The 121,896-nt window shown below is 38.5% G+C and overlaps 5 protein-coding genes and 1 pseudogene across 5 annotated transcripts; 4 read left to right on the top strand and 2 right to left on the bottom strand.

The window, feature by feature from the left end:
* The first annotated feature begins 477 nt into the window (after positions 1 to 477).
* On the top strand, positions 478 to 26,760 carry LOC140228013 (argininosuccinate lyase-like). The gene is made up of 14 exons (XM_072308409.1): positions 478 to 603; positions 2,371 to 2,565; positions 9,853 to 9,993; positions 11,348 to 11,445; positions 12,081 to 12,120; positions 13,865 to 13,902; positions 16,048 to 16,125; positions 16,744 to 16,796; positions 16,975 to 17,152; positions 18,315 to 18,399; positions 18,754 to 18,856; positions 21,595 to 21,716; positions 22,378 to 22,484; positions 23,684 to 26,760. Exons 1-14 carry the CDS (start codon positions 589 to 591, stop codon positions 23,820 to 23,822), a joined length of 1,392 nt encoding a protein of 463 aa, XP_072164510.1. The 5' UTR covers positions 478 to 588; the 3' UTR covers positions 23,823 to 26,760.
* A 1,031-nt stretch (positions 26,761 to 27,791) lies between these two features.
* LOC140228015 (small nuclear ribonucleoprotein Sm D3-like) lies at positions 27,792 to 36,816 on the bottom strand. The gene is made up of 2 exons (XM_072308410.1): positions 36,392 to 36,816; positions 27,792 to 29,906 (listed from the first exon to the last, which is right to left on the bottom strand). The coding sequence occupies exons 1-2, from the start codon at positions 36,699 to 36,701 to the stop codon at positions 29,818 to 29,820; spliced, it is 399 nt and encodes a 132-aa protein (XP_072164511.1). The 5' UTR covers positions 36,702 to 36,816; the 3' UTR covers positions 27,792 to 29,817.
* On the top strand, positions 32,889 to 34,757 carry LOC140228014 (uncharacterized; annotated as a pseudogene).
* A 4,841-nt stretch (positions 36,817 to 41,657) lies between the features above and the next one.
* Positions 41,658 to 53,659, top strand: LOC140227122 (probable D-lactate dehydrogenase, mitochondrial). Its single transcript, XM_072307554.1, has 13 exons — positions 41,658 to 41,742; positions 43,204 to 43,314; positions 44,380 to 44,489; positions 44,876 to 45,017; positions 46,691 to 46,832; positions 47,555 to 47,714; positions 48,501 to 48,606; positions 49,567 to 49,660; positions 50,706 to 50,834; positions 51,736 to 51,863; positions 52,532 to 52,622; positions 52,995 to 53,106; positions 53,343 to 53,659. The coding sequence occupies exons 2-13, from the start codon at positions 43,213 to 43,215 to the stop codon at positions 53,506 to 53,508; spliced, it is 1,482 nt and encodes a 493-aa protein (XP_072163655.1). The 5' UTR covers positions 41,658 to 41,742; positions 43,204 to 43,212; the 3' UTR covers positions 53,509 to 53,659.
* Positions 53,660 to 68,316: 14,657 nt separating this feature from the next.
* Positions 68,317 to 77,594, top strand: LOC140227058 (N-acetylglucosaminyl-phosphatidylinositol de-N-acetylase-like). Its single transcript, XM_072307491.1, has 7 exons — positions 68,317 to 68,653; positions 69,967 to 70,066; positions 71,138 to 71,228; positions 75,156 to 75,223; positions 75,741 to 75,772; positions 76,219 to 76,361; positions 77,472 to 77,594. The coding sequence occupies exons 1-7, from the start codon at positions 68,317 to 68,319 to the stop codon at positions 77,592 to 77,594; spliced, it is 894 nt and encodes a 297-aa protein (XP_072163592.1).
* Positions 77,595 to 107,246: 29,652 nt separating this feature from the next.
* On the bottom strand, positions 107,247 to 113,361 carry LOC140227120 (centromere protein V-like). Its single transcript, XM_072307551.1, has 5 exons — positions 113,271 to 113,361; positions 111,546 to 111,712; positions 110,445 to 110,514; positions 109,237 to 109,351; positions 107,247 to 107,371 (listed from the first exon to the last, which is right to left on the bottom strand). The coding sequence occupies exons 2-5, from the start codon at positions 111,662 to 111,664 to the stop codon at positions 107,247 to 107,249; spliced, it is 429 nt and encodes a 142-aa protein (XP_072163652.1). The 5' UTR covers positions 111,665 to 111,712; positions 113,271 to 113,361.
* Between the last annotated feature and the right edge of the window lie 8,535 nt (positions 113,362 to 121,896).

Here is a 121,896-nt window from a genome sequence, read left to right as displayed (position 1 = left end):
TTTGATGTAACTTTTTTTTTTTCTTTTTACACATCTTTACGTAATTAAGAGTTTTTCTAATTGTGATTGTCTCTCAACAGTATACGTCACAATTTTTAGTTATTCTAAATTATCAATATACCTTGACTGTGTATTGTAAATATTCCTGTAAATAAGAATAAATTGTAAAAAAAAAAAAAAAAGTGATGATACTGATTGTTTTATTCCCAATACCCATGACATGGAACCAAAATGAACTGTCAAACTGTCGTAACTGTCACTGTCGGACTATTTATCTGTAAACCCACATGCGTGCGCTTCATTTCATCGACATCGCCCTGCTCTGTCACAAAATCTTTGGCGTCACACTGCATCATCAGCTATGTTGTCAGTGGTCATGTCATACGGCACTGGTCATGTCGAAACAACTGCATGCATGCATGCATATCGGTTCCCAATGCATATCATGCACACTTTTACAACACATTATATTCGTGCGTCGGCTGGTCAGACAGACGACCTGAACGTTGCTGTGTAGCAAAAAAAGTACGACGACTGATGCAACCTGTGAACAATCAGTAGAAATAGAAAGGTTTATCAGCTACAGGGATGTCTATGGAAAAGGTATGTGTATCGCGTAATTTTGTGGGAATTATGACTGATTTTTCTGTTTTAAGAATTCGGATGTGACAGTCCCTCGTCGAGCCGTGTAGTCCCATCCGTTAGTTTAGAAGTGGGTCTACAGCATTATTTTTCTGTTCTTTTTGTGTGTGCATGCAGGGAGGTGTGAATGGTGCATGTATGGAAATAATGGTGTGTGTGTGTTTTGTTTTTATTCAGGGGGCGGATCCAGGATTCCGTAAAGGGGAGGCGCCTTTACAAAATTTAAGGGGGCGCACCTCCTTTTTTTTTTTTTTTTTGTCTTTTGGTTTCTTTTGTTTTAACAATGAATAAGTAAAGAGGAGGCGTACACGTGCACCCGGCGGGCCGGGTGCGCCCCCTAGCTTCCTGGATCCGCCACTTATGTGATTTGTTTTGTTTTTTGTTTTGTTTTGTTTTCGGGGGGGGGGGGGTGGCAGGGTCGGGGAATTCAAGCACCACAACAGTATTCTGACTCTGTTATGGCTGTATTTTTCATTTCCAACTTGAATGTTTACAGAGACTCCAACTCTCCCGTTTTCGACGGGAGATCTCCCGCTGCCGAAAGCCCATTTTTGCAAAATCTCCCGTTCTCCCGCTTGAGATTTGATTTCTCCTGCCCTGGCTCTGTGTCTCCCGGTGGAAAGCATTTCTTACCTATTGCTATCATATGTTCAAAAAACAAGCGTTAGATAGCACCAGAGAACATCTAGAACTCTAGGAACTTCGCACACATCAACTTGGAGTCTCCCGTTTGCTAGGGGTTTCGGGCGGGAGAATCTCCAGATCAGCAGGTACTTGGGGTTGGAGTTTCTGTGTTTACATCATGAAAGCAATATTTGTAGGCCTAGGGCTAGGGCCCTAACGCCACGGTTCTATCCAACATGTTAGAGTAAGCATACCAGGTACCGATACCTAACGTTAGAGAATCTAATGCCCCCTAAATTTTAGTTGCCAGACGTGGAAAGTGCTTAAATTTATTTGTATGGCCTACACTTTGAGTAAAATTTATCACTCCTAGAATTTAGTCTAAATTTACATGTGTATAGACCTAAAATTTATCATAGTTGTAATTTGCTATAAATTTACTCTGTTTATACTAAAATAATAAAAAAGGGGGATTCTATAAAATTTAAAGCCTCCTACAACGGCCTTGAGAAGCCTTGCCCTTGAGTGGCCTTTCCAGTTCAGTAAAAAGAGACAGAATTCAGAAATGGAGATCTGATCAAGTCAGGTTGTGAAACCACCTACAGGGGTGGTTTCAGAGCCTGCTATATATAGTGCAATAGTATGAAACCTTGCTGGGAAAGTCTCAGCTGCAGTATAAATGCTAAGGGGTTCAAGAAGCTGCTTTTTTGCTGACACGAAAGTTTAATATCACTGAATGTGATCACTGGCTAATGTAAACAAACCAGCCATCATGACCAACAAGCGCTGATAAATGCAACACAACTTGTGCCCTTTCACGCTCAGTCATCTGATGAATGGAAAATGGAGGCAGCTGCCATTTTGAGTTATGAGCACTTATCTTGCCTGGATCCTGTATCCATTCATTGAACAGTACATGGCAGCACACTATTGAAATTGAAATTAAATCCTGTTTATTATATCAAAAATCTCTACAATGAATTTTTTGAGCTGCAGCATGAATGACCTTTGCCTAGGTAAGGAGTCACCCGCTTTGACAAGTGTTACAATAACTATATTCCAAGCACAATTTCTGCTTTTATTTTGATTATCAAATCTCATTAGACTCAAAAGCTATGGGGAGGGCGCTTCACCGGGGCCACAGATCCCGTCATGGAGCAGTTTAATGCATCCATAGGGTTCGACCAGCGAATGTGGAAGGCAGACATTGAGGGCAGCAAAGCCTACGTGAAGGCCATTTGCAAGGCTGGCCTGGTTACAGAGGAGGAGCGTGATTCCATCTATGGTGGCCTTGAAAAGGTAAAAGAAGAACTTTATTATTGGGAATTAAATAGTTAGCATGATTGTCTTTTAATATAATGCCTTGACTGTTTATCTATTTTATTGATGTTATATTGTTGTTATTTATTTTTATTGATATTCTATCACTACTTCTTTATATTGATATACTGTATAAGCTGTTACTTTCGTGAGGGTTTAATTTTTGCGAATTTCGCAAATCACAATCGGATCGCGAAGTTGACAACACGCGAATGTTACATTGCGCTAAGGTAATCATGTGCACTTACCATAAACTGTCGGTTTCAATTCACGAAAGCAACATCTTGTGAAAATGTCTTTGACCTCCTCATTTGCGAAAATATCTGTACGCAAAAATAACAGCTTATACAGTAGTGTGTAGAACACTGAACGGTGATTTGATGAGGATATTAACAGTTTCATTAAAAAAAAAGAATGTCAATTTGAATATTTAAGTGTAATTATACTCCCACATTGTCTACAATGTACTTGCATGATTTCTTGATTTGACTTTGCTTGATTTCTTCCTGATCATGCATGGATTCATGGACAATATCTGGTTTCTAGGATACCATGTGGCTGATGTTATATCCATTTTAAAGACACCCAGTCGCGAGGATATATGGACATATTTCAGCCGCGGGCGGCAGCACGTAAACTCGCTTCCGAAGTTGCTACGAAGCGAAATGTGTGTGTGCGCAAGACATCCCTAAAGCAATGTATCGCGCTATAGTATCTCGTTTGCTCGCTTGATTGATCTGAGCGCGGGGAGTACGTTTTGTGTAATGTGAATTGAATGTATGGTATACTGTATGTACTGTGTGATGCAATGTTCGCATGAGCTTTAGTAGCTAGCTGCCTATACTTCGTACGACTACAGTGTACGCCTTCTCTTCATCGCACCGTCGATCGTCGTCACTCGTTAACTACACTGTAATCGTCAGATCAGATTATATATAGGTAGGGTGGCATCATGGACGATGACACATCGTCATGGGTAGCGGATATTACCGCCGAGTTGTCCATTCTGAACGCGGACGATTGGGTCGGAGACCCTGTGTCTTGTATGGTAGCCCTACTACATATCGACCATGATCCTTATTGAAACCGACCGCGTATAATTCTCGCACTGAACACTTAGTACGCACTTCTCTGCGCGCAAAGCACATAAAAATGGATTGGCTTTGAATGTAGATGAGGATGGTGTGGGAAAACGCGATAATTCATTGTTCATTAATGGTTTTAATCAAGGACAAAATTTCGAATGAATATTTTCACCGAATCGTAATGACAGCACAATGTAATGTCTATGGAAGTTTCTAAAAGGCTTCTAAAAAGCTTCGTACAACACGGTGTTCAATACAACTCGGTTTGCGTGCATTGTCAATGCAAAAACATTTTACCGCGGGGAGCTGAAACGAGGCCACGCAAGTTCGTCGGCGATATTTTTGCACTGAAACTTCGAATCGAAAACGGAACAACTGCATTTGATAGAGCTGGATTTTCTCAATCACGTACACTTGTAGGTCAAGTTTTTTTTTACGTGAATTTCAGTGTTAAATATTCTTATCAAGCAGATAAACATTAGGCAGTCGATTAGTAGTAGGTCCAATCATACTTGCCCTGGCGTGTGTAAATTCAGGACGGGGAAGCGACTGTGCCCGTGCAGGGCCAACGGCCACAGTTGCACTGCACAGTGTACCTGTGGCCGTGGTAGAAGGGGGCCGTGCACCAACCGACATACCTTCAAGTCGAAGTAGGGCCTAAACTAGAATCTATTATTGTTAGATCTATCGTCTTTGAACCTATAGTTCCCCTGTTTAAACGTTAGAGTTCTACCAGATCTATTGGGTTAGAATACACGTATGATGGAGCTTGCGATAGATCTATTCATTTTTTTTTAAATTTATTTGCAAATCCTAAATCATATTCTTGGGGAATTTGCATAACATGATTGATATGAAGAACTTCTCATTTAATGGGACTAATGACATTAAAGGGTGTGTACAGTTCTGGTCGAGGTGAGGATTTAGCTTTTAACGTTTTGCGAGATATTCACAAACCACTATATGAGATGTCAAAGAGCATGCAGTTTTAAGGGGTATCAAAAGTTTATTCGATGAAAATCGGTTTTGAAATGGCTGAGATATCCAAAAACAAGGTGAAACAAAGAGATCCTAATAAAGTTGTGGCATGTCGCCTTTTATTATTAGCACTTTTTTGGATATCTCAGCCATTTGAAAACCAATTTTCATCAAATAAACATTGAATCCTTCTTAAAATTACATGCTCTTTCATATTTCATAAGAGGCTTTTCATTATCTCACTTAGGAATGTTCAAAACATGAATACCCACCTCAACCAGTACTGTACAGTCCCTTTAAACTGACCCAGCAAATGTCATTTCAATTACGGCATTATCATAATTTGACATAAATGAGAACTTAGAGAAGTTTTTCGCGGAATTATACATAGAAAAATAGGCCTACTTGTCGATCAAACGCAAATGCCCTAAAGTTACTGATACTAGATTAGAAAAAGTCATTCCACTTCAATCATTGATTCATGTGTAGACTTCTACTTACACATCATCTGGATCTGGATTCCTTGAAGTTGTTGACTTGGCCAGCTGGGGTTGCTTGATTGGCGTAAGCCGTGGCAACACAATTCGACCGTGCATGTCGTAACACGAATTTGCACATTCTGAATAAAAATTCCTGCAAAACTGTTCATGCAACTCCAGCAAGTGGAAAGCAAGTTTTTCATCGGCACGCTGACGCTGAAACCTCCCCCTCTGGTCTCTTACTTGTCCTCCAGCTAAGAACACGTCTCTCTGCGTTCTCCATGCACTCGTCGATAGCGTCAAACAAGTAGATACGTTGCCTCGAGTTGGACGGCTGTTTGATCTCCATTGTGAGGTTTCATTACTTAACCAAAGCCAAGGCTAAGCCGAAACAGTACAGCACTTTTTATTGCAAAAAGTACACGCATACCACACACAATATTGATATTGACATACCGGTACCGACGACTTTCTATCAACTTTGTTATGTTACGATCCGGCCCAACGTACTGTAAGCTGTACGTATAACACATGCAACTGACGCAGCAGACAACAATGCACGATGAGATCATAACAACCTGCATTGCAACTTGCTATACATGAAGCTTAGAGTTTTAATATTTCTTCATCAAAGCATATTTATAAATACCAAATATTAAACAACGTAATATATGAATAATTTATGATATTGTTATATAATATTTTCAGACATTTTGAAATATTATTGCTTAGATTGCTGAAATTGGCACCATAGTGCATATAAACAGAGACTGGACCCAGATACGTACGTACGTACACCCGACAGCTCTCAGTACTTGTTGTGTCGCGGACCGGGAGAGATTTTCATGCGCATGGCTGTTGTGCGGTTTTGTGCATGCACCCATTCGGCCCCATTCGGTAGGTATTCGGGCGTCCATGTTGAAATTACAGTGGACAGCTCGCACGGCGCTCGTGCCCCATCTGGTTTTCGCTGTTGCGCTGCGTAGCGTCGTGTTCGGCATTCGGTACGTACGGGGGTACAATAACGGGAGGAGCAGCTTGTCGTGCTTTTCTACTGAGCTGCGAATCGCCAGCGACGACCGGCTGCCTTTAACCATGCCAGCTGATTCCATGGTACTAAATTAGGGGAAGATAATTTTGTTGTGCTGTTTGTGTACCTCAGACTGATAAATGAGCAATCCCATGTAAATAACTCTACAGCCAATGGGTGAAGACAGCTGTGTTAAGGCCTCTGTGGAATGCCTTGCAAGGTTATTCTTGATGTTTTATCATCTTTTTCTATGCCTTTCCAATATAGGTGAAAGTTTGTCTATTGACTGTTGACCAAATATCATTGTCTTAAAGCTCAATTCTGCAACTTGCTGTTAAACACAACATATGATTGCACTGTTCAAAATGTAGCACATATTTTGACTGTCTTATAGTCACATTACTTCCTTAATGTACTGGTACTCAAAATGCACTCAAAAACATCTATTTGGCTTTTCTATGCAGAACTGTGCATTACTGAGAGACAATAAGTTTTGTTATATCAGGTTATAATTCAGTCATTCAAAATGCTTGTTTGTTTAAAGTAAGTCATAATTCATGAGGCCATTGTCTGAGTACACTGCAAGCTCCTCATTGTTTGCACATTCCTGCTGCACAAGTCTGAGTTTAAGGGGCTATTCAATCAAAAGAGAAGTGTGAGTTGTAAGCAATTTTAGTATTTGGTGTCATCTTCAGATGCACTGCAGGCAAATTTCTCATAGTAAGGGGTATAAACAAAAATGAAGAGGTGCCTCACCGTGTAGAACTAATTTTTTTGTTTAGAAGTTATGTCATCTATATCCTCAACAGGGCTTTCCCTTAACTTCCTGTTTTAGGTGGCCAGCCGGGCCACTTAACCATGATTTTGGGTGGCCAAATGCAATTTTAGGTGGCCCGGATGCTTTGTCAGTTTTTAATGTTACTCAATCGAAGGGCGTGTATTATTGCATAATACAACAACAATTAGTTGCTTACACTGCAGACATATGCTTTATTGTTATGGTTTAAAGATTGCCACAATCACAGAAACTACTACAGTCTCACATTACTTAATTGTAAACAAAGCTTCAAAAGATAGGAGAATGACTTGTAAGAAAAGGATTTCTAATTTTAAAGGCAGTACGCATGTATTTAATGATGTCGAAGCAGCAGAACATCAGATAAACTACTGTATATTGTATGCTGGACATTTCACAGACACTGACAGTCCAGACCTTTATCACCAGTAAAACTGAATATGTAAACCAAGGAATATTCAGTTAATAGGCTTATTTTTTAATGTAAGTTCTTCAATGTTTACAAGGTTTATTAACTTACAGTCCATCAGAAATGTTGACCTTCCTGCTTTGAAAAAGATTGAAAAGGGCAGTAAAGTACATTCAAGAGTTAGATTATCAATAATTTACTTGAAAGTTGCTTATTATCAAGTTTAGTAACTTCAGACTCATAAAGAAATTTACTGAGGCTGAAACAACACAGTTTCACTCACACAAAGAGTAGAGTGTATTTTCTCACATTTGCTTCACTGTCTTCTTGTCAGGTCTCACTGAGTCAAAAAAGAAAGAAAGAAAATAACCTCATACATTGTACTGGATATAGTGACACAACTCAGAAAAGCTGAGCATAATAAAATAAGGGGGGGGGGGGGAGACAGACATTCCTATTTGACGTGTGTGGATGCAGTCACAATTTGAACAAGCAAAATGAGCAGATTTGAAGTAATTGTTACCGTTTTAAGGTCATATTCCTTTTGATCTGACTGCAATAGGTTTGTAGATGATGTTTGCATGTTACTGTGTTTTTTTCTCAGTATGAACCAGATAAAAACATAATTTGTTAAATTTCATACAGCAAAGTGTACTAGTTTGAGTCCGTGCAAAATTATTGCATCAAACAGACATACAAATGCTGAATTGGCATCGCAGTGTGGGCTAAATATGGATGGTATAAAGAGACTAGGATGTGTTTGATCATGGAGTAGCTCCATGGTTTAATCATGCTGAGAAATGCCTGACAGATGGTTGAAGCCGAGACAATTGGCAATGCTGCATTCGTCTTGAGTATGGCAAACAGATTTTTTTTTCTCTCTCTCTACTCTCCCTCCTCCATCCCTTTTAATCAGCTGATTGCAGTCCTTGGCGACTGCAAGGCTTACAGTTGTTTTACCGTGCCTAATTTGAGCAGTCGCAGCACGTCCCCCGCAACCACTTTACTGCCCTCTCTCTTCTTCTCTCTCCTGTGCCACTTCCGATCTCTTGTATCTCCCTGTCCTTGCTCTCTTCTCTCCTTTCTTTACCATACTATCTCCTTAGTTCTCATTCTCATCACGCCTTCTCTTGCTTTCTCGTTTTCAGTGTCACTGTACTTTAAACCACCCCCCCCCCCCGTACATTTCCTAATGCACTCGCAGACTGAAGTGTGTGTGTGCATGTCTCTCTCTCGTACACTATGGTCCCTGTAATACATGTCTGTATTCCTTCTTCTCCTATTTTTTTTTCTTCCTTCTACTATTTAAAGGTCCAGTTTTCCTTTGGGAACAGTGATTTTAGAAAAATTTCAAGATATGATATTTAATGCATAGTGTAGGTCTTTTGCACCACAAAACATCCAATCATATAATTTTTTTTTTGCGATAAAGCAGGGCTCCACACTAACTTTTATTTTTGGTGGCCCGATCAGGCCACCAAATTCTTCATTTCTGAAATTTTGGTGGCCCGACGTGCGTCTTTGGTGGCCCTGGGCCACCGGGCCACCGTTAGTGTCAAGCCCTGGACAAAGCCTAAAATATAAGGAGATATCACTATCTTAAACACTAAACCGTAACTGTAGACAGTTTAGTGTAGAAATTTTTTATTACACGCGTTTTTCACATTTTGTATATTTAATAATTCTTAACATCAATTATACTGATTCAAATTTTTACATTGGTTGTTTCTATTCCAAACTCACATTTTATAATTTTATTTTAAAGCATTAATGCTAGGTTTTTGTTTCATCTGCAAATGGTTAATTATGCCTTTAAATGAATATTTTCTTTTTCTTGAACATATCTCTCAGGAATTCCGGCAATTTTACAAGTGGTTAAATCGCAGTCTCAGAGTACAGTTAATGAATGGAGAAATATATGCGTGCACATCACAGTTATGTTGGGATGAGAGATGATATTTTCATGTGTTGTTAGATTTGTGAATAGCGCCCGACTTACTCACTAAATTCATGAGAATAAAAACCTTTCAAAATATATGGCTTGTGCAGTAGATATGTAGTGTTTTGGCTTTCCAATCATTTAACTTGTCCTGCTCATGCAAAGATTTTGGCAATGAACTCCCTTAATATCCCTGTAGTGTGTAAGAAATGACTGAATATTCACTAGTTTATGTTGAGAAAGATGCTTTTAATAGTTAAGCGTGTGTAAAGTATACTTTGCACACACTTATGGGGAGTTCACATGCTGCTGGTATTGCATTGAGATGTACCATAAGGTTTTGTATGTGCCCCTATCTGTCTTGTGTAAGCTTCAGAGAAATAGGAGAGTGGAGACCCAATACCATGTCACATGTTTCATGATCGCCCCTTCTATTTATAAAGCTGAGTTGAGATGTGGGTAAGAGGAGATGCCTATGTGGCATCATCATGGAGATTGGTAGGAGGAGGCTAGGATACAGATGCCACTGACTGGGTCTCATTCTACTCAGGTTGCTGAGGAATGGGGGAAAGGGGAGTTTGTCATACAGCCAGGAGACGAGGACATCCACACAGCCAATGAGAGAAGACTCAAGGAACACGTCGGTCCTGTGGCTGGAAAACTCCACACAGGCAGGAGCAGAAATGACCAGGTGTGCTTGACTACTGTAATGATGTGGTGATTTATTTTGCTCACACTGAGCCAATCAGTGTGACTTTGTGTTTATCCCAACCACTAGCTGCAGTAGAATCAGAAAAACAAAACAAAACAAGCCAACAACAACAACAACAACAAAAACTCTCAGAACAGTTACTTAATTTCATCTGATTTTATCTAACAGAAAGTAGAGGCATTGATATTCTGCCATTTTGCTGAGACGTACTGCAGAAGTAGACATTTTTGCCATGTGGAAATTTGACACATTTTGTGCAACATGAACTAGTGCAAAAATAAGAGCATGTGAGTATTTGCTTGGTTATGTAATACTATTTCATTTTTTTTTTAAATCTTAAGGGCTTTTTACACTTGTGTTTCTTAACCCCGGACTTTCTCTGACCCAGGACTATCGTTAGTCCCGTATCAATTTTTTCAGCTTTTTACACTTGCCAATTAGTCACGTACTATCTCTTGTCCGGGGCTAAGGAGAAAACTGACCTTTTTACACTCGTATTTCTTAGCCCCGGACTTTCCAAACCACATGAATATTCATAATTACGCTGTGTACTGTACACGTACACGCACGCACCGGCAGCACTTGACTACCTCGTTTCTGATTGGTCAGTGAGGGTCGGACTTCGTCTCCGTCGCTTAGCCCAGGATTATTTTTTCGTTCTGTTTACACTCACTTGCTTGGCACCGCAATTGCGGTGCTAACCCCTGCTATTTTGCAGGGCCAGATAGTACCGTACTATCGGTGGGGCTAGCCCACTTTGGCAAAAACGAGTGTAAACAGAAAGTGGGCTAAGGATAGTCCCGTACCAACGGTGGGGCTAAGGCCCCCCCTTAGCCCCACCGTTGGTCCGGGGCTAAGCAAAATTTTACAAGTGTAAAAAGCCCTTTACAGAGCTGAAAACGTGCAGAAACCATCTTACTCAACCAAGTGCAAAGTATTATGGAAATTTCTGCTTTTAAAGTACATTATAAAACTGATTGAATGCAGACATTACCCAATTACTGAAATGTCAGTGAGGTGTCGTCTTCTCAAAAGTGTATCACTTTTATGTAGGTTTTAATGTTCAAGCTTATAGCTAACTACAACTTGAAAATTGATGGAAACTAATTCTTCTTTGCTGCAATTGTGTCATATTCATAACAAACCACAACAATGTAAACTATGAATAATGCATTTTAGCAGTTGCCATTTGCTTAATCCGGGGTCTAGATTCAGAATACCTTTATGAATTCCCATGAATCTAAGAGTCTGATTTTGTCAATAATGTTTGATACGAATGTGTGTGTCTAGATCACATTGATAAAACTCATATTCACTTATTTCTTCTTTGAAGTGTGCCACCGACACGAGACTATGGCTGAGGGAGAGTCTGGATGTTCTCTCTCCACTTATGGTCAACCTCATCGCTGTCATTGTTGAGAGAGCCAACAAGTGAGTTTTAAACATACACAAGAGATACCTGGTGTATTATCTATATGATATATCTCTCTTCTTCTTTTTTTTTTTGGGGGGGGGGGGTTGATCTTTACAGTGGTCGACATGACATCTGTGTAAGCTTGTCTTTTACGTTGGCATCTCTTTTCCAATAATACAGTGATTTTGAACAAATATTTTCATATATGTATTTTTATATCTTTTCTGTATTGCATTTTTTTTTCTATTGCATCGAAAAAGTAAATGTGATATTGGAAATTAAATTTGATTTGAATTTGTAGAAAAAAATGAATTTGAAAAAAAAAAAGGATTTTACAGTGCCATTACAACATCAGTTTAAATATGAATCAGTTTAATTTAATGCAGATAGCATGTGTTGTTAATATTGGACATTAGGAAACATAATAATGTGTTGTACAAATCAGACAGCATATATTCCACCTCAGAGAAAATATTATATTTTGTATATGACTTGGGAAGCAATAATTTGGCATGCGGATATATTATACCAGTTGACTCACAACATTTGTGAAAATCAGATCATCAGAAAATACATTGCATATACAGTTAATACTTTTGAAAAGCAGCAGCTTCAATTTGTCTTTTTTGCACTGTTCATTTCCTTGTTTCAGTGAAGTGGACTATCTAATGCCGGGATACACTCACATGCAGGTAAATCAACTTGATATGCATTCTTGATTCCTTTCCCATCAGGAGTTTTTGATGAGGAAGCAGAGAACACCACAAAATATTGTCATTTTTGCATTTTATTTTTGGTGGTTGTTTACTGAAAAATAATACAGGGTGCTTCTGTCACCACAAAAATAATGACATTTTGTTACAATGAAGTACAAATTCAGGTCCCAAAATCATTACCTTCACAATATTGTAGAGTATTTTATTCTTCAGCTATGAAATTTAGATGCAAAAAAAAAAAAAAAAACCTGCTTGTCTCAAGGACTTTTTTATGCCTCCGCCACGAAGTGGTGCCGGAGGCATTATGTTTTCGAGTTGTCCGTCCGTCCGTCAGTCCGTCCGTCCGTCCGTCCTTCCGTCCGTCCGTAATGAATTTTGTGGACAAGGTAACTATCAAAACCCGTTGAGGTATCCTAATGAAACTTGGCATGTATGTGTATTAGGGGGTGAAGTTGTGCCTATCAACTTTTGGGTGCACATGCTCAAGGTCGAAGGTCAAAAGGTCAAGGTCAAATACATAAAATTTCACTATTTCCACCATATCTATTGAATGCCTGAAGATATTTTCTTGAAACTTAGTGTATACATGTATTACCCAATTAAGATTCTCTGGTGAAAGTTTGGGTCATGAGGTCAAAGGTCAAAGGTCAAAAGGTCAAGTAAAAATATAAAAACTTTTTTTTTTCTCCATACCTTGGAAAATTGTTCAAGGTATCTTCATGGAACATAGTATATACATATACTGACTGGAAGTGATTATCTAGAGAATGTAGGGTTCATGGGGTCAAAGGTCAGGGGTCAAAGGTCAAGTGCAACACTTCAAAATTTTACTATTTCCCTCCTATCATGCAATGCCAGCAGGGTTATTTTTTTTTACACTTGGTGTATGCATACATGTGTAACCTAATAGAAATTCTCTGGAAAGTTTTTTTTTTCTTCTTTTTTTGCCTCAAAGGTCAAAAGGTCAAAGATCAAGTGAAAGTGCTGAACTAACTTTTTCCTCCATATCTCGGAAGTGGCTCAAGTTATCTTGAAACTTAGTACACATTATGCATGTTCTACCTGAAAGTGATTATCTTATGAATTTTATGGTCAAGGGCCAGATGAAAATGGTAACAATTTACTATTCAATTCAGAAATTGCACTTTTTCTCCACACCTGTACCTTGAAAATTACTCAATGCCTAAATGTATGAATGGGTCAAAGTCGAGTTAAAGTCCTTAAATCCCTAGATACATGCTCTCCTATTCATCCAATTAAACCTAGGTCAAGGAAGGTGAACATTCAACACATTTGTGACAAACTTGTCATTTCAATATTTTGCCAATTTTGTGAAAATGTAATCACACATTGTCCACATGTACTATCTAGACCTATTGGAAAAATCATGCATTATGGCGGAGGCATACCAGTCGCCAAAGCGACATTTCTAGTCTAAATTAAAAGAGTCACCTGTCTTGATAAAACCAGAAATGGATGTCTGCTTAGCTTGCAGTAACTTTGTAATTCTGTATGCTCTCTTTCTTTCAAATGTTCTTCCATTAGAACATAACCAATAATGATTCAAAGTTAAATTTGAATCTAGAAGTGTGGATCAGCTGTTAAAGTAATGATGAAGTTTAAAGTTTTATACTGTGTACTTGCCCATCTATGTACAGACCTAGGTCACTTTTCCATTGAAGCTGACTAAATTTATATTGTGTATAATTTCTCTTCACAGAGAGCTCAGCCAATCAGATGGAGCCACTGGTTATTGAGGTAAAATTACCATTACTGTTTGATATACTTTTTAACATTGAATATACCTAGTTATACATGTTCTGCTAGCAAGAAAGGTTGGTTACATTAGGAAAATTCATTTAAAACAGAAGAAGAAGGAATGCATTTGTTTGATTTTTTTTCTTTAAGTTCTTATAACGGATGGGTGAAACAGTATAAATGTGGTTGTCTTGTGTTCACTCTGCTGGCCACAGATCTTTATTTAGCATTTAGGGATCTGATTAAAGTAGATCTACATTGATTTCATATATGTGACCCACCACGACAAAACAACCAATAAGTTGGAAATTTTTGTTTTCTAGATCCCAACACAATCAAAAAGCTGAAATTCTAAATGACAGATAACACACCGTGTATGGACGAAGCAAACCCTTTGAAAATACAGTGAGAAAGTGGGGATGTCAGACAGGGTAATTACGAGAATAGTGGAGAAAACGGGCTCTAAAGAACTGTGACCATTCAGAAGCACAGAACCGTGTCCTGTTGTCTGGGGGACAAAAGGTTGGATCAAATCTCCCACGCAACCACTAGGAAGGACTAATTGGATCAAAACTTGGTACAGCTTTTAAAAAGACATACTCATCAAATTATCTAAAATCTCAAGACCTAATATTGTATACTTTTTGAGTTATGCTTAGTTGTTTCAAAGCTTCAATGTGATCAAATCAAGCCTTTTTCAAATGGTTCACTTTGAAGTATGAGCTGGATTGTATCAGTGACGAGAACTATTTTGAATGATCGGTTCATTGTCCATTATATCAGGGCTTCTTATGTTCAACTTTATGTGTCAAAATCAGTTATTTTAAGGAAAGAACTTAAAAAGCAATAAAATAATAGCATATGTACTATATGTGTATTTTTCTGTTTATTATTCCTGTTTCTCTAGTTTATCCCTTTTCTCTCTCTCCCCCTCTTGATCCAATTTCATTCTTTGTTTCTATTTCACTTCAATCTTCTCTCTCCCTCTCTTTTCTCTCACTTCAGTCCTTTTCTGTTCTCTCATCTTTCACTCTTTTTTATTTTTCCTTTTGTATTCTATGCTCTCTTATTCACTTTGTTATAACACTTTCTTCTTTCTCTTTCTCGCATTCTTTAGTCCAAAACTTTAAAATGAAGCTAAGTCGATGAGTGCAATAAACCAGTTGAGTGTGTTTTATTATTTCCTTTTAGTTTGGTATTTCTAGTAAACATTAGACTCTAAAATTTTGTCAGGTGGTAGGTCGATGAATGGACTTTCAGAAAATACCTAAAACAAAAAATGGACTTTTCCACCCCAACCCGGCCATTTTAGCTGTTTACGTGAAAAGTCCCATTGTGACTTATTGGTCATTTTGTGGTGGTGGGTCACATATGGTATCACAAGTGCAACTTTAATAGATCTCATTGCCTGTACTGCTAGTAAGTGATCATTTTAGTAGATAGCACAACAACAACAACAAAAATTCATACATAGAAAGAGGAATGAAAATACAACAAACAAACCTAAAATGACTTTAGTAATAAGCCAGAAAGCAATATATCATAATGACAATAATAATGTGGTCTTATGTCTCCAGGTTAACCTCTTCAATGCTAACTTCACTTTATAAGAGGGCTAGTCTTTATTATTATGTGGGCATTACCAGGTACCCATTTATATACCTGGGCAAAGATGGATATTGTGGGCTAAATATCTTGTCCAAAGGTACAACGTGTAAATACACTGGCCATGATTTGAACCCCAGATTGTCTGTTTACACATTGTATACAGATTGTGATATGACTTTAAACAGAGAACAGTAAGAAGAGAGTTTGAGAGGGTAGTTAATAATACTGAGATCATCCAACAAGTGACTACTTTAAGCATCCTGTTGGGTTGCTTTCACCAACTGCTCCATGATGTTGCCGGAGTCATCATTCATAGTTCAGGGGATAATAAAAATAACAATAGCTGGTTTTTATATCACACTTGTTAAGTATCACAATGCTCTTTACAGGCTGTTATTAAGTGAATTTAGTGTGTGGGGAAGACCCGAGATACGATTAAATTGTTAGAGATGAGATGCTTATTTTCTAATCTTGCTTGATTTGGCTGAGTACATAATAGTTTCTATGTTTGTGTGTGTTTGTGTGTGTTTGTGGCAGCCATGCATGGGCCCTTCAGAGGGATGTACAACGACTGAGAGAGCTTAAAGCCAGAGTCAACGTCATGCCACTGGGAGGGTGAGTTCCTGTCATCTGCACTAATTTTCATTTTTAGGATTTGATTTTAATGGTAATATCTCTATTCATGAGACCTGTTTTCCTACAGAATTCTATGTCCAGCAGTTGATGTGCATGGAAAGTTTAGTTTATGAAATCATGTAATATAATCTCATCGCCTTGACAATTGTGTGCCACGTGCAATGGCTTGTTCCTTGTGATTGGAGCAAGTACTGTAAGCTGATGATGCAAGTGATCTTTACATTAAATCTTGGTATGTCTATTATTGATAAATTGTTTACATGTATTAACGAACGATGTACTAATTTATTACATGTGAAAGTTCAAATGTATCTCAATCTTTTACAAATTAGGAAACTAAGTCAAAAACAAACCCCATTGCTGAAGTAAAATCAAGGGTATTTTGTTTTCTTCATCCTACTCTGCCGTGCACTTCCAACTTGGATCTTGTGCATACCCAGCAAAGCATAGAAATCCTAGAACTCAATAGTGAATAAGACAGATATTGCCAAGTCACAGCTTTACCCAGATATATGTAGCCAGAAAAAGTAATATAGTGTAGTTATGAGTCGAATTTGTAACTTTTCTTTCTTTCCCTTTTTTCCCTCTCTCTTCCAGAGGAGCACTGGCCGGGAACCCTTTCAACATAGACAGAGAATCTTTGGCGAAAGGTAATATGGAATGAAATTACAGTATCGTTGAACAATGAACTAATTCATGTTAGCCAGATTTCATTCACATATTCATTTGAATGCATATGATTGCTCTTGTTGAAAGCCACATAAATCATATTATCTTGGCTTGATGTTTAGAACTCTCTCCTGTCCCATGACCTGTGGTATCTCTCAGAGCTGGAATTCTTGCGCCCCGCCCCCAACAGCCTGGACGGGACGGCTGGCCGTGACTTTGTGGCCGAGTTCCTCTTCTGGGCATCCATGACCATGGTCCATCTGAGCAAGGTGGCCGAAGACCTCATCCTCTACTGCTCCAAGGAGTTTGGCTTTGTCCAGCTGGCTGATGCATACAGGTCAGTTCATCTTGGTGGCAAATGGGCAGATCTTCATGTCACATTCACTTTGTTTCCTTGGAAATGAGGTGATGGTGGTTGATATCTATCCAGCACCTTTTCCACTGGATACAAAGAACATAAGGTGAAGCTTAAGATGTCAACTTTGTATTCCCAATGAGGCCATGTTCCTCTTTGTTTGTAGCAAAAAAAAAAAAAGAAAAAAATATATATATATACTTTGATATGTTTGATAACTTGCCTTTGTTGGTTGACTCTCACTTTCATTTTGTTGCCTCTTTTTGGATCCCCAGGTTAGGGCTTGCTGCTTTCTCTGCCCCCCCCCCCCCCCCATGCTGTTGCTATTTCACTCTTTTCGGAGATTCCTTAATTCATCCCTCTGTTGTTCCTTATCTTGTTTGATGTTGCCTCCCTATTCATCCTTATCCTTCACAGGTTGCCCCCATGGTCCTCGGGATCATCACTGACCCTCCTCTGCCTTTTGTCTGTCCACCCTCCTGCTCTAATCCCCCTCCCTTTACCTGTTGGGCTCCTTGCCCATGACCTCCTACCCTCTCCTTTTGTTTTTTGTGTTCTGTGTACCCAGCCTGTCCCTGACTTTTCTTGTTGTGTGAAGTTCTTATATGTGATTGCTTTCCCTGCCTGTTTGTCATTTTGCCTCTGATGAAGATTCTGCTAGGATCAACAGCTCAGGCCCCTTTTGACTCCATTCCAGTCTGTTTGATAGTTTATGGCTTTACTGTGTGACTCTGGCTCCATTGAAATTCTGAAATATTCTGAAGTCATCACGTAAAGAATTATTTTAGAAGCTGTTCAAGCTAGATTCTTATTGTAACTGTATATTTTAAGAGCTAAGTCTGATATACTGAAATACTGATGATTTGATTTGCTTATCCATGTACAAAAGAATGTGTAATTGGGAGGAAAGAATAAACAGTGGTCTTTGGGCTTCTGTGAATTGCAAACCTATGCACTAGTGATCAGAAAGTTCTCAGCATAACTCTGGAAGTCATCAGAAAACATGTGTTGCATTCATACGAATGAGAAACATGACATGCAACCCCTTATTGGCCAAGAGTTCACTCATAAACAGGAATAAGTGTAACAGTAGCCCTACCAAAGTTCATTGTACTTTTTGTGTCATCTATGCAAATGATTGCAGCACTGGTAGCAGTCTGATGCCACAGAAGAAGAATGCAGACAGTCTAGAGCTGATGAGAGGGAAGACTGGAACCATATTTGGACGTGTGAGTAACAGCCTTGTTTGATTTCACATCATTTATCTCCAAGATATTACACGATAGTTTTAAAAAGAATTGCTAAATACTGCAAAGACAAAAGGAGCGCCATATTTGGGGGGGGGGGGGTTAGTTTTTTTTTTTCTGTACTGACAATCATGTAGATATACCAATTGTTTTATGAGTGCCTTATGTTGACAAGACAAAGTGGTATAACCGTTGAGAGAGACATGCATGCACATTGATGAATTCATATTTCATGTCTCTTGTTTTATGACAGCGCCTTTGACAACTACATATTGAAGATGTCCTTTGAGGCCTTGGTAAGAGTAAATTACCTATATCATCCTATTTCTTTATCAGTGCTGTGGATTTCTGATGACGATGAAGGGTCTACCAAGTACTTACAACAAAGACCTCCAGGAGGACAAGGAGGGGATGTTTCACACCTATGATACCATCACAGGTGAGTTTAATCAGGACCATTGATACCATCACAGGTTGGTTCGAATACCAATGGATAAAATTAGAGGTGGGTTTTAGTGCCTATGGCACCATCACTGGTGAGTTGAGTGCCTATGATAACATCACAGGTGAGTTAATGAGACCACTGATACCATCAGAGGTTGGTTTGAATACCAATGGATAGAATCAGAGGTGGGTGTGAGTATGTATGATACTGTAACTTGTAGGTTTGAGTGCATATAATACCATCACAGGTTGGTCTGGCAACCACATGCAATTTTATCGTGGATATCACTGATATTACAGTCTGGTTAACACTTATCTATCATGCAATGCACAACCAGAGGGCATGCTCAAATATTATACATAATATTACAGGTGACTGTGATTACCTTTGATAGCATCATATGTAGGTACAGTGAAACCCCGTTATAACGAGGTCCGTGGGACCGGCAATATTACCTCGTTATAACCGGTACCTCGTTATAACCGTACGCATCAAAAACAAAGAAAAACATAAGCACGACATCATATACCCATCAATGAAACTTAAGAACATCCTTTGCGTTGTTATAACTCTATTATGGATCATTATTATTGAGAGACTAAAGGGAAATTATTTTTGAATTAGAAGAAAAAGTAGGGGTTGAAATTAGTTATTTCTTTATTGTAATTCTTGTTTGTTAAGTTTTTCTATTAGCACCAGCGCAAATAGAGTAACATACATGCGTTGTTTACCGTAACTTGCGAGGTATTTTTACGCTGTTGGTGCACAGAGGGAATGCGATGATTTCATGAATCATTTCGGCTGTAATCTTGTACAATGTGTGATCGTTGAGCCCGAAGGGATTAAAAATGCGTTCTTTATTTTCTTCCGAAAATGTCTTCGCGTTTTGTTCATCTGTTCTTGAAAAATATGCGACAGGATTGAATGTGGAAGGTTGTGATCCTTTTTACGCAAATCTGTACCTGGTAGACCATTCTGAAAGCAAGAAAAATCTTTATTGTGAAATGCAGTGTTAAAATTGTGATTATGTTAAAATGATTGTGTTAAAATGTGCTAATAAATGTATTTGATTCTTTTTCTGAATTAGGTTAACATGCGTCATTCAACTATTTTTACGCTACTGTCACCTGGCAAGATCGCAATGATTTCAGAGTAACATGCGTTGTTTACCGTTAACTTGCGAGGTATTTTACGCTCTTGGTGCCCAGCGGGAATTCGATAATTTCATGAATCATTTCAGCTGTAATTTTATACAATGTATTATCGTTGCGCCGGAAGGGATTAAAATGCGTTCTTTATTTTCTTCCGAAAATCTCTTCGCGTTTTGTACATCCGTTCTTGAACTGTTAAATGCGTTTGTTTCTTTTTCCGAACACCGATTAAGCAGGTTAACATGCGTTATTCATCTATTTTTACGCTACTGTCACCCGGCGAGATCGCGATGATTTCATTAATTATTTCGGCTTTAATCATACACACTCATATTTAAATTATCATTTGTTAAATGATAATGAACAAATCCAGATCTATTCAAATTAATAGATATATTTGTTTCTTTTTCTGAACACCGATTAAGTATAGGTTAACATGCGTTATTCAAGTATTTTTACACTACTGTCACCCGGCGAGATCACGATGATTTCATGAATTATTTTGGCTTTAATCACACACACTCATATTTAAATTATCATTTGTTAAATTATAATGAACAAATCCAGATCTACTCAAAGTAATTAATGCGTTTGTTTCTTTTTCTGAACACCGATTAATTACATTAACATCATGCGTTATTCAACTATTTTTACGCTACTGTCAGCCGGCGGGATCGCGATGATTTCATTAATTATTTCGGCTTTAATCATCCACACTCATATTTGCTAACTAGCAAAAGAAATGAAAGTCGGAACTACAAATGGAAAGGATATAATGATGAGTTGCACACGCATTCCAATAATGTCCACTTTTGGCCACAAGTGTTGCTACATGGAAAGTTTTTGGATGCGTTATCTTCTTTTTTTTTTCTCGATGCGCTGTGATTTGACCTAATATCACGCACGCGTATCTCGCGAAAAAGAAAAGCGAATGATTATGTTAATAATTTAGTAGGAACATCGGAAGGCATTCCTGTGTCTTATCGCAAGATTTAGAAGAAAACATGGAAGGAACGGTTCTCTGCAAAATGGGAAAAAGACGTGGATTCAGTTTTCAATGTTTCATTTGTCGCGTGTTTGAAAGCGGCAATTTAGTCAAGAAATGGAACCTCGTTATATCCGATCAAATTGCTTATGTTTTTCTTTGTCATGATGCACCGAAATTGTCCTCGTTATAACCGGAATCTCGTTATAACCGAACTCGTTATAACCGATTCGTTCTGCCATAGGTTCACACGCAAAGGAAAACGGGACCGACGCGATCGCCTCGTTATAAGCGGTTCCTCGTTATAACCGAACTCGTTATAACGGGGTTTCACTGTAATGATAAATACAATGACATCACAGTTGGGTTATAGCACCCCTGATGCTGTAACATTGCTTTTACTACTCATATCACCATCTGAGAGTCAGAATACATGTGATTGTGTCACAAGTTGGTTTTAAAACCATTGACAGCATCACAGAAAATTGTGAGTACTTTAAAATGTACTGTTATGACTGGGTCTAAATGCCAGAAATACTACAACAGATTGTAAATGTATCCATGCTACCATTCCATCCATGTCACCCCCCATCCAGGCGTACTACAGGTAGCCACTGGTGTGATCTCCACCTTGACCGTGAACCCAGAGGCAATGACGGCTGCACTCAGTCCAGACATGCTGGCCACTGACCTGGCGTACTATCTTGTCAGGAAAGGGGTAAGGCCACTGAAATGTTTAGCTGTTGAGGTATGATTGAAGTGTGGAAATAGATTGATAGATATATATATATATATATATATATATAGATAGATAGATAGATAGATAGATAGATAGATAGATAGATAGATAGATAGATAGCTTTGTTGAAAATCCTGTAGACCAAATTTGCATAGTGCAATGATACAACAAAGGGTAATTAGTTATTTATTTCATCTTTAGCAATTTCCATTCTAATAAGCTGGGATGTTGAGGAAAAATAATCTGACTTTATATATTCATGAGAGACAGCACAGTAGGAAATTATTTTTTTAGCTTTAATTTTTTTTCATTCCAGCTAGCAAATATGCATTTCTCTCCTTCAGGATGCTTAAGAATTTTAGTATGTCCTCATTTGATGATTAGATGGGTCCTAGGGCAATAACCCCCTGGACAATTACCCCAGACCCTTATCCTGACCCTAACCCTAATCCTAATCCTGCACCTAAACCTAACCCTATTAAACTCTAATCTTTACCCTAACTTTATCACTAACAAGTATTTAGCCAGGAGGTAATTGCCCTCTGGAGGAATTACCCTGATATGGATTAGATGAAGTATAGGCATTAAAAGCAAGAAATGGAGTAGTGACAACATGCAGTTGTGCTTCTAAATCTTTCAGGTTCCATTTCGGCAAGCCCATGGTCTGTCTGGTGAGTGCGTTGCCCTGGCTGAGAAGAAGCAGTGTCCACTGACTGACCTCACCCTGGATGATCTCAAGACAGTCAGGTGGGTAAACCTTGCCATGTGACTAGCCACCCACCGGTCCATTCCCAAGGATTCCTTCATACTGGAAGGAAGGAAGGGAGAATGGAAATGAAAAAAAAAAAAAAAGAGAAGAGAGAAATGAGAACAAAAGAAGAATTGAGAAAGATGCGAACGTTTAACTTGAGAGTGGTTATTCTTTTACCAGCTCTCATTTGCAGACACACTTTGATTGAAAAATTGGGAAGGACACGAGTTGTGATAATTATAATCATTGTTGTCATTTTCAAATCCGTTTTTCACATTGTGTTGCTGTGATATATGTTGTGACCCTAGTAAAAACAGACATATCAAAACCTTCTGCAGACTTCTCATCCTAGATGATTAATTTCTCAATGCACTCTGTTTGTGATTTTTTTTAACACTTCTTGGACTTTCAACTTAGTTCATCAGTTTTCAAGTTGCAGAAATTCGTGTTAGCCGTTCCTTCTACATGAGGAGACAAGCAGTTATAATAGCATGGGAATTCTCAGTGTAATATGTAGAGTGAAAGGGCTTTGTTAACCTGTTGAGGACGTGTCCCAAGTACTGTGTAGTTTACTCGTGCAAGTGTCTATGGGAAATATGTGTTGTCTCAAAGTCAGTCTATCCTCATCGGGTTAATATCATGTTGTTGCTGGAGAAGAATTTTACCGATATCACTTGCTCAGCTTTCTACCAGCAAATTAAGATAACATTCTTGTAACTTGCACATCACTTTTTCAAAGCTTAGCTTTCTCACTTTGAAGTCATGATTTTCATTTGGTTTTCAATTACCTAACTTTTAGGTTGAGAAAAATCTGTGCTATCTGTGGTTATTATGTAAAATGGCAAAAATGTTTTAGGTATTGTAATACTAAATATATGAGTTATGATTATGGCAGAATACCTTGCTCTGTCAAAGCACAGTAGCACATCAGACATAATGCCTAACTCCATTGCAGCTCAGATTTACCGGTATTCCCTCTTCCTGATGCTCACATTCATTGAGAGACAGTGCACATGACTCACTATAACAAATAAAAGTCTACATACAGTATACTGGTACTGGTCTATGTGATAAATGCTGTAAGTTTGGGGGAGGGCATGAGTGTCACGTATCAAAACTTTACCTGTTACTATGTTAAATATGGGTGAATTGTAATCATCTAAATGTTTTCATTTGTTCTATCTCTTTTCCAAAGCCCCTCATTTGAGTCGGACGTTGCTAGTGTGTGGAACTATGAGAGCAGTGTGGAGCAGTACCAGAGCTCTGGGGGGACTAGCCGACAGAGTGTGCTGAACCAAGTCTCACAGCTGCGCCAGTGGATTGAATCTGCTTAAAACACAGCAATGATGCAGCTTTCAAGTTTCAAGGACCTTGCTCAGTTTCATTGTATTAACCCGTCGAGGACGAGTCCCGAGTATACTCGGGCAGGTGTCTATGGGAAATGCGTGTTGTAGCAAAATCAAACCGTCCTCAACGGGTTAATGATTGTCAGCATCTTGTTTTCTGCAGTCAAGATGGATAAAATCAAGAGGAATCTAGACATGTTTTTGCTTGTGTACGTGGATAAATTGAACCCAAATATGTTAAACTCTTTCATTCAGCTGGCATATCTGAAATAAACAAAACCTGTGATGAAATGACATTGTTTGTCTTAGCCAGGAGGTGGAGGGAATACTATACATTTCGAAGAGTGTTTTTATCCATAAATACCTAAATACTCCAATAGAGATTATTACAAATTATTGTAGATGAAATCTACAGGGTGCGTGATATAGATGCAATATGTCTCATTATAGCATATGATTATATGTTTATATGGGTTTCAGCCCAGATTACAAACGTTAGTGCCCAGCTGAACTAGGAAACTTTCAGCTCGTGGAAGTGGCCATTTGCATTAGTTATCCACATTTGCCCAGCTTCAGAATTGAATGCCAGAGATGGTATGAAATTATATCTTGGAAATATGTTTCACATGCAATCATTAAGTGTACATGTAATGCAGTTTGATTTTGTTGTGCATGTGCATGGCCCTAGTGTAGTATTCTGCAGTTGCATCCCTGGAAGACAGAGAACCAACAATGTTGACATCTACATTTTGATGGGAGTGTCATTTTGTCAGCATGGAAATTATTAACCGTGCAACTAAGTGTGGTGCAATATTTGAAATAGTTGTATGTGTGTGTATGTGTTCTTTTATGCATTCCACACGAGGTGGTAGACACTTATACAGATAATTACTATCCAGTATGACATACTGACTGTTGTCAAGTCAGAATTGGTCCATATAAATAAAAAAAATAAAAAAAAAAGTCAGAATTGGTCAGTATCCTGTCTGGTAAATATGTTTTGCTGTTGTTTGTTCATCAGGGTGTTTCTCCAACAATCAAGACTTAGCATCAGATGAGTGTCTGTTTCAATTAGCTGGAAGTAGAATAATTGTGTTAGGTGTGTTCCAGACTTTAATGACTTGGGAGATATCAAGAGTGCTCTGCTGGTGTTGTGAAGGAGCGCCAAAATTAGACTTGAACACCAGGAACTTTGTAGCAAGCAGTCCCTAGCAGCCCTGCAGGATTGATATGATTGATTGGTGTAGAATTTTGTCGCTTTTATTGACATTCAGTTATTACAGGCAGTGATCAGATCAGAGTGAAGCATGGTGCAGTTTGTGAGATTTTATTGTGATTTTAGAAGATACATGTAGGTATATTATTAACAGTTGAAGTACAATCAATACACAGACATTGTGTTAGATTTATGTCTATAAGGACACCTGATTTATATTGAATGATTGTTAACATTTCTTTATAATCATGATGTATGTGGCTCACAATCCGAGACTGTGAAATGATATTGATATTTTCAAGGTCACACAAAGGAGGTACATGTACTAGGCTCGCCTAGTACTTTCTTGATCACACATTATGCCAAGTGAAATTTCAATGTGCCTGATAAAAATTGAGTCTGATTTTCAAAAAATTGGGAATAATAACAATGATTTACATGTTTGACATTTTACTGACCTACTTTGGGAATAGCCCTTCAAATGAAAGTGTGTTAAAAAAAAAATTATTATCATAACATATTTTGTTTTCTTTTAAGAATTGCCTTTAGGACACTTTAGAATGAATTGGTGATGTACAAAATACCCTTAGATTGATTTATCAGCAATTGCTAATCCATCAGTGATGGATTTACAATGCTGATACATCAGTCTATAGGTACTTAGTGATCCCACATCTCACATAACAGTTGCAACACGTACCGATTGTTGTCTGGCGGAGAATGTTATGCTTTAAAGGGATGGTGCAGTATTGGTGGAGATGAGATTTGGGCTTTTAACTTTTTGCGAGATACCAAGAAAACACTTATGATATAGTACAGAAAATACCATTATAAGAGGAATTCAAAGTTTATTTGATGAAAATTGGGTTTGGAATGATTGAGACATCCAAAAACAGAGTAAAACAAAGCGATCGTAATAAAGTGTGGGTCCACACTTTATTAGAATCGCTCTTTTTTGAATATCTCAGCCATTTCAAAACCAATTTTCATCAAATTAACGTCAAATTCCTTATAGAATTACATCCTCTTTTATATTTCATAAGAGGTTTCTCATTATCCCACCAAAAAATGTTAGAAACCTGAAATTGGGTCTCAACCAAAACTATACGATCCCTTTACATGCTGGCTCTGGGTTTTGGCAATGTGACCTCTACCTCGACTTCAAATATACTTGATTCATATGCATGCATATGTTTGCTTTGGCGACATCATGAAACTGATTTACTCTGAATTTCTTTTGGAAATACAATGTACTACAACTATGTGTATTAGGCAATGCATGTATGATGTTAAAGGTTCCTGTTCAAATTGAGACTTACAAATGTACTACTGTATACGGCATTTATTTCGCGAGTCTAAATTTTCGCGAATCAAGACTTCCCGATGATTTCGCAAGTGGTTAAATTCACAATCGTGGAGTCCTGTACCGAATGGAGAAATGTGTGCGCGTACGTCGCATTCATATCAGGATCAGAGTCGATATTTTCGCAAATAGTAGCCGACTTGCAAAATTCGCGAAAATAACCTTGCGAAATATTCCGCGAATACAGTATCTGCCATAAAACTCCCGTCTCATTGTGTTGCTTTGTGAACAGCAGTTGGAGCATGTGCATGTACAGTGTACAAGAAAGTACTTTGTAATACAATTGAACCCCATTATGAGGTCAGATCAAGTGAGATACAATAAAATGTACACTGTACCTGATATAACTACGTAGGTATTTTTCAGATCCCGTTCCTTATACATGTATATACACAATTATTTATATCTATTCCTCATAAATCAAGATACAAACCTGTACTCGACATGACAAGGTGATCCCAGGCAGCTTCTTTTACGTTTTAACAAGGTTCCCGTATTGAATGACTGAAATAGATGCACGCTTCGTCAGAAGGGTCAAAGGACTAAAAAAACTGTATAGATAGATGTGGAGACTGAGCACAATCAATGTATTTGCTGTGAATGCTGCTAATCTATTAAATGTTATTGTATTCGGCGCGTAAATACACTACTATTCATGAAAGAAACAATATTCGTAGAACATGTTGTTTGTGCCACGTACAATCTGTTTGTTTCTTGCACAGAAACTGTGAAACCTTCCATCTGTTTTTGTTTCTAATCTTTCAGTACATAATCCTTAATTCTTGTAGGCCTACATATTTGCAGTCCTTTGCACCCAAATGACACACATCAATGCAGCTTGAAAAACATGGTCCACACACACACACACACCAACACCAAAGTAAACCAAAAATATCCATTTTGCAGACATTCCCTTCTCTCATTCAAGTAAAATGTTCGACACCTGTCAAACCTCAACAGTGAATCATTTTGTCAAACCTCCAACGGAAAGAACAAAGGTGAAAGTGTGTAAATGAATAAAAAAAAAAATAGCATGTGATAGAAAGATGTGTACACTGTATTTCTATGCAGGCACAAGCTGGTAACCATTCTTTTGTACTACAGTACAATGTAACACATATACAGTGTACATCTTCACTATGATCATGAGACATTTGTGCAACACAGAAATACATGTACTGTACAAGTGTACATGTAAATTCACACATACACGTGTATACATTTTCATTTAGTTTGTTTTGTTTTTTGTCCAAATGTCCGAATGCACATAATTTTTATGGTACACTGTACATGTATTCACAAAAATCAATCTTAGACTAGTGACCACTACCAAAAAACAACAAAACAAAGATAAACAATGCAAATGTGAATGTACAAATTAACTGGACAACTTTGTGAAAAATCTCTTCTTTTTTATTATCTTACATGCGTCGAGACATTTACAAGAAAAGTACAAATGTGTTGAAAATGACCTCGAAAGTAATAAGAACAAGATGCAATAAGTGCATCTTTTACCAGCATTTTTGTGTTTCCTACAAGTACACGTAATATTCAAGTCTTGAGAAAATGTCATTCACATTAAACATACATGTACTGTATTTCAAAGGACCACCATCTTTAATTTGATTGGCACCATTACTCCTGGATTGCTGCATTTTACAGTTAGATTTGTTGTTCGTGTTATAGTCTGGCTACAGATTTGTAGATGATAGAAACAAAGGAAGAAAACAAGTTGCCCCCTGTTAAAAATAAAGGGTGAAAAAAGGGGCAAATGAGTTTTCTACTTCTTTTCACCATACTAACTGTAAATGCAAGCGTTAAATGTTCATGAAAAATTATGTACATTTTCAGAGTCCATACAGGAAGATGCAATGAAGATGCAGATGGAAAAAAAAAAAATGCATGTACACATGTACACATGTAGTAGTACCACAGTCTGAAAAAGCAGAAGTCCTCGAACTATAGAATGAACTTGACCTTGACAAGGATTATTATTCAGGCTGGGGACAGTCAGTATGCAATGCATACAATACACAAGACTTGGAATGATACAAAATTTATTTTAAAAATAACACATGAACAGTAAGAAACAACATTTTCTTTCATGGTGGCAATTCTTTCAGACCTGTGATTTCACTCTTGAAATTAAAACTGTACACTCTTACTCGACTAAGTACTAAAAAATAACTAAAGAAAAAGATTCATCACAGCCTAAAGCAACAGTGCACATACACTGAATGGCACATGTCATTTTTTCTTCATGCCTCGTGTAATGAGTACACACAGTGGAGCAATTCAATACTGTTCTTTACTGATCATGAGTTATCCAATCCTACAATGTATGTACAATTAAATACATGGCACACCTCTCCACCACTCAACTTGGGAAAGCATATCTCTTGCAGTCTGTAAACGTGCATTCTGAACCAAGGGCCAATAATCCTCGTACAGTATATTTCTGCAGAACACTGAAAACAGCCAAGTCATGATTGCATGTGGACAAAAACAAAAGAATAATGCATGAACACTTATTTGCTAGGCACTGCAGGGTAAAACCAGCAAACATCCCCACCACATATTATAAAGAGAAACATTTTCATTGTGTAACAAAATCACAACTATTCTGATTACATTATAACCTAATGTAGTTACAAGTAAAGTTTTCTAGGTAAGTTTGATATATCCAAACAAGTGCCTTTCAGTATATGTGAACAGATTTTTGGGAAAAAATATTGTAATGGGATGGCGGTTGAGGAGGAATCTCATCTAAAAATGGGAACATATCTTTTCATCACTTTCCCATAGCTTTCAACTTCAAGCACTGTATCAACAACAAAATATAATTTTATGAAATTCTGGTCTGAATATGACCATGCAATCTGCAATAAAGTTTTCTTTCTTGGAATCCGTTTAAAAAATAAGCTGTTTCAATGCAGGACATTGCATTGTAATTACTTAATTCACAGACAGTGGTAACTTTGCTGCAAAATGGGATTTTCAGGGTATGAGGATAGTGCAGTTACTGCCTTGAATCAACTACAGGATTTTTCCCTTTTAATTGACCAATGTTCAACAAAAATTAAAGTTTAGAAAAAGAAAAGAAAGAATAAAGAAAACAGAATATGCTCTTCTTTCCATCTCTTCAAGCATCACTTCTCTACAATACACTGGAAAAGCCAAGAGTGTAATCCCACTGAATGCAAGGTATCACAATATGCCTGAGTGAGCCAAAAAGTTCTGTTGTATCTACATGAAATCACACAGGACAGATAAACTTGTGCCATTCCCAGTATGTGGGGAATTATGAGATGAAGTCACCACTTGGCGGCAGCTGAGAGGACCCATCCCGGACTTGGGGATGTAAGCCCATGAAGTAAACCACAAAGACTTCAAGCTGTGCCAGATCATCTTCTCCTCTGGAAGACATTGCCCCTTCCTCGTCCTTCTCCTCGGCCACCACCACGCCCCCGTCCGCCCCTGCCTCCTGCTGCCACTGTAAACACAACAGAGAACACAGTGATTAGCAATGACGAATAAGAGGAAAGAGAACTGTGCACTGCGTGAATTAATATCACTCCTGAAACTCACAGCAACATTTACAAACTTATTGTAGAACTCGGCACTTGTATTAGTTTGTATTACTCTAAAAAAAACTAGAAATGTCGCTACGGCGACTGATGCCTCCGCCATAATGCATGATTCTCCCAATAGGTGTATAGTACAATGTCTTGACAATGTGTGAGGACAGTTTCACATAACTGGCAAAATATCGAAATACCAGGTTTGTCAGAAATATCTTGAATGTTCACTTTCCACGAACTGGGTTTGCCATAATTGTCTATTAAAGAGTGCAGGTACACATATTTGGGGAATTGAAAATTTTTACTTGACTTCTGACCGACCTTATTATAAGTTTATGCATTGAGTATAATTTTCAAGGTATGAAGAAAGAGTGTAATTACAGTACAAAATATTTTTTTTTTGATTTAAACCTGACCTTTGACCCTTAACCTTTGACCTTTGACCTTCTGGCTGGAAATTTCCAAGAGAATCTCCATCAAGTAATACATGTACATATATTAAACACTTTTAAAACAAATAATGCAATCATTGCATATACTAGTATACATGTATGAGGGAAATACAGTAGTAACATTTTGAGGAGTTGACCTTGACCTTTGAACCCCTGACTATTGACCCATGACCCCTAAATTCCCTAGATAATCCCTGCCAGTCAGTACATGCATATGTACCATGTTCCATGAAGATACATTGAACCATTTGCGAGAAAAGTGATATTGCAACATTTTCACCTAACCTTTGACCTTTTGACCTTTGACCTTATGACATGAAACTCTCTCTGGAGAATCCTTACGCAGTAGTACATGTCTACACTAAGTTTCAAGAAAATAACTGCGGGCATTGCATAGATATGGGGGAAATAGCAACATTTTTAGCATTTGACCTTGACCTTTTGACCTTTGACCTCTTGTCAATGTCACTAGAATCTACTCAACTAATTGTTCCATCATACATCATCCTTGGACCAAGTTTGGTGAAAGCTACTTCATCCAGTTTTGAGTTATCACATAAACAGATAAATTTTAGGATTTGACCTTGATCTTTGACCTTTGACCTCTGTCCGATTTCACTGAAAAACTAATCAAGTAATTGTTCCATCATACATCATCCTCCAACAAAGTTTGGTGAAATTTGCTCCAGTCTTGAGTTATCGCGTAAACGGATACAATTTCATGATTTGACCTTGACCTTTGACCTTTGACCTTTAGCCGATTTCACCCAAAATCTTATCAAATCGTTGCCCCATCATACTTCATACTTGGACCAAGTTTGGTAAAATTCCAGTAAATATTACTCAAGTTATTGCGTAAACGAAAGCGGACGGACGTACGGACGTACGGACGTACAGACGTACAGACGTACGGACGTACGTACGGACGGACGGACAACCCGAAAACATAATGCCTCCGGCACCACTTCGTGGCGGAGGCATAAAAAAAAAACACGATACATCATAAAATGAAGAATGAGAATGAGGGAACGAACTTAAAGAAATAAAGATGGCCTCGTAAGGCAAGCCAACCACAATTCAACCAGCTGTAAAGCAAGTTGCCCTTGATTCGACCGTTTCCATGAATAGACCACTCTTATGAATAAAAATTCCCTGAAAGTCATGAATACAAAATGGTGCAAATCAAGTGCGAAATTCAAACTATGCAACTACCTCCACACGTGTTCCGAAGCTAGCACAACAGTGGGCCACGTCGCTGGACCCCCGAAATCATTGTCGCGACCCTCCCAGGTCACCTCACATTTGCAGTTCAACAGGTTAGTTAAGTTGCATAGCAATACATATACATGTAGACTTGTTTCACTCCAAACTTTCCAAGTTTTGAAGTTACTACGTGTAGTCCGTTTATCTGCATTGAATCTGTACTGCGTGTACACCTACAGCCACTATGGCAGCAGTTTCTGAGATATAAACTTGAGCGTCTATATATATTTTGCATGCCATCCATGCCAGAATTTGCGGTATCGCCATGGTTCGATCGCAATGTGTTATGTATGCGTTGAATCTCTCGCACAGCGTGGAGTACATGGAGTACCGCGCTCTCATATAGTGCAATGTACTAACTACAGCATGTATACAATTCCGCCCGCGCGTGGCACACACGCTAATCCATTCACATAGGCAGGGCGGGCGCACGGCGCGGTACGTCGCGAATGTGGAAGAACGGACATATGGGGTCCAACAATGAGCACAGGCGTTTGAACGATGATCGCAGTGCAGGCGTTCGGAATATGCACGTTATATTGCTTCCGCAGTTTAGGCTGTCGAACATTGGGTAACTTGCTTTACCAGGATACCATCCAAAATACAACCGCAAGCTGCTACATGAACAAACCTTTAAGTTTATTTTTGTGCATATTTGAATATTGGCAAGGGAGGTGGTTGAACCATGCAAGGACCTTGGTGCTGGTTTTTTACTTCAATGTCTGAGCGGCTCTCAATTCACATGCACTTACTTACACTTACAGTCGTATGCCATCAAAAGCACCATGGCTTTGAATACCCAGCGGCACTGCGACTGCAATCACAAACTTCAACCAACGACCAATTTTGCATATCATGACATTGTATTCCTGAAAATAGATTCTAATTCTATTTGTATCCTGTCGTCATCATCACTGATCTGATCATTCAACCCAAATTGCATGTAACGTTACACGCAACTTACATGTAACGTTACATGAGCTGTCTGTGTTTCTTCTGTTACTTCACGTACTTGCACTTATCAGTGTTCAGAGATACTTTGTGGAGAACTATGGAATAGATATTGGTGATAGCAGCAAGTTTCCTCAAGCAAACCGCGTTTTCAAAGCGATGAAAGTGAAGGCAAAGAAAGAAGGTAAAGGATCCGTTGTACACAAACCCGTGATTTCGTCAGACGACATGAGCAAGATACAAGAGTCACTTGACCTCTGTACCCCCAGAGGCCTCCAGGATAAGGTTTTCTTGGACGTTCTCACCTTTTACTGTAATCGAGGACGAGAAAGCTGAAGACTTTACCATCAAAGCAGATGATTCCGGATGGAAATACATACAAATGAGAGACTTTCTAACAAAAAACAACCGCGAAAATGTAATCCGAAGCCGATGCTGGCTTGATGTTTGAAATGCCTGAACTGGGTGAAAGGTGTCCGGTAGCCACATTTGTGAAATATGTAGCGAAGTTGAACCCCCAAAACCCTTGGATGTGGCAAAGGCCAAAATATGTTTCGAAGAAGGAGCTGGCACAAGATACCCCATGGTTCGACAATGCCCCATTAGGCATTAACACGATTGGCAACAAACTGAAAAATCTGTCACAAAAGGCCGGATGCAAGCTAACCAGGCGCGGTGGAGCACCCCAATTATCTCGCAGAAATCCATCGGCAGCCGAGCCTCATTTGCATAAAGTAAACAACATGTACTCGCGTAGTTGAGAAAAAGTAAACAACTTCTCAAGCTAATAACAATTTAAGGAAACCTATTTTCGGATTAAAATTGAGTTAGTTTGAATTTGAAAACATGTCCAAATATGCACATACATAACATACTAAAGGATTTGACAATGATAAAATGTGAAATTTTAGCGAAAACCTGGCGAGCAAAATTACCAAAACTATGCCTCGAAAATCATCCTAAAATTCACGAAGTGTGATTGCGGAACCAAAGCGCCATTCGAACAAAGTACACCGAAATTTATTTATCTGCTTGCATTTTAAATTTCATACCGTAATATTCCCGGCCATGGTTGTGTCGGAAAAAAACAGAAGGTGATGCCAAAAATGACACGAATGCAAAACGTACAGGTCGGTCCCATGTATATATAATCGCGTCACTGTAGCGTTGCATGTCACAGCACACACAACGCATTGCTGCATGCAGCGTGCGCGGCAGCAGCTCAGCAGTCACCGTACCGCCGTGCGACACTCAGCAAAATTGACTGCGTCACATGCAAACCAACAATGAGCACGAAATCCTGAATCTCACGTACCACGCATGCCCAATATTACGGGAAAAGAAATGACGTCATTTTCAATTGTTTCGCTGACTACAATTTTCTATTCCAAACCCTGTAGAAACAACTTGATTTCTCAAAAAGTACAGGTGGAACCAAGCGAAAACTTTCACCATATATGGATTGAGGCCTGATGAACTTATGTTGCCAATTTCGGACACATTGGAGCCCGGCCATAGTCCAGTCGGAAAAAAACAGAGAGCATGTTTTGCGAGAGGTGATTTTCAAAACGCTTTAATATCTCAAGTTCTTGTGCAGCAAATTTCATAATTTTTTCATCAAAAGGAAGGTTTTTAAAAACTTAGATAGTGTGGGAAGTTTGAGTTTACTAGCGGCACACATAGCGGCACAAGGAGAAGGTAAAGATTTGACTTTTTCATGCACACAGTTTCGGGCAGCCGTGGATGCCCGTTGGAAATTCAAATAGAACGGGGCGATAATGAGATGCAAATTGGGGTGCTCCATCGCGCCTGTAACGTACACCAATCACTGTCTAAGGGCAACCAGCATCACAACACTCAATGCCTGTGGATACAAAGCTCGCGACATCCAGAGTGTCAGCGGGCACAAATCGGCAGATTAGCTGAAGCACTATTCCAAAACAAGCCAAACGAAACTGAAAAAAATGTCTGAATCGTTGGCCACTTGCCTATACTCGGATGTCAACAAGGACAATAAGAATGAGGAGCTGGGCGACCAGGAATCTACATCTTGTAGCAAGGCCATCGCGGAATGCCCCTCCACATCCAGTGCCATAGTAACGACAACGAGTAACTTTAGTCAAGAAACTGTAGCATATGGCTATGCCTACGACAAGGAGTACGAGATCCGGCAGGATAACATCGTTCTAACCCAAAACCAAACTATTAGTACACAGTCGACATCGTCGATCATGGTCAGGAGGGACACCAGTCATGTTCGTTCGGGGAGTGGAAACGTTTTCCACTTCCTCGGATGTAACGTGACTATCAACAACTAGATCTAGGCAGTAGGGTTGGACCTACTACTAATCGACCGCCTAATGTTTATTTGCTTGATAAGAATATTTAACACTGAAATTCACGTAAAAAACTTGACCTACGTGATTGAGAAAATCCAGCTCTATCAAATGCCGTTGTTCCCTTTTCGATTCGAAGTTTCAGTGCAAAAATATCGCCGACGAACTTGCGTGGCCTCGTTTCAGCTCCCCACGGTAAATCGCGTTTTTAGGATCGACCGCTGATTTTGCATTGACAATGCACGCAAACCGAGTTGTATTGAACACCGTGTTGTACGAAGCTTTTTAGAAGCCTTTTAGAAACTTCCATAGACATTACATTGTGCTGTCATTACGATTCGGTGAAAATATTCATTCGAAATTTTGTCCTTGATTAAAACCATTAATGAACAGTGAATTATCGCGTTTTCCCACACCATCCTAATCTACATTCAAAGCCAATCCATTTTTATGTGCATTGCGCGCAGAGAAGTGCGTACTAAGTGTTCAGTGCGCGAATTATACGCGGTCGGTTTCAATAAGGGTGGTCGATATGTAGTAGGGCTACTATATACATGGAAGCTGTCAGATCTGCTGTAAATAGCTGTAAATATGTTGAATTCTTGAGAGTTGGAACATTTTCAATTTCATGTGTTGGATTTGAAACTTTGGAATATATCACAGATTCAGCACAAGCTGGGATAATCTCAGAGAAAGCCTACTCTGGACCATTTTCCAACGGTACAATGTAAGTACAATTTCAAAATCTTAGATATTTGATTTATTTCATTAAACTCTAGAACCCACTATTTCTTTCTCATACAACTTATGAGGTATATTCACCTCGCATTTGAAATTACTTAGCCATCTTTATAAAAGGAATAATGCATTTTCCCGTCGTTGTTCAGCGATATACTCGCTAAACAACTCCGCGGAATGCATTATTCCTATAACAATAACGTTAGACTGATTCTGTGACGCGCTAGATTTCTATGTGTATTTTTGGCATGGGCAGCGCCATTACTGCGGTGTCTCAGCCGACCCCCCCTCCTCTCTCCCCCACCCCTCTCACGCGCACGGAATGAAAAACTGATGCATGGTTGTTTTAGCCAATGGGCGTCTCGTACTGAGTGCGCGAATGCTTGCTTAGATTAGCATGATTAGTGCGCGAACCTTTGCTACAAGTGCGTGATAAACATGTTGCCCGTGGGGTGGGGGAGAGGAGGGGGGTCGGCTGGGACACCGCAAAATGAGCTTATGGCTGCGCCCAGTGCCACAAATTGTCTGCTGCCCTCAACGAACCCGAATCGGTCTATTATTATACTAACATTGTTACTTGCTTGTGACCGAGTTCAACTTCCCTGAAAACAATCATAGGTTTTGCACACTAACAGTAACACTACAACAAACTCTTACCCTGTGCTCGCAGTATAGCAGATTTTCCACGGCCTGCAGAGCCTTTTGACCCGGCTTTTTTGAACATGGGAGCATTTTTCAGCATATCTGGAAGAATGAAGAATCTTATTTTGCTTCCTCTGATGTAAACATGCTCCAACTGGGCAACACGACCATCTCTGTATGTCACCGTTATGTGCATCATTTGGCAGTTCATGTTGTCTTCAGCCTCTATCAGCTTTCCACGGTACACCTCTCCGGTGTTTGTCTCACAAGTGATGATATGGCCTTCTGCTTCATGCAAAACCTTGATAGGAACCCCGATAGACATACTGAATATCTATTCTGAAGTATTAACAAGAAAAATGCGTTTGATTACGTAGATATTTAGAGATTTGGAGGAATGTTCGTACTAGTAACGCTGTGCGAACGATCCTTTGCGATAAACAAACGAACCCGCGACAGTGTTGCCAATTTGGATGTGAATAAAAAAAAAAGAATTGCCTTAGTAGACTGAAATAACAACCAGAAAAAGAACAAAAAGAAATAAAAGGCTATCATACTTTACACTGATATGCATAAGTAAGATCATAATATTTATACCCCTGGTATCTGACTCTTTGTGATCTTTCATATGAAGTTAAATTGGCAATACACCTGCTGTAGTCTACGTCTCAGCCCCAGCTACGATGTATGAATGCAGCGCCGCGCAGGCGCCGGTGCTGTGCGGCGCTCTATCATCTTTAGTGTCAAGATATCTAGATGATCACAAACTGGACAAAAAGCAAATCAAAATTGATTATTTAAAAAACGTACAATCGTGAATGTCAGTGGCGGATCGCGGGGGCGGGGGGGGGGGAGCGCCCCCTTTAATTTTTCTTAAAACAAAAGAAAAGAAAAGAAAAGAAAAGAAAAGGAAAGAAAATGAAAGGAGAGCATACCTTTAATTTTTTATTGTGGTGGCTCAAGAAAATTGCTCTGAAGCCTTTTTGTTTGTTTGTTATTTTGCTTAAAACCCAGAAGTGAGTAAGAAACGGCATGTTATAGCTCACTTTGTTCAAAAGTTATGAATTATTAATGTTGTGGTTAAATCTGGTGATAGGAAATTTGTTTATATCACAGTGGATAGGACAATGATATAAAGAGAGTTTCATTCCGAAGTAGAGATAATAAGCCAGTTCGGGGTTAGCTCATGAGCACATGGGTACTCATGACCTTTATTCTTTCTCAGTTTGCCAGGCACTCCATTAGTTTCAAGCGACAGAAGGCACAAGCTTGCCCAATGTAACAATTTATGGAATTCATCATGCAGTCAGGTTCAAACAAAGGATGAAGTTGCGAAGAACAGGTGACCAGACTGATCCGCAATAATTAGCACTCTGGAAAGCATCCATTTCATTAGTTTGCAATGAATGTACATTATGTACTAACAATCTTTTTCTGCTGTCAGGTGGATGTGCTGGCAAGCACCACTTATAAGGATCACTTGAATAATCATTACATCACAGATGCTTATCTCAGTGAATTTAACAACCAACATGCTCTGCTGGTACAGGTGACCTTTTTCTGCTCATGCTCAAAGTGGAACCCCGAACTGGCTTATTGTACAAAGTTTCAATTTCATTTAGGCCTAAGTGTAATAAGACAGTACTTTCGACTTTATTGTTGCTTATGATTACTGAACAACCCATCCTGCTTTCTTAGAGAGGAGAGTCACATGCTTGAGGAGAGAAAAATATGCTGAATAATATTATGTAGTCAGTATGATGTTGTCATTCTTGCATCAATGAATGGCTGAGTTTCAGTAGAATTTTGCCAATTTATAGATTATTTTGGGCTTCAATCATTTCATTTCTTCATTACTATCGCAATTTTATTTGAAAATGAAATGCTTATAATGATCATAATAGTAATCTATAGGCCTAACTATAATGTAGGGCCTAGTACAATAGTAGTAGGCCTACCATTCTTTTATTGTTATTATCATTTATAATTATGAATAGTAATAGTTGCATGCTACTTATACCAGTATAAATAGCCCCCCCCCCCCTCCATTTGTGATTTTGGAAAGCAATTTAGTCTAAGAAATAATTAAGTAGCTGAAAGGCTAATGACAGACATGGGTATCAATGCTCAAAGCCGAATAACATTATCCATATATACACCAAATAGGGCCTACAGTGACAGCACATGGATGATTGCAACTCATAACTTACTCATGAATAGGCCTATAGTATATTCGCATAAATCCCCCACGAGTACTATGTAACAATATGCACAGCTGCAGCTGTATATCAGTATCTGTATCCGACTACAAACTTCTGTTGTTGTTGTTGTTGTTGTTGTTGTTGTTGTTGTTGTTGTTGGTGGTGGTGGTGGTGGTGGTGGTGGTGGTGGTGGTGGTGGTGTTGCTGTTGTTTTGTGTTTGTGTTTAGCGGAGTTTTCCACTAAACTAACTTCCAAGTAGCTTCAGGAGCTTGCTGTCCTATATGACCTTCTGATACTAGCCCGACCAGACGCTGTGCGAAAGGTACCCTGTCGCTATTTATACAGCGACTGGGCTGTGTATAATCTGTATAAGTGGTTATTTTCGCGAGGGTTTAATTTTCGCGAATTTCACGAATCACAGTTGGATCGCGAATTTAAAACACGCGAAAATGTCGCTATAGAGTAGCAATACATGCAAGATAGCGTTGGTTTCAATTCGCAAAATCAATCATCTCGAGAAAATGTCTGTCACCTTTTAATTCGCGAAAGTATTTGTACGCGAAAATAACAGCTTATATTGCCTTGCTGCCTGTATTTTCTAAATTGTTAGAAAAGATTACATGCTCAAGAGTAAATAATTATTTATCTGTAGAAGGCATTTTGATCCACGAGCAATTTGGTTTTCACAAAAATTCTTCTACCAGTATGGGTGTATTGCATTTAACTACTAGCTAGGCCCTATAGTAACATTATTGCTCATGCACTTGATGAAGGGAAATTTTGTCTGGGCATTTTCTTAGATTTGTCCAAGGCATTTGACACCACATAATATAAGCAAACTTAAATTTTATGGTATTCGTGGAGTTCCTTTAGACTGGTTCAAAAGCTATCTGCAAAACCGAATGCAGTTTGTGGTTGTCAATGGGACCAAATCGCTTTCCACCCACATTGATTGTGGAGTGCCTCAAGGCTCAGTGTTAGGCCCACTATTATTTCTTATCTATATCAATGATATCATCAGTGCTACATCATTGTTTACTTACTCACTGTTTGCTGATGATACAAGTCTTCTGTCCTCCCAAAAGGATGTGTGCATTTTAATATCTTCAGCAAATGATGAACTTAATAAACTTTATCGTTGGTTTTGTTGTATTGTCACTTAATCTTCAGAAGACACAATGTGTTATTTTCAGAATAAGGAATAAGAGGATACCTTTAAACACCCCTTCAGAGGATACCTTTAAACACCCCTTCTCTCATTATTGGTGGACATCAGGTAGCTACAAGCGAAAATGTATTATTCCTTGGTATTACTATCAATGAATTTCTGTCATGGAAGCAACACATTCTAAATGTATGTTCCAAAGCTTCTCGGGGTGTTGGTGTGATGCATAAGCTAAAATTTATTGTTCCTAAAATTAGTGTCTTGACTACACTGTATAATAGCATCATAATGCCTCACTTGATGTATTGTAATGTTGCTTGGGGTAATACTAGTCTTATAACAGCCATCTTCATAGATTGTTTATTGTACAAAAAGAGCTATCAGGCTAATAACAAGCTCACACTTTACTAGGCCAAGTGCCCCCAGATTTTACAGCTGCATTGTTTACCTCTAAACGAGTTAGTGTCTTTTAACTCATTGGCATTCATGTACAAGCTTCACATGTCCAGTTCTCCCTCCTTATTTTTGGATTTGTTTGTCAAAAACCCAGTTGTTCATTCCCATAATACACGTCAGAAAACCCTATGCATCTACCTCATGTATATAGCTACCAGTATTGCCCTAAATTCTGTTTATGTGTCTTGCATAAAAGAATGGAACATGTTACCCTCAGATGTTAAAGATAGTACCACTTTTTCCAGATTTAAAGTGTTGACTCGGAAGTATTTGCTTCATCGATATTCTCAGTCTCATTGATGCTGCTCCTTTTAGATTCTAGATACATGACTTCATCTCATCGCTTTCCATTTGAGTAACATAGTCTAAATGCCAATTATGTTTTGCTTTAAAATTCCATAGGTAGTGTGTGTGTGTGTGCACTTAGAATCCATCCATGTATGTTAAAGCCACTGTACAATTCTGGTTTATGATAAAAATTAGAAACTCTCCTTTTGAAAGGGTCCTTACCTGTGGAGAAGTGAGGGTTCTGAGACCATACCACAAAGTGAAAAAAAAAATTGCTGCTCCCTCTTATGATCATAATATCACTAGCCGATAAAATAAATTTTAAATTGACTCGGGGGGGGGGGGGGCAATAAATTTGGTGTCAATTTTTTTTTTGTCTCTGGGGTGTGGTTGCTGCGCTTCTTGAGGAATTCCACTAGAATTATTATATGGCTTTAATATGTTTGTATATTACATGTCTTAACTTGCCTTTTCAGGGGTCTTATCATACAAGCTTGCTTTTCTAAGACCCCTCCACTTTACATCTATAATGCATCTGCACATGCATTGTCAATTTATATTCAAATATTCTGGCAATTGTTTTAATCGCATATATTCAACAATGTATTCTTTGATACATATTGTTGTTCTTATGTAATTTTTGTATTGTGGAAACTTTGAATAAACTTGAACTTGAACTTGAACTTGAAGTAGTTACTTTTGACAAGGCCCTCCCCCTGTTCAGTATACCCCCTTTGCTCACCACCATAATATAGCGAGGGGGCCTTGGCAAAAGGCTAGCTGTCCTCTAGCGATCTTTGTACACAACAGGGTACAACAACAACAACAACAACCGTACAACATGTCGCTGTGAGTTTCGCCCCTCGCTCGATCACAAAGTTGATAGTGATACTGAATTATAATCTTTGCCCTTTGACCGTAGCTTGGCGGCCGGGATAGCGATCAATTTCCTGACCACGGAGATAGATAACTTTCCATTCCGTTGGCCTTGTCCTTGGATCTGTTCGTGAACGCCAATCTTTTGCATTGACAAACGAGGCCGAGGTGGTCGTATCTCCTTTCCATCGGGAACGTCCATATTTTCTCCCCCGCCGCGCTCGGCCACCAGCCCAAGCAGGTACCGGTAGTCTAGTCTCGGGCTACGCGCTGCTCTGCACAGGCGCAGGCTGACTGACTGGTCACAATTCGACAAGAGCCTCATCTGTTCACGTACCGGTACGCTGTCTATACTCTGTGTTGACACTTGGATAATGAGGTAAAGAGCGTTCTATATTCATACATTTCCCTTGGTTTTGATAATCTTTATCCAGTCCTGCCCTTCAACAAAGTTGTTTCTGATTATTATAATCTTCGGCTCCCTCAATTCAGTTTATCACTCAACCAGTACCGGTATAAAAGATCACTGCTTATCTTTTTTTTTTTTTTTTTTTGCTTTGTGAGGGGATGAGGTTGTCGTAGACATATGTAGATCTATAATCTTATCGTGCTAGAATAAAAATGATGTGATCAGAGATCAAGTTGATAATTTAGATCAACAGCACAGTGAAAATTCATATATCTGCATGATAACAGTTAACGGATAGAGTAAATTCTCCAGTTTGCATCAGGGTGCGCCTACCGGTATTTGTGGCAGGGGCAGTTCCATTCATCAATAAACAGCTAATGAACGTCATTTGTGCTAATAGACTTTAAAATACAAGCAGGAGTTACTCGCAAATGTTTAATATGATGTCTTGATAAGTTATGGGGAGTGACACCTGATGGGGCCCTTTCATCAATGATTGAATTAAAGGACCCCTGCTGCAAATTGTATAGGCACCCTGTACAAAGCCTGCCGCAAACAGGGTTGTTAAGTTTACTCTATAGCTGGGCTCTATAGCTAGTATAGTTATTGAGAAAATAACTGACAATTTATTCAATGTTCATGCATATTCAAATGTTCATACATATTCAAACCATGAATAAATAAATAAAAATTAGTGTCAAGGTTATTGATTGAACTAAAAATGAAGTTGAAGCTGTTACCTAACTAGAGCTCTTTATTATTATTAGCTGTGTGTGAGGTGCTGTTTCTCATTTCCTTTGAGTACACGATTGCCACAGCATCATAGACTTTGTTTGGAATGTCAAAAGAAGTGCAGTGAGACTGCATGTGCTGCTAGTGCATGAATTGAAATAAAATTTACCATATCGTATGAATGACATCACACACAATAAATGTGTTAAAGGCAAGTGATCTTTTATTATGTGAGAAAAGTGAAAATATGTTGAATTTTCTTATATTTTCTTTAATTTTACAATTCTGCGCATTAACATCACAAGTTGTAGTAATCTTCTCATCCTGTGATGGTGGCATTGACACTTCAAAAATTCATAACTTTTTACCGGATCGTTGGGTTTTCCTCAAACTTTCACTGGTGTGTTCTACAATATTGCTGCATTCTATTGTATCGTATCAGTCCTTGTGTATATGAAGGTGAACTTGTCCTTTAATTAGATCAAGGGAGGGGTGTGTGCACTGTATGGGCCTGAAAAGAGTATTCCATGATGTAGTCTCAGTAAAGAGATCACATAGGCACATAACTATGGACTAAACTTTATTTGTTGTTCAAAAAACCAACTGAATCATTCAAGGAAATATAGCCAGCTTAAAGCATCTCCCCTGTCTCAACTGGAGTTTTGATCCCCTGTCTCTGTCTCTTATCATGATATGCAGCTGACCACCATGGCCTTTGCCAGACTAGCTGGAGTTTTTAGTCAACGTCTCTGTCAACATGGGCGCTTTCAGCCAACCAAGAATGTCTGGACATCATCCTTTTTGCACAGAGTAAGCTTTAAGTCACATTTTAAGATTTACATTAAGTACATGTCTACATGTCATGTGGAAAGAAGTGGTAACAATACCACACAATCCCTGACACATTGCCAGACCTAGAGGCAGGAATTATGGGGGAACACCATTTCATTCAAGCTTAACTTTGATGTATAATCTAGAATAGTGTCATCAGTGTGATATCATACTCTGTTCAAAAGTTATGGGCGCTGATGTCCCCTCCCGAGTCCCGATATCCATTTCCTTGTTCCTGAAAATATTATAAAATGATTTTTGTTTGAAATTCAGCAAGTGTTCTGCCTATACCTGTAGTACATGTAGTCTCCTCCAGCGGTTCCAACAGCTTTAAAAATTCATAACTTTTGCATTGATTGTCCCATTTTCCTCAAACTTTAACTGATATGTTCTCCTAATGTTGCTGCTTTCACTCAATCCACAATTCTCTTTGGGTTTTAGTTTCCTTTAAATAGACACATTGGTCACATGCACACAGACATTCAAAAAAGTGTATCAGATGAGTCAATGATACTATTGTCTCATGCCTCTGGCACTGATTTTAGTTTACAAAGTTTAAAAAAAAAAAAAATCATGTTATTCATAATTTTGGTACTGTAAAGGGTATTCAACAACTGCAACCCCTCCCCTGGAACAGATCTTGCATTGGGGTCACCCTACAGATTGTTATGAGTATTACCGTGGGTTACCCATACATTCTTCTTATTTTTCCCCATGGTTTCTCTTCGTAAAATGAAATTTAGTGAATGTTTGTGCCTTGAACCATTCATGACTTTTGATATGATGAAATCATCATCTTATCTAATTTACATACAATGCATATGTGATTGTGGCCATTAACTTGTGTATGAAAACATGTCAAACTTAAAAATTCCACAACTACCTATACTCTGTGTACCATGTTCAGATATTGTATTAATGAGACTTCTTCTATTCTGTTGATTCTTACTTTATTAAATGCAAACCTGTACAGCTGTACTTAGAGTGATGATTCATAATGACTAATATATGTCAGCTCAAATTCCTCTTTAACTCATCTCACAGCCCCTAGCTGCTGGTGTTCAGGAGGGGATAGCTGCAGTCGTGGGCCACCAGAACGTGTCGGCCGCTGAAGCTGTTAGGGAGCAGCACAGTCATGATGAGTCCTATCACAGGTATCTATAGACCACATTAGTCAACGAACTACCGGTAAAGCTGTGCTGTCTACTGACATAAAGTGTGGGAATGTTCTTTTGCAAGGGATTGATAGCCAACTGGGTTAAAGTTAATCTTATACTGATCACATATATTGCAAAGTGCTGATCAGCTGGATTACAGACCGTAGATCAATTTGTTCTGTTTATTGAGTTATTTGGGTATCAATTCAAAGCAGGGTAGGCCACTTTGATAGCTAGGAAGCTGCATTTGTAAAGCTAACATCAAGCTTTTATCATATTGGTTGAATCAAATTGCATCATATCAAACTGAATTGAATCGCACTGACTTTAATGCCAAGTAATGCAATCAAAGTAGATAAAATCCTCTACATTTCATATGACAGTCCAGTATCACCTGACCTGGTAGTGTGGCCTCAGAGCACAGAACAGGTCAGCCAGGTGGTCCAGATCTGCAGCAAGCACAGAGCACCAGTGATCCCGTTTGGCACTGGGACCGGCCTGGAAGGAGGCATTACAGGCGTACAGGTGAGTACTTTAGTGGGATGCATGTGAGCTGTGGGGTGTTTTACAAAGAATTTAAGGCAGTCTTAAAAGTTAAGATCAACTTAGAATTATGTTATGACACTGGTTTCCTCTTTAACCCTAACTTACCTGGGCTATTTTGTGAGCTTAAAGTCCGGGGGGGGGGCATGATGGCCCCCCTTATGATCTCGGCCGCGATTCGCGCGTTCGTTACAAAAATTGGCACACACGTCACTCATGATGCAATCTATAGGGCTGTGTTATTCAATTTCAATGAATCGCTTTATTCTATTTTATATGAATTAATTATGTTAATTTATGCATAAAATTAGAATTTGGCTGGAAATCATTAAATAAAGCCCCCAAACTTCAGTTTTTTTTTGCTTGAGGACTCTTTGGTGAATTCTGATTTAATTTAGGTAAAAAAAAATTGGTATCAATTTTAATTTCTTATGTATTTTATTATTTTTATGATTTCTTATGTATTTCTTTGTTTTTTTACTTTTTGTTTTTTATTGTTTTTTCAATGGGAATCATTGGCAACACTATTTCAATCATAAGAAACATAAAATTAATTGTTTTTAATCACTAAAAGTAAAAATAATGATACAATTACGAATTTCAGATAGAAGCCTGATTTGCATTGGTTTTGTACACAAAATCACGTTTTTGAGCAATTTTCAGTCTGACATGCACTTACATAATGTTGCGTAACTTTGTAACCGCGTACCCGGACATCGCAAATTTGGTCTTAAAAGTTGCGCAAGGCTTCAAGGTAAATTGTCATGAATCGCCATGTGGATGTGTTCTCGCGTTGTGGAGATGTCGCGCGAAGTGTCGGGGGGGGGGGGCCATTATGGCCCCCCCCCAGGTAAGTTAGGGTTAAACTTAATGTTTTCAGAATCCACTTTAAGTTGTTATGAAAATTTAGAGACAAATTCCTTTGTCACTTATTCTTTTTTGTATGTGAAGAGCTACATGGAAAAAGTCTCTAAAATTGTCATATTCATGAGGAAGTTAGAATATCATTAAATACACACACACAGCACACCATGATTTTAAGTTGCTATTAGCTTCTAAGACTGACTTTCAAATTCTTCTTGAAACTCCCCCATGGTATCTCTTGTCTTCTTCCTTTCTTCGTCTTCTTTATTTGTAGTATAAACATGCCTCTACCATCCTGTAGGCTTTAGCTGGCATGATGCAAATACACAAAAGTGTCTGTTTGAAATATGCAGTGTTACCACAACAGGAAGGAAAAGAAGCAGATTTCTTGTCATAAAACTTATGTTTATGATAGATAAATGAACAACTACAACCCTGTCCCCCTTAGAATTCATCGTTTTGTTGTTTTGACACTGCCATGATTTGATGTGAAGGACAAAAACTGTTCTTTTTTATATGATTTTTGACGAGGAAATTTAATCAGAACTTGTGAGCAGGTCAGTTAGAGACTTTTAAGGCCATGACAGCATCACCTCATTGTACTTTCACATGAATTATGAATCTTTCAAATTATATAACATTCAGAGTGACTGTCCAGTTTGAATGAAATTTCTCCCTTCCTTGTCTGAGTAACTTTATTAGAGTCAACTTGAGAAGAGAGTTGAGTAAAATTCTACTTTATGAATTTATGTAGCATCTCAAACTAACAGAAGCTTTTATTTGAATTCCAGGGTGCAGTGTGTGTGGATCTCTCCAAGATGGACGAAATCACAGATCTCCACGCTGAAGACTTTGATGTGACAGTGCAGCCAGGAGTTACTCGCCTTTCCCTCAACCATTACTTGAAAGATTATGGCCTCTGGTTTCCAGTTGGTAAGGACCAAAGACCACATGTTCATGGCTATTAAGGGGTGCAATGCTTACCCCCAAATCTGGAGCTGCTTTGGTGGGAACACTGCTCAAGTGCAACAAAAATTCAGTGTAACAAACTTTTTATGTGTTCTTTTCACCGCTTGATCAGAACCACACCCCACTTATTGCAATGGGGTAATGTGGGTTGAATGGTATGATTCTATGCAATTAAACGTGAGGAATGCCTGTCTCCCCACCCCTCCTGTTTGAGAAGGGACCACCATTGCACTTAATTCATCTCAATGTAACACATGTTTAACCTTCCTTTGTGATATTTTGAAATGGTAGGGAATTTTGATGCTATGAAGCAGCTGGGCCAGCAAGATGAATTGCCAGTATTCGTTTTTGCATGTAATTGCATGTAATTGTTTACATGTGGAAAAAAAAAAAAAAGACGACAAGCAATTTCTCCTCAGTAGCTGGGTGCATTTCTAGCTGGCTGCCATTTTGCCATTTTCAAGCCAAAGTGGCTTTCAACAGGGTTTCCATTTTGACATGAATGCAGAGTGGCATTGTGAGTAAATGCTGTTGCAAAAACGACATTAAGATCCCTGTCTGTGTGTGAAGCTTGAACCCGCAATCTTATGTCCTGAAGTCAAGAGCATTTTTGCAAGATCATGGCATGACTATGTCTTTTACCAAATGGTACTGTTCTTTTTGCCCCCATCCTATCTTTGTTCAAGACCCTGGTGCGGATGCCTCACTGTGTGGTATGGCTTCGACCAGTGCCTCAGGAACAAATGCTGTCAGGTATGGAACCATGCGTGAAAACGTCATCAACCTGGAGGTAGTGATGCCCGATGGATCAATCATGCACACAGCTGGCCAAGGCAAGAGACCCAGGTTAGCCTCCAATTAATGTTCTGTTTACTCTCAGCCGTGGAGATTTGTACTGAAACTGTGTAAACTGTTGATAATCTTCCTTTCTGTAAAGTTTCTGCATTTGCCATAATACTTGTCTCTGTGCAGTGGAGTTCAGGTCTTAGTGTTTACACACTTCTGCTTTGTGTCTGCCAAAAAACTTTTGGCCTTTTCAATTTAATTCAGGATTGGGCAGAGTTTGATTTACTACCCACTCTGCAGAAGCAGAGACCACATAGATACAATAGCTCTGAATTGATATCAAGAAGTGTGTATATGTCACATCATATAGATCAAGCCCTGCCTGAGATAGGTTATTCTGTAGTCCACGTAGATCTACCTTATGTAGAGTTGATGGGAAACTACAAAAAGTCCCTCTAGGGAGTTACGCCATGATTTGTTACTTTAGTCTGCAAAGAGTCGATGCAAAGACTATGTTGTTTTGTCAATTATAGTATGCAGGAATGTGAATAAGAATGATAGTTATTCATTTGTATTTCTGTTCATCTGCCTTTTCATAAAATGTTGGGAAACTGACATCCAATGAGATGAAAGAGAGAAAAAAAAGGAAAACATTGGTGTATAAATAAGTAGCTGCTAAGAGAATGCTGCTGGCAATACCAAAATATTCATAGTTCTTCTCCAAACTTTGACATTGCAAGTGCATTTTCTCTGTACTTGAAAAGTTCCAATACTTGCTGTTGCATGGTTTTATGTAAATGTGAATGCTGTTCCTTGCATGTCATTCCATTAATGATCTTTTAATAGGAAAACATCAGCAGGCTACAATCTGACAAATCTTATAGTTGGATCAGAGGGAACTCTTGGAATCATTACCAAGGCAACACTTAGAGTGTATGGTTTGCCAGAGGTGGTAAGTGATGGGTTGATGCAACCTGTAATATAGAATGATTACGGGTAAGCTGAGTCTATTCTCAAAATTATATGTGTAGTGAGCCATTGAGATTCACACAGCTGACTTTATTTTGTCATTGATCTGTGGAATTAAGTGCAACTCTTGTTTAAGTGACTGGCAAAATTCAAAAGGACACTGGTAAATCTACCCAGGGGCACCAAGATGAATGGTCAAATCTTTACTGAAATAGGGACAAGATGCCTGATATTGTGCATTGAAATCTGCCACCTAACTTGAGTTTGATTTGGCTTTCGCACAATCAAAACTCAGCAGTGTGTAGGTACATTTGATCTGTACAGCATGGTTGATATGCAGCAAGTTCATTAGATTTAACAGTGGCATCTCACACCAATTGTTTAGCTGAAACCACTCTGTACCAAATGATAAAGAGAAGTCAACCTTTATACTTTGCCATCCTATATTCATACCGACGTTTGAAGTGATATTCAAATTCACATGTGATGGATATTACCTATGTAGTATTTATATTACCTACTTTTGACACTGCTATTCACAAAGCTGTAATTTCTTCAACCAGTATTTTCTGTTTCCAAGTAGCACAACAGGCTGCTTTGCCAATGTATTCAAATATCAAATGTTTATTTCTCTGTGAAGACCATGTAACAAGATATTTAACTCATATCTTCCTATATACATCTCTCAATGCCCGGAATCCATTTTGCACTGATCAATTTATCTGTAATGTACAAAACTTAAAGAAGCTTCCTAGATGTCAGGAGCAACCTTTGTTTATGAAAGTTTGCCTAAAATTTGAATGTGTTCATAGCTGGCTATTGTCACACAAACTGAATTAAAAGTGGGGTGCCTTTCTAACCCTATGTTAGGGGTGCACATGTATTGCCTTATGTTTGAATACATTGCTGCACTGGTCTCTTGGCTGTTTGTGTTCCTACACAGATGATGTCTGCTGTGTGTTCATTTGATACAGTCGACGCTGCAGTGGACTCTGTGTTACAAGTCTTACAGTGTGGTGTGCCCATTGCCAGGATAGGTAGGAAACCTCTCAGTACTTGATCCTCCATGCTTCATGTCCTGGAATATTTAAATTGCTGTTGTTCAGTCTTGCATGGAGGAGAGTTTAAGCAGACCTCCAAAAAAAGAAAAAAAAAAAATGATTTGGCACAAAAGTAGAAAAGAAAGAGCAGTTCCCATACTCCAAAAATTATCATGTAAAATAGGAAACTCCTTTGAAACTAGAGCTTGGAGTGGTCAAATTCAGATTCTTTCCTCCAAATTCCGAATGGTTGGGAGGTCTGTTTAAGGGAGTGCATTGCGGAATTTCAGTCACTACCTAACATGTGAAGAAAATGATTTTCTTGAACCTTGCAGATTTTTTGTTGCAGTCTTCAAATATGACCAGCTCAAATTGGATATGGGAGGAATTACAGTGCTAATGAATGAATGTCCTAATATTACTCTTGTGAACTCTTGAGACAAGCATAGTTAGTCATACAATGGTTAAAAATCACAAATTATTTAAGACGAAATTATATAGCCATGTATTTACTTAATAAGTTCTTCCTACATGTATGCATTCAGTCATGAGGCTCTGTTCTGAAGTAAGATCATACATGTATAGTTTAATACATGCTTAACACGTGGACTGAAGACAATTTTTGCCAAATTATTCGTGTTCCATTGTGTTTTGATAGGTGTGTACATGCAAAACTATCTTATTTACTTTGGCAAATGTAGCTTACCATTCCTCCTAAATTACAGGATGATGTTTGAAACTTGGAATAATGGAGTACAACAATGAAGAGAAGTCATGTTAAGTAAGATTAACAAAACAAAGGAGCAGCTCATATGAACATTGAGCACAAAGTTTTAATTATCTTTTTGTGACAGATCATTTGTTTAATGAAATTCTCAATGCATGTCATAGAGATCTACATAGTTAAACACCATGACAACAGAGATTAACAGGAGATAGCTTGATTTTGAATGATTGAACATACTAGAATTTCCTCAGGGAAAACAAGGACAAAGGCGCGAACTGACAAGGTATGTTTCAATTTACTCCTTCTCTGATGCAGAATTCCTTGATGAAAACTCGGTCATTGCAACCAACAAATACAGTGACCTTAACAACAGAGTGGCACCAACACTCTTTCTGGAGTTCCATGGTTCTGATGCTAGTGTCAAAGCACAGGTGGAGACTGTTGGTAAGTCTGTCTGTCAAGCAAACACATAGTTAGATGCAGGCATGAAAGTATGTTCCCATGAATAGTATTACTGAAATATTTTGATGGGAGTGAACCCCAGGCATATACATGACACTGAAGTACATTTTTATGGGAAATATTAAGATCAAGCTAATTGCATCACACTGAGACTTTTTGTTTGCTTGTTTGTTTGTGTTTGATTGTTTGACAGGAGATACCATGCGACATGTGCTAAAGAAAAAAAAGTTGGTAAAAACAACAAAGTTATCAGTCACAGAAGATTCTCTGGGGCATATAAATTCTGAGATGTTTTTGAAAGCTGTATTCAAGGAAAGTGCATCATATTGCGTGTGTGCAAATCAGTCAGAGTCGTACAAGGAAGACTTTATGATCAAAACTCAGTTAAATTTTTTCTCAACTTCAAATGATAATGCAAGACCTGCCTGCTTCTCCATTCATTGCTTCAACTTTACTGCTCCTCAGTAATGAGTGGCTATGGAAATTTTTTATCCATCCCATGCCTTCAGTAAAAAGCCTTTGTAAGGCATGATACTATGTCTGCCTTTGCATGGCCAGGTGTTTTTAGTTTTGTGCTATAACTAGGTCTATTTGAATACTGAAGAGGGGGAAAAAAAAAAACACCAGAATTTTTAGGAATAGATTTGTTGATGGTCTTTCATTTTATGTTAGGGAAGCTATTTCTCTAGCAATTATGCAATTACTGGATTCACTCATGGCTGGGCTGGAGGCCAGCTATGCCCAGTACTGTCTTGTTTTGTTTTATTTTGTTTGTTTGTGTGTGGTTTTTTTTTTTGGGTTTTTTTTTTTTTTTATAAGTCACCTTTTCTGGATACACTACTTCTGATCCTAATAAGACTTGTATGTTATGATATTGTTGCAGAGGAAATAATGAGCTACAATGGCAGCACAGAGTTTGCATGGGCAGAGAAGATGGAGGACAGAAACAAGTTATGGAAAGCCAGACATGACATTTGGTACGCTAGCCTCGCCCTCAGGCCAGGTAGCAAGGTGAGAAGGGCTTGTGTGGTCATTTTCCATCATTTCATGTGTGATGTGGTTTCCCTGCTATGATAACAGAATTCCTTGTAACAAGACTAAACCATCTCAAGCTCTGATGCAGTCCAGACTTTGTTTTGAATTGAAATCTACAAGAAGGAGAAATTTCGTTTAAATTCGACCAATGAATTAGGAAGAAAATAACTGGCAAGGGGAACAGGCTAACAATATTCTGAATGATTTGACACTGCAATGATATCCTGTCAGTATTTCAAAAGAGCTACACTTGGTCACATGATTTTGATGTTGCTAATACACAGTTCCTTATATGTACCTCATTGCAAAAAATGTCTGATGAAGTAGCTGCAAAAAAAAAGAAGAAGAAAAGATAAAGAAAATGTTTATCGTGTCATTGAATGATAGAGATATTTCATGACACTTCATTTCCCAAATTTACAGAAAGTGTGTGTGTTTGCTTTATTGTCCATCACCTATGTCGTGGTCACTTGTGGTTCCCAAGCATATTTTGTTTTTAAAAAAAGACCAAAAAGTATAGTTTTGTCCCTTTCAATAAAGTAAAAACGTACTTCCTCTGTCTAAAAGAATGTGTATGAACATAATGTCTGAAGATGAGCAATGACTTACTGATAAAATTAATCTTGTGTGTTCACTGTGTCTAGGGCTTGTCCACTGATGTGTGTGTACCCATCTCAGCCATGCCTCAGGTGATCCACGACACAGTCGCAGACCTCAAGAAATTTGGATTCTGTTGTAAGTTATTTCTGCTTTTATATCTTCTTCTTTTTCTGTGTCCTGAGCTTTGTTTTAGCTGTTTCTCTTAATACGAGTGTCTTCAGTAAGATTACTAGATCCTTACAATGATACAAAATTGTTGAGAGAAGTAAATTCAGTTTGCCATTAGACATCTACAGTTTCTATAAAAGCAGGAACTTGGTGTTCCTCACCATTGCTTTTGTCAGACATTTGAAATTGCAGCCAATGTCCTCATGTGGTATGAAAGACACATTCATGGTCTTTGATGATTATGTCCTGTTGAAGAGATGAAATATGTAAAGCATCCTTCAAAGTTCAATACATGTCATGTGATTATCATGCTTTCCGTACATATTTTGATCTTTACAGATGCCATAGTTGGTCACGTTGGTGATGGCAACTTCCACTGTATTCTACTGCTGGATCCCAACGATCAGATGGAGATTCAAAAGGCAAAGGAATTTACTGTCATACTGGGCAGGTGAGCTGGGACTTGCTGTTGGTTTTAGGGCATCATTTGAATTTTTACTTTGTTGTAACCTGAATTTCATTATAACCGTGTTTGTTATAACAGGAATGCACTGTTAACATCTAAGTAGGTAGTTTATGATTGGAAAGTGTATATGTGTGCATGTGTTTGCTTCATTGTGTTTGCACTGACCTAATGTTGTGACTGGTAAATAAAAAAAGAAATTATACGTTTGTTGATCATTTCAGGAGAGCTATTTCAGTGGGCGGCACATGCACCGGCGAGCATGGCATTGGTCTTGGTAAGAAGCAGCTCTTGGTGGAAGAGATCGGTGAAGTCGGTATCGATGTCATGAAGAACATCAAGCGTACCTTGGATCCTCTCAACATCATGAATCCTGGGAAAGTGCTGTGAAGAGAATAGAAATCTGTGGATGAATCAACTCATTTTATGTCTTCGTCCTTTCATCTTTCTATTTTGATTTGTGTTGACTTGCTTGGAATGATGGCCCATTTGTCTTTCTGTCAGTGTGCTCAAAATCTTGCTGCATTAAATTTTCATCACAATTGGCCCAGATTTTTACGCTCATCATGAGATGCAAGTAGACGTAAATCTTTTTTTTTTACCCCCTCCCCCCCCCAAAAAAAAATCAAAGGTCATTGCACTCATGCCTTGAAATGTTCTGATATCCTTGAAAGAAAACTGTACTGACATTTTCTAATTGTCTGATAATTATAATCTACATTTTTTGATGCCTATAACTGGAAAGAGAGGATTCTAAAACCCAGGATAAGCCTGTAATGATTTTTTGAAAAAAAAAATGAAAACGAGCAAGCCAAGGAACGATCCACACAATTTGGCATACGTCACAGGTGCCACCCTCCGACTTTAGCAAAACGAACTACACATGTCAATTTACTGATGAAATCTCACATGAAGTACTGCAAAAACTGTTATTTAATAAAATTGCATTATGGAGCTGAAATAAACATGTTAAACAATATCAAATAATTTTTAAAAGGAATATCTTCAAAAGCTTTTTATTTAGATGAAATTTGTGGGGAATATTCCAGATATGCAAAATGAAATTGGCATCATTGTCCAAATGTGCTGCCCATAGAAAACTGTGTGTAAGTAACGTTGCACTAACTATACTACGCATTGATAATGGTTCGACAGTTCAAACTTATCTAACGAAGATGAGGACTGAGTGATAGTCAACGGCAATCACGGTTTACGCCTAGTTAGAAGAAAACGGCACCCACTACGCATAGACTCTAGACTAGAACTAGGACTAAGACTAGTGAGCAGTCAAGGACCGAGTAGATTCTAACATTACGTGGCAGTTCAAGTCTTGATGAGTAGGCCCCTACACTCACTCGCCGCCCCGTCAGCTGTACATGCACAGCGCTAATAGGCACAGCGTAAACGTTATAGTATACATACCCCTGCTGCCAGAACTTGAAGAAAGTCCAGACGAAAGTCCAGACTCCAAGGTCTAACATTGCCGTTAGATCTAGGCCCTTGTGCTGCAGGCCCTGTTGTTTCTGTGCTGAATTTTGCAGGTAAGGTATGTGCTTTATGGATTTTCAATATTTTTGTAGTCGAGATAAATCTCATGGTGGTCGTATTAACACCAAGGACTAGATCTAGATCTAGTTTAGCTTTAGTAGGACCCATACCTCGGAAGAGTGGCCTGACCACGTAGATACTAACAGTGCCGCCGCTTCGCGATCCAAGCGCTGGTGTAGGTATAGTGCTAGATATCCATGTAGATATCTCAAAAATTCACTTAACCAAATTGCACCAAAATCACAGGAAATACTTTATGACTCATGTCCACTTGCTCACGCTAATTGGAACCAAATCGCAAATCGGGAAGCGTAAGTGAAGTTGTCGACTTTCCTGTCGTCGCTAAAAATAATCTGCTCTGTACGACTAAACGAGTGATCGCGGCGTAGGCCCTACCTGCCTGCGCACGCACAGACTGAAGTTAGCCATGTAATATGATGAGACAAATCTTTCAAGTAATCGGGAGCAAAAAATCAATTTATAAATCATTTGAGCTAAGTCGAATGAAAAATATAGTTCGTAAATCACACAAATCGCCAAAATCATGACATTTTTTACTTTAGTTCCCGCGTAAATTCCCCATTCGCAAAGTACTAGTCGGCTAACTTCAGTTCTAGATTGTGCATGTCGCGTTTACCATGATCTCTCGCGAAGAGTGAGTTTTTTTGAGTGACGACTTGAAAGTCGGCGTCAATATTGGTACTTCTCGATTACCGATTTCGTTCAAATATAAGACAGTATTTTGAAATATGCTTAGAAGTATATCCTGTAATTTTGGTGTGATTTGGTTCAGCGAAATTTGAGACAGCTGCATGAATAGGACAGTACGCAAGTGCCGCCTGCTAGCTAAATTGGGCCTAAGCGTCGTCTGCTACTCGGTACGATTTAACGCACGCGTATACGAGAGCTTGTAATCAGTGATATAGTTGGCACCTGTAACATCACGACATCCGGGCTCGTCAGCTCATTAGCATAATTCTCACCCAAAAAGTTCAATTTTTAACATGAAATTACGGACTAAATCATTATGAAATTTTGATTCTGTTTGCACCGCATCTGTTTGCACTGCATCCTGCTCGAGTATGTACACCCATGATTTTTTATCATGGCTGCTACTAAAACACTGATCAATTCATTGTTTATTTACGTCGATGTAGGGCAATTTGTCAATCAGTTGCAATGAAAACATCTCGACGGAAGAATCTCATGAATTTGAATAAAATGAAACCTGATGGCCCGAATTTACAAAGTGGTTTAAATTTAGTCCATTGACTAAAATAAGTGTGAAATAGGCATACTGTTGACTTGCGTATATCAGTACGTGATGGTTGTTGGACATCTGTCAGCGTATGCAGTCTGTCCCACACATGTGTGCAGAAGAAATTTGCATAAATCATGTTTAGATTTAAACCACCTTCATGAATTCGGGCCTGTAGGTCAGTGCACTTTTTGAGGAAATGCCTGTTCAATATATCAGATTGTAGATTCAGTAAAGGATCCATCTGAAGAATTGCTGTGAAGGATGACATCGATATACAGGATCAGATTACAGAAACCCGCAAGATAAATGGGTTGAAATAGCCAGATGTAAACAATAATGGTTTGTATAGTTGTTTTTGCTTTCACCCCTTCAGCTTACTGTTGGAGGAGAAAACCCTTTGTCTCACCTCCTGATTTTAAATGAAAGCTGCATCTGTAGGGTAGTAAATGACCCAGGCTTCCATGTGTGAAAGACCCACCATGACAGTAATTTTCATTAAAAGCAATGACTCCAACTAATTCCTATTCAGGATTTCTGGTCATTGCTTTGATAGTTACTGTAAACTAATCTTGTAGGTAGACTTCTATGTAGAATGGCCTCATTATATCTCACTAATTATGTGTGAATTAGTCTGTTTGCCAAATGTTTACAACTTGTGCGCTTTTTTACATTCTAAAAATGATTAACTATGCATCAGTACTAAATATGAGTGATACAATGTGTTTAACGAGAATCTTGCCTTTAACTTTGTCTATGAGAAAATATTGGTAATTGAAAGTAATGCTTCCAATAGCTGACAAGTGATGCAATCATTGATACTGTGACGTGAAGTATCCAAAAGTCCTAGACTAGACCATCTGTTCAGATACATGATATGGTCGACAGTGAAGAGAGTTTACCATACAATTATATTTTTTTAGTGAAGTTAATGAGGAAGATATATGTATATATTATATATTCGAGACAGGTGATGTAGGGTATTATGTAAAGTAGCTATATAATCAGCAGCATCAAGATTTCTTGTGTACATAATGTTATGGATACAGGTACATTGTATTGTCATTTCTGGGCACTTGATTGTTCCGCGGAGGAATATGTAAATAAAGAGTTCGACAAGATGACCGAGATCGACCAAACACCTTGTTTGAGAGTCTGGGTATTTTTGGTGGTTATGATGGTTCGCTAGGCCAAGTTAACCTCCGTAACAAATTGGGGGCACGTCACAGGAGTTCGGCAGGGTTTCTGCGGACTTTGGTGATTTGGTCGGGCTTGATATGATCCCAGGAGTGTTTTTTCGTTCTCGCTTGGCCGATGAATTTCGGTGAGTAGCGTGGTGTAGCACTCTATGCTATGTCGTGGACATGGGCGATCGCGATACAGTTTACGTCGCGTCGCGCAACTACGTACAGTACTGTATGTAGTTTGCATCGTGATTGTTACTATACAGTTTACTGTATGTGCAGGTGTTACGATTTGAGAAAGCATGATGCGTTTATGGCGTAGTGTGTGTGTGTGTGTGGACGCGGAGTGATATGTTATACATTTTGATGTAAATCGGTCGTCTTTCTGTGTCTGCGTGAGGGAAGCACACGTTCGTATTTCTTTCGGGATCGAAAGGGTTAATTTGGCACGTGCGTAGTGTTGAGGATGGTTTAGTCCAGTTATACGCTGCGCGTGTGTAGTGTTTGCGTGGAAACGTTGGTCAAACGTTGGTCGTTTGTCCCGTACGTGGTGGTTCGTGTGTGGTTCAGCATACGGTCATTCTACGGCGGTTCGTATGTGGTTAAGCATACGGGTTATTCCACGGCGGTTTGCGTACAGCTGTATGTGGTTTAGCATACAGGTGATTTCACGGTGGTTCGTGTGTGGTTTAGCACACGGGTTATTCCACGGTGGTTTGTATGTGGTTTAGCATACAGGTGATTTCACGGTGGTTCGTGTGTGGTTTAGCACACGGGTTATTCCACGGTGGTTTGTATGTGGTTTAGCATACAGGTGATTTCACGGTTGTTCGTGTGTGGTATAGCACACGGGTTATTCCACGGTGGTTTGTGTGTGGTTTAGCACACAGGTTATGCCATTGTCGTTCGTGTGTGGTTGAGCACACGGGTTATTTCAAGTCGGTTTGTACGTGGTTTAGCATACGGGTTATTCCCAGTCGGGTCGTGTGTGGTATAGCATACGGGTTATTGTTTATAGTGCGACTGGTTTTCTTCAGTTGAAAAGGGTTTTTTTTTCAGCTGGCTGGCTGGTGATAGTCAGGTTTTCTTGTAGCACTACTAATTGTACATTACTGGTGCAGAATGGAGAAAGATCAAGAGTTTTCCATTGAGAAGTTTGTGGATTCACCCACAGTTGAGGAGTTGCTAACCTTGAAAAAGGTTGATTTGTTGCGTGTTGCAGAAAACTACAAGGTTCCTGCTGTGAAGAGTACAATGAAAAAGTCAGAGATTACACAGCACACAATCAAATTTCTTGTAGATGAAGAAGTATTTCCCCTCCAGGCATTGCGTAGCATATCAGGTAGTCCCCCTGGTGATGTGCAAGGGAGTGTAGAAGTACGTCTGAAAGAGCTTGAACTTGAGAAAGCGAGAATTGAGTTAGAGAGAGAGAGGGTTTCTCTAGAAAGGGCTCGTCAAGTCGGTGAGAGAGAGTATGGTGTAAGCGTCAGTGGTGGGCATTTTGATATCGCCAAAAATGTCAGAATGGTCCCCGAGTTCGATGAAGGAGATGTGGATAGATATTTCCTGCATTTCGAACAGGTGGCGGATAGCATGGAGTGGCCGAAAGAAAAATGGCCTCATCTTCTGCAGACTAAGTTAAAGGGAAAGGCATGTGATGCTTATGCTTCACTTTCGCGCGAAGAAGCTCAGGATTATGCAACAGTAAAAAAGGCAATCATGAACGCGTACGCCTTGGTTCCTGAAGCGTACAGACAGAAATTCAGGAATAGTAGAAAACTAGAGTCACAGTCATTCAGAGAGTTTGCAAAAGTGAAGGAAATTGCCTTCACTCGTTGGCTGCAATCAGTAGGCGTGGCTACTGTTGAAGATTTGCGGGAACTTGTGCTACTAGAGGAGTTTAAGCGTTCACTACCTCAAGAGGTGCGTACACATATTGAGGAACAAAAGGTGAAAACTTTGTCGGTAGCTAGTACAATGGCTGACGAGTATACTCTGTCCCGTAGTCATGGAAACAGGTATGTAGGAAGCAAATATGCAGCTCCTAATCGTCTAAATGTTGGCAAGACAAATCCTAGCAGTAAGACAGAGGTGAAGGCTGGTCTAGTGGTAGAAAATGAGACTGACAAGAAGGGTAGGAACACTGAGAAGCCTATTGTGTGTTTCCATTGTAGGCAACCAGGGCATGTGAAGTCTAATTGTCCCGTTCTGAACAAGAAAAAACAGGAAAAAGACAAAGAAAAGAAGTCTCATCCCAATGGATTGGTGAGTCGTTCAGTTGAATCGACAGGTGATTGGTGTGAACAAGTTCAGAGTGTGATTAAGTCGGCTGATCAAGACAAGATTAAGTCTCAGTATGAACCATTCACTTCTGTAGGCTATGTGTCATTAGTAGGGTGTGATGAAGCTAGAAAGGTTACCATCCTGCGAGATACTGGTGCATCCCAGTCATTGATTCTTGACAGTGTTTTACCTTTTGGGCAAACGTCGTCCACAGGCACAAGTGTACTGTTACAAGGAGTAGAAGGAGGTTACGTTGAGGCCCCTCTTCACACAGTCGATTTGCAGTCAGGCCTAGTTTCGGGAAGGGTGAGCCTTGGTGTTAGGAAGTCACTTCCTATGGATGGTGTAGCATTGATATTAGGCAATGATCTTGCAGGAGACAAAGTGACTATTCCAGTGGTCAGTGCAGTCCCTTTGGATAAAGAAGGAAATGAGACAGCTGCATTGGTTCAGGAATTCCCTGAAGTTTTCCCAGCTTGTGTAGTCACACGTTCCATGTGTAGAAAATCAGAGGAGTCTGAAATGAAGGCTAGTCAAGGGGATATCGGTCTAGAAGGGAGTTTCATCTGTCGGTTAGATGATGTAGAAGTAAGCAAACCCGCAGCATCAAAATCACATGAGATAGGGGATGAGTCTCAGCCTGTAGATGAAAATGAGATTGGGTTGAACAAGAGCTCTTTGATTGATGCACAGAAGAATGATCCACAGTTGGTAGCATTGTGTGATAGTGCTCTTGCTGAAGAAGAAGCACTGAGTGAAAGGACTTGCTACTATGTGAAAGGAGATGTGTTGATGAGGAAGTGGATGCCAGTTGACTCTTCTAGTGATGAAGAATGGCGAGAAGTTCACCAAATTGTCATTCCAAGAGTATTTCGTAAACATATCTTGAGTGTGTCGCATGAGTCAGCTCTTGGTGGTCATCTTGGAGTCAATAAGACAGTTGACAAGATTTTGAAACATTTCTTTTGGCCTGGCTTGAGACGGGATGTTTCAGATTTCTGTAGAACTTGCCATGTTTGTCAAGTGGTGGGGAAACCTAATCAGAAGATTCCTCCTGCTCCCCTAAAGCCCATACCAGCATTTGATGAGCCGTTTAGCACAGTTATCATAGACTGTGTTGGTCCTTTGCCAAAGACAAAGGCTGGACATGAGTACTTGCTCACTATGATGTGCGCTTCTACGAGATTTCCAGAAGCTGTGCCACTTCGGCGTATTACTGCACAGAACGTTAGCAAGGCGTTAGTGAAGTTCTTCACAACGGTTGGCTTGCCAAAGGTGGTGCAATCAGACCAGGGTTCCAACTTCACTTCAAAGATATTTCAGCAAGTGATGCGTGAGTTGGGTATCAAATGTGTTACCTCGAGTGCCTATCATCCACAGAGTCAAGGCGCTCTGGAACGTTTTCATCAGACGCTGAAGAACATGATGAGAACATACTGCTTTGAGGTCGAGAAGGACTGGGATGAAGGCTTGCCGTTGTTGCTTTTCTCGGTGCGAGAGTCTGTGCAAGAGTCCTTAGGATTTAGTCCCTTTGAGTTAGTGTTTGGACACGAGGTTCGTGGTCCATTGAAGGTCTTGAGAGAGAAGCTGTTGGGTGAGGATGAGTCACCTGGTTTGTTGAATTATGTGACCACGTTCCGTGGTAGGCTGACTCGTGCACGTGAATTTGCAGCTGGACATTTGAGAAACAGTCAAAAGAACATGAAACAGTTGTTTGATAAGAGGTCCAGGGAAAGAATGTTCAGTCCCGGTGAAAAGGTATTGATACTGTTGCCCATTCCTGGTAACCCTCTGTGTGCTCGCTTCTCTGGTCCCTATGTCGTGGAGGAGAGATTGAGTGATGTGAATTACATCATTCAGACGCCAGACAGGAAGAAAAAGAAACGGTTGTGTCACATCAACATGTTGAAGAAGTATGTTGAGAGAAGTGCAGGTGAAAGTGCGAAGCCACTCATGTATGTGGTAGGAGCAGTCCAAGATGTCCCTGTTCCCAAGACGAGGAAGGAGCTGATGAGATTCATCGGAATGGCCGGATACTACCGTCGCTTCTGCCATAACTTCTCGGATGTTGTGGCACCCTTGACTGATCTCCTGCGGAAGAATGTGAAGTTCCAGTGGTCAGCAGCATGCCAGTCTGCCTTCGACCAAGTGAAGGCGATCCTGTCGAGTGGTCCTGTATTGGCAGCGCCGGACTTCAAGAAAGGCTTCAGCCTAGCTGTCGATGCCAGCGATGTCGGAGCAGGCGCCGTGCTGATGCAAGCTGATGACGATGGAGTGGACAGACCAGTCTGCTACTTCTCAAAGAAGTTCAACGCGCACCAGCGGAAGTATTCTACCGTTGAGAAGGAGACCCTAGCGTTAATTCTTTCGCTCAGCCATTTTGATATCTACGTGGGCAGCACAACTCAACCCGTTGTTGTGTGGACTGATCACAACCCACTGACATTCGTCAACAGAATGAGAAACAAAAACCAGAGACTGATGCGATGGAGTTTAATCCTACAGGAGTATAACCTTGACATTAAGCACATTCGCGGAAAGGAAAACATTGTCGCAGACGCCCTTTCTCGTGCTTAATTGAGACATCTCAGTATTTTGTCTTGTTACCAGATGCAACATTTGTGCAAATGTATTTTATGTTTGTAACACTTTCAACAGGTGTAATTTTGTTTTGCAAGTACACAGGACAGTGTGTGTACATCATGTATATGTACAAGTGGTACATGTATGCATCTTGCATACACTATAATTGTGATGCCAACAGCATGAATGCCACTTTGAATGTGTAAATAACAACACTGAAGTATTTTCAGATATGTTTGTGTTAATAAGGAAACACAGCAAGCTATATTTGTGCTTTGAGTCACTCTCCAAAAGAAGACATTATGAAGGCTGTTTTAAGTTATGCTAGCCATCAACAGTTGTCAAGAATGTGAGTTGTTGGTAAAATGATTTCAAACAGGTAGTGTTGCTGTTTGTATAGAGAATGTGGTGTATCGAGTAATGTAGGCACAGTTCAGGTATATGAAGTTTAATACTTGTACATGTACAAGCATTGGTTGGGTTTGTTGTGGCACATACCCTAAGTTTATCGGATGTTGCCTTTTTGATTTAATTAGCATAAGTATACTGTATTAGGTACAGAAATGATATAGTTATACATGTACAAAGCTTTTGCTCATTATTATAGCTCAATCATTGCCTTGGCAAAGGTGTTCAGTATTTCACATTTGATCCAACATACCAACAGGCATATATTTAAGCTGACTGTGTTATACCAGGATGTATACAGGCAGGTATACACTCACTTATTAAGTTTAGGTGTACACACAGGTTATCATCAAGTATAGCTCATTCAGGTTCATTTGATGTTTTGTCAGGCAGGTCATACTTTTGGTGTTTTGTATGTTGACAGGAAAGTTTTCAGAAACATAAGTAGGATATATGACATTTGTTGATGTTTTGACGTTTCAATAGATGCTGACACAACGTGTACAGGTATATGTAAGTCACATATCATGGAATATGATGTTTTGGTTGTAGGTAATATGATGTATATGATTACAACAGTTGGATTTTATGCAGTTGCTTGTGGAAGAGATGACGTGTTTTATAATCGTTGTACACAGGTTAATCATTTAATAATGACAGTGTAAAAATTGACATGTTGCATGTGTGTTCTAACAAGGAAACCACATGATTTTGGTACAAGTGTATTGTTTGTGCTGTATGCATGACATGATTGCATAAAGGTTAAGGTGTTGAGAAAGTTAACATTGCAGTATTCAGTGTTGCACAACTACATGCAATTCCAGTATGCTGTAACTCACAAGCAGCAGTATAACTCACGAGAGTGTTAGTTTGGTACACGTTGAATGGTACTAAAGTCATACATGTTTTATCACAGGTTGTGATAATGATATACTAGTAGCCATAGCATACTTCGTTTATGTGTTCTTATAATGATGCAACCATGGTAAATTCATGGAGTTATAAGTGTGAATTGGAAGAGGAATGTACAATGCTGTTCCAAAATATTGTGCCAACGTACATAGAGTCCATTTGTGTTAAAACGTTAAATGCACTCTTTTAGGGGGGAAGTGTTATGGATACAGGTACATTGTATTGTCATTTCTGGGCACTTGATTGTTCCGCGGAGGAATATGTAAATAAAGAGTTCGACAAGATGACCGAGATCGACCAAACACCTTGTTTGAGAGTCTGGGTATTTTTGGTGGTTATGATGGTTCGCTAGGCCAAGTTAACCTCCGTAACAATAATCAGAGTGAAAGATCTGTTTATGCACTGAACAGTATGTTGGGATATTTTCTGTGTGTTTGTGTGCATGTGTGTGTACCTTCCTCATTACAGGAGTATTAATATGGTTGTGTGATGATATCAGGTAAACTTTAACTTATGATGCATTGGACTTGAATTAAAATGGGTTTGGAAAATTTAGTACATGTACATAGGACAAGGCAATAATTCAGTTTGTTCCTTTTTCGTTCATTCAGGACTATTCAGTCCTAGACCATCTGCCAAATGCAAACTTCTAGTGTAAAACTATAATGTCCAAATGTAAAAAACACCCAAAACCTGATGGTTTTGTTTACTTGTATTTGTTTTGCTCCAACAAATGCATTACTGCAAAAGTGAATATTATCGTGCAAGTAATTTTTCATGCTGCAGGTTGAGATGAATTTCACAACTTTTTAATTCTGCAGAATCAAGACATTAATTACTGGAACATAGCATGCACAAATATTCATGTGCTTGTATTTTCATGCTAGCTTCTGGTTAGCACGAAATGTGCACAAATTTCCACTTTTGCAGTATTTGTCTAAAACAAAATTATCGCTTGAATTATTTGAAAAATTAGAAGAATCAAAAACTTTAAGGTATATTAGTATTCCATTTTCCTTTCCTTGATATCACTCCACATAAATCACTAATTTTACATCACTTTCATGTGTGATCCCAATGTTTCTCCAAATTTTATTCAGTTCCATTGCTTCTATGTGTCATTCCAATACACTGTAGACAAAATTTCTGTGGAATTCCAATATATTCCTTCCTTTGTGTCACAGAGTAAAACAAAAATTATCCGGATCCATAAATTTGAAACACTTTGATTCCTTTTCTTTAACTCTTAAAAACTTTTGGAAAAATTGTGAATCATGAACACACGTGGATGCTTTCTATAATGACACGGATAAATAACATAACTGTGGATCCTCAGGTCCATACACACTTGTCTTCAGGAGCATCAAAGAGGATCCGTTAAAACTGGGCAAGGTCATCTGTCGTCTTCTGCGTAGTCGGTGATTGGATCGAATGCACCAGCAGTATCATCAAAGTTTTGATCAAACTTTTCCCGTCAATCGAGAGGAGCATTCACTTTCTTGAAAAATCAGACTTTTCAAATCCATGAAATTTATTTACGTCGATGTAGGGCAATTGTCAATTAGGTGCAGTAGAATCAGACTTTTCCACATTTTTTCTTTGTTTCCTCCTTGCTACAATGGTGGCATCCATTCTGCCAACTACTTTGATTGGGCAGGGGTCAAATGGTGAGCTCGCTTTCGAACTCTTGGGCTGTTTCACCAGAAGAGCGTCTGCTTCTTTTGGACTACATTTGATGTATCACACGTTACCCCGGGGTACCGTAGTACCCCAGGGTACCATGTTGTTTAGCGCCACCTCACGTCCACTCGAGGACAGCCGCAGAAAAATGCATGCACTGTGTGTGCGTGTACATAGTCATTCCCATGCCACTGCATGTTATGCATGCATGGTATACTGTGCTAGCATCAGCGTGTGCTTCAGTGCAGCGAAATGCAGCGCAGTGCAGTGGCTAGCGTGCGCTAGCTCCAGCACCAAAATGATTTCCACTTTTTTGCAACCCAGGGTACAACCTTTAAAAAGAAATTAAATAATTCAACAAAATGGCTGATTTTTATTTGGTACCCCGGGATACCATTTATGTCATCATTTCTTGCTTTTCAGCTCTCCGTCTCTATGTCCATTCATTTTCCTTGCCTGCTTATCATCTCTGGTTAGCATGGTGTCTTGTTTAAGTGATTTTGTGTAGTTGTGGACAGCTCATACTGTAATTTTTGGCTACAAGTCTACAAGGCTTCTTGCATGTTGAGTGACTGTATCACCACAGGCAAATATGGCATTTAGTGCTGAGAGGGTGGTCTTTGATGAAAAGAGGCAGATTATCACCATCATATCGATCACAAGAAATATCTGAAGAACAATTGCCACGCTTGTCAGAGTGGTTCATGAAAGTTGAGGTTAAACAAATGTTTGTTTTAAAGTACTCTGTACATGCCACAAATTTTTTATATGGTCACTTTAAGTGAGAAACACTACTTAAAGGACAAGTTCACCTTCATTAACATAAGGATTGAGAGAATGTAGCAATATTAGAAGAACACATTGAAAGTTTGAGGAAAATCGGACAATCCGTTCAAAAGTTATGAATTTTTGAAGTTTTTGTGCAGTCATCGCTGGATGAGAAGACTACTGCAGTGTATGATGTCACATGCGTACAACAATATAAGGAAAATATAAAGAGAATTTCACAAAATTTCACCTTTTGAAAAAAGTACTCATTCCCTTGACTCGTTACTGACATATGTTATGGGTAATATTATTCCCATTGCCTTTAGAAAGAGGCAAGTCAAGTGCTCTTTTATAATGCGAAAAAATTGAAAATATGTTGAATTTTCTTTATATTTGCTTTATACTGTTTTACTCATATGACATCACGAGCCTTAGTAGTCTCCTCATCCAGCGGTTCCAACATTAAAATTTTTAAAATTCATAACTTTTGCATCGATTGTCCAATTTTCCTCAAACTTTCACTGATGTGTTCTACTAATATTGCTGCATTCTCTCAATCCTTATGTTAATGAAGGTGAACTTGTCCTTTAAAGACAAGTTTTACCATCTTAGAGTATTAGGTAATATGGTTGAATTAATATGTATCACATAAAGCATCGGTTCAGTGGTCTTATGTTTGGGGGTAGTAAGTAGACCTTACCGATACTGCATCCACTGTGATCACACACAGCAGTGTAAGTACATTTACACTATTTCCACAATATTGAATGAATGATTGAATGGTTATTGCATGACAGCAATACCATGGACTTTTAACCCTTTGAGGATGGGCTAATTTTGCTACAATATGCATTTGCCATAGACCTTCGCCCGAGTATACTCGGGACTTGTCCTAACAATAATGAATAGTGACAACACACGGATCTAAGGCCATGCTTGTCATAACGTGTATAAACAACAAAAGAGTATTTCCAAAGAGAAGATGATTACTGCTGCCTATTATTCTTTAATTGAATAATGCTTTGGTGGTGGGGAAATAAGTAAAGCAATTTTCATGTCTTGGTGATTCCTGCCATAATACTATGTTTTGTATGTTGCAATATGATATCAAAATATGTATTAAATTTCAGATGCTACTGCCTGCTATTAGAATTCCCTTTGTGCTGAGGATGTTCTTCATGTCTTCATAAAGTTGTCGTATTTTGGTTTCTTTATGTGACGTATGTGTGTGTGTGTGTGTGTGTGTGTGTGTGTGTGTGTGTGTGTATGTGTGTGTGTTTGTGTTTGTGTTTGTGTGTGTCAATTTATAGCCAATATGATATGTACCGTATATACATAAAGTAATTTTCATAGTCTCTGTACGTATATTGATATAATATAAACACATAAATATATAAAATTCTGAATCCAACTTTAGGGAGACATTGAGTAGATAAACAATGTCAGCAGTTAAACATGAGATTAAATGGGATATATACTAGTTGAAAACTAGTTATTAAAGGCGACACAAATTGTCTCCCTAAGGTTGTGTGTCTCCTTAATAAAATAATTATGCTCATACTTCATAGTTTTTGTAAATCTGGATCAATACTTATATACAATATATTAACCTACTCATATTCCTATTTTGATTTATAATTGCAGAAGCATGAATTTTTAAGGGTGCACATCATGTGTATTTACTGTTAATTTCAGCAGGGATCATACCAAAGGTGTAGCAGTTTTCCACAGAAAACAATGAAATAAGGAAGTATGACAAACTTGAGAAACCTTACTTTTCCGGGGTCTAGGGCAATTACCCCCTGGGTAATTACCCCAGACCCTTCCCCTGGCCCTAATCCTAATCCTGAACCTAATCCTAACCCTAACCCAAACTCCTAAACCTAAACCTAACCCTAATCTTTACTCTTACCTTACCACTAGCCAGTATTTACCCGGGGCGGGGGGGGGGGGGTACTATAATTGCCCTCTGGGGGTAATTGCCCGGATACTAGTACGCTTTTCCGAGGGATCCGGACTCTCGATCCTTTGAAGCTCTACAAGAGCAAACCCCAAAGGGGATGGGGCATTTCCCCTTGACACCCTTCACACTATTCACATAGACTACTAAACTCACAAGAAAAAAAAAGAAAAAAAAATCTTGTCCATGATCACAACAATTTGATGCAAAGAATTTGATTTCAAGTGAAACCAGAATGTACTTTTTTGTTTATCATTTCTTTTCTTCTTTTTTTTTCTGAAATGCTCATATTTATAGCGCCCTTTTGGCGTTCCATAGAATCTTCACCAACACACACGTACATTTACACACACACACACACACACAGAGCGCCTACCAGCCGAGCCTTTGGCCCGCCCGATGAATTGCGAGCTGAGAGACGCAGTGCGACGACGTAGCGCTAGCTAGTTAGCTCCGCCGCCCGCCCGCCGCACGCAACGCCTGCCTCGCGCTCGCTCGCTCTCTGGATCGCTCGCGGATCGCTAGGCCAGAGCTAAAGCCGGGCGTGTCTATGATTCAGCTTTGATCAGTCCTTTGTAGTGGGTTACAAAACCCTTGCAAATGAGTAGATCGGCATGGGAAACGCGTCTGGAAGTACCGTCGACTCCTCTGAGTCAAGTCCACAAAGCGACCCTGGAGCATTCGACGAAATAAATGCGTATTCTCTCCTGGCTTTGTATGTTTTCCTGGCGCTTGTTGTGTATCTGATTGCCGTCTATCGACGCGAGTCCCACCGGCGAGATGAGGTCGAGCGGGCGGTTCGACGCGCCAGAGCAGGGAGAGACCGAAAGTGCAGGACAATCCTGTTCGTCATCGCCCATCCCGACGATGAGTGCATGTTTTTCGCTCCATCCATCCTGACGCTGAACTCCAACCCGGACACGGTTGTTCACATCTTGTGTCTTTCAAATGGTATTTCAATCTGTAATACTTATAGCTTGTCTTCTACTGTAACCTTTTCAGATCACCTGGAAGATAAATTATAGGAGGAAAGCCTGTGTAAAGCAAGCTGCCCTTGATTCGACCATAATTTATAACGCCTTCCAAAAATTTGACCGTTTACTACGTGTAAAACCTATGGCGCTTGCGTGTGGTCGAATCTTGGCACTGGAGGTCGAACCTTGGCATTTTTGCTTTAATGTTGTGAGATAAACCATTATATTTATGGCGTGCCTAGAGGTCTAGTCTTTGTACAGAGTCTAACAGTGTTAGTATCACCTTTACATTAAAAGAATGCATATGCATGGCCATGGTTGGTAGATATGGTCTACAGGTGTACTCACATGCTGAAATCACTGCTGATGAATCATTGGTATAGCTATATTTATAATTTTATTTATAACATATAGATATATGTTGCAAAGTAAAACAGTGTGATTACCGGTAAATTCTGTCGTCAGGCATATGAAGCTGGACTGAAAGTAACTATACACAGCCCAGCTAGTCTTGTCAGGCTAGACCATAAGATCAGTCCATATTTATCGTTGGGTATATGTTCCTCAGAGAGTGCTTTTAATACAGGATTGGAGGAGAACCGTAAACATAAAGTCCAATAATATTATAAAACTCCAATTTTCTGTCTATAGGTATAGCATGAAGCCTGCACTTTAACAGAAGAAGAACTAAATAAGAAGAAGAACTACTCGTTTGTATAACGTCTAGTAATAGAAACACTCTCCTTTTTCTTCATTCTTTTCCCTTTTTTTTTGGGGGGGGGGGGCGCTTTTTGAAGCTAGTCCACTTGTTTGACATGAATTTCCCATCCTTTTCGCCTGCCTTCTTTCTTTTCTGTTTGGTTGTGTTTTCTGTCTTTGACAGGATAGAGCCGCCAACCTTGAATGTAAAGTTTTGAGTGAGACACTACAAGGGAGCAGAGAGACCAAGCCCTATAACAGAATCAAAGCGAGGGGAGGGGGTTCCTTGTGTGGAAGGGGTGTCCCCTTTTGTGTGATTGTGGGAGCTTTGACAGTTATTAACATCTTTAAAAAAAACATTAATAATTTTAACACAAACATAAAGAGGTTGCACCTTAAGGAAACTTGAGAAACTTTGGGCTTATAGGGATAGGCCTATCAAATGATTGGAATATCAGGGATTTTGGAGGCAGTTTGTCAAACATAGAGTAGTAATTTCTTGTGAATAATTAAAGGGACAGAGTTACATGTGCAGTGTTTAAAGTCAAAACAAAATATGTCAAATATTGCGACTGTTTCTTTTCTTCTCAGGAAACTATGATGGGAAAGGCTGTGAGAGGGAGAAAGAACTGGAGGGGAGCTGTGCAATATTGGGTATTTCAGCATGCAATGTCACTATTCTCAACAAGAGGTGAGGAAAAATTCAATGTCTCTGATGTATTTTTACGATGTCAGCATGTCACCCATACCAAATGATTTTTTTTTTCTTAATTTTTTCTAAATTTTTTTTCTAATTTTTTTTTTCTAAATTTTTTTTTTTTTTTTTTTTTTTTTTTTTTTTTTTTTTTACAAAAGACATAAAGGCCCGAATTCACGAAGGTGGTACAAAGGAAACCATGGTTTAAACCATGGACAAAAACCATGGAGCACCAAGTGCCGCACAGAATATTTCGTAACGAAATTTGTTATTTCGTCAACAAAATGACCGTTTCGTTAACGAAGTTATCATTTCGGGAAGACATGTTCATTTAAATACAAATTGTTGTCATTTCGTTACAAAATAATCATTTCATCGACGAAATGACCGATTTCGTAGCGAAATATTCCATGCGACACTTGGCGCTCCATAGTTTTTGTCCATGGTTTAAATGGTTTCATTTGTACCACCTTCGTGAATTCGGGCCTATGGGTTTGTGCTCTGTACGTACAAGTATAGTATAAATCACTTGTAGATAACAAAGCTATATTTCACTGTCATTATTATTATTATTATTATTATTATTATTATTATTATCATTATTATTATTATTATTATTATTATTATTATTATTATTATTATTATTATTATTATTATTATTATCATTATTATTATTATTATTATTATTATTATTATTATTATTATTATTATTATTCAACCCTTGCCCTTCCTACAGCTAGAAAGATTCTGTTGAAGTACTTTTAGAAGAATAATCTCAAGAAGTATTTGTTTAATTTGGCTTACAATAATTTATTATTATTATTTTATATATGTCCTGTACTGTTTCACTTTGTCGTTTTCTTTCTCTTGCATACCAAGTACCTTTATGTCAATTCGTATCTTGCACATGGTTGAGCCTTGAGCATTTATTTATTATAGATTTGGCACCTTATACGATATAAATCCCATACTTTTTTTTAAAGAAGCCCTCAGAGACCATAACACTTTTCTTCATTATTTAATAGGAAAAGTTATATTGTTGCCTTCATACTTCATTTTCTCCAGTGAACTTCAAGATGATCCCAATGTCCTGTGGGATGCAGACATTGTGGGGAAGCATGTACTGCACCAGGTGGTCAAATGTGATGCCCAGATGGTAAGACTTAAAATTTGTTCAGAAATTACAAGTGATGAATGAAGGGAACAGCTCTGAAAATTTTTACTTTTTTAGTTAAACCTGCACTAGGTTTGACCTCTTGGCCATGCCCAAATTTGACCACGTGCAAAAGCAGAAGTTTTTACTTGTAGCCAGTGGTCAAATTTTGGACGGTAGTATGGCCGAATTGTGGGCTTGCTTTATTGTATTATTTTAGGGTGAAGGCATTTACCATGTCAAAAAATACCAAATTCTGAAATTTCTTATAATTTTTATGATTAAAAAAAAAAAAAATTATTAGCCCCATGATGGCATCTATCCTTTGAATCCAAAGATAATGGTGTTTAGGGAATTGTGATTTTCATGCCTCCACCACGTAGTGTCGCCGGAGGCATTATGTTTTCGGATTGTCCGTCCTGTCTGTCTGTCCGTCCGTAATGAATTTTGTGGATAGTGTATTAAACTAAAAAACTGTTAGAGCTATCCTAATGAGACTTGGTATGTATATCATATGCATGAGTGGATGAAGTTGTGCCTATCAACTCTTGAGTGCACATGCTCAAGGTCAAAGGTCAAGGTCAAATTCTTAACATTTCACTATTTCCCCCGTATCTATGCTATGCCTGAAGGTATTTTCTTGAAAGTTAGTGTATACGTGTATTACCCAAGAAAGATTCTTTAGAGAAAGTTTTGGGATGTGAGGTCAAAGGATTGCCTGTGATTCCCTGGATAATTTTAGGGTCATGGGGTCAAAGTTCAAGGGTCAAAGGCCAGGTTAAAATGCAAAAATTTTGCTATTTGATGCTAAATGCACTTTTTCTTCATAGTGTACTTTGGAAATTTGTCAATGCATATAAAAGGGTTAAAGGTCAAGTAACAATCGTCAAATCCCCTAATACCTGTTCTCTTAAACAATATAGCCATTGGTCCAATTAAACCTACTTCAAGGAAAGTGAACAATCACCACATTTGTGACAAATACATGTATGTCATTTTAATTTATTGCCAATTATGTGAAACTGTCATCACACATTATCAAGACATACTGTAGACTTATAAGCCAGTTCACAGTTAGCTCATGGGCACATTGGTACAAATGACCTTTCTTTTTTCTCAATTGGTTAGGCACTTTACTCATTTTCAAAGCAGCATGATGCATAAGCATGCCCACAATTTATGGATTTCACGTTCAAACAAAGAATGAACTTATGCAGAGCAGGTGACAAGAATGGTCTGTCAATTGACACTTTGGCAGGCATTCATTTTATTGTTTTGTGTTGAATGCATAAACAAACTTCTTCTACCAACATTGCTAAATACCAGGCTTTCTGCATGCTTGCTGTCAGGTGGATGTGCTATAAGCCAGTTCGTAATTAGCTCATGTACACCTTGGTACAAATGACCTTTCTTTTTTCTCAGTTGGTTAGGCAGGGCTCGACACTAACGGTGGCCCGGTGGCCCGGGGCCACCAAAAACGCACACCGGGCCACCAAAATTTCAGAAATGAAGACTTTGGTGGCCTGATCGGGCCACCAAAAAAGGACGGATGTTTGCCTTTGGGCCACCAAAAATAAAAGTTAGTGTGGAGCCCTGGGTTAGGCACTTCACTCGTTATCAAAGCGGTATAATGCATAAGCTTGCCCGACATAACAATTTATGGAATTTGTGTTCAAACAAATTATGAACTCGAGTTTAGACCAGGTGACCAGAATAGTCCGTCGTTGACATTTTAGCAGGCATCTAATTCATTGTTTCGTATTGAATGCAATAACAACCTTTTTCTCCTGATGTTGCCAAATACCAGGTTTGCTGTCAGGTGGATGTGCTGGCAAGCACTATTTAGATAAGGATCTCATGAATAATCATCACATGATCACAGATGCTTATCTCAGTGAATTAATAAACCAAAATGCCTGTTGGTACAAATGACCTTTTTCTGCTCATGCGCAAAGTGGAATTACGAACTGGTCTATTAGTAAGCACCATTTATAAGGGTTACATGAATACTCATATCATCAGGGATGCTTATCTCAGTGAATTAAAAAACCAACATGCCTGATCGTACGAATGACCCTTTTCTGCTCATGCGCAAAGTGGAACTGTAAACTGGCTTATTGGGAGAACGTGCATTATGGTGGAGGCATACCAGTCATCACAGTGACATTTCTAGTTATTTTTATGTCTGCTATTTTACGGGCATCTCATATTAGAGGCAGAAAGCTGTGCACAGAGCGGTTATCTTTGTACAGGATGCCTTTCGGTTCATTACTCATACTTCTCAATCGAATTGAGAATGATTTTGTATTAAGTTTTAATGTTTACCTTGATCATGGTCTAGTCTGTAGCTGATCCATGAAAATAAGTGAGTAAGAGTGTTCAGCTCACCAAGCTTTCATCTGATGGTGGCCTATCCCGATAGTCCTTCCATTGAATGAGAGTATGGGTTTACAAAGTGATCTACTACTGAATGTTGTAAACAGATCTTTCACTTTTTATTTGAAGAATTTTTCAGTGTAGTGATTACGAAGCACTGGAGCTATCTAGCCTGATTCAGCCACCACAGAACATGTGTTTGGGTTGTTTTTGTTTTTGTTATGCCTCCGCCACGAAGTGGTGCCAGAGGCATTGTGTTTTCGGGTTGTCTGTCCGTCCTTCCGTCCGTCCTTCCGTGGTAGCGTCCGTCCGTCCATAATGAATTTTGTGGACAGGGTAACTATCAAAACCTTTTGAGGTATCCTAATGAAACTTGGCATGTATGTGTATTAGGGGGTGAAGTTGTGCCTATCAACTTTTGGGTGCACCTGCTCAAGGTCAATGGTCAAAAGGTCAAGGTCAAATACATAAAATTTCACTATTTCCATCATATCTATGCAATGCCTGAAGATATTTTCTTGAAACTTAGTGTATACATGTATTATCCGATTAAGATTCTCTGGTGAAAGTTTGGGTCGTGAGGTCAAAGGTCAAAGGTCAAAAGGTCAAGAAAAATATTAAAACTTCACTTTTTTTCTCTGTACTGTGGAAATTGTTCAAGGTATCTTCATGGAACATAGTATATATACATGTACTGACTGGCAGTGATTATCTGGAGAATTTAGGGTTCATGGGGTCAAAGGTCAGGGGTCAAAGGTCAAGGGCAACACTTCAAAATTTTACTATTTCCCTCATGTTTATGCAATGCCAGCAGGATTATTTTTTTTTACACTTGGTGTATGCATGTATAACCTAATAGAGATTCTCTGGAAAGTTTTTTTTTTTTCCTTTTGTTTTTGCCTCAAAGGTCAAAAGGTCAAAGATCAAGTGAAAGTGCTGAACTAAGTTTTTCCTCCATATCTCAGAAGTGGCTCAAGTTATCTTGAAACGTACTACATATTTATGCATGTTCTGCCTGACAGTGATTATTTTATGAATTTTAGGGTCAAAGGCCAGATGAAAATGGTAACAATTTACTGTTCAATACAGAAATTGCACTTTTTCTCCATACCTTGAAAATTACTCAATGCATAAACTTATGAATGGGCAAAGTCATTTTAAAGTCCTTAAATCCCCTAATACATGCTCTCCTATTCATCCAATTAAACCTAGGTCAAGGAAGGTGAACATTCAACACATTTGTGACAAACTTGTCATTTTAATATTTTGCTAATTTTGTGAAAATGTAGGCCTATTAGGAGAATCATGCATTATGGCGGAGGCATACCAGTCGCCATAGTGACATTTCTAGTTTTTGTTTTGTTTTTTGTCAATCCCTCCTCATTTTTCCCCTCGGATCCTGCAACAAGAAATTTCATCTCTGTTCAAATCTTCCTGTTAAATAATAATTCATTCTTTATTTTGCCGTGAACATCTTTCTTCTTTTTTTACACTTAAATGTTTGCTGCACTACTGTTTTCATGTATTACAATTTTCTGAATCATTTCTTCACAGATCATTACGTTTGATGAAGACGGCATATCAAACCATCCAAATCACATAGCTGCATATAGAGGTGTCAGGTAAGTACCTTTTGCCATGTAATCAACTGGTGCAGGTTGAGTTATCCCCCTCCCCCCTGCAGATATGATCCATAATTGTGTACTGTTCTCCCAGAATTACTACAGCAATAACTGCATTATGCTGATTATCGTGCCATAATTTGTGTTTCTGTATTATGCGGTGTTCTTTATTTGGCAACAAGATGAGATGGCATCTAACAACAGGGTAATGCAAATGGTGGAGTATTGAACCTGAAGCAAACTCGACACATTCCTATTGCAATTAGATTTGATTAAAATCGTCTTTCTTTTGTTATGTAAGTTCATTGGGTTAACATCACATGTTAAGCACATAAGTTCACATGCACTATTCATTTTAAAGAGCACTCTTTGGTTATTTTTTTGGTTCATTTTTGTTTCAATTTGTGGCAAGTTTGATGCAGGAAATGTTCCTGCGATAATGTGTGTGAATGCCATGTGGTAACTTCCATGCTTGGCATAACTCAGTTTAATATATGTATTCATTTTACCCTTTCAGGAAACTGGTTGTGGAGCGGAAGCTTCCCTCAGGTAAGACAATTTAAGTTTGTGTATGATTGAAGCATTAAGATGCATGTGAATTACTCAGTATGTTGAGAATTCTTTATTTTAGATAAGTCAGAAAGTTTAAGAATTTGCAGAAAGTTGAACACTGGATGATGATTGGTATTCATGCAGTGACGTTTTGTTTCATTTGCTTTACTTGATTCCTGCTTGAATAATGATAGAGAGTGGTTTGTGATTTCAACAAACCGTGTTCAAGAAAGTCAATAGTAGTGGCTGTGATAAAGGCAAGGCCAGTGCCAGAGTTTCACACAGTTTTCACTAAAGCAGAAGATGACATTTTATCCAACTCGGTGGTCCATGATAGGTTAATGTTGGGGACTATGATTTAACTGTCCAAAACTTAGTGTGCATGGCAGTGAGAATGTGTTACGTGGGAATCGATGTTTGTGCTACGCTTTGATTCCATCCAGGTGTACGTGCCTTTAGTCTCGAGAGTATTCACATCCTGCGGCGTTTTGTATCCTTCCTGGAAATCCCAGTCAGCTTTGTCCTGAGCGCCATCAGGGGAAGCAAGGTCCTCGTCTTATCGCCCAATGGAGTTCTGAGGGCTCAGGTATTGATTATCACACCAACAAAGGTTTTCCCTTATACTCATTTCTCTCTTCCCCCACCCTACCAGCAAAATGAATGAATTAGGCCAGGATCTCATCTAGCGTGTGAGACTTTATCAACGCTGGTGCCACGTTTTCAAAAGTAGGGGGCCCACTTCTGGGTTTCATAAGCTATCAAGCAAAGGAAAAAAAAAAGGTCTTCAGTGCAATAACAAAGACTTACCGTGCTCACACTTAAGGTGTTTTTATTTCTTTCTAGTGCAGTTCCACTTCCTGGGTAAAAAAAAAAAGGGGGGAGCCCAAAGTGGTGACACCTTATGTATTCCTATGTATGGTGCAAAAAAAGTGGGGGGCCCGAGCTTCTCCCCGTTCTGTCGGCCATGTTTATTTTCTTACAACCAATCCCCCCCCCCCCATGTAAAAAGCACTGACTACAGGGGGTTTATGTTGAATAAAGACATGTCAGTATGATGCTTTGCTGTTGAAATTGAGGAGTCCTCTTCCTCATCTGGAGCAAGATTGTTGACATATTGGTATCAAACTATCAAATTACAGTTCCATTATGACATATGTCAACCATTTTGCACTTTGGTATGGAAATTAATGTTGATTATTTTTTTTTTTTATTTTTAAGCTTTCTAGATGATTTGATGTAGAATTAGCAGGCATTTGAAGGCATTTCTGCAGGCCCTTTGTTGTTGGATGAGTAGGACTAGGTTAGTCAGTTTGAAGAGAAAGAGAATAATCAACCATGTGAGGAGAAGCACTTGTGGAGATGAGGGAGAGTGTAGGTAATTCATTGTGTTAACAAAGCAAGATTTAAATCACTGAGTCATTGCTTATGAGAATGACCAACACTAACATGGTTTCTGCATATGATTGTTCACTTATGTCATTCATTCTATGTCATATTTAAGATAAGATTTGTATGGTATATGCTGTCATTTGGTCTTAATCCAGTTGACACATATTAATGGAATAGCTTTTGACTTCCAGTGGAAGTACATGTATTCCAATATTTTCATGTCTTCTGAATTCAAATGATAATAGTTAGTTTTTTAAAGTTCCCACTTCTATCACATTTAAGATTTTCTGTTTGTTCTTCTCTGTAGAAAGCCATGAAGGCCCACGCCAGCCAGTTTGTCTGGTTCCGCAGACTCAATATCATCTTTTCCCGGTACCTGGTCATCAACAGCATCAGTAGCATCACAGTCGATAGCCCGGAGGTTGGGTGAAACTAAGACAACTCGATGAAAAGTATTCCTCTTACTGTGCAGATTGTAAGTCAGAAGTATTTGCAGAAATAGTGGTGACACTACTGTGATGATTTTAGTGGGTTTTTCTCCCATTACCCATGAGGTGCATAATGTATACGCTGTTATTTTTGCGAGGGTTTTATTTTCGCGAATTTCGCGAGCTTCTAGCTGATCGCGAAATTAAGACACGCGAAAATATTACCCCGTCATACCTTATGTACAAATTGATGACAAAATGCATCCAACGCTGGCCGGACCAGAACGCGGCTGTTAACCGGCCTGTACGTACACATAATTACTAGTGCGTACGCTGCTTTGCGAATGATTGTGGAAGTGCAGTACGATGCTAAACATGCATTAAAATGTGCAATCTCCGTGCTACGTTACCCTATGCGAATGAACACCGGCTTGACGTGGTTGGGTGAGGCCTAGGGATGCATGTAAAACTTTCGCTAGCGCTAGCGCAGCTCTGAAACTTTGTCGTCTACATCTATTTGTTGCAGCATTTGGTAGGTACTTGTGAATGCCGTATGTGAGTGTCTCACTGCAAGTTCCCGTAATTGTTTCATTTTTAAAATCTTCTACTGTGTCTTTTCTATAGTCATGTTTGGGAAGTCACAATGCAAATGGAAAAACGTTAGGAGTACGTTGGCAAGTGTTTGAACGTGTTTCTCGGGCTTGGCAGTAGACCCTACTACTACTAGCGAATTTAACAACACGCGAAAATGCCACTGATATCGTGACTCGCGAAAATATCTGTACACGAAAATATTGGCGTATACAGTATATGACTTTTTTGTAACTTACCTGTGCTATTCGCCAATTAGTACACCCATTGGAATGCTTTCATTCTTTGTTGCCACAAATATCTGGAAAGAGACTGTCATTAAAAGTAGATTACCTAATCAATTTGTGCAGATAAGTATTGTGATGCCTTGTTATAGTATATCTTATTACCCATGTTGACATGGTTAATGACACCACTGTTGGTCATGAATTGATGGTCTTAATTTCCTAGATATTTCATTCTTTAGAGTGATTTTTCTTTTTCTGTTTTCCTCATGTGTGTTTGTACTATAATAATATGTAATTCAGGAAAATGGCCACATTATCTCAATTAGGGCAATGTGTGGTGCCCTGCATCTGTTGTGGTTCAGTATGATGTACCAACCAATTAAGAATTAATACTGGTAAATGATATATTGTGTAAGGAATGTCAAGCTACTCCTCCATCTAGCACAATAAGACAATCAACATCCATGCAGCTAGGCCAGTATATGTAAGGCACTTCATGAAATAAAGTTATTTTTCAGGGGGAGATGTAATAACTTCAAAAGTTTAAATGCATTATATTTACAGTACAAATATGTCCTGTACAAATTCCTTCATTTCATTCATCTAATCATTTCAGGTTGATATAACCAAGGGTTGTATATTTAAGAAGATCTGTTGTCATTCACTTCAAGAGAGCTCTGCTGAAGATATAATGCACAAATTTTTACTGCATGTAATAATGTTTGGTAATTAAATAAAAGGTATACAAGGTAAAACCTGTGAATGTAGGTCATACTTCATCAATACTCATACATTAGACTTTGCCAGTACTTTACAGTTTGTAGCCCTATTCAGCTTCTTATTACTGCCAGACACATCATCTTATGCATCAATCATAGGTGTTGGCATCACATAGAAGACTATTTCTTGTGTATATTGTAGTATTGTAGCATACATGTACTGGTTTAGGGATGGGAATGGGTTAATAATTTGACCCCATATCACAGGCATTTAGAAGGGAAACCAGCAAAATGCCCCCCCCCCCCCATCAAAGGTTTTTGGAAGGGAAGCTAGCAAAATGCCCCCCCCCCCCTCCTTAATGAGGGAAGAGTGCAGAGGTGAAAAGTGTCCACTATTCCAGCTCTTGCATAGACAGGAATATCTTGGGGGGACTTTCTTATGCTGAATATACCAGAGATGATGTGCTTCCCATAGCACTTTCCTTCACTCAGGGTCCAACTTGGAATTTCTACAGATGGACAAGTCTGATAAAGAAGAAAAGAAAGACTGAAATAAATCATGTGTATAATGATATGTAGTTTGGAGACTCAGTACATTTCAGATGTACATGGAGCTCATTTACAATGGGCAGCACATCGACTACTTGTCTTTGCTGAGGAGACTTTCCAGCTTTGTAAGTCTGTCCTGAACATCCCAGGACTTATTGGCCATCTGTGAGCCCTGCTTTAGAATGGCAGATTGCGGCGCTTTACCTGCCATGTTAGTACATACGGTATATCCAGTTTTGTGGATTTCTTTCTTGGCTTGTCTTTTTCGTTTGTCGTTACTGCCATTACGGGAGAGGAACGTTGTGGTTCTTCGCAAATGTTGATGATTTCTGCTGTGCCGGGCTTAGCCGGGTGATGCAGCTGTTGTGCCTCCATCACAATTTAGCCACCGCGTGACTTTCATGGAATGAGACAGAAAAGAAGCCGTGCTTGCCACCTTGCTAAGCACCAATCGTAGCACGATCCAGGAAGATTGTGGAAATCTAAATTCCATTACTGCTAGCTTCCAGATCTGTTTGTACCACAAAAACGCGATAAAAAAACGGATGATTCGACTGCGATAAGGAAGTTACTTCCAAATACATGTGCGTAGAAAAGTGATATGACTGTACGTGCACAAAGCGGGTCTCTCAATGTAGTCTCTTTTGGAGATTCCAGAAGTAAAAATGTCATATTTTGTTTCTTATGATCTTTTATTTCATTACAGTGTAGGTATCACAAACTGAAATTTGTTGAACTGTGGACCTTCAAATCATGAGCGAGCATTTTTCAACTCACAGCAGCTAATGCTAGGAAGGAAAAGAAGAACTGACAATATGAAGAAGAAGAAGTGGAAGAAAAAAAGAAAAGGAAGAAGAAAAAAGATGAGGATTTCGATAACACCTGTAATTAACTCATCAACTTACTCTAATGTATGCAGCCCTGCCAACTGTGTCAATGTGGCTAACTGCGTCCAAGACTTAAAAAGACAAAAGTTGGAATATTTAATTCCATTCTGGCGTGCCATACATGCCCTCTGACCACAGATTCTTCTTGACTGCTAACAGCTTTTTCTGGTCTGCACATACTGCCTTTGACGGACATCATTGGTCACATACACAGCTACTCTTTTCCAACCAATTTGTTTCCGCGAATGGGCGAGACACATTATGGCACTTGCCTTGTTTTTCCATTTTTGGCTTGGCTTTAATACTTGGTGGCTTCCATATGCTTTTTGTATTTCAATATCATCTGCTTTCTCTAGCTTCATTACGTTTTTCAACACATCTACAACTGCAAGCCTTGCTCTACTTCATGTATTTTCTTTTTATGCACATTGTTTTCAGATTTCAATATGCAAAATTTGGTTTCCAGCATGTCCATCCTTGTGACAACTTCTTCCAGCGTGGACGTTATTTGGTCTAACTTGCTGTGCACAGTACTATATATCCAGCTCTATATCGATGGCATCTGCCTGTTCCTGGCCTCAGAAGTGTTCCTAGTCCCTAACTCTCTTCCTCTGCTCAGTCTGACTCTGAGGCTCCTCCATCTCTATCTAGTTGGCCACCGTTTTTCCTGGGCAGGTAGGTCAGTGCCATCTAGCCATGGCAGTGCTGAAACTTGTAAAATTCATAACTTTTGAAAGGATTGCCTGATTTTCTTCAAACTTTCGCTAATGTGTTCTGTTGGTATTACTGCAATCACTCAATCCACATGTATTGTAAGGTGAACTTGTCCTCTAAAACTATTTAGTTCTGTCCTGCCAGCCAACAGAAGGTTCAAATGCATCAGGTATAGTTTCATAAAATATACGTCTACGCTGTCTCCATGAATGTCTCATCCCATCCTCGGAGGGTGCACAAGGTGGCTCGATCAATATCAGACATCCTTCAACAGAGGTGCTAACAGATTGAGAAACTGTTTCTTGAGGAGTCTACTGCTGCTGCCTTCCTGATTTTTTTCCTTCTGGTTTGACCACCCAAATTTGCAATGAATGTCTGAAGGACATTTCTGTCTCCATCAGCAAGTTCGTACGGACTATTTCCCACTGGCAGCAGAGTGACATGCTGAATTACACTGCCAGAAAGATACTCGCCGCTGCCAAGATTACCTGACATATTTCTCAGAAACTTCAGGATTTTAAGACTTGCCAGAAAGAAAGCCTTTGTCATAAGCCCTTTTCAAACCCTGGCAAATAGCACCTACATCACCCCTCTGAACATTGGCTTTCAAACAATCTCTCAACTTTTGCTTTCCAACTTGTGATTGAGACAAAGACAGGATGGTTAATCTTTGCCGTCTTAGAACTTTTCTCATCTCTCTCAATTTGTCAAATTTCTTTTTACCAGTTACTGATTGTTAACAGTTCCAGAAGAAATTTTCTGGCTGCCTTCTGAAGATTTCCCAGTTGTAACTGCAATGTTCTTTGTAGTGCTACAATAAGGCAAGGTCTACATAACAGTGGAGAGAGAGACTTCAAGCTTGACTGTATGTGATGATGACTTTATCACAAGTGAGACCACTTCTGGAAATAGCCAACATGGCAAGTGAGCCGTAGTTCTTGAAGGGACTTACAATGTACTTTACAGTAATGGGTATGCGGCCAGAGCTTGGCTTATTGATACTGGGCATCTGGACATAATATGGAGTACTAGTCTTATAACTAGTCTCATTATATCTTCTCCTCAGAGCACATTCCTCTTTCTAAAGCAATTTAAACTTCAAAGTAAAACAATATATTTACTCAATTCTTCGATTTACCACAATTCTACAACATAAGATGTAATTAGACCAAAAAACTATTGCATATAATTTCCCTCTGAATTTTCTCACATTTTAGTTGGTCTTTCCCATGACATCCTCTTTGCAAGCAGCACAATTTGAATAAAACACATGAACTTTATTTAACAGCATCATATGTGTCCAGAACTGACAGCAAACACACATCAAAATCATGTAGAATTATTATATGAGTCCAAAACTGAGTTCATTGTTGCTTTTCTTTTCACAGAGTTCATTGTGTTTGCAAATCTTGAACTGCAATTATTATAACAGAGTCCATTCATTGATCAGTCCAATCACAAATCCAAAATCATTGTCGTTCCAGTCCAAATCATTCGACAGGTTGACATCTCGTATTTTGTCTCAATCACGGAATCGCTACAAAATATTCTGGTGGTTTGCTAACGCAAACCTGATCTTGTTTTAATGACCACTTGACGTTTTACACTTTGCTTTGGAACATCCTCTTTCCTTTACCCAATGTTGTCATTTGTGATTTCTTCGCTGCGATGGTGTCTTCTGGTTTCATGCGAGATTTTGCGAGATCTCTCCTGTTCCTTTGATAATGCGTTCCAGTAGTGGTTTTTACAATGTAAGATCGGGGTTTGCCTGATTTGCCAACCACTACTGCTGGTTTCCACACTTTGTCATCTCTCATTAACCCGTTGAGGATGAGTCCCGAATATACTCGGGCAGGGGTCTATGGGAAATACGTATTGTAGCAAAATCAGTCCATCCTCTACGAGTTAAGACTGGTTCATTTGGTGAGAGAGGAGGCAGTGATTTGGCACCACTGTCGTAGTAACGCTTTTGTTTCATTTGCTTTGTATGTGGCTTCTTTGGATTCGACTCAATTGTGTGTGGTTTTAGAAGCTTGCTGGCAGTTGGAAACCTAGTCTGAGTGCATCTACCTAAGAATAGCTGCACTGGCAATGGCATGCTATAACTCGGTGTGTTGCGATAATATAGAATGTCAAGATTTGGATCTCTACCATTAGATGGTTTTTGCTTTCTTAAGCAGGCTTTTTATGATCTGCACTGCTTTCTCTGCACGACCATTTGACTGAGGGTATCGCGGAGATGATGTGGTATGCTGAATTTGGTACTCACACATGAATTTCTTGAACTCATAAGACGTGTACTGTGGATCATTGTCCGATACTGTCTCATCTGGTATTCCATAGCGTGCAAACTGCTCTTTGCAAATGTCACTTTCGTTGCTGTTTTTGTGCTTGCTACTTCTTTACTTCAATGAAGTTTGAGCTGTAGTCTACTAGCACAATGCAGGATTCACTGTCCTATTAAACTCCAATAGACCCAGCTTGACCCAGCAGATAGAACTGAGTCACAGTCCTTTCTATTCTCTTTGAGCACTTTTCAAAGTAGAGGTGGTCAGCTGACTTCACTTCACTGGTAGTATCTGATGCTACTACTGCTGGTACTTGTGGATGCATGCAAGGTGATGCTACTGCTGGTAGTAGAGGTAGTAGTAGAGGTGGTGCTACTGCCATGCTACCCCATCCCCCCCAAAAAAAAAAAAAAAAAAAAAGGTTGATGTGATCAATTGGGTTCAAAACATGACTTAACTATACATCTACTTTGTAAGTTAGTGTTAACTAATTTTTGGACACTCAAATTTTCTGTCAAATTACTATATATATCCTCAAAGGGGTGGGATGCGGGATCAAAACATAACAGTACATTCTGTGAGACCAAAAGGCCACATGATTTGATTCCATTCTTCTTACTGGTAAATGCATGTGGAGTGATGGGACTGATACTGATTAATGCTATTGGATACAGTATCCAAAATGACGATTTGGATACTGTCTTTTCATGTAGTCATTGATAATACAAGATAAAGTAAATAACAATGGAATTACTCTGTAAACATTAATGATAATTTGAAGTGGGTGGTGATTAGGCTAATGAAATTGAACAGAGAAACCAGTGGCATACCATAATTTTTAGTCAATCTTAAATTAAGTTTGACTTCATGAAACACCTCCCTGGGCAGTGATAGAGACGGGGGTAGTGACTGTCTTTCATTTCATTTCATTTTCATTTATTTATTCAAGCACAGCAACAAGATTCAGCCAATGGCTGTTTTCAACATGTCCGTGCACGGATATAAACACGTAGAAATGTACAATACAATACACAAAAAAAAAATGAAAGAAAAAATGATCAGTTACTAAAAACAAATATATGAGTATATGCAACATGTTAAGCATGGTAAGTAACAATATACAATGTAATGATTTAAAAAGAAAATAGAGAGAAAAAATAGATCATAAAGTCATACAGTGAGTAAAAAATATTTACTTTTGTTATCAAGTACAGTTGAACCTCTATTATCCGGCCTCCCTTTATCCGGATCTTTCTATTATCCGGACGCAATCTCGCCGTGATTTTTTTTTAAATAATTACAGGAAGAAAGGGGGATTCCCAACTCCTTGAGAACTCCTACCCAAACACACATGAATTACATATTACTTCCAATATGATTAACATACATTGCATCAAATTTCCTTCCAAAGCTTACCTTCAAGGACATTTCAACATCCTGAAACATCCCCAAATGTAACAATGAAAAGGTTGCAGTATACACATTACTACATGTGGTACTACAATGGGCTACATCAGTACATGTGTATGTATATGTACATGTATAAAGCATTGAGTCTCCCGTATCCGGCCAAATCCCTTATCCGGATGAGCCCCGGTCCCGACTTGTCCGGATACGAGAGGTTCAACTGTATTGATAACAAAATAACGGTTTATATTCTGCTTAAAGCTGTCATAGTGTATGTGGGTTTCAGTTTAAGATCAGTTTGTAAATCATTCCATAGTTTTGCCCCATAATTGGTCAAACTATTCTTCTTAAAACATGTGTGTAACCAAGGTAATGACAGGATTTGCAAATGGTTTCTCATATTATGTGGTGAACGTTTCAGCTCAAATTTACTAGTAAGATACTCCGGGGCTAAATGTGCGACTATTCAATACATCAAACAGAAGGTATGCCTTGCTTGTCTTTGTTCTTATGTTGTAAACCGGGTTAATGATGACACTGTACGACGCCGTCTCCAGTTGAAATCAGGATCGTTTTATTAGGGAAACAAAACAGCCCCAGTCTGTCAATACATATATGATTACTTTAAACTCCGGGTTCCCACAGCTATGTACGTGTACGTAGTGCTTGTAACGAATATACCGAGAACTCACAAAAAGTACATCCAATTGTCTCTGAAGTAGATGTGAAAAATGAATTAAATCTGCGTCTTTGTATTCCCGTAAAAATAAAAGTTGCGTTGTGCCCATGCCAACGATGCCAACCACATGCAAGCTGCGTCATTGGCATGGTCACAACGCGCCCTAACGCATTGACGCAACAATAGCGCATTGTCCCGTTTACCACAAACTTCCCCGCGATTATATAACACCACCCATGTGTTATGTAATCTCAATTACGTCATGTCATTTCCATATCATACATACTAATATATAACAAAACAAAAATTCCCCGCTCTTAATGTCAAGTCATTACAGCAATTCCATACAGAGCGGATTAACAGTGAATGATTACAAAAATAATATATTCCAGGAAAATGTGTGTTCCCCGCTTTTCTGTTCAAATATATACAAATGAGGGGATACTACAAAATTCAACTTACATGAAGTCTGCCAAAAGTTGCAACTTTGGAACCTCCTCCAAATTAACAGTAAATCATTAACACTCATATTTGATACTTGGTACAAAAGTGTGGTCAAAATTGTCAGAATAAACATTAAAAAGAAAACACACGCAAGTGTCATATATGGCAAGAGAATAATACATCAATATGTTACAATTTTCTTCAGTTCCGTTTCGATGTAAAACTCAGCCGTCCCACATTGTCAGTTATGTACAGAGTATCCGAGAAAATAATGCATAAAAGCCCACCAAACATGCTGTAACAGAACATTTTCTACGTCGTATATAAAACCATACATTAATGTCTGTAGTAGTTCAAATTTATATCGAGACGAGACACAATATATAGACAAGTCTCTTAATACACATGCCAAATGCATACAACAACACAACAACTTCCCCGCGATTTATATCATACGACCCGTATGATAATAATCTATTTTCTACAAGTAATACATGTATTTCTCTCAATTAATCAAAATAACTCATATCATGAAATATCACAGAATGTTAGAATTCACTACTAACAAAAAATGAGCTTCCCCGCTTTAGCAAGCATATAGTAATAAAGATAACTTCCCCGCTTTATCATGTTTATATGTCACATGAACTCGTATCGTCACAGTCAACAATTTGCTCATTGACAAAACTTCACACAAAAGGGATCATTCAAAGCATGAATTCTCGACCAACATCTCATTATCAAACGTTCCTGGATCACTGAACAACCACTAATATTGTCAGAATTTTGTAAGATTTGTAAGATTTTATTGACTCTATCGACCCCCTCTCGGGGTATGAGAGTACAAACATATTTACAATATATGAATACAAAAATATAAGTGATAATGTACATCTACATGTGAAAATAACAGATATAAATAAATATGTTTACAAAACAAGGCGTAAAGGACGTTTAACTACTCTACCACTACGTGTACAAACATTCACATCTGCTTTACTTTCTACAAAAATACTGTCTCTCTTCTTTGGTATTGAAGAGAACTGAAACATAATAATTCTGACAAATTTGGCTAGTTTTTTTCAAATGGCAAGCATTAGCTGAATTGAATAATTTGGCCATATGTAATGCACTTGGTCTACTGGCCGTCAAGCTATTTGGTAAATACAATAATCTCTCTTTGTTGAAAAAGGCACAAACAAAAATATAATGAAATTCATCCCCTGTATCGTCGGATGAACAAATAGTACAATGCAATTCATCTGTCAGGCTTGCATCAAACCTGCCCTTATTAACTGGTAATCCATTAGATCTACATCTGAATTTACTTAATGTAATATAATCTTTCTTACACAAGACTTGTAAATACTTCTCTAACATCAAATTATCCTTAAACATTCTATAATTTGTACAGATTCTATTTGACCATGTTGCTGCTCTCCACTCTTGAATAAACATATCAAAAAGTCTAACTTTTGAGGTGTGTGAAATCCATGCAGCACTAAATCCACCCCCTTGTGCTAACCACACATCCCCTAGCCCTGCATAATAAAAAATATTTGCGATAGATAATAACCATTGTGATTTTGACGGGGAGTGTATGTCTTCTTGTAAATGCAGAAGAAATTTGAAAATTGTACATGAGTGTTTGGTTTCTTTTCCCTTGACTAATCTCAACCAGAATCCAATCATTCGACATTTAATATGGTTCAAAATTACTCCACGTCCAGTTTCACCATAAACCATACAATCAGGAGTACATTTGTTCACAAGCAAAATTTTTCTTAAGAATTTCCTATGGAAAATTTCAATTTGGTCTATGCACTCGTAACCCCAGACTTCACAACCATAGAGTAAAACAGGTAAAACAAGATGATCAAATAGGTGGCACTGTGTGTCCACAGAGAGCTGTAACTTTTTAGCCTTGACCAACATGCTGTAAAGTGCTTTTCTAGCTTGTGTGACTTGTTTAGAAATTGTCTTTTTAAAACTACCATTATAATTGAATTTAACTCCAAGGTACACAAAGTCATCTACAACCTCAAGTGGATCACCAGCATAAACGAATTCAGGATTTCTTCTAACCTTCCCACGGGAGAAAATAACAATTTTAGTCTTGCTTGCATTTACAGTCAAGCGCCATGTCTGACAATAACTATCTACAGCATCAAGAGCTTTTTGCAACTCCTCCGGAGTTTCTGCTAAAATTATTGTGTCATCTGCATAAAGTAAACAAGAAAGATTAAAAGCTCTTTTGACATTATCAGAGTCCAGGTGGTAAGAAATCTCACTTTCCAAATATTTAAGTCCACCATATGAATTTCTAATGTATTCTTGAAAATCATTCAGATAAATGGCAAATAAAAGCGGGGAAAGGTTTTCACCCTGTCGGACACCAATGTTACAAGTAAAAAACTCTGACATCTCCCCCCTAACCGCCACACATGATTTAGCACTTTCATAAATATTCTTAATGACAGTAAACAGTTTACCCCTAAGCCCCATCTTCAACATTTTGTACCATAAAGATGATCTATCAATTAGATCAAATGCTTTCTTGTAATCAATAAATGCACAGTATAAGCATTTTTATGCCTCCGCAACGAAGTGGCCGGAGGCATTATGTTTTTGGGTCGTCAGTCCGTCTGTCCGTCTGTCCGTCCGTCCCGTTTTGTTTTTGTCGATATCTCAAGAACCGTGTGATGGTTTTACATCAAACTTGGTATGAGGGTGTATCCTTGGGGGATAATACTTTGTGTGGATTTTAGGGTCACAGGGTCAAAGGTCAAAGGTAACAGGTTATTTTGTGAAAAAAAAATTGAAATTTCATGTTTTTCTCCATATCTCGCAAATGGTTCAAGGTATCTTCATGGAACTTACTATATATGCTTGTACCGATGGGCAGTGATTATCTAGGGAAGTTGGCGTCATGGGTCAAAGGTCAGGGGGTCAAAGGTCAAGGTCAACTCCTCAAAATATCACTACTTTCCTTAAAATGCAATATGCCTGAAGGTTTGTTTTTTTTTTAACTTGATGTATGGCATGTATTACCCAATATATATTTTTGGGGAAGTTTCTTGCCAAAAGGTCAAAGGTCAAAAGGTCAAAGGTCAAGTAAAAGTGCTAAATTGCACTTTTTCCTCGAAAGTAACTCAAGGTATCATCATGAAACTTACATATTTATGCATGTTCTACCTAACAGTGATTCTCTGTGGAACTGTGAGGTCAAAGGTCAAAGACCAGGTTTAGATAATGCTATTTTCCCATTTGATACTGAAATTATACTTTTTCTCAATACCTTGAAAATTACTCAATGCATAAACTTATAAAAGGGTCAAAAGTCAAGTAAAAATCATCAGTTCCCCAAATACCTGCACTCTGACATTTTAATCATTATAGTTCTAGGAAAGTGAACATTCAGCACATTTGTGTCAAACCTGTCATTTTAATATTTTGCCAATTGTGTGAAACTGTCATCACACATTGTCAAGACATTGTACTATAGACCTATTAGGAGAACCATGCATTACGGCGGAGGCATATCAGTAGCCGTAGCGATATATCTAGTTTATTTTGCAGATAAACATCAATTATAGTCTTCAAAACAAAAATATTATCGATTGTAGAATAATTAGAACGAAAGCCAGCCTGTTCTTCACCTAACATATTAGCTGCTTCGAAAAACTCTGAGATTCGATGATTCAAAATGGAAGTAAAAAGTTTTCCTAGACAACTGAGAAGAGTTATTCCCCTATAATTATCAGGATTTGTGTCTATACCCTTATTCTTAAAAATAGGAATGATAATCCCTATGCACCATTCAGTTGGAACAATACCACTGTCCAGTACCACATTAAAGAACTTTACCAACACATGAAGCATCTCTACGGGACAATTCTTAAGGAATTCATTTCTTATGAAATCTTTCCCACAAGCTTTTGAATTCTTAAGTTTCTTAATCATTAGTACCACTTCTTCCAAAGTGACTGGGGCATCCAAGGGACCATCTGCCTCAACAATTTCTGAAGTACCAATACTATCTTCCAGGCCTGTGGGCAGGTCATCTTGGCTATTACCTAAACGACTAAAATGATTAACAAAATCCCCTAATGAAACATTTCCTGTTTTCTTTACTTTGCGTTCATTATTACTGTTGAGTAATTGCCAATATTCTTTCGGATTTGATGCCTGTAATGAACGGAGAGATTCATTCAAATCTCTATGAAATGTCCTTCTTTTATGTCTTAATAAATTCTTATAAAGCTTTCCTGTAGACTTATAATGATTCAATAGACAAGTAGCCCCTGACCTGCCCAGAAATTTAAGCTTCCTCTTTAATCGATTTTTAACATTCAAATACTCCTGACGGGCAGCTCTACATTCTGCATCAAACCAAGGCTGATGGTTGTTTTTATCCTTATTGACAATCTCATTTGTGTTTATATTATGTCGAGATTGTCTCCACTTACAAATGCCAACATCTTGTGCAACACTGACGAACATATTGCATACTTGTGAGTAACAAAAATCAATACTATCTTGATTTGCATTCCCATCTAAACATTCCACATTTTCACACATTAGCTCAGCCGAGTCCTTGATTTTCTGTTTAGATATTGCAGCGCTGTCACTGTTCCACTGGAATAATAAATAACGTTGACTTTCATTAGGCTGTGAATCTAAAACTGCGTTGTCTACTGCAGCGTTTTGAGAATTGCTAAAAACAGTGTCGACATTCACAGCAGATTTAGAATTTGCCGATTGCAAGGTCACACTGACAGGACAATGAACATCTGACAAACATTTATCAAATACATCAATACTGAAATGTGTAATGCTAGAAAATAACTGGTGAGATACAATAACATAATCAATAGTGCTACAACCACCATTTTTGTTGAAACGTGTATTTTCCGACAGACTGATCTTCCCCTATTCTTCCATTAACAATCCTGAGATCAAAACTTTGGCACACATCAATAACAGACTTTCCATTATTATTTACATGGACATCAGTATTATAACGAGTAGTTGGAATATCTAGGCCATCAGTAGTTACATGCATATCAGAGGCATCATTACAAAAGCCTAATCCAGTCTGATCTGTCAACACATCCTCTACATCTAAAAAATCATCAAGCAAACCCGTCCTGGCATTGAAATCACCCAGCAAACAAAAGGGTGCATCATATCTACTTTTAATATCAATAATATCCTGCACCAGGTTGTCAAAAACTTCATTAGAATGGTGAATTGATCCCTCACATGGCAAGTACACTGCACCAACAATAAACTCAAAACCTAAAATTTTACTATTTACCTTGACCCATAAAATTGATTCAGAAACTGTTGCATGAAGTCTTTCAGAACAATTAAAAATATGATTCTTCATCAGAATACACATACCGTGAAACCCACAAAACTTTTGTTTATTGGGATATTTTGGCATACTATAACACTGAAAACCGCAAATATGAGATTGAGACAGATCTGGTGTGTCTGTTTTTGTCTCTAAAAGACAGATTACATCATATGCTTGCAAATGTAAGTCCAAAATTCCAATATCGAGTTTACTCTGCAAACCATTAACATTCAAACTTATAAATGAGATCTGGGTTAAATCTGTAGATGAAAGAGGGCCGGGTAATTCCTAGGTCGAAATGTCGAGGAAGAGACCCGACTTTTTCAGCTTGTCCTCACTCCATCCTAAAGGCTTGAAGAGGTCGTCCGGACCGTGAATGATGTGCTTCTTGTGCGGGTCGCTCTTCAGAGTGCAATGCACCTTCCCATCGATTGTCCATACTTTCTCTGTGTTCTCGTCTTGCTTCACAGCCTGAAGAAGCTTGGCACGCCCAGGGGATAGATGCTCCATGATCATTTTGTCCTTGTGTTGTTCCGAGTCCTTTAACTTACGCTTACTACGGAGGAGCTGAGTGCGGAGGTCACGACGTATGAAACGCGCAACAATAGGTCTCATTTTATTGGGCTGAGGCCTCCCCAAGCGGTGGCTGGTGCCAGAATGCCATGTTGTTCAGCTTCCAACAAAACAATGAAAACAGTGGCTATAGTTCCTTCATTTTTCCACGTAGTAGTGATTTCAAATACTTTCTTATCACTATTCCAATATCTCATTAAAAACTTCTCATCAATCACATATCAATTAAAACAACCATATGATATTGATAATCATTTCTCGCATTGATATTGCATCTCTAAATGTGCATAGTTCCCAATTCCATTGCTACTTGAGATGGTACACAAGTTTCAGCTGCAGTCATGAATGTATACACTGTAAGCGAATCAACTCGCAACAAATCCATGAACGGACGGCGGATTTCTAACCTGCAGCAACCAACCCCAAATCCGGTTTCCAATTTGACTCCCAGGGCCCCCATACTGTTCCCTGAACATGACATCCATGCTTCCACATGTTACAGTTAGGTATGCATGCCTCCCTTGTTGTTACATTATTGACAACAATGTCACCATGAGAAATATTCTCCCCTTTTGGAATTGACCGCTCCTTTGGCGCTACGTTAGTTCTTTGTGGCTGCACTTTTGCATGCTTTTGGACATCCTGACCTTCAAGTGATAATTCGGGAACCCTCTTGGTACCCTCTCCCACAGGTTTTGCAATTAGAAGCACCCCAGCATCTAAATCCTTTGCATCAACCTGTTCATCACATGACTCATGTCCATGTCCCCCAGCATCAATTTCTGCACCACCCTCATCTACATCAACGCAACCCAGAATCTGCGATCCCCCATCCAAAAGAGTAGATATGGCATCCTCCTTCTCCTGTCCAGCTGTATCTGAGGAAAGATCTAGCTGCTGAGCAACCGGGTCAGTGAACACTCCTTGTGTTCCAGCATCAGCACTCCCAGTTTTCAACCCATCTCCCTCTAGCATACAGTCATCACGAAGAACTAATAGTGCTTCTGTCCTAAGCACTTCAAATCGGCCTCCCCGATTTTTCATGTGCAAACGCCTCAACAAAATACGTTCCCTCTCATCCTGTGTTCCTCTGACAAACTGACTGGACAGAGCTTCGTCTCTAAGCTGCCTCAAAGCTGCAGCTTCCTTCTCATTGTCTGCAGCATCTACCAATTTTGCATAAAGACGCATGAGAGCCCTACTGAAGTCTGCCAAGTCTTCATTATCACGTTGAACAAATAGTGAGAATTCTCGCGACTGAAACACAGACGGAGAGCTTTTACAACCTCTGTAAAACTCTTCCGCTTCGCCAGCACTCCGATGTCTACAGCAAACTCTCGATGCACCATCAGCTCCAGTCTCCAGTCTGCTACCGACGAGCCTGATCATCTTGAAGTTGCCTCACAGAGTAGTGTTGCTCTACCAGGGCTGATCAACGTACACCATCAAGATCAAGATCACTCCTGCTTACTCCTGTCCGCTACCAAAGTGTAGTCAAAACAGCAGGTCTCCTCGGAGCGAAGCGTGGATCATTCTTCTGTCAGACTCGAGGCTGTTATTCCTCGGGGTTCTTCAACTTGTTGAACGTCAACCAATCCGCCAGGCTGTCATCATCCCACTCCTGACACCATTTGTTGTAAACCGGGTTAATGATGACACTGTACGACGCCGTCTCCAGTTGAAATCAGGATCGTTTTATTAGGGAAACAAAACAGCCCCAGTATGTCGATACATATATGATTACTTTAAACTCCGGGTTCCCACAGCTATGTACGTGTACGTAGTGCTTGTAACGAATATACCGAGAACTCACAAAAAGTACATCCAATTGTCTCTGAAGTAGATGTGAAAAATGAATTAAATCTGCGTCTTTGTATTCCCGTAAAGATAAAAGTTGTGTTGTGCCCATGCCAACGATGCCAACCACACGCAAACTGTGTCATTGGCATGGTCACAACGTGCCCTAACACATTGACGCAACAATAGCGCATTGTCCCGTTTACCACACTAACATATCAAGTGACAATGAATCATAAATAAGGCAAGTTGACTACCTATTTTCAACATGCAGAACAGTGTTGAACAATCAGTTCTGTAAGATTTGTAGCTTTTGAACATTCTTTTTCTTTATGTTATTCCAGACTACATCACAATAATCTAGTTTACTCTGTGCTATTGTCTTATAAAAAAATGTAATGCTGTTTCTTGAAAAAGACAATGCCTAATGTGTTTTAGTAAATTATGTAAATTTCTCACCGTTGATTTACAAAGATATTCAACATGTCTGTCCCAACTGAGACAGCTATCAATGAATACTCCGAGGTCCTCCATCTTCTGGTCACTGTGATTCTTGGGCCTTAGCTTGGTTGTCCCCTGGGAGCTGGCAAAAGCAGTCGACTTGATCGCTCTGCAGGTGTCAGGTATCGCCCAATAGCACAATTTCATCTCATGTACCCATTGGTGTGTGTGAATAGTGGCGCACACAACTATAGACTATTCACACTTTTCACACTTTCTCTCACACTTGGTGCGTTTTGCGCAGGAGCACGCACACACACACCGCTCAGTCATTCTTTACGTCTGTCATTGACACACTCAAAATCTGTCAAAATTGATAATCCCAGCTGCTTCTTCTGTCTTATGATGCAATACAATGGGAAGGGTGAGGGGTTGTCGCCTATAGGTTGATATTAAGCTGCGGATCCAGTTCAGGGCAGCATCACTTGCTTGAGCAAGTTCTTCAAGCCTACCTGGGAACTTCTGCAGGTGGCAGTCACACGCTGGGCTAGCCGAGAACCCCTATTTGTGTAGACGGTGGCCTGCCCTTGCATGTAGGGCTCGGATGTGGTTTAGGATGAGCCACCGTACTGTTTCCAAGGGAGGTTGAAGCCCTCTGGCTTTGCTGTCGGGTCGGTTATGGTGTTGCACTTGAGTTGTGTTGGAGACAGCATCAGATCAGCATCTGTGCCATTCACTTTTGGAGTCACATTGTGACACTTTTGGAGTCACAATGATGGATGGGACTTCCAGACTGGCTTGCAAGATTTCAGGCGCATTGAAGGCAGGTTGTTCAGGTCATTGTGGATTGGGAGGTCAGGGTCTGAAACAAAACACACTCTCGACACGCAACCTAGCCAGCCTGGGCGTGTAGCAGAAGGTCAAAGGGCCCGGGGCACCGAGCTTGCATCATTCGGTAAAAATTGCAAGAGAACAAAGTTATTATCAATTGATAGGAATAACGCAAAGGAGAGTAGGCCTAGGGCTGTGTTCCGGATGTGTGGTGCTTGGCCTAGATCTATATGCCTAGCCCCAGCAGCCGCAATACCGGTAGCTGTATCTTGTTTGGTCCTTGTCAGAGTTGAGACAACTTTGACAGCTTTGATGGGCTCAACTGAATACTCCCATCTTGTTGGACCCCATGAGTATGTTGTGCATGGTAGGCTATGTGGTCACGTCACCCGCAGCTGATGGCGTACCCATCAACTGGCTTTGCCAGCCGGCCAGGCCAGAGGCGAATAGAAGGCCATTCCAGCATGATTTCCAGCAAAACATGCACAGTATACAGCTGACCGTGGGGGTGGGGGTACAGGTACACATATGTGAGATTAAATTGTGGTATAGCTAATTAATGTTTGTTGTTTTTTTTTTTTTCCATTTCTTCAAATATTGATTCAAGTGCATTAAAGAAATGCAAATATGTTTTGTGTACATGCAATTTTGTGTGGCTGAAATGTCTGATCAGCAATATTACTCATATTATACTGATACCTGCATAGTGATTGGTGGACTTGTGCTCAAACAAGAGTCTTGCAGCATCCTTCATAAATCACACTGCACAAGGCTATTCTTTATTATCAAAATATTTGGCTGACCTTTCTGGATTATGAAAGTTACCATTTTACCATGTATTCATATGTAATGCATCATACATTATACTTTTATGTACCATCATTTATTTAAGTGCAGATTTGTATAAACATACTTTTAGTACAAACAACACTGAAGATCTATCTTTAGCCCCATAAGTCATATCCATACTTGCCAACATTTTGAAATCCTCAATAGGTAGATTTTGCGAGGGAGCGAAGCGACCAAGCCCGAGCACGCTTGCGCGCAAGGGGGGGGGGGGGGGAGGGTGTGGGAGGGGGTGTCCCCCCTCCCATGGTGTGGACTTTTTTTGTTTTTCAATATCAAAATATGAGATTTGGTGCATGCTTTTTAACCTTTTTAAAGGGTTCTTGGTATTGATAAAAAAACATAGAATCCATGTAAATCTATGAACTATTTTGTAGACTATGCATATAAAAATAAAATCAGACATATTGGTAAATAATTTTTGTAGGCTAAGCATATGTGAAAAAGTAATCAAACATATTGGCAAATAATTTATCCCCATATAGTGTACTTTCTATTGTGGAGCTAGTTTGATGAATAAGACGTAATGTTGCCCTCACCAAATCTAAATTAATTAGCAGATGACCTGGCTGTGAGATTCCTGTACGTGGCAGATTTTGCTCTCTTCTGCAGTGTTTGGGAGGGTTTCCATTCGTAGCATTCGCTCTTGCAGAATATATTGATCTTAGGCTGCGTTTATCAACTTTCCCCTGTTTAAACGGCTTTCGATAGCCCTTTCGATAGCCCTTTCGAAAGCCCTTTCCGTAGCCCTTTCGAGAGCCCTTTCCAAAGCCCTGACTGCCTGTACTATTAATGTGCTGCTTGTTTTCTAAGAAGGGACGGCGAAAAGCAATTACCATAATAAAGACATGTCTTCCTTTGAGAGTGACGAGTCATGATGCAATGCCACATGAATCAATTGTCTTCCTATCTGTGAGGCAGCTCCAGTTTAGCACATACTTCAAATATTTCTGAGTGGTGGCATGCGACTTTGGCTGCGTTTATCAACTCTCCCCTGTTTAAACGGCTTTCGATAGCCCTTTCCAAAGCCCTTTAGAAACGGCTTTCAAAATAGTTGCGTTTATCAACTCTCTTCACGAACACGATTTTTTTAACTGGCCTGTCACTGCACAGCTGCATTGCGCAATTCGACCAGAGGAGAAGAGGTCATAAGGCGTGCCTGAAGTACAAGACTAAAAAGCCGTTTCAAAACAGCTTTGCGTTTATCAACTTCCAAAAGGCTTTTACAAACAGGTTTCTGAAAACCTGTTTAGGAAAGCTGTTTGGATCGCCACAAATTTGGGGCTTTCGAAAAGGCTTTCCTAAAGGGCTTTCAAAAGAGCTTTGCGTTTATCAACTCGTAAAAATTCCTTGAAAGCTGTTTGGATAACCTGTTTCTGCCAAGAAAGGAGAGTTGATAAACGCACCCTTTCGTAAAGGCTTTCCTAAAGGGCTTTCAAAACAGCTTTGCGTTTATCAACTCGTAAAAATTCCTTGAAAGCTGTTTGGATAACCTGTTTCTACCGAGAAAAGGAGTTGATAAACGCACCCTTAGTTGCCAAGATTGCACAGAGAGTGTTGCGGATTCCTGTCGTTGTTGCATACACACCATCTCTTGAGAGTCCTTCTTTACCCTTACCAAGTTGCGATCTCATGCTCGTCGCCGTTTTATTGACCATATTGAAAATGGTCTCGCATCTGGCATTTGAATGAGGAATGAGAAGAAGGTACTTCGCTAGTTTTGACAGGTTAGGGAACCTTAGGGAATTATCCTCCACATTCCTGAGTAGGCTAAGCTCATGCCAGAACTTGTCTATGCAGTCATCCTTTACTTCTGGCAAGTCAGTGGCACACTGAAAATCACATTGTTCAGATGACAAAAAGTCAAGTTGGTCGACATACATGTGTGCATATTAGAAGACTGAATACGGCGTTTTGAGGAACTTGAAATTATTATTAGTATTCTAATTACTAGCTTATTTTAGGGAATCAACGCACAATGAAGGGAAAATATGACTTCCATTTCATTTTATGGTAGGTTTGCTACAAAATTGGTAGATCAGAAGAGAAAATCGGTAGCCGGTCAAAACCTCTAAAAAGCGGTAGAGTTGGCAAGTATGCATATCCGAAACTGCTCATCACGTCTTAGTTTTTATTTTGCGAGTTCTTGTAAATATTTATAGCATGACAAAAATAGTAACTCCATGTTGTCACAGCTATCAAGTTTGAAGAATTTTACTCAAGTTATATTGTAATTGTACAACACAAACATTTGTCATTGTAGAAGAATTCATGTTGAAATAATTTCTCTTCAAGAAACTTAAGCTATGGGCCATTAGTTCCCTGCTGACAGTGGCCATGTACAAGGTAAGATGACTTCACACTGTGACAACTGTGAATCTATGCCAAGCTAGTTATTTACAGAATTAGGTGTCATTTCTTGTGCATAAATTATACCATTGTGATATTTGCATCATGTATGTACAACAGGCCTACACAACCTTGAGCTAAGATTATTTGTGTGTTATTGTTTTTTTTTTTACTTGGGTATTTTGAAGTGTGTGATTTCATTATCTACTTGTCTTGCCTTTAATGTTTCTTCCTATTATTGCAGAAAAACATGCTTTTGCTTGCCACAGTGATATTAGCATTGATTTTAAAAATGATTCATGATTTTGTAATTGATTGGTGTAATCAGTCAGAAATGATAATTGGTAGTGCATAACGACTGTGTAAAGCAAAGTGTAATGTACAGTGTATAATGTGTAACTGGGAAACAATGTGTGACTGACAAAATGTTGTTGCTTAAATATAAGATGGAAATCAGAATGAGCACTTTTACAGTCAATGAAGAACATAAAAGTATTGAATAGGATTGTAATTTCTTGCTCATACTTTGTGGTCATGTGGTTAACCTTTATTTATTACCCCTACTCTTCCTTCTTTGCCAAATATTAATCCTCTGAAAATACTTATTTGTCACGAAGTATGGCTGATCAGCCATGAACCTCATACTGACAGTGCCATCTTAAGAATAAAATGTAAAATATTGGAAGGATACTAACCACTGCTCAACAAAACTTAATATCACAAATACAGTGTACTTCATAAATAAGTAGACTTATCTTGCCTTTACATCCAAAGTCCAAGTTTTAATCAAATTTAAATCAAACTCACAGTAGATTAAGGATCCAAGGTCTTTGGATCAGCCTCTTATTGATAGGCAGTAAGTTTTGAAATCAAAGTTCCACTGTTTACTGTAGGTGAAAGCCTGAACCTGGGCTTTTTTTTAATAGAAATTGTTGGCAAACAGATTGGAATTTTGTACTGAAGTTTCCAACTGAATTGCAAGTTTGCCAACATCCTGAAATGTTGTTGTGTATAACAATAACTGTTCTGCAATTATTATGTCATGTGTATATGTACAGGGTTTTGTATTTGATAGGACTGTATTGTGTGGAATATGTTGTTGTTTTTTTTTTATCATTGTTGACATTGAAATATGAATTCATGTACATGTGATACCCAGCAGGTACCTGTAACCTAAGTGATTATGTAAATAATGCAGATTTACAAAGAACTGACATGTCAGTGTGGTATTTATATATTGAGGCAAGAATGAAATTTACCCAGGCTGATTATAGAAAACAGGGGGGGGGGGGGGAATTATAGTGTTATAGCCTGGTGTACGTCACGAGACCGACACCCACGAGTCATAGAGCTCACGAGTCATACAGCCTATGGGTTATACAGCTCACAAGTCATACAGCCCATGAGTTTGACATGAAGCTAACAAGGCCCACGAGACCGACACATTAAAGGGTGTGTACAGTTCTGGTCGAGGTGAAGATTTAGCTTTTAACATTTTGTGAGATATTCAGAAATCACTCTATGAGATGTCAAAGAGCATGCAGTTCTAAGGGGTATCAAAAGTTTATTCGATGAAAATCGGTTTTGAAATGGCTGAGATATCCAAAAACAAGGTGAAACAAAGAGATACTAATAAAGTTGGGGCATGTCGCCTTTTATTATTAGCACTTTTTTGGATATCTCAGCCATTTGAAAACCAATTTTCATCAAATAAACGTTGAATCCTTCTTAAAATTACATGGCCTCTTTCATATTTCATAGAAGGCTTTTCATTATCTCACTTAGGAATGTTCAAAACATGAATCCCTACCTCAACCAGTACTGTACAGTCCCTTTAAGCCCTGTGTTGTATCTGTCGAACTTGTGGGCTGTTTTTACCTACAGTAGTGTTGAACTCATGGGCTTTATTTGCCTAGTGTCAAACTCATGGGCTGTACGACTCGTGAGCTGTATGACTCATTGACCTGTTTTCAATGTCGAACTCGTGGGCTGTATGACTTGTGATTGTCAGTCTTGTGGGATGACCCTGAATAGCCCTCCCCCCCCCCCAAAAAAAAAAGAGAGAAATAAATGAAAATGATGGAGATAAAAAGTGAAATGTAGCTTGGACTAGTATCTACTCCTGTACGTTTCTGACAGGATGCTGTGTGCATTATCATATTGCCAAATATGTCACACTTCAAAGAATGCAATGCCCTAGCAAATGGAATTTACCCAAGTCTGCTGTTTCTGCATGCATGTTATTATGTGATATGTACATAAGTGCAAATACACGTACATCATGTTGTAACAGCTGTTTCTATGAAGTAGATCAAAGCCTTTTTGGAGGAAAAATTACGGCTTTCACCTTTAGAATATTCATCAATCAGCAAGTGAAACATTTATCCTATCATATGAGAGAGAAAATAAAAATAAAAGCAAAAAATAGATGTGCAAATACATGTATACTGCCATGTATATTGGCATTGTGTGAATTTCATTATAAGCAGCCGTACAGAGGAATGTCATTATAATGACGTCGGATAAAGTGAGATACCGAATATAACAAGGTGATTTTGCAGTTCCATTCCTTATAAATTAACAGGTATACTTTTGTTTTTATCCCTGATTTGATGCGATTATCGATATACACTGTAACATGGCAGTGTCAGTGGTCCCATGCAGCTCATTATAACAAGGTTCCTGTGTAGTAGAAGAAATGTATTAGCAGTAGTAGTACCAGGTAGTAATAGTTCCAAGTAGTAGTAGCAGTAGTAATATTAGAAGTAGTTGCAGTAATAGTAGTAGCAGTGGTGGTAGTATAGTAGTAGTAGTAGCAGCAGCAGCAGTAGTAGTTTGATTCAGTGATAATGATGTGGGTGTGGTGTCTTCTGTGAACAGGGAGAGCTCATCAATGTTTTTATGCGAGATTGAAAATGTGTAACCATGTTGTGTGGTGTAACATCTCAGATGTTACAGACAAGAGATATATTCAAAGGATATCAGGTGCAATGTTACTGTTAGTATCATGAACGATTGTGCATAACCATTTGACTGTATTGGATGCTTCATAATAGGCAGTACCAGGCATCTGACTGTGTGAAACTGAGTGTGTTTTTGTTATACTTTTCATTTTGTAATGCATTAAAAACATCTTAAAAATGCAGGTTGTGACCTAGTGATATGTTTCTTTTGTTAGCAGTCAGTGTTACCATGGATGCATACAATTGTCTCTGTGTAGTACAATATAGTGAACAGAGTGACATTGAGTAAGGGGATGATAGTTTTACAAATGATGGTAGTGCCCTGTAGGGGGCCTAGGTTGAACCCACAAATGTAGAAACGCACACATATTATGTAGAAACATATTTTTTTTTTTTTTTTTTGCTACATTAGTGGGTGTTTTTTACATTAGTGGGTGCTGTTCGTTTCTACATTTGTGGTTGAAATTTCAACATTTGTGGGCGATGTTTTCTACATTTGTGGGTGATTTGTACATTTATGTCAAATTTCTACATTTGTGGGCGACTTTCTTTATTTGTGGGGGTTTCTACATTTGTGGGTTCAACAGGGCCACCAGGGTAGGGCACATACATGTAAAATTTGCTATTTTTATAATATTCAATATTTTCATTCTGCTACAAACCAGGTAGCAGGATTTTTTAAATCAAACTTGAAGGAATGGGGGAGGGAATCAGTTTGTACAAATGGTGGTGGTGGTGCCCCATAGGGTTTCACAGGACAGGACCCCAAAAGCCTCGAATTACCGAATTTTCATAAATTTTGACAGTTGAAAACTGGTGGTATAATTGACCAAACTTGGCAAGAATCGTTAATGGGGGAGAGGATTATAGCTTGTACACATGGTGGTTGTACTCCCAGGTGGGCACCTAGATTGTAGCCAAAATACAATTTACCCCCAAATAAGGGGAATATTGCCCAGGGGGCCTCCAGCAATACCTGAATTTCAAGATTTCTTGAACAGTAGTTTTCCTCAGATTGAGCATTAAGAAGGCAAAGTGAGCCAGACCTGAGAGTCTCTTGTTTAAAAATGCTTCCACCATTTCATAAAATGTTCATGACTGTTTGAATAACATTACATCTACCATTAGTCAACACATACAGTTTATAGATCTTGATAGGGTCTATCTACATATTTCAAATTCAAATGAACAATACATAGATGTTGGCTAAATTGAAGGGGATGGCTAGTAACCGATCAGTGGGAATCAATGGGAATGCTGAGGGATGATTGTTCCAATCCTTGTGGGATTCATTTAAGAGTACATTATATATCTACTGTTGTGTGAAAATTATTTGCTTCAGAACGGTCTCATATTCAGGTAATGTGCAGATTAATGCCCCGTCACTGACCAAGCACGCTAACCCGGAAACATTAAATTGCATATTACTTGAATATGAGACCATTCTGAAGCAAATAGTTTTCACACAACAATAGATATATAATGTACTCTTAAATGAATCCCACAAGGATTGGAACAATCATCCTCCAGCATTCCCACTGATTCCCACTGATCAGTTACTAGCCATCCCCTTTAAGTGTTCTGGTATTCCACACAATCTTGTCCATACAAGCAATAGCTGCATTATTCTTCACAATCATAGTCAAATAACACAAACACATGTATACAAGCACATACATACATACACACACACACCCACACACGCACACACACACTACATTGATCAAACTCGACACTTAAAACATCAACACTGAAAAATATCACTTTGGACGCCTTTTGGTCACATTTCTTTTATTCATTGCATAGATATGATTTATATTCACATTTTTCTGAAAGATTATAGTACATGGACATTAAGGCAGTTATATTTCAAAATTATACACAACAGACATTCAATTAAGAACATCTTTGAAAAGGCAAATTACCTTGAATAAAAAGCAGCTGTTATAAAAGCCACAGAAGTTAAAGCAGCAAATTAGTGTAAATTAAAGAAAATTCAGATAAACATAAATTAACAATCAAATACAATTGTATTACCAAGCACCATACCACATAAGGTCAATCTCAAATAAAGTGTAGCAATAATGGAACATGACATGATCTATATATAGATACTTTTAGAAAATATTTCTTTGCTTTAATTAGTGCTATGAAAGATTGTACTATAAAAGAAAAGCTATGAGTAAATCATATGTGTTTGTATAATACATGTTTTAAAAAAATCTTTAATTTGCTCAGTTGGTAGTGTCTGCCTTACAATCAAATAGCTCAAGGTGAAGTCTCATTAAGTCTAGCTGCGAAAAGTATTATTAGTTTCCTCTAGTATGAGGCAGAGGCAAAACACTCTGTCTCCCGGACAGGACATGAAGTGGACGTCAAGAGTGTGAGGGAGTCAAGACTCGCGCACAAAAAGTTCCATTCCTCTTCCTCGCAAAGAGCAGGGTGCTACCCCGGTGAAGTGGTCCACCACTACCCTATGTACCCACACCAGAAATCAGGGGAACGATGCTAACCCCTCACAGTACAGCCCATGTAACTAATGATAGTTTGTGAATGGTATCTACCAGGCACACTGTGCCATACAAATGAGAACATCATTACCACTTTACAGATTTGGACATATTTTGATGATGTTTAGCAAGAACCTTTGGGCAATAACAATAATGATGTACCAGTACCTTCACATGAAAGTGGGTGCATTTGGGGGTACATGCATGTATTTACATAATACAAGCTTTAGACTTCTAATGAACATTGTTTTTATCAACATTAGTAGTCTTATAAAACTGGATACAATTATTAATTTGGAAAAAAAAAAAAAATCCAAACATCTTGGGCTAGTGGTGAAGTATCCAAAGATTACCAGTACCTAACATAAAGTACATCTGTAGAACCAAATCGTAGAAATATGATTTGCTTGCATGATTAGTTGATTACTTGAAGTCACATGATGCTGCAAACTTTCCGATCAACCTGAAGATTTATTTTGAACTCTCAAAAGAATGTTTGGTATATTTTGTTTGTTTGTTCATCAAATTAAATGAAATTTCTCCTAATGATAAGAATTACTAGTATACAACAAAAGTCAAACTCATCCAGATACTAGAAAAGCACTCGTAGAGCGCCGACCTCCGCCAAGCAGCTCATTTTCACCCATTAAAGGTACAAGCATGCTGAAAATCGCCACATTTCCCCATATAGAAGCCTTTTGTTTCAGTCATCAGCTTCCAGCTACGCGCCACCTCGACAAAGCAGAGAATGCGCTCCGAAGCACATGTATATGCTAACCTCAAATACATGCAGCCTGAATTCCCAAGTTCACTGACCCTAACTGCCAAAAGATTTTTTTTTTTTTTTAATCCTTCAAAAAAACCATAAAAATTCCTGGATCACTCCTACAATTTAATAATCTGTTCCTTGTGTCATTACCAACTTTTCCTGCAAGTTTCATTCAAATGCATTCACAATTTTTTTAGTTATTTTGCAAACAGACAAACCAACCAACACCTAGGAAAGCATAACCTCCTGCCTTGGCAGAGGTAAATATGTATGAAAGTGTGAGTTAAATTATAAGTAGGGATGGTGAAAAGTAATTACCATCATAAAGACATATCTTCCTCACAGAATGCCTGGTCATTACGCAATGAGACAAGAATCAATTGTATTCCTTCTGTCTGTGAGGCTGATCTAGTTTGGCACATACTTCAAATATTTTTGTGTGGCGGCATCAAACATGGGTTCAAAGGGAATAAGACCTGTGACTCCATCTCTTGAACCTCCTTGAAAGAACTTCCGGTAGATATTTCGTAGCATAACTCTCTATCAATCATCTGACTCTTCCCAAATTAAACATGGTAAGACAGATTCTGACAACATAAATTATTCATTTTTTTAGTGGATGCCACTAATGATTGTAATCAAATTGAATAAACCTGTCTCATTTTCTTTACTGCCGTACAAGAGCATTTTGAATGCTTTCAAAGTGATTTGGTCATCAGACATAAGGGAAAAAGGAATATCCTCAACATCCCTTTAATTTTTTCCCACACATCTGTGAGACAGCTTGGTACATAACAGGGTCAGATCCAGGAATTCTATAAAGGGGGGCACAAAAAATATTTCTGGTGCTACTTCCGGGTTTCATATCATTTTTTTTTCTTCTTATTTCGTTTTAACAACGAATAAAGAGGGGGCGGGTGCCCAGTGCACCCACCTCTGGATCCGCCACTGCATAATACAAGTATCCTACAATACCGTCACTTGCTACTGATCAAAATGGCAAGTCGAGATTTCATGATGGCTACCGTTAAGGTATATTTCAGTGCAAAGCGACAATGCTTGTACAGTACTTCACATTCATAACTCTAGTCTGCAAAGCTCTACAAACTACATTCAAAACAACTAGAACTATCACTAAAGGTGATTAATACCCCTGCTCCAGCAGTCCAGACTCCTATGAAAAAGAATTGAAACAGGGATTATCGGGGACAAACACAGCATTTTGCACAAATACACCTTAAGATCTTCAGACACACCAAATTCGACCTTAATAGCTTAAATGCTTCAGTTTGATACAAAAAATTCAATGTGTGGTTCAAGTGGCAATGTTTTTTTGTTTTTGTTTTTTTTTCTGATACTGACACGACGATGTCTTGCATACCTACACCTATATATCATACATACTGACCTTGATTGCTTGAATGCTGTGGAAGTAATATGACTCACAAGGTTTTGGTAAAATTGTGGTTACCATGGCAATGCTTTGTCTGGCAAACACAAAAATCAGGTATCCACACCTATACTTCAATGCCATAATGTCCACCAAATTTAATTTCAGTTGCTTCAATATTGTGGAAGTAATTCACTCCATAAAATTTCAAAGAAAATATGCAGTTACCATGGCAATGCCTTGTCGAGTACAAACACAGAATGTCTTGCATAACCACACCTATGATCATTATACGTACCAAATTTGAAATAAATTGCTTTAATATTATGGAAGTAGTTTGCTCCACAACATTTTGGTAATTTTGTGGTTACCATGGCAACACTTTGCCTGACAAACACAAAAATATCTTGCCCACCAAATTTGATATCAATTGCTTAAAAATTGTGGAATTCACTCCACAATATTTTCACGAAAATATGCAGTTACCATGGAAACACCTTGTCGAGTGCAAAAACAAAGAGTGTCTTGCATATTAACTACACCTATAGATCATCATACACACTTAATTGTTCCACAAAGTTTGGGGGAAATTGTGGTTACCATGACAATGTTTTCTCCAATAAATACAAAAGACATGTCTTGCACATGTGCACTTCAATGTCATCATGTACCCTACGTTTCATGTAAATTGATTCAAAACTGTAGGAGTTTGCAACACAAGATTTGCAATGGACTGTCGCCGACTGACCGCCAGACTGACCACACGCTGTGGTTGGTCGGGCGGTATATACACTGTATTCCTATATATCCCCTTATGCACTTAGTGCATGCGGGGTATGATAAACTGGTTGCCATGACAGGAACAAAAATGTATACACACACAAAAAGAAAAATAAAAATAAAGAGAGAACACAAACACTGACAGTGAATCTTTAAAGGTCCAGTTTACCTTTGGGAGCAGTAATTTCAAAAATTTTCAAGATATCATATTTGATGCATATGTGTGGGTCTGTTGTATCGTAAAACATCCTACCGTATGAAATATTTGCAATAAAACCTAAAATATAAGGAGATATCAGGGTTTTTCTCAATAAACCGTAACTGTATACGGTTTAGTCTGGAAATTTTTTTATTATAACTATTGTTCACATTTTGTGTATTTAACAACACTTAACATCGATTATACGGATTCAAATTTTGACAGTGGTTGTTTCTATCCCTAACTCACATTTTAGAACTATTTCATAGCACTAATGCTTTCATCTGCAAATGGTAAATTATGCCTTTAAGGTTTATGGCAAGAGTCCAAGTAGCCTCATTACTTTGATAACAAGCTGTCTGATCCACCGCGGGCCTTGAACTCGTGTTCCCAGTTCGATCCATCAAAGACCTGGACAATGGTTTTCTGTATTGTTCCCTTGTCGACACAATTTGGATTGATGCCTGCATAAAATGCACAGAAAAATTATCCCTGTATTCAGACAGCAGCACAGGTAAACTATTATTGGACTTCATTTGTCTGTTATTTCGAGGGGTGTGGAAGATGGGTGGTTTCGGGCGAAACAATTTTCAAAGATAGGGTATCCAAGGATAGAACATTCTTTCTAGAAACACACCAGAGATAAACACATATGAAATGTATAATATTTTGCATACTGCATGCAATTGCGGAACAGCTGTTAAAAAAAAAGGTAAAGAAATGTAGATAAAAACAAAACAAAACCTTTTTTTCACTGAAACTGATGATAAATTGCCCTACATTGACATAAATAAGCACTGAATTGATCATGAATTTGAAGAACAAAACCCCTACAAAAAAAAAAAAAAAAAATGGGGGGGGGGGGGGTTGAAGAGGATGAGGTTGTACAATCCAAGTTCTTGATAACTTTCAACTTTTTTGTTTTTCCCATTGGACAGGGAATGAAGCTAATACTTAGCAGTTGACGGACATTAGCCATAGGTAAAATGTAATGACCATTTTGCCAAAGTTAAACACACCCATGGTCCCCCTGTGTGTCATCCCTTTTTCTAAATACAAATAGCCACCCCCCCCCCCCCCCACACACACCCAAGTTTGGCACCTTCAGTGATACCTAGCTGATAAGTACTTCTAGTTTTGAAAATATCTACCACATCTAAGAGCTTTCAAAGCATTTTTATTATTTTTTAAAATTTTTTTGTTGTTGCTATTACTAGAAAGGATAACCTTTTGTCGTTAGCCAACACTTTATTTTGTGATACTTTGTAAATAAATGTCATAGGAAATCTGCAGGCAAAGTGGGTTTGATTTATTAAAGCGTATGAAATAAACTTGTGAGACAAGTTGAAGGAAATGAGAGCAGCAGCTGACTGGGAAATCAGTAAAACTTAGTGGATTTTGCCAGATGCAAAGGTCTGTAATGCACAGACTTAATTTCAAAGCTGATGCCATTAGATTCAAATTAATGTGTACTAAACACTTGTCTACAGAGTGGATAATTAGTAAGTTTTGATTGACAGAATTTGCTCATAAGTTCCATTCACCAAAGCACCCTCATGTCAACTGCTTTATCATTTGCAGAGCAAACAAATTGGGTCTATTTGTCCTTTCAAACAGACATACTGTTTTAAAGTGTACCAGCTTCCATAATTTCTAAGCAATATAAAATGTGATACAGTTTTATATGTGTGTGTACCTACCACTTCTTATCTGAATTGCCAGTTAGCCGATGGGGGGTTCATTCAGTCGTTTTTATCTCTTCTTAGTCTTCTTTGATTTTCATTTTAATCTTAGAGTGGCCAGAAGTTTGTTTTTTTTTAAATCAAATAAGCATATATGTTTACTTGACACTTGATTTCTGACTAGTCTTCAGTAGACCTGTTATTACCCATCTCCTTCTAACCACTGCCGTTTCCATCCCCGAAATGTACACGCTAAAATACCCTTGTACACTTTTGACACCAATTGTATCTTGAAGAACCTATCTAACTGTTTGGAATAAATGAAAATGCTTAAAATGATTATAAAAAATGATGTGGGATTTTGCAGACCAGCCATTAAGTAACATTGCAACAAAAACTTACTAATGATAAACTCATTTAGGAGCTACTAACATAAACATGGGGTAAATGGGACTTTTACAGAAATGTTGTCCAAGTTGACAGCAGAAAATGTATGTTTTATTATGCCCTTCACACTCAGTGTCCAACCTCACTTTTTGTACACAAATTGATAAGTAAAATGCAATGCATATTAAATGAGCACAGACAAATACAACATAAGTAATCAAAAGAATACTAAAAGTCACATTTGAATATCAATACTGTACCTTTTCCATCCGGATTGGACCTTGGTGTGTAGAAAGACTGAACTCCACAAATTTTACAGAAAGTGTGCTTGGCCTTGTGTGTGTTAAAAGTGTAGCAGGTCAAACTGTCTTCTCCCTGGTGGAAAAAGAGACCAAAGAGTATGCCTGGGGAGTATTCCACCATGAAAATCTGTCTTATTGACTTTAGTATGTTACATCAATTGTACTCAAAGCTAGAATTTGATCTCAGGTATGTTTGTAAGATAATTAGAAAAAAGGAACCAGTGGGACTTGAACACGTCATCTATTGCTTTCACGGGAAGCAGGCATATCAAATGAAAGGAAGATACTATTCAGAGGGGTGAAGCCTGGTGGTAGTGTTGCTGTGCGGAAAGCAGATGACAGGTTCGAGTCCCACTGGTTCCTTTTTTTTTTTGCGACGTGTTTGTTAAGTTACAGATCAGCAGTTGCAATCTTAACAAATTTAATTTGTAGAGGGAGGCAAATTGAAGAAAAATCACACCTGAACCTTCAACCCTCTGAATAATATCTGACTTTCATATAATTAGAAACCATTTACGAAATATTAAAGAGGATTTGATTCGAAGAGGAATTCAAAGTTTATTTGATGAAAATCAGTTTTGGGCTGAGATATCAAAAAGACAAAGTACAACTGAGTGATCCTAAAAAGAGCTGGGTCCCACCTTCGATTAGAACCTCTTTGTTTCTGAATATCTCAGCTATTTCAAAACCAAATTCCATCATATAAACTTTGAATTCCTCTTAGAACTCCATGCTCTTTCATACTTCATAAGATGTTTCTCATTATCTCACAAAAAGTTAACCCTTATCTCAAACTAAACTACACCATCCCTAAAAGCAACAACAACAAAAACAACAAAATGTTAATTTTGGGTGTGCTTGAACAGGCCTTATATCTCCATACAATTTGCACAGGGCTCTTTAGGTTCCCTCATGCAATGAGTTAATAATGGCTGTACACATCATTTTATCCTTGAAATGGTGCACAGCCCCTGGCTTACTTCAAATCACCTGACAGGTTCTAACTGAATTAAACTTTTGAAAATGGGTGTACAATTCACTATTTGTATGATGATTGGACCAACATTTTTATCAGGTATATGTAACAAAACAGAACAAACATACATTAACATCAAATTTGAGAGTGACAGACAGAAAGACAGAAAAAAAGAAGAGAAATCATATACCTGCAGGAGTTTAAATCTGGAGTTAGGGACAATGAAGTGGATGTTTTGCTTCTTCACACATACAGAGCAGCTGCAAAGATAAAAATTGAAACGGCTTAGTGAGGTTTGCTTTCTACATTATATCAAATAGGAAATAGCGCGGAAATAGGGGGGGGGGGGGCAAGGGGTGCCCCCCCCCCCATTAACGAATCTTTAAAGACTGCCTTCTCTAGAACCAGATAACAGAGGTAAGTTAATGAGTTAGTAGATTGATGACAATAGTTCAAGGGTGTTTTTTTTTTTTTATTGCAGATCCAGGGGTGCCCCCCCCCCCCCCCCCCCATTGGCACCCAGGATAGGGGAGGAGTCAGAGGGTCCAAATGGGGGCCTAAATTGCATATTTTCATCTTCTTCTCGAAAAACCCATCATTGATTTTCGCCAAACTTGGCAGGCAGCAACCCCAGGGGGATCTAGGATCTCAATTTGTTCAAATGGGCACCATGCATGCATCTTCTTTCCTTCATGTTGTTTTCAAGAAAAAGATAAGAATGTACAATTTAGGCCCTCATTTGCCATGAACTCACTACAAATTACAGTCATCACTCTATCACTTCTGGTTCGAGCGAAGATTTTGTAATATTCCTTCATCTTTGGGGTTTGCCCCCCCCCCCCCCCCCAGTGATGGGGGGGGGGGGGGGAGACCAAATTGAGGCCAATCTTCACATTTTCTTCTTCTTGAATACACATGGTCAAACTTGGTAGGCATTTGCACGTTTTCCTCAGCTACAAGTTCTGTCTGTGCCAAAATATTTCACCAAAATGAAAATTAGTGCCATTTTGTGTACAAAAAGAATGGAGAGCTGCTAAGCATCTAAATCACAAAGAGCTGCCAATCTATCACTCTGTAAACTTCATCAGTTCATACTTTTTTGTGTGTATCTTAATTTTTTTCAAGTTTTCACTTTACTTATTCTTCATGATTTTTCTGATTTCATACAAAACAACAAAAAACTTTCCATTTTGTACGTTTATAAGTGTTCTATGAATGTATAACTCATGCATTTTCTCCAAATGCAATTAACAAGACGTACAGACACAGCTAGTTATAACTGCATACTTACTTGCAGTCCCACACATTGACAATGGCAGGGGCAAGAATCTCGAACCGGACGGCCCCACAGTGACACCCACCAGTGTGCTTCACCAAATTACTCTCCTGATCCGGCTGTGTGTCTGACATGGTGAAGATGAAGTGATCTCAATGGACCCAAGAAGAGTGTCTGATGACCTGGATATTCAAGCAAACAGAGCCAAATCGGTCTATAAAAACATGACACAAAAGAGTCAATGAATGATAACATTGTTTTAATTACATATGAGGATGCCAGTAGAATCAAACTGATGCGATCTTTAAAATTCATTGTCAGTCTTGTTTTTCAGCAAACAAATGAAATAGAAAAATACAACTTGCAGACTGTGACTCAAAAGAATCCACAATCTTAGTTATTGTTTTTTCTGACACAACATATTCAGTCGGAGTTCTGCAGACCAACATATATGCCCATTTTGAAATGCTACACTGAGCTATTGTTTTTAATGAGAAGCATGTTTTTTTTTTTTTTTTACTTGTTCTAAAATACATGTAATCAATTTAGCTGTACAATTACAAGTGTGCAACGTCATTGTAGTACATGACATTTTTTCACCTTAGAATCTACTTAAATTTGAACAAATCATAAGACTGTTTAAACAGCAAATTTTCTTCATTCTGTTACATGAGATACATTTACTGGGCATTCTTTCAGAAACTATATAATTATGGACTCCAGACAAATTAGATTCAATATGAGAGTTCATACCAAACTGTCAATATTGGCTACAATTATTATTCTGCTGAGACTTCTCGAGGCCTCAATGCTCGCTACCACCAATATGGTAGAGGGCCAATAAATACCAGCAACACAGCCGACATTGTATAGAGACTGGAAATGGAAAAAAGAAGTATTGTAAGAATCAGAATCATTCCTTGCACAACACATCCACAGTAAACATACTAGCAAAGGTAAATTATCTGATTATACTAAAACACATTTAGGTCGTAGGATCACTTTCACAAGCATCAATACAAAATGGAGCCAGCATTTAATAATCTAAGTAAAAGATAAACAAACATAAACAAAGAGCTAGATCGCTAGAAGGAAAACAAAATGAAAAAGCTATGTCAGTGTCTAGAAACCGTTTTGAACAGAAAAAAAAAAATCAGCAACCTCTGAAACAAATTCAGTAGTAATACAAAAATGGAGGCAGATAAAATACAAACGTCTAAGACTCTATGAGGGTGGCATTTCACCCATTCTTGGTCGCGCATTGAGATGGCCTGTTTCTGGAAACACAGGCCTTTACAGGTGAATACTGCAGTATACACCATGGCATAACAATCAGTCCCTTGAACTTTACTGTTATTGGTGGTCCTTCACTCATATTGTGTCTCATATAACACGCAGCACATGTTGGAAGTGATCACTTCTAGCCCACAGTGTTATGCTAGTCTAGCTTTCAAGGGAACAATCATAACACCGAAAATTACAGAAAAGGCGACATATTTTAGTACGTGCAGTAGGTTATCGAAGCCGTACACGTGCAACGTGAACGTGACAAGGAGCTAGCTCACCCTGGCCCATCGCGCATCGCCAGCGCAGCGCACTCCCTACACACCGGTACACGAGTCCCCATATGCATATGATTGCGCGATGAGAAAAAGACACAGATCTATTAAAATTTAAGAGATCAGATCATGCCACTGATAGCGAAGGCAGACGTGGGGTTAAACACAAGAATCTCGGAACCTCTTCGTGGACGGGAAGACATCCAAACGCACGAGTCGTATGCAATTCCTCTTCAACGTGATTCTCGTTCCAATCATTTACCTTGTGCATGTGTGCCACGTACAGTATACTAGAATACGGTGCTGCTTAGCTCTTATATTGCGAGTTGCAGGCGCGACAGAGCTGTAGCACCGTACGTAGTGCAGAAAGTTGAAACTGAAGCAATTCAGAGCCAGATACTGAATTTTGGTCTTCTGTAGCTGTTTATAATGTTTGGTTAGACCCGCGGGGAAAAAGGGAAAGTACCATTTTGTGCGACCGTGCTGATGGAGAGGATGACGACACCCTAATATATAGGGCCTAACTTTGTACAAACAGTGCTACTTAATCATTAATCACAATTTTGAATAAATATCATTATGTATACTATCTGTACTATAGAACATGTACTACTAGTTGTATTCGACCACGCCCACTCCCGTCCCGCACCTTCCTAGGATCCTGGCTGCATAAACTACGTTGTAGTTTTGTACTGCCAGGGACTGGGGGGGGGGGGGGGGGGGCTGGGAGGCCCCCCCCCCCCTCCATACTTTTGGCGATTGCATCGCGACCGCTGGGAATTTCGGATTCTCGCTTCATGACATTTTCCCCTGAAGTCTTGCGCACATTTTGATACCACATTTGTCCATATCGGACCTACCTAGGGGGTGTTATGGGCCAATTAGTATGCGCATGTCATTAAAACGGCTAATCGCTGCATATATTTGTGTACAGTTACATACTGTCAATGGACCATGGCTTGCATTACTTTATAAATTTTGCTCAGCAATTGGTTTTCCACTTGGTTCATGCTTCTATATTGTTCTGAAATAAATTGGGCAAAGTTTAGAAAAAATGATATACATAAGGAATATAAAACAATAGAGAACATAAGAAATAAAAACAATACAAAACATAACAAAAAAGTTGTTTTTTTTTTCTCGTTTTTTTTCTCTCTCTCTGAGGGGGAAATTGAGTTTTTATCCACATAGATGATTCAAATAACTCTTATCCTTCCACATGATTTACTGGGCACTCTTAGAAAACAATAAAATGCATAACAAATATAAACAGTAAAAACAAAAGAAATAAAAACATTGGAAAAACAAAAGAATAACAGTGATATTTTTACTTTTTGAGACAAGAAACATGATTCTGTAAAGTTAATTTCAAAAATGCTTTATGAGTATGGCAAATAACTTGTTTGATTTTTCTCACATTTCTATACTTTTTGTATTCATTGATTTTTCTTATATTTTGCACGCAAAATCACATATAAGCTAATTTTTATTTAGAAAATCATAAATTTGCATAAATTTGCATAAATTATACTTCAAGTTTACAACATCAGGGACCTTAGAATACAGTTGAAAAGTATGGTAGTGCCCATGGGTCCTGTAAAAGGATAATTTTACTTCCAGTTTCATTTTAGTACGTCATACATTTCAAAAGTATGCAAAAATTCATAAGTAGTAAATTTGCATATTAATAGTTTATGCAAATCTGCTGTACTCATAAAAATAGATAAGAATTGATTTATTTCACATTTGGGAAATATCATTCTTCATTATTACACAGTTTTCAATTTGTAATTTTGTACTTGTGTAGGCTGAAATTATAAAAATATCCCCCAAATGCATAAAATTATGAATAACTAATTGGCTAATTATGCAAAAAAATTTGCATAATTGATTAAAAAAAAATTACATCATTTTACATCAGTCCCAAAACTGCCGTTTGTAGCTATATTTTTTCGCTTTGGAAATTAGGAGGGGAGGGGCGCACCGGGCGCAACTGCTATGGCAATTACTGGCAGCAACATCAGGAGAATGGCATAACAGTTAAATGCCAGCAAGCAGAGCGCCCGAGCTTGAAAATTTTGACATTTACAGTCCCAAAACTGCCGTTTGTAGCTATATTTTTTCGCTTTGGAAATTAAGAGGGGGGGGGGGCGCACCGAGCGCAACTGCTGGCAATTACTGGCAGCAACATCAGGAGAATGGCATACACGATTAAATGCGAGCGAGCGAAGCGAGTGAGCTTGAAAATGTTGACGTTTTACAGTCCCAAAACTGCCGTTTGTATATAGCTATATCTTTTCGCTTTGGAAATTAAGGGGTTGGGAGGGCGCAGCGGGCACAACTGCTGGCAATTACTGGCAACAACATCAGGAGAGCGAGCGGAGTAAGCGAGCTTGAAAATTTTAACATTTTACAGTCCCAAAAACTGCCGTTTGTAGCTATATTTTTTCGCTTTGGAAATTGAGGGGGGGGGGGGGCGCACCGGGCGCAACTGCTGGCAATTACTTGCAGTTATAACATCAGGAGAATGGCATAACGATTAAATGCGAGCGAGCGGAGCGAGCGAGCTTGAAAATGTTGACATTTTACAGTCCCAAAACTACCGTTTGTAGCTATACTTTTTCTTAAGGGGGGGAGGGCACACCGAGCGCAACTGGTGGCAATTATTGCCAGCAACATCAAGAGAATGGCATAGCGATCAAATGCGAGCGAGCGGAGCGAGCGAGCTTGAAAGTTTTAACATCTTACAGTCCAAAAACTGCCGTTTGTAGCTATATTTTTCGCTTTGTAAATTGAGGGGAGCGCCCGATGCGCCCCCCCCCCCCTCCCCGATCCGCCACTGGTAGTCAAGGGTGTCGGTTTATGTTCATGATTTGGGGAGGTATGACCAGCGGGGCGTCGAAGTGACCAAACGGGGTAAGGATGTCCAAAATCTGCACTTTAGAGCATCCCCTAATTGTTTGTGTTTGTGTGTGTGTGTTTTATATACATGGAAAAGTTAGGAAATAGCCCAGGTCAAGTCTTATTATTGGCAATGCAAGGCATTTTAATATAGACTAGTATGTAAAGCAACACTGCAAAATCAATGATCTAGCTTTGATACAACGAAGCGTAAGGTATAAACAAAGGTGTACATTCTACATCACATTGCGCAACATTGCAGCGACTCTTTTTGCCGTTCGGATGATCTGAGTACACTGCGCACATCCTGATATTCAAAATGCCAACCAGGAATCACGCTGAATCACAATCTTTTGTCGGCTACGGGCTTTTTGAACAATGTTTCACACTATATACCTCTTTAATTATGGTTAAAAGAAATCTTAGAAAAATATCTTATTTCTTGATCACCCTTTTAAGTCGATTTCAAAAGCAGTTACTAACCCTTCAATTACAATTTTGGTTAGTTTTTTTTTTTTTAGTTTTTTTTTTTTTTAGGTTTTTTTTTTTTTTTTTTTTTTTTTTTTTTTTTAGTTACGCCACTGACGCCTTATGTATTCCTTTGTATGGTGCACAAAAAGTGTGGGGGCCCGAGCCCCCACGGTTCCGCCGGCCATGCTGTGTACTGTGGAGCAGCTAATTCAAACATCAAAGAGAGTTTCAACTTGACTAAGTCATGTCTGGAATTGCCTGTTGCCAAATGAGCCATATGTCACTCTTTTCCGATTTAAACCATTATTGTTTCCCTGAGTGCATCAGGTATATCGACTTTTATAATAGCTTTGTAAATAATGAGCGATGATTGTACACACTGACACAAATGTCCTGTATACAGTACTAGTAAATTTGATGTGACATAGACCACTCGTCATGATGACAAGCTGGCGCCCCTTATGAAAATAGGTATGCTGAAGACATGATTACAATAATTTGCAGTGTTGGTCAAATTATTGCTCAGATCAATATCAAAGGACAAGTTTACCCAAAATCCCAATGATCAAGTATAAGTGGATTGAGTGAGTGCAGCAATATTAATAGAAAGCATCAGTGAAAGTTTGAGTGAAAAGTTTCGATGCAGCGACGGCGGTGGATGATACTACAACAGTTTGTGACGTCAAGCAGGATAAGATGTAGAGAAAATTCAACACATTATTTTCACATTTTAGCAAAGTGAAAGAGCGCTTGGCTTGCCTCTTTCAGAAAGCACCAGGGGAGTAATGCTACCCTTAACAAGTGTCCATAACAAGTTGAGGGGATATGTAAGGTACTCTTCATGTAAGAAATCAAATTTTGTAGAATTCTCTTTATATTTTCTTTATATCGTTGTACATACATGACGTCCCGATTGTGTGTCAAACGAAATAAAAACATTTCCACAAAATTTAATTTCTCATGAAAAGTATACACATTCCGTCAACTTGTTACTGACATGTTAATAAATTCAAGGGTATAGGGCCTCTATATTGCCTCCCCCCCCCCCCCCCGCTTTCTGAAAGAGGCAAGTGCTCTTTCACTTTCCTAGAAATACGAAAACATACCATGTTGAATTCTGGCCATATTCTCTTTATGTCGCAGGCCTAAATGTCCTGCAATTACAACATTTTGTAGTCTTCTCATCTACTGGCGATAGCGGCACTGAAACTCTAAAAATTCTTAACTATTGGACGGATTGTCCCCTAGTTCCTCAAACTCTCTCCGATGTGTTCTTAGTATTATTATTGCTGTATTCACTCAATCTACACATCAACATATTTGAGTTAATTTACATTTTGTACCCTACCATATTGTATCAACATTTTGCAGCTTTATATAGGCCCTATTAGGCTATCGCTGTTCAAGACACTTGTTTCTTCCTAATTTTAATCTAGAAGTGTGTTTGTGTATGTGTGTGTGTGCGTGTGTCTGTGTGTCTCTCTCTCTCTCTCTCTGTGTGTGTGTGTGTGTGTGTGTGTGTCTGTCTGTCTGTCTGTGTGTCAAATTTATATTCTATGTCAAATTTATATTCTATGAATTATTCGTTAATTTTGGGTGGAGATTTTAATGTAGTAATGAATAAAGATTTGGATTATATGGGTGTAAGTACTAATTTGAGAATGAGTGGTAGTAAAGAATTAGAGGGTTTTTTTAAAGAAAATGAATTTGATTGATATATGGCGGAAACGGAACCCAGTGTTAAAGCGATTTACTTTCAGGCAAATCGCTCCGCTGGTTCAAAGTCGTTTAGACTACTGGTTTATATCAAAGGATTTGGAAAGTTCAGTAAGAACATGTGAGATTATATCATCAGTAGCACCTGATCATTCTGGGATTTTTTTACAACTGAAATCTATTCGATATAATGAAAGTTATGGGAAGTCTTATTGGAAATTTAATAATAGTTTGTGTGTTGATAAGGAATTTGTACAGGGAATGAATGAAGAAATAAAAAGTATTGAATTACAATGGTTGACGGAGTTTGATACTAAATCTTCTTTCTGGGATTTTTTAAAGATGAAAATGAGAAATTTTGCAATGAAATTTTCGAAGAAAAAATCAAAGGAGAGAAGATTAAGTATACAGCAATTGGAATATGAAATAGATATTTTGGAGAAAAATCTTCTGTCGTCTCCTGATAGTGGTGGAATTTTAAAGGATATAGAGAGTAAAAAAACGGAATTGAAGAAATTGTATAATGTGTATACGGATGGATTAAAAGTTAGGTCAAGAGTGGTCTGGTATGAAGAGGGTGAACAGAATCAAGAGTATTTTGAGCAGTTGCTCAAGTCGAATAAACAGAAAACGGTTATACGGGAAATGTGCGATGATAAGGGAAATGTGATTAAAGAGAAGGATGTAATAATGCGATTAATTAGAAATTTTTATAGAAATTTGTATTCAGAAGATGAATCAGTGTGTGATGATTTCAGAGAAAGTGTATTTTGTAAAGACATTCCTCAATTAAGTGATGACAGTAAGAATTTTTGTGAAGGAAAAATTACTAAGGAGGAATGTTGGGAGTGTTTAAAAAGTATGAAATTAAATAAATCACCTGGGAATGATGGATTTACAGTTGAATTTTATCTTACATTTTGGCCACAAATAGGAAGTTTATTGGTTGAAGTTTTCAATGAAGCTTTTGAGAAAGGTTGTTTAGCAACGTCTCAAAAACAAGGTGTAATAACATTGATTGAAAAAGAGGGCAAAGATCCATTATTTATAAAGAATTATAGACCGATTACTTTGTTGAACACGGATTATAAGATGCTTTCTAAGATAATGGCAAAGCGAATAAAGGGAGTTTTATATGAGATTGTTCATCTGGATCAAGTTGGTTATAGAGAAAACAGGTATATTGGTGAGGCTTTGCGTTTGATAGATGATATGATTTTCTATTGTAATAATTACTGCGAAGAAGAGGCATATTTGATAGCAGTTGATTTTGAAAAAGCGTTTGATTCAGTTTCGCACAAATTCTTATTTAAGGTGTTAGAATTATTTGGGTTTGGTGAGTCGTTTTGTTCTTGGGTGAAAATCATGTATAATGGAATAAGTAGTTGTGTTATGAACGGAGGTGTTTCGACAGGTTATTTTGATATAAAGCGAGGGGTGAGGCAAGGCGACCCATTATCACCATATTTGTTTTTATTGGTAATGGAAATTCTGGCGCAGGCGGTGAGAAGGGATAATGGGATTAGAGGTATTCAGTTTGAGAATTTTGAGGTTCGACAAGTTTTATATGCTGATGATATGACTTTATTTGTTAGACATAGGTCATCAATTATCAGAATACAGGAAATATTTAAGGATTTTTATGAATTATGTGGTTTGAAGGTTAATATTGATAAAACAAAGGTAATGAGTATAGGGAAGAAAAAGGGAGAACATGAAAGATTACCCATGGGTAATGTTGTAACTGAAATAAAGATTTTAGGAGTGTATTTTGCATTGGATATTAAGGTCAGAGAAGAAATGAATTATAAAGAGATACTGAGTAAGATTAAAAGACTTTTGGGATGGTGGAGACAAAGAGATTTGACTGTAATGGGAAAAATATTTTTGCTCAAAACATATGCTCTGTCTAAATTATATTATGTATCTTCATCAATAGAGGTTCCAAAGTGGGTAGTGGCAGATATCAATAAAATTTGTTTTGAATTTATATGGAATGGTAAAGATCGAATTAAAAGGGTTATTTGTTATCAGGATTATAGTGAGGGCGGTCTTAGAATGACAAATTTTGAATTGTTTGTTAAGAGTCAACGAATTATGTGGTTGAAGCGATTGTTATATGGTGAGAAGCTCATGGGATGGAAACTTTTCTTTGATTATATTTTTAAGACTGCGGGAGGAAGATTCATATTTTTGTGCAATTATGATATACGATTTCTAAAGTTTAATGTACCATGGTTTTATTTAGAAATTTTGAGGGCATGGCAAGAAATGGAGAATAACCGGAATTATCAAGAAGGTAAGATTAATCCAATTTTTTTTAATAATAAGGATTATTTGTGTAAAGGGAAAATGATTTTTTGTGAAAATTTATATAGGAAGAATATTTATTTAGTGAAGCAAATTATGGAAAAAGATCGTATGAGATCAGCAGTATATTTTCACAGGTTAGGATTAGATAGTGAAAATATAGTTAAAGTTTGGGAAATAGGGGAGGTTGTTGTAAGAAGCCAGAAATTTGAGGGAAATATATATGATTTTTATTCTGTTGATAAAGAGGAATATAATATTTCTTTGAAAATTTTTGAGAATGTAATTTTATTGAAAGATGTTTCATTTAGAACGGTGTATGAACTCTTTGTTACAAATTTACAGCAATTGTATGTTTTACGAATGAAAGATGGCCAAAATGATTATTTGTTTTCGAAAAAGGAAATTACACATATATTTTTAAGACCAAGAATGACAACACTTCTAACAAAACTTAGGGAATTTCAGTATAAATTATTACATGGAGTTGTTTATACAAAGGAAAATCTTTTTGAGTTTGGTTTTGTTGCAAATAACCGGTGTTCTTTTTGTGAGCAATCGGTAGAAACATATAAACATTTATTTTGGGATTGTGTGTATGTTAAGAATTTGTGGCAGGAAGTGATAGATAGGTTTGAGATGGCAGATCTTCGAAATATAGAGTGGAGAGACGTTCATTTTGGTGTTACGGGAAGGGATCCAAAAGTAAAATTTTATAATACAATAATTTTTATTTTGAAATATATTATTTTTAGATCTAGGTCGGAGGGAAAAATTCCTACTTTGGAGGAAATTTGTAAAAGAATAATAAGTTTTCGGGATGAAGAAAAAGAAATTGCTATAAAAAGAAATAAGTTGGGATTACATTTGCTGAAATGGGAAAATGTTTCTGAATTTGGAAGTCGTTTTTATTAGGAAGGAAGGTGGTATCGCTTCGGGTGTGTTTTGTGTGTGGGGTGTATGTGTGTATGTGCGTTTTTGGTGTTGGTGTGTATGTGTGTTGGTGTTTGGGGTGTATGTGTGTGGTGGTTGTGGATGTATGTGTTTGGGGTTGTGGTGGGGGTGTGGGATAGGTTTGAGTGCATCGGGGTTGGTGGGGGATGGGGATTTGATTTCAATGAAATGATTTCATTCTAGTTTGTATAACGTATTTTTGTTGCTTTTTTATGTATATACCCTTGTATATATATACCCTTACATACTCGATTTATAATCGAGTTGTTATGTTGAAGAGAGATGATTGGCAGTATAAGTATACCATAGTCAAAGATACATATATATATATATATATATATATATATATACATTTTTTTTTTGGTACAGGTCAATATTTTCTCGTGAAGAAATGGTCAGTAGGTTTGATTTATAATCGAGTTGTTATGTTTGAAGGGAGATGATGGGCAGTATAA

The sequence above is a fragment of the Diadema setosum genome, chromosome 4 (genome assembly GCF_964275005.1).
Source record: "Diadema setosum chromosome 4, eeDiaSeto1, whole genome shotgun sequence".
NCBI classification, from domain to species: Eukaryota; Metazoa; Echinodermata; class Echinoidea; order Diadematoida; family Diadematidae; genus Diadema; species Diadema setosum.
The sequence above is the reverse complement of the archived record's forward strand: the minus strand, read 5'-3'. Positions and strand labels throughout refer to the sequence as shown.

Bases quoted from the DNA above. Each gene is read 5' to 3' on its own strand.
- LOC140228013 (XM_072308409.1), top strand. The intron at 2,566-9,852 runs GTAAAAGAAGAA...CATTCTACTCAG, and splicing joins TCTATGGTGGCCTTGAAAAG to GTTGCTGAGGAATGGGGGAA. The intron at 11,446-12,080 runs GTGAGTTTTAAA...TCCTTGTTTCAG, and splicing joins ATTGTTGAGAGAGCCAACAA to TGAAGTGGACTATCTAATGC.
- LOC140228015 (XM_072308410.1), bottom strand. From the start codon at position 36,701: ATGTCTATCGGGGTTCCTATCAAGGTTTTGCATGAAGCAGAAGGCCAT. The intron at 29,907-36,391 runs GTAAGAGTTTGT...TTGTGTTTACAG, and splicing joins TGCTATACTGCGAGCACAGG to TGGCAGCAGGAGGCAGGGGC.
- LOC140227122 (XM_072307554.1), top strand. From the start codon at position 43,213: ATGGCCTTTGCCAGACTAGCTGGAGTTTTTAGTCAACGTCTCTGTCAA. The intron at 43,315-44,379 runs GTAAGCTTTAAG...CTCATCTCACAG, and splicing joins CATCATCCTTTTTGCACAGA to CCCCTAGCTGCTGGTGTTCA. The intron at 52,623-52,994 runs GTAAGTTATTTC...TGATCTTTACAG, and splicing joins CAAGAAATTTGGATTCTGTT to ATGCCATAGTTGGTCACGTT.
- LOC140227058 (XM_072307491.1), top strand. From the start codon at position 68,317: ATGGGAAACGCGTCTGGAAGTACCGTCGACTCCTCTGAGTCAAGTCCA. The intron at 68,654-69,966 runs GTATTTCAATCT...TTTTCTTCTCAG, and splicing joins CATCTTGTGTCTTTCAAATG to GAAACTATGATGGGAAAGGC. The intron at 76,362-77,471 runs GTATTGATTATC...TCTTCTCTGTAG, and splicing joins ATGGAGTTCTGAGGGCTCAG to AAAGCCATGAAGGCCCACGC.
- LOC140227120 (XM_072307551.1), bottom strand. From the start codon at position 111,664: ATGTCAGACACACAGCCGGATCAGGAGAGTAATTTGGTGAAGCACACT. The intron at 110,515-111,545 runs GTAAGTATGCAG...TTATCTTTGCAG, and splicing joins GTCAATGTGTGGGACTGCAA to CTGCTCTGTATGTGTGAAGA. The intron at 107,372-109,236 runs GTACAGTATTGA...CATTTTATGCAG, and splicing joins GTCCAATCCGGATGGAAAAG to GCATCAATCCAAATTGTGTC.